Source organism: Vigna unguiculata, chromosome 5, assembly GCF_037176805.1.
Source record: "Vigna unguiculata cultivar grain cowpea cultivar isolate G323 ecotype 2 chromosome 5, ASM3717680v1, whole genome shotgun sequence".
NCBI lineage: Eukaryota > Viridiplantae > Streptophyta > Magnoliopsida > Fabales > Fabaceae > Vigna > Vigna unguiculata.
The window spans coordinates 11,277,454-11,421,632 of record NC_140796.1 but is presented as its reverse complement, the minus strand read 5'-3'; the positions used below and the strand labels follow the sequence as shown (position 1 = coordinate 11,421,632).

The 144,179-nt window shown below is 30.8% G+C and overlaps 10 protein-coding genes and 2 long non-coding RNA genes across 14 annotated transcripts in view; 6 read left to right on the top strand and 6 right to left on the bottom strand.

The window, feature by feature from the left end:
* Window positions 1–1,252, bottom strand: part of LOC114182939 (uncharacterized) — a 3,223-nt gene extending 1,971 nt beyond the window's left edge. The window contains exon 1 of the mRNA XM_028069752.2: window positions 528–1,252. Coding sequence (XP_027925553.1) covers window positions 528–979 — 452 coding nt within the window. The 5' untranslated portion in view covers window positions 980–1,252. The remainder of the gene's footprint in view (window positions 1–527) is intronic.
* A 5,961-nt stretch (window positions 1,253–7,213) lies between these two features.
* LOC146886073 (uncharacterized) lies at window positions 7,214–8,314 on the bottom strand. Its single transcript, XM_085673291.1, has one exon. The coding sequence runs from the start codon at window positions 8,312–8,314 to the stop codon at window positions 7,214–7,216; it is 1,101 nt and encodes a 366-aa protein (XP_085529417.1).
* A 20,304-nt stretch (window positions 8,315–28,618) lies between these two features.
* Window positions 28,619–29,970, top strand: LOC146886072 (laccase-7-like). The gene is made up of 5 exons (XM_085673290.1): window positions 28,619–28,714; window positions 29,065–29,216; window positions 29,381–29,622; window positions 29,759–29,887; window positions 29,948–29,970. The coding sequence occupies exons 1-5, from the start codon at window positions 28,619–28,621 to the stop codon at window positions 29,968–29,970; spliced, it is 642 nt and encodes a 213-aa protein (XP_085529416.1).
* Window positions 29,768–31,654, top strand: LOC114182993 (laccase-7-like). The gene is made up of 3 exons (XM_028069807.2): window positions 29,768–29,887; window positions 30,001–30,972; window positions 31,315–31,654. The coding sequence occupies exons 2-3, from the start codon at window positions 30,039–30,041 to the stop codon at window positions 31,443–31,445; spliced, it is 1,065 nt and encodes a 354-aa protein (XP_027925608.2). The 5' UTR covers window positions 29,768–29,887; window positions 30,001–30,038; the 3' UTR covers window positions 31,446–31,654.
* An 8,095-nt stretch (window positions 31,655–39,749) lies between these two features.
* LOC114183075 (laccase-7-like) lies at window positions 39,750–42,557 on the top strand. Its single transcript, XM_028069923.2, has 6 exons — window positions 39,750–40,044; window positions 40,153–40,304; window positions 40,414–40,655; window positions 40,876–41,004; window positions 41,129–42,097; window positions 42,275–42,557. Exons 1-6 carry the CDS (start codon window positions 39,952–39,954, stop codon window positions 42,403–42,405), a joined length of 1,716 nt encoding a protein of 571 aa, XP_027925724.1. The 5' UTR covers window positions 39,750–39,951; the 3' UTR covers window positions 42,406–42,557.
* On the bottom strand, window positions 41,039–56,186 carry LOC114183076 (uncharacterized). The gene is made up of 3 exons (XR_003604289.2): window positions 55,902–56,186; window positions 54,463–54,576; window positions 41,039–41,662 (listed from the first exon to the last, which is right to left on the bottom strand). It is a non-coding gene; the product is annotated as an uncharacterized LOC114183076 (long non-coding RNA).
* Window positions 56,187–63,487: 7,301 nt separating this feature from the next.
* On the bottom strand, window positions 63,488–64,185 carry LOC114184355 (uncharacterized). Its single transcript, XM_028071667.1, has 2 exons — window positions 63,956–64,185; window positions 63,488–63,896 (listed from the first exon to the last, which is right to left on the bottom strand). The coding sequence occupies exons 1-2, from the start codon at window positions 64,183–64,185 to the stop codon at window positions 63,488–63,490; spliced, it is 639 nt and encodes a 212-aa protein (XP_027927468.1).
* A 46-nt stretch (window positions 64,186–64,231) lies between these two features.
* LOC146886071 (uncharacterized) lies at window positions 64,232–64,801 on the bottom strand. Its single transcript, XM_085673289.1, has one exon. It carries the CDS (start codon window positions 64,799–64,801, stop codon window positions 64,232–64,234), a length of 570 nt encoding a protein of 189 aa, XP_085529415.1.
* Window positions 64,802–87,378: 22,577 nt separating this feature from the next.
* Window positions 87,379–102,653, top strand: LOC114184354 (laccase-7-like). The gene is made up of 9 exons (XM_085673288.1): window positions 87,379–87,468; window positions 87,577–87,728; window positions 87,838–88,079; window positions 88,302–88,430; window positions 88,581–89,549; window positions 89,730–89,965; window positions 101,970–102,053; window positions 102,374–102,525; window positions 102,635–102,653. Exons 1-9 carry the CDS (start codon window positions 87,379–87,381, stop codon window positions 102,651–102,653), a joined length of 2,073 nt encoding a protein of 690 aa, XP_085529414.1.
* A 594-nt stretch (window positions 102,654–103,247) lies between these two features.
* LOC114183302 (uncharacterized) lies at window positions 103,248–108,113 on the bottom strand. 3 transcript variants are annotated; one of them, XR_014994923.1, is made up of 6 exons: window positions 107,899–108,113; window positions 106,018–106,159; window positions 105,541–105,592; window positions 105,345–105,464; window positions 105,150–105,263; window positions 103,248–104,632 (listed from the first exon to the last, which is right to left on the bottom strand). It is a non-coding gene; the product is annotated as an uncharacterized LOC114183302 (long non-coding RNA). The 3 variants fall into 3 exon arrangements; XR_014994924.1 differs by having other exon boundaries at window positions 105,364–105,464; XR_014994925.1 differs by lacking the exons at window positions 105,345–105,464; window positions 105,541–105,592.
* On the top strand, window positions 103,375–104,716 carry LOC114183301 (laccase-8-like). Its single transcript, XM_028070272.2, has 2 exons — window positions 103,375–104,347; window positions 104,525–104,716. The coding sequence occupies exons 1-2, from the start codon at window positions 103,390–103,392 to the stop codon at window positions 104,698–104,700; spliced, it is 1,134 nt and encodes a 377-aa protein (XP_027926073.2). The 5' UTR covers window positions 103,375–103,389; the 3' UTR covers window positions 104,701–104,716.
* Window positions 108,114–120,482: 12,369 nt separating the features above from the next.
* LOC114183139 (laccase-7-like) lies at window positions 120,483–125,223 on the top strand. The gene is made up of 6 exons (XM_028070042.2): window positions 120,483–120,740; window positions 121,441–121,592; window positions 122,446–122,687; window positions 122,772–122,897; window positions 123,683–124,657; window positions 124,755–125,223. The coding sequence occupies exons 1-6, from the start codon at window positions 120,651–120,653 to the stop codon at window positions 124,883–124,885; spliced, it is 1,716 nt and encodes a 571-aa protein (XP_027925843.1). The 5' UTR covers window positions 120,483–120,650; the 3' UTR covers window positions 124,886–125,223.
* Window positions 125,224–144,179: the final 18,956 nt, after the last annotated feature.

The window sequence follows — 144,179 nt, the reverse complement described above, 5'->3', positions numbered from 1 at the left end:
AAGAGTAATATATAGATTCCTAAAATTCAGAAAAGGGACAAAGCAGCAAAGAATCCCACTGTGCTTGGGTAGGCAAGACAGCGAATCAATGGGACTAGTTGATGCTTTACGCCTTTCTTTTTCCATAATCTTCATTAAATAATTTAATCTTCTATAACTTTCCCCTTTCTCGGACAAATAATTGAGTCTTCCCCCACCCTGCAATTTAATTCTTTATATTCCCCAGCCTTACACTCATTACTGAATTAAATAATTTCACAACACAAATTCCACGTTATACACTTCAATTACTTTCCACTCTATTCATTAAAATCAAACCCTTCAAGCAAACAAAAACCTGTGATTGATACTGTGAAGCCTTCAAACACCAATATTTAACATATGTTGGCAAGTTTCAGTTATCAATGTCATCAATCAACAAAAGGGTATCTAAAATTTCTAAAATGTAAAACTAAAATTTAGCATAAAAATAAAATCCATGAAACAAAAATAGTAGGGAAAGTGAAGGGTTTCAGTTTCACATTCACCTATTTCCCTTAATCTTGAACCAGGCCTCAGCACAGTGCTTGTGAGCAGCAGCCAAATCATCCTTACAGGAACAACCCAATTCTATGGGTACACCAGATTCATGGCTATCACTCTCCAAACCCATGTGACAAATCCTACAATCCATCTCCACTTTAGCCAAATGCACCTTGATCTCAGGAACCCCAGTTCTAGTTTCCAACTCCACAGAGCACTCAGAAACAGAAGAAGCTCTCCCAGAATGAGCAACACCCCCAGCCTCAGGATCAGAAACGCAAGCAAAGCTGTAATCATCATATGAACCACCATTTGTTGAGTAGAAACGAGAGTAGCAAGAACCATCATCGGCATCAGAGAAGCACAAGCTCCCTTCAACGCTCACATCACTTCCAACAAGCGAACGGCGATGGTTTCCTTGCTCCAAATCAACATTGGACATCTGCAAGGTGGCCATTTTTCGACCGACAAGACACCAAAACAAAGAAACAGCCCAACAACAACAATAACGTTTTCTCAGAGCTTGAGACAGAAAACACGAAATGCCTCAAAATTTGGAAAGTTGGGAGTACACATATAGAAGAAGGATATAAGATAAAAAAAAAAAATGGAACTTGGGGTTAAAAAAATTGAGAAACCGGATTAGGTGAGCATTCCCTTTAACCCCATCAATGCAAAGTTCCAACAAAAGTTTCAAGTTTTGGAAGGGGGTGAGGAAATTTGCATTTTTTTTTTTACTGTGAATGGAGAGAGAAAGGGTGTGAATGATGGGACGAAGAGTACTGATGCGGTGGAAGAAGGCAGAGACAGTGACCCTGCCAACAACAACACAAACAAAGGTGCTGTGGGAGCACAGAAAAACTCCCACGAGATTGCATAGATAAAGGAGTGTGTGACATGGGAAATAAAAATAATAACTTTAATATTTATTCTCTTCTCTACAAAATTATTTCTCTTCTAAAATACTATTTTGGTGAACAAAATTCATACATAATTTAACATCTTCTACGGTATATTTTGATACAAAACAATCATTTCAAATTAAACCATACACAATAGAATTTACAACTTAAGCCAAATGGTATGGACTTATATACACAAAACATAGTGGTTTATGAAAATAACGCTACCTTTTGGAAAATATATTTTAAATAAGAAAAAATAATAGAAATTATTTCAAAAGAATTAAATATACTTTAGTAATCTCTGTGTTATTCCATGAGGAGAGATCTTTTCACTTGAGTCAAGCTTTTTATATTTATTCACTTCTTTCAAAAAACTGTTTAGAAGACATTCTCATATTGAAATTAACCATATGTTAAAATCATGTTAAAATGTAATAAATATAATAATGAATATTAACAAAATTTATTAGGTTAGTTTTAGTTTTGACCTATATAAAAAGTTTTTTTTAATAAAAAATGTTAGCTTTTATTTTTTTTTTCACATTCTTTTCTCCTTCCTCACGATTTCTTCTTTCTTGTTCTTCTTTCTTGACCTAGTGTATTCCTTCTTTTATCGAAGTTAATGAACAAGAGAACAGTTTGTCGAACACAGTTAAGCAGATGCAGTGAGGAACCAAGTTGTGAAGAGGCATTGGTGGTAGAGAGGAGCACGATATCGTCGAGCAAATGCATTGAGAAACCAACTTGTGAAGAGACATTGGTGGTTGGGAGGACCAGGATGTTATCCTCAAATACTCATCTACAAACACTACAAGAAAAAAAGTTATTTAACTCTTAAAATAACATGATCACAGGTTGTCACTGAAATAGACATTGATTTACATCAGTCTCAAAATTAACCACTAAAATAACGACTGGTTGCTTGTTAGTGATAGTAGTTCGTATAATGACGAAAAAAAATATTAGTAGCAAAAATTCAATTGCTAAATTGATAACTATGAGAAATAGAATAAATTATTCGTTTTAACCACCGAATTTGTCGCCGAATAAAGCAGTTTATTAGTGACCACATTTTGTTTCAGTGACTAAATGACAACTTAATGGGTTTCGGTGGCTAAACATGAGTCCAATTTCCACTCAATTAAAAGATTAGCAACTGAGTAGTGTTCAATGGCAAAGTAGTGACTAAATATATTTCGATGGCTAAATTATTTTGAGTGCTTGCCTCCATTCTTTTCAACTTGCCTCTAATTTAAATGATTTCTAGTTTGCCTCCAAATTAAATGATTTCTAGTTTGCCTCCAAATCCCATTTCGTATCACACTTGCTCCAATATTTGGTGTCAAACCCTACCTTCGTCATCACTTTCCAATTCCTTAACAACTATTGTTCCTTCACATACCCATTTTGTGGCCAGTGTTTGAACCGTAACTTGCTAGCTTCTTTTTGAATCACAACTCTATGTGGAGTTTTTTGATATTGCTTACACAATTTTTTCCCTATTGCGTTGGGATTTCATTTCTCTATTGTGATTTAATACCCATGAAATTGCTTCAACTAGTAGATTTTTTGCTAGAGGAGTTGTAGAAATGGAGTTGCAAAAATGTAGGTTTTTCCTCAAAATTTTCCATCTTAATGCTTTTAAATAGTTTTCATTCAAATGCTACATATATGCTTTTGGTATGTGTTGGTAAGTTTATGTGATTATGGAATATGGAGAGTGCTTCTGTGTGCTTCAATGAGAATGTGTAGTTTGTGATGCAATGTTTGCGTGTGCGTGAAGGGAGTGTTAACAACGAAGAACTTTTAATGGAATAGGGGATGCAATAAAACAATGGTAAATGAATAAGGGAAGAAAAGGAAGGATGTGATGAAAGATTGAAGGAGAGGGAAGTGAGGGATGTGGGGTTTTATAAAATGTGAGGGTGGTGGGGATAGTTAAAGGGGAAGTAGTAACATCTCAACATAGTACTTCCTCCTTGAAAATAACTATGTTCACAACATACCATATGTTATTATCACAATCATAACTTCATACACTCTCATTTATATGCATTTCATCTCAATTTAATTACTTACTTTCATTCATTTATCATATTTAATACCATTCAACCCAATATATGATCAATATATTAATATGATGAAAGATAAACAAATTTTAACATTTAGAAACATTTTAAAACATGTTATCCAAAGTTTGAAAAGCACTCTCTTGTTCAGCTAACACTTAACTTGTCTATGAATTAAGCATATGTTGCAATTCACCTAATCACTATTATGCTTGCCCAACCAAAGACGTTATAAAATAAATCAACAAATTTGTAGTTACCTAGTGACAATTTGCTCATCCAATGACCAAAACTCTTGAGTTTTCAATTAATTGAATTCAAAATACCACTTCGATTATTAGTCAACCAAATGACTTTGGATTATGAAGTCTCTAATGAATGTAACCACTTAACAATAACCTCATGGTGTATTACTTAAGGTGTTGTGCTTCACTTGGGAGCTCTTTGTATATAGGCTGCTAACAGAAGATGACTTAAAATAGAGTCTATGGGATGGGACATGTTCTTTTTACATGTAAACAAGTTTATAGTGTTTGATCTCTTTGCTACATATGGGTGGAAGTGAGTATTGCCATTCATTGTAATGCCATATAAAATTTTCAGCATCATAATGCGGGGAGTGAGAAAATTAAGACTTCGGAACGAGAAATAATGTGATTTGGAGGCATTTTGGAATTAGAGAAATATGTGTTTTAGGATAGTTTTTTTTACAGTGAAAAAGTGGTCCAAGAGATTGAATTTCATTGTTGGGTTTGAAATAATTCTTTAAATTCCAAAGAAACGTCCATTGTTCTTCTTTTGGGGCAGTAATCCTGGAAATTGTCTTTAGAAAAAAAAAAGAAACAGATTTTATATCTTGTTTTTGCTGATGAATAATTAGTTGTAGAAGTCTTTTATAGGATCTTTTCTCTATACGTATTGCACAAATTATATATATATATATATATATATATATATATATATATATATATATATATATATATATATATATATTATTAATAAACAAGTTAATCAAATAGTTTCAATGTAAACCGACCTAGTTTCTGAAGGAAAAATAAATTTATAATTATGATTATTGGTCTTTTAATTGTAACTATATTCTTTCGAATGTGTAAATTTGGATTTTTATTATTGTTCCACTATGTACTGATCAAAGAAAGTCTTTGACAAGTCCAGGTCTCTAGAAAGTGTAACCACTCTTGTCAATTTCAAATACTACCATCCATACACCAAATACACTACTTCGATTAGAATCTCATTTGAGGTGGTAAACCACTCATGCACCAAATTCAAGGACCCTTAAATAATTATTTAACTATAAAATGTTGTTGGAGATCATATATAAATGATAGATAATATATATCAAATTTCATAAATCAGTTTTATAATGTTAAATTATATTTTAAATTCATTTTTTAATATAATATCATCATAATCATTCATGTTAAATTATATGATGAAATTTTTTTATTTGTTAGATCTATTATTTTAAACAAATACAAACAAACTTTATTCTAAAAATCGATTTTGTTAATAAATATTAATTTTATAACTGGAATTTTTGTAGTATTAGTGGTAAAAGAAAGTATGATATTTGGATTTAATTCTTATATTTGTGTTAAGAAACAAAAACTTCTAAATAAGGACAATCCTAATGTTTCATGTATATATAAATATATATATTATACTTTTACTGATAAAAAGAAAGACTATCAACCATGGTTTTAGATTCTCAAAAGTTTTTTAAAACATGACGGAATTTAATTGAATTACACAATTACCTCTCCACATGTTCTATATTTACGATACTCTCTTTTATAAGGTTACATTCATTGTGTGATACTTTTTAATAAATTAAGCAAGGATGAGTATACGAAGAGTTTCAATTAATGTTATTTTTAACAGTTATAGAAAACGTGTTTCTTAAACTAAAAAAAGTTGAGGACACTTTTTGAGTATTTGTTTGGTGTAAGACACATTATTTTTTTTAATTTGGTAAGTGAAAATTAAAACTATTTTTGAAATTCCAAGTCATGTATATTAGTTTGCTTAATAATTTTGTGATTCTGGTCTTCCTGCCATTCTAAAGATAAAGATAAAAAAGAAAAGAAAAGAGAAAAAAAGGTAAAAAGGGAAAGAGATTGCTACAAACAACTTAGAATCTAAGTTGGGGTTGTGTTTCTCTTGCATAGGTTGTTGGTGTGATGTGAGTAGCTTCGGGAGGTGGATTTGGAATCCTCTTTGTCCTTTCTCTTTAACAAATCGTAAAATTCCACTAACATGAGGGGGGAAAAGTTCACCAACACCACAACATTTCCAACGTATAATGAAAAATGGTTTTGAATCGTTTTCGCATGTCGAAGGTGGAACCAACACAATTATATGGTCAACTTAAAGAACCATGTGTGATGATTAAGATTAATGACCCACATGAGGTAGTAGTGATTTTATCTATATAGTACAATTATGGTGGGGTACTTTCAATGATGGAGCTAGTAACAATGAAACTTCCAAATTAGGTCGTCGGCAATTATGGTTTTATCTACATAACAATAAGCCAATTTTCAGTGTATCCCACAAAACCAAGCCTTCCAATAAAAAGTTTAAAAACTCTATACAATTTAATGATCGAGTACATGCTATGAAAATATCCTCTAAAGAATCGTTTTCCAAAAATATCCCCACCATAACATAGGAAGTGTTTGAGAGGACAAAGTCGAAATTGGTGCTAATTAAAAAGCATGTAGCACCTTCATCCAAACATGTAATTGGTAGGTGTCAGGTCAATCTAACACTTATTATTTTTGTCCACTACAACCTGACAAACCAATCACATTTATGATTGCGTTGTTTCTTCGTTTTAGTCCAAGTGACCAAAAGTCAGATATTTTTAGTACTAGGATTCTGCACTTCCATTTTCTTATGCTACCCACTCAAACATTGTTTATGCACTAATTTCTTCTCATAACTCACACCCTTTTGTTATGCTTTGCCTTTTACTTAGATCATTAACAATATCACACAATAAAACTAAACTAACTCTATCGGGGTTGAATTTTGTTGCCCTTTTCCAGCTAGATATTATGCCTACATCAGATCTAAGGGTGTGTTCCTTTTGAAGGATGGATATGGGGGAGAGTGTGAAGATGGATTTGTGTAGATTTAAGAGGATGGATATTTGTGTTTTTTTGAGTGGATTTGGAGGGTAAAGTGAGTGGATTTGGAGATAATTTTTATGAAAGTTAGTGAAAGATTTGATTGATGTGATAGATAAAATTATATGTTAAAATTGATATATTTATTACTTTACCATAATACCCTTTTGTAAAAAAAGATTAATTTTTGAAATGATGTTGTTGAATAAATTTTGAAATGAGTTATCTTTTGTCATAATAAATAAATAAATTTTTTTAAAGCTTAGAAAAAAAGAATTTTGATTTATGTAAAAAATAGTACAACAAAATTGAAATTATTTGTTAGATTTATTTTTTTAAATAAATTAATTTGATATTGACAATACCAAATACCGTAAAGCATAGAAGTTACGAAATCAATTTCCAAATTCGGTAAAAAAGTAGAAAGTGTGATCACGGAAATTCAATTTAGTCCATGGCAAACGACATCGAAATAAAGTTACATGGAAAAAGTGTCACATGTAATGAAGTTCATACATAACAAGAAAATACATCACAGAATAAACATTATGTTCAAACCCCTTCACTCATCTGAGTCTTCATCCCCGTTAAGAAGGTCATAAATCTGGTTGACAGTGGAATTGACTTCATTGAAACGTCTGTCAACATCAATGGTCAATGTTTGTAACCTGGCTTCTATGGATTGTACTCCTCCCCATATTTGAGTTAATAGTTGTTCTATTGTTGGGGTTGGAGGTTCCAGCATATTTTCTTCACGGTCGTTATCTCCGTCATCACTGTCTTCATCCATGGGACTTTCTTCTCTTCGTTGTGGTGCATCATCAGAACGACCACGAAGTTGTTGCCATTCACCGTTTACATGAACAATATTCATCTTCCTCAAATTCTGCACTGAAAAGCGGTGTCTTAAAGATACTGTCGTCGTTGTATCAACCGAAAGATCCACTCCAGCATATTGCATGATTGCAGTTATCAAAATTCCATATGGAAGACCTGTCTCAGTACTCTTGCACTTAAGCATGTTTTGCATGATGACATGTGGCCAATTAATTAAGATGTCATTTTTTAAAGCCCATATCATGAAAATGTCGTCTTGTAAAACATGTGAGATATTAGTCATCCTCGGTGTCAAAAAGTACACTATAACATACTGTAACAGTCTATCATTTATCTGTAGGACACCAACCGTCTTCACTGCTTTAAAACGGGCACCTGGTCTTACCATGGAGGCTAAAGCCATGTCCCGGTTATAGTTCAGGTCAGGTGGCACCTCTGGTAATGATAACTTTCGACCTTGATATTTCAGACCACATATTTGAAACCAGTCAGATGGTTTCAGTTTAATTTTCTTCTTGCTGACCTCACTCATCAAATAACCATTTTCGGAGATCTGTAGATTTGCATAGAACACCTTAATTACTTCCGGAAAGTAGGAATACGATAATGTGACGTAATTTGAAAGGCCTTGGAACAAAAGATGTTGATGGAAGTAAAGCCCAGAATCCATAAATGACTCCAAGTTCATAATCTTTGGCTCTATTATTCGTCTATGGTAAAAGTGATTCCCATAATTTTCCATTTGTTTGACAGTGCTGAAGTATCGTTTTTGATCTAGTACGTCTTCCACGGTTGGCCTTTTTTGTAGGGGTGCTTCATCTTCCATCGCTGTTGATTTATCCTTACGAACTTTAGGTCTATACTTTGATGATGATGAAGCCATGAGAAAGCAGACTTCTATCAAAAAAATGAAAATCATTAGGCACAGAAATGGCATTCCCAAATTACTAATGGTCAACATAAATATGTGCGTCAGCCTAAGCACTTTTAGAAGTGAGAGGTTCAGTTCATACAACACTTTATAATACAGGGAACATAACATCTTAACATTACAAAAACATGATAATTAAAACCACTACAAAAACATGATAATTAAAACCATGCAAATCAACAAAGTAACAAGTCATATAAAACATACACACGTAAAGTACATTGTGTACAAACCCTATCCACTACGACCAACCATCATACTATATAACTTATTCAATCTAAGATGTTGTGGCATTCCCATTAGTCGCTTCGTATGAGTCGGATTTGAGCAGAGGTAATCATAGCACTGTTCCATAAGGTTTTCCTCTTGGATATTCATCCCTGCAAGCATTTCCCAAATATCACTTTCTGTATATTGGAAAGTCGAGCTCCGCTTCATCATCCCAACTTGCTCGTTTAGAATGTCGTTACGTTTCTCAATGGCAATGACTTGTCTCTCGGCAATGTTTGACATCTTCTCAAAGTGTGAGTTTCCGGCACCCATAACCTCCATGAATCCATCCAGCTTGGTTGTGAGCTTGTCGAATTGAGAATCAACAATGTCAATCATGGGTGCTTTTCTTTTAGATCCCCGAGATGATGAGGTTCCACCAGATGGTACAGAAGGAACACTTTGGGTAGGGCCTGGGCTATACTCATCCATGGATGGTGGTGAGGATGGGTAAGCATTCTCGCGTGGTTCATAGCCTGGAGGCTCAGGTGTGTACTCCATTTCATCATTCAAATCAACTTCTAAACGTCTTTGTTGGCGAATCCGACTAGCTTGTGAAGCAGTTCTCACCCCCTCACCAGTTGCACGATCTGATGACCATAATTCCTCCATCAGGTCGTAATGCCTTATAGGGGTACTTTGCCACTTCGCTGCGTGCGGCTTTGACTGAAAATGTAAACATATTCATACATTACACGGTTAACATGATATTCATACATTATATTTTTAGCGTTTCACATTACCTGCAACAACTCTGCCCACACTTCATCTTCAGCCTGAAAGACCTTTGATATGTTGTTCCACGCAAATCCACTTAGTGAACAAAATAAGTCATGCACCTCACGCCACTTTTCCTTCAACACTTTTTGTCTATTCTTAACATTGTTTTTGTTAAGGTTCACAAACCCTACTTCATGTAGATTGCTTAGCATGTTATTGTATGCTTGGGTTGTCCAACTACCATCCACCCTATTACCGAGTCGAGCTTCATCTAACATGGCATTCAGGAGTCGGTTGTCCATGTCCTCTGTCCATTTAGTGAATTCACGTCGGCCCACAGAGACAGCAAGTCCTTTACCCCTGTTCATTTAGTACCTATTGCAAGCAAAGGAAACTAAAACATAACATTTAATCCATAAAATTAAGTTCACAGATTACCTAACCATTACTATATAACAGATATTAGTCATTCATATTTGCATTGCAGTACCATACATTAGTACATCAACTTAATTGTTGTCATAATCATTCCACATTCGATGAGCTATTTCATCCCTTAAATTACATCCAAGTCGATAATCATCCTCACTTTGATGTGTGGTGCCACCATCTTGATGTTCTTCAGCCAACTCTCTATCTACCTTATCAAGCAAGCTTGCATCATGATCGACAGATCGCAGAAAGTTGTGTAGGATGCAGCATGCCAACACAATATGTGTCATTGTTTCAAGAGAGTAATGTGGTTCGGTTCCACTGGCTATAATTGGGAAACGTTTCTTTAACAACCCAAAGGTTCTTTCTATAACATTTCTGAGTGACGAGTGACGATGATTGAACAATTCTCGGGGATTTTGTGGTCCTCTCCGACTGTACTCTTTAAGATGATATCTGACACCTCTGTAGGGGGTCAAAATTGATCTTTTAACCATAAACCCAGCATCCCCAAGGTAATATTTTCCTACATTATTTTGCACACATAGGTTATGACTTGAATATGTTGCATGTCAAAATAAACAAATTATTGACTAACCTTCAGGTATGACTAAAGAATCATTTCTAGAGAGAGCATCTTTCAATATCCTTGAATTGGATGCTGTTCCTTCCCAGCCAGCCAATACATACGTGAACTTCATATCAAAGTCACATGCCGCGAAGACATTTTGTGTTGGCCAGTCTTTTCTTCCTCGAAACCTTGGAGCATCAGCTCTTGGGACTCGGACTCGAACATGAGTTCCGTCAATTGCGCCTAAACAATCCTAATATTTGACAAATTCAAAATATTAACACATTGTTTAAATATGGATTCATTGCTGGAATTGAATGCGTCTTTGAAGAGATTTACCTTAAAGTAAGGATAAAATCGACTACTGCCTTGAACATGGGGATGAACCTCAGCGCCACTTGGTTGAATTAACAATTCAGACTCCAAAGATAGTATTGCATCCAACACATTGTGAAAATGCCTGCTTACTGTCGAGCCAGAACGATGGAAAAAGAATCCCACACTTCGATTCTTCACATTATGTCCGATAATGTGGAGAAATTTGGCAACTTGTTCCTCCACAGTTGACCTAAACGCATCGTTCACTAACCCGGTTGATCTTAGACGATTACATAAGTTAATAAATGCCTCGGGTCCCATGCGGATAATGTCACGACAGCGATTAGTATGCACCAAGTATGACATTAGCTGCTCTCTACGACGATCTTTGTTTAACAAGCACTCATGAATACTACTTGTTTCTATGGCCATATTTAGTATATACAATGCATGTGCAACAATGCATAGCATTGTTAATGCAGCTAAGGCGGAACGCAGTTGTAATTGACGACGTAAATGTGTAACTACATTAAAGTCCACACCCATTACATCATCCACAATATCTTCACTGTCCAAGTAACTCATATCTAATTCTTCATCCATCTAAATTACCCAATTATAAAAATAAATTTAAATTACTACCATCGTAACTAAAAAAAATGACCTAAACAATTTTTCGTAAAACATCAATACTACTTCCTTATCAATGTTACTAACTAAAACATCAATACTATCAATACTATGCTGATAATATTTGACATTATTGTAAAAAAATTACCTCAACAAGTGGTAAACGAAGAGGACCACACCGCAATTCAGAGCAAGTAACTGAATAACAAGCCAATATCAAGCCTGTGAAACATTATACAAATCAAACATTATATATAAATCAACCATCACCAATAAAAAATAACTTATATTTTCACATCCCTATAATATGTAATTTTTTCGCTAAAAAATTACTTATATTTTCACATCTCTATAGATCCCTATCATATGTCATTTTTCCGGCCAACAATGATCACCTCACCTCCGGCCAATAGTGTCTGAAGTCCAGGCCAACAACACTGTATCACCAACAAACTGACTGCTGAACGCGAACTCCCCAAGGTGCCTCCTCAGCTCCGGTGAACACCTCTATCACACTGCAACTCGCAACTCCCGCGCCTCCACCTTCAAACAAACTCGACGGAAGTCCGGCCGCCCACCTTCACCTCCACACTGACAGCTCCTCCGCCACGCGCGGCCTCCGACGACTTCAAACACCACCACGTCCACCTGCACAAAACACACAACATGAAAAAAAAAATTATATATGCCCTCGACACCGGTGTCGTAACCGGTGTCGCCCTTTAACAAACAAGGCACCGGTTACGTAACCGGTGCCATCACCCCATGCACAAAGCACCACACCGGTGCCACCGGTGCCACCCCCACAAACACCTCACCACCAAACCGCACCGCCACAGAAAACCTCAATCACCACCCTCACCTGTGCCATCCACTCACCACCAGGCCGCCCAAACACTGCCAACACCGGTGCCCACACCGGTGCATTCAGAAACTCCAACCTGAGGGCACCAGTGCCTCCCTCACCACTGTCTTCCATTATCACCACTCACTCCAACACCACTCACTCCACCTCCAACACCACTCACTCCACCACCCCGCTGACCACCCTCCCGCGACCACCACACCCCAAATAACTCACCTGTCCGAGCTTCACAGAACCTGTTCTTCACAAAACCAAACAGCCAAACCAAACATCCATGACTTCGTTGTGTGCACCAGTTTAAATCCGTGGTGGGAGAAGAATATTTTAGGAACAGCAGCTTCAGGAATCTTTTCAGGTTGGTTCAGGAATCATTTCTGCAGAGAATATTGCCATGTGCGCATGCGAAAAGCAACTGAAAAATGAAGGGTAAAATGGGTATTGCACCATTTTATTCGCTAATCTTCTCTTCAAAGCATGGATGAAAAAATTCACAGATCCCTTAAATCCACGCTCTCAAATCAGCTTCAATTCTTTGAATGGAACACGAAAATTTTTACCATCCGCGCTCCCTAATTTATCTTAACAGTGATATCCCTAGAAACGAACAGGGCCTAAAAGAAAATGAGTAGTGTTCCTCGAAGTAATGAACCCGTGTACTACTAGTATTATCTTTCTTCTTGAAAATCCATTACAGCTCCTAACTTTTATTAGTTGCCTATGTACATTTTCCGATGAAACAGGTTCACCATGATCATTATGGTGTCACTAAATATAGATGCCTTTGGTACACTTGAGAATTTAAGTGTAAATTTAAATCTCGAGTAAAAAACAAAGTTAAGTAAATATAAATAAATGAAGACTTATAAATTTATCGTTTTAAGATTTTAAATTGAAAGTGATGTTTATATATTAAACTCATGTTTCATTGTTGTCTCTTCCTGGTGAATCCTCCTTTAAATGAACTATTAATAGTATTAGAGTCGAAAAAGTCTTTCAAATGATAACGAATCTATGATGAATGACATTATAATTAAGGGAAGAGACTCATTCAAGAAAGAGATTATTTGGTTCCTTGACTTCAATGTTAAATTGAACTTCTTTGATAGTATTTAGATTAAAGGTGGCAATGCATGCTGGTTTGACCCATTTAGGTTTGTCCCGCACTTGACCAGCAAAATGTGTCTCAGGCTAGTTTGCCTCACTTTCAGAAAGCGAGTTGAATGTTATGGCTTATCCCACAATACGTTTAGGTTCGCAAGCTTGTGGGCTGACTCACATTTGCTTCACTATCTTTCCTCTCTTTAAATCGTGACTCTGAGTTCAATGTGTTTGTGTTCTGTTCAGAGACGGTGGTACCGGCCGGTGCACACGCCTAAAAATAAGAGTCAAAACTTTCAACGTTCGCAATTTCGAGACTAAAAATATATCAATATTTGAATTCATGTACCTGAACGGTTTTATTCGTAATAGAAAAAATTATCATGATTGACTTTGAAAGGCATGGTAAGTATTTGTGGCATTTTGCTAGTCCTCTGTCAATTTTTGAATTTTGTACTTTTGTTGCATCATCGCAACCCTTTTTTATCAAAGATTAAGTTTTGTCGCTTCAAAAATATATAATTATCCATTATATTCCCTAAATTTAACGAAGATTTGCATACGTAGAACACAAAAATAGAAGAATTAAATGAATGTTAGAGAAAATGAGAATAACATTTGCATTATTAAAGGAGGAAAAGAGAAACCTAATTGAGTGAAGATCCGGTGAAAAAAGATAATGCCTCGATGCGGAAGGTGACCAAGGAATGGGGAGTGAGAAATTCAAAAACAGACTAACAAGCTAGTCCATCCTGTCTCGTTCTAGGTTGTGTGAGCGACAAGTTGTGTCACTATTAGTTTAGATAAGATATTTCATAAATATTTATTGAGATGAGATTTTTTTTTAATGAAAAAAAAGTAATATATGAATATGTTAAAAATAAATTTGATAATATATTTAAATTTTTTTCCAAAATAATTTGTGTACAAATTAGTTTTAATTTATAAAAAAAGGTTTTAATTTATATTTTTTTCTCTATATATTAGTGTTTATGATGAGAATTACATTTTAACACATTCCTTATTTTTCATTAGTTACATCCAAGTATCTGGTTTCTATTATGAGGATTTCAAGGAATTAGCACCTCTCCAAGACAGTTTATTCGGATTAAGCTTTTTGTTTTGTCCAAACTAACATGTACCTTGCATTTGTTTGCTTTCCAAGGCCTGCATGTGCAGTTACTATAATTTGTTCCTCATTCTCTGAAAACAATTGTCTTTTGTTCAAAGGATTTAACCACCATGCGCACCGAGATTAAAAGACAATTCCAATTATCCAAGCATAGTGAATATTAAAGAAAAAAAAATATTCAGAACATATAATTGTGGAAGCTAAAATAATCAATTCATATTTCTAAAATACAGGTTTCTTCTAATTTCTTTTCTGACTCTGTTCGAAGTGAAAGTTGCTTCGGGATTGTTATTTTGATTTTTATATACATAGTAGAAACTCCCTAATCTTATTTAATTTTCTATATGCGAATGACAAATCTAACCGGACACTGCTTACGAAATTAATAATATATTTTTAATATGCTTTTCGTAATTATTTCTTTTTATATTTTTGACCAATTATATAATCTTGAGCCTGTGAATTTGCATATTTAATGTTTTTGAGAACTTTCATATTTATTTCCATGCTTTCCTCACATGTACTTCCAGAAGGACATAAACATGGTGATGGACACACTACACGGATTCTTTATCCGCATGGGATAACCATGTCCTACACAACTAGAGTATTATGCTCATGTTACTTGGTCAACAAGCTTTTTGCAACCTTTTGTTCAATTCTCAAACTCTTAGGTGACTCATGTCTCAAATCATGTCGTAGATGATGCTATCTATAGATGACACACATTAGGTTGCTATGACTTTTTCTTTTCTTTTTTTTTAATCAAGTGATGATAATTAACTTAACCAATTTTTGAGAAAGTTGTTTTCGCTTCAGAAACAATTGTTACTTACAACGACAATGATTTTACATTAACTGAACATTAGTTTTATCATCGTTTAAAACCAACTTTTGAAACATTTTATTGACTTGTTCTTTTTTCAATGACTTTTTACAATACACTCTTTATAACGCTTGCTTGTATTGTTTAAAAAAGATCACTCATTTGCTTAACATATTTCGTTATTGATATAAATTTTAATAACTTTTTGTGACGTAAAGTTGATAAATAATATGTAATCGACACAAAAATTTATAAAATGAAGCTCATCAGAAATTTAATTTGCTGTCATAAAATTTGGGAAGTGTGTCGACAATGTTGATTTATTGATTCAATCAAAGTCACCTACTTTCTTATCAAAATTTCTATCGCCTGCTGCTACCTTGAAATTTGCTTCCACAGCTTCACGTGAATGTCAATCAAAGGCACCAAACGCGTCAGCTCAGTCTCCAAAAATCAATGCTACACAACTAAAAAAACTTATGTGTTGCGCTTCAACGAATTGAATCGAGCACCGATAATTGCTGAGGAAATTCAAATGGAGTTAGCAATTGGAATTGATTTGATTACACCATTATCACCGAATCAAATTCATGCAGGAGCTGCTTCGAATAAAAAAAACGGCACCAATCATTCAATTTCAGCACTGCTAATCTCCATTTTCTTCACCTGCTCGATAACTGCAACAAATCAACTCAACGAATCCAATTGAATCACGCACGACACTGAAAAGTTAATTGAATTAGCACTGAATGGAGCAAGATTGCGTCAACAAATTTTGATCAATTCAATAGTTTCCAATGCATACACCGCAATTCTGCTTCAATTCACGTGAATGAACTGCGGGTACGATTTCAACGTTGATTGACACCGAATGCACAGAACACCACTTGAATAAGAAAATATCCACGCGCTGCTTGTGAATTGATACAAACATTGATTTGAATTGAGATGCACACAAGAAAAATCTAGTGAAGGCACCGATCAGCACCGCTTCACCAAGTTATTCGTTGCTTCAATCGAAATTCAGAAATCCGCTTCACTTGTACCGTTTGAATAAAAGGAAAAAAAGGCACCACTGGATCTGCTTCAGTTCATCATCAACGTCCAAGCTCAGTTATAGTACCAAGAGAAATTGACCAAAAGTCACCTAGTGTGTGTGGTCATCCAGCTTAAAAGTAAAGGATATTTGTAGAGGTTAATGAGGGCTGCTACTTCCTGCACCTCCATTTATTTCTTCTCACCTCGCTAAATTTGAAAATTTCCCTTTTCCCCTCTGTTCATCGGTTAAAGTGAAAACCTTATATATAATTTAGGCTCATTTATGTAAAAGGTTCACCAAAATATTCATAAATAGTATTGTTCATGATATGTATTCGATATTATATTTATTTTTTCTCAATGCACATATTTGACTTCACTATTAAAACATTTTTATAAGTACTCTGACATTTTGAACTTAGAGATACTCGAAATCAAGGGAGAACATCTCAACCTCTAAAGTAGGAAAACTTGATACAAATAGGATTGAAGAGAAGGTCACAATGAAAGAGTACATGTGAACGTATCTTATGTATGTGTTTAGGTCTCGTAAGAATAAACTCTAAATGGAGAAGTGCCTCGAAAAATATGATAATTTTTCATCTTATTTTTGTTGTTTCATATCCCCAAACCTTCTCTTTTCTAGTTGTTTTACGCTTCACCAATACTCCATCAAATGTTAAAATCAATGTCCTTTTGCATAAATAGTTTAGAAAAAATAGTTTATTTTATATTTCTATCATATAAGACTTTTATACCATAAAATTTTATAGTAAATGGTACATATGATAATTAAACTCATGATATTATCTAAACCTATTCCCGTTTTAATGAAAAATTTCACATTAACCTGGTACATGTATGAGTATGGATAATACCCAACTTTTACAATTGTATGATACAAAGATAAATATGTATGTACATGTCCCGTATATGTTTCCATGACCATCCTAATACTCATCTTATCAGCTTTAAATTATTGAAGTACCCACAATTTATTAGGTAACCTAATATATATATATATATATATATATATATATATATATATATATATGTATATATGTATATATACATATATATATATATATATATGTATATATATATATATATATATATATATATATACATATATATATATATGTATATATACATATATACATATATATATATATATATATATATATATATATATATATATTCACACACATTATTATCTTAATCCTTAGTTTTATAACCTTTTTGTTTTCTTGGGTTAAATATATTTTTGGTCTCAGTAAAAATTGGAATTAGTCCCTCTTCAAAATTTTGCTCCAATTTAGTCCTTTCACTTTAGAAATGGGTAGATTTAGTTATTTTAACCAAATTTTATTAAGTTTATTTTAAGTTTGAAATACATTGCATGATAACATTTGAGTTGTTTACATTGTTTGACATATTTTTTCCTTCAATGTTAGTTGATAAATGCATTTGAAACATCAACTAAACTTAACAAAATCTAATAAAAAAGATTAAATTCACGCATTTCTAAATATGGGAGACAAAATTGGTTCAAAATTTCAAAAATGGACTAATTCCAATTTTCACTTAAAGTTAGGGGACAAAAAACATATTTAACCTTCTTTTCTCTTGCTACACATTTTTTCCTTTCTCTTCTAATTGTTTGACTTGTTTTATATCCATCTCCATATCTAAGGTAATTTTTCTTTTATCATAAACTTTGTGCGATTATATTCAAATGGTGTATTATCAATTATTATGAATCAAATAGTTCTGATGATTTTTCTATAATTATTTTCATTTTTTAACTTATTTATCATAACTTTAGTTTTATCATGTTTTTATTTTCTAGTTCTCTTTCGTTCCAATGTCCTTCTACCCCTTGGATTTCATCATATTGCTATATCATTTACCATTGATTTTTGCTTTTTGTATATTATTTTGTGCTCTATTTTGTTGGAATTTTCTATAGTGTTATAGAAAAGTTGTTGAAGATAAGAGTGGTTGTCTTGTGTGTTCTATGATTGTGTGTTCTATGATGATGGAGTAAAAACATAGACCAAATTTTAATGAATTTTCTATTGTATGAATGAGTGAGTGAAAACATGTTTCTCTTCTTTATTTAATTTTACTTACTTTTTGGAATGGTCAGTAGTGGACTAAGGAGGTCATGGCCTCCCAATTTTTTTTATATTTATATATATTAATATATAATTTTAAATATATTTTTCAAAAAATTAATATTTTAATATATTTTATATATTTGATATTTTAATAAATTTATATACATTTATATTTATATATAAGAAAAAGTTTTTTTTATTGTCCACTTTTATTTTTTAATTTTATATTTTAAATATTTTTTAAATAAAAATAATTATTTTATTAATATTATCTTTTAAATGATTATTTGTGTAATTTAACTATTTTTTTATTTGATTTTTTTTTAATTTAATCATTATAGATGAAAATTAATTATAATAAAATTATAAAAATGATTTATATTTAATTTTATAATTATAATAATAACAGTAATTATAATTTTTTATTTTTTTATTATCATGAAAAAAGTAAATACAATGTTTTTACTAGTTTATATAAAATCTTTGAGATTATATTTTTGGTTTCTATTTTCTTCAAAAATATCAAGTTGGTCATCTAGTTTTTTTTTTTATCAATTTAGTTCCGATTTTTGAAAACATGCAATTTTGTCATTTTTCGTTATTTACATTTATATATAAGAAAAAGTTTTTTTTGTTGTCCACTTTTATTTTTTAATTTTATATTTTAAATATTTTTTAAATAAAAATAATTATTTTATTAATATTATCTTTTAAATGATTATTTGTGTAATTTAACTATTTTTTTATTTGATTTTTTTTTAATTTAATCATTATAGATGAAAATTAATTATAATAAAATTATAAAAATGATTTATATTTAATTTTATAATTATAATAATAACAATAATTATAATTTTTTATTTTTTTATTATCATGAAAAAAGTAAATACAATGTTTTTACTAGTTTATATAAAATCTTTGAGATTATATTTTTGGTTTCTATTTTCTTCAAAAATATCAAGTTGGTCATCTAGTTTTTTTTTGTATCAATTTAGTTCCGATTTTTGAAAACATGCAATTTTGTCATTTTTCGTTAAATTTCTTGAATCAAATTTTTCATCAAAATTGAAGTTGTAAATAAGAATGATTATTTGATTTGTTGGTGTAATTGACATAATCCTAGTATCAATTTTTTATGAAAGATCTTTTTCCCGCTTTAGAAAATTCAACGACAAAAAATCAAAGTATATCAATTTTTAAAAAATCGCGAACAAATTAAACGAAAAGATAGACCAAAAGAGTAATTCAACCAAAAGTTTGACACCTCCAAAATTTTGGCCGAAGATCCGTCACAGAAAATGATGATGAGTTTGGTCATGTGAGGTGATGAATGATATATAAAGTATGGTAAGAGATATAAAAAGTCTAAAATAACAGAAATAAAAATCTTAAAATAACAAAAAGTTAAAATAACAGATATAAAAATCTTAAAATAACAAAAGTACATTTCTTTTATGTTGGTGAAATAAAATTAATTACAAATCCCATTTCCATTCAAAGCCGAATTCAAATTCAATTTCAACTCCAAATACAAATGCAAATCCAATTTCAATTGTAATTCCAAATCCAATATAATTGTAATAGTTGCTCATCAAGTCCAACCAATTCCATATCAAAACTCAAATTCAATTATAACACCTGCTGATCAACTAGATTCCAAATGAACATGTCATTTGAATACAAAGATTATGAAATTTGAATTTGAAATGTAACTCCAATTGTAATATGAGAACTGTTTTAGAGGTGTTTATATAGTTTATGCTTTCAATTTCGAACGAAGAAAACATTTAAAAATGATAATAATCAACAATTCAGAAAGTATGATGGTCCAAGAAAAGTAACTCGAAGTTGGAATAAAAAATGTATGGAAATTGAAGATAAATATTACGTGTAAGGAAAAAAAAAATATCCTGATAAATTAGAAAGTATGTGTAAAATCAGTATGCAACAAGTAATAAAATACACCGTATGCAACAAGAGAATCTAATAATATAATAGTGTAAAATCAATAACAATTACCAAAAATATTACATTTAAAAAAACCGTGCACGGGTACAAAGACTAGTAATAGTAAATAAGTCATTTATATTCTTATCTCACTGGTTAGAGCCACATAGACCATAACTCCATTAGTGTTACTGGGACCAATACTACCTTATTACTCCCATTTAGCCTCGACTTTAAACAATTTCAGAGTTAACTAAGTCAACTCATACTATTCTCAAATTTAATTTATATTTATTTACTTTTGTGCCAGTTAGACTAAAACTAAAATATTATTAATAGAGTTTACTTTAATCTCGCATAGGTGGATCTTGATTATTTTTTACTTTTTCTTTTCGTTTTAAAACTTTGATTTAGAGTTTGTTTAACCGACTCTTTTTACCGTTATCGTCAGTTTAATTCAAAAAATCTTACAAATTTTAAAATTATTTATATTAATTATAAGTTCAATGTACAATGACTTAGGTTGTATTTGTTTGGTAAGATGAATTTGGGAAATAGTGTAAAGATAAATTTATGTGTATTTGAGAAGATGAATATGTGTGTTTTTTTAGTATATTTAGACGGTAAAATAAGTAAATTTAGAGATAAATTTTATGAAAATTAATTAGTGAGTGATTTGATTGATGTGATAAACTATAAAAAAAAATTATAATAGATAAAATTTTGATACCAACTTTAATAGATAAACCTTGATTGATGTTTGGTATTTAACTTCAAGCATTCTTGTAACTAGAGATGGCAAATAAACCCGTGCCCATGGGTATCACCCGAACTCGTCCCCGTTTTGACGGGGAATCCCCGCTTTGACTGGGTATGGGTATGGGTATGGGTAATACCCGAAATTTTCAACTGGGGATGGGGATGAGGATGGGGATATATATATACCCGCCCAAATACCCGTCCCCGCTTAAATTACTAAACTATTTATAATTTATTAAATAATCTAAAAAATATATATAAATAAATAATATATTTACACATAAAATATAATATAATATAATATAATATAGTATATATACATATAAATAAAATATACTTTTAAATATATATATATATATATATATATATATATATATATATATATATATATATATATTTACACATATACATATAATATAATATAATATAATATAATATAATATAATATACATATAATATATATACATAATAATATAATATAATATATATAATATATACGTATAAAACAAATTAATCATTTAACTAGTGAGATCTTTTATAAACAAATTTATAACATTACAAATTTATAAAAATTTAAAAGATATATATATATATATATATATATATATATATATATATATATATATAAAAGCATAAAATATCTATGCATATACATATAATATATATACATAGTAATAATAATATAATATATAATATAATATAATATATATAAATAATTATATATATATATAAACATAAGATATCCACACATATAATATATATATATACATAGTAATATAATATATAATATAATATAATATAATATAATATAATATAATATATATATATATATATATATATATATATATATATATATATATATATATATATATATATATATATATATATATATATAACATATTTCTCATTCTCTTTGTTTTTTGTTATATAACATATTGGCAATTGCTTCAGTTTTAGATCCAAGGTACAAGATGGACATGTTAGAATATTATTTTTATAAATTGTATGGTAATGATTTTGATCTGAAACTTAGTAGGATTCGTCAAATGTGCTATGATTTGGTTTTGGAATATCAATCAAAAAAGAATGAAACTTCTTCTTATAGAGCTACATCATTGGAGTTGGGAAAGGATGTTGATAATGATGCGAATGAATTTTTAGAGTTTATGGCAAAAAAGAAAAAATCTAGAACTACAGTTATGAAAACAGAGTTGGATTATTACTTGGAAGAAGATAATTTGCCGGTTACACAAGAATTTGATATCCTATCATGGTGGAAAACAAATGGGTTAAAGTTTCCAACCCTTCAAGCAATTGCAAGGGATGTTTTAGCTATTCCAATAACAACTGTAGCTTCTGAATCTGCTTTTAGTACTGGTGGTCAGATATTAACTTCTCACCGTAGTCGACTTCATCATATTACTATAGAGGCTTTGATGTGTACAAGAAGTTGGATATGGAACTCAAACCATCTAGGTAAGTTACTCAAATTTATTAATATTTTTTGTTAGTATTTTTTGTGAATTCTCATCTAATATTCTACATTTGGTGTTTGTAGGTGTTAAAAAATTAAAAGGAAAAGATGTTCTCATGAGTGAAAATGAATCTGATGAAGAAGGTACATTATATTCTAGTAATTAAAATTTTCAATTTCAATTATTATATCATATCTAATTTTTCATTTTTTTTCTATGTGTAGGTGGATCGAATGCAAATGAAACCACTGATCATTTGTAAAATTAATAAATATTTTGGTTATTATAAAATTTTAGTAATGTGTAATTTTTTAGCTTTTATATAATTATTTGAATTTTATTTAGTTGTTATTTGATACTTTAATTTGAGATTTATACTATTATAATATTTTTCTTAATATTTGACATCATGAAAATCAAAAAGAGTATGTTATTTTAATATTGAATATTTTGATAGTATCATGATTCCGTTGGTGTGATTTTTAAATTTTTTTTATAAAAAATATTTAATTGATATATGGAACAATAAAAAAATGGGTATGGGTATGGGTATAAGAAAATACCCGTTACCCGGTGGGGATGGGGATGGGTCAAAAGTTGTATACCCAACTGTTTGGGGATGGGGATGGGGATGAATTTTTATTATGGGGATGGGGATGGGATCATGATACCCGTACCCGCCCCGCCCCGTTGCCATCCCTACTTGTAACGATTCTTTCTCTTTTAAAATATTGGTTAAAATATCTTTTTAGTCCCAATTTTCGTCAAATTTTTTTAAATAAGTCTAATTTTGGTTTTGTGTTCAAATAAGTCCCAATTTTCGTCAATTTTGTTCAATTGGGTCCCTTTTTATTAATATCATTTAAATCATTAACGGCCATGAACAGTGACTGTCACGTGTCACTTCGTGGTTTTTTTTAATTTTTTTGAATTTTTTTTGAATTTTTTTTTGAATTATTTTAAAATGTACACGTGTCAACCCAAGAGTGTGCCACGTGTCACTTCGTGGTTGTTTTGAATTTTTTATTTTATTTTTTTTTGAATTTTTTTTAAATGTCCACGTGTCAACCTAGTGTGTCACGTGTCAAAGTCAATGTTCTATATTCAATTTGGTCCTATATTTGTTATTTTTGTTAAATTAGGTCTCAATTTTTGTTAACATTAACCAATTTGGTCCCTATCGAAGATGTGACAAAATTTAATTTTTATATCAAAGTTATAATGATGTGAATTTTAATATATTATATAAAAATATTTAATAAAAAATGTGAATTTTAATATAAAAATTAAATTTGATTTTAATTTGGAGAGGGACCAAATTGGTTAATGTTAACAAAAGTTGGGACCTAATTGAACAAAAATAACAAATATAGGGACCAAATTGAATTTAGAACATTGACTTTGACACGTGGTACACTACTGGGCAGACACGTGAACATTTTAAAAAAATTTTAAAAAAAATTTAAAAAATTTTAAAAAAACCACAAAGTGACACGTGGCACGCTCTAGGGTTGACACATGTACATTTAAAAAAATTAAAAAAATTAAAAAAAATTAAAATAAAAAAAAAATCAAAAAAACCACGAAGTGACACGTGACAGTCACTGTTCATGGCCGTTAATGATTTAAACGATGTTAGCAAAAAAAGACCCAATTGAACAAAATTGACGAAAATTGGGACCTATTTGAACACAAAACCAAAATTAGGACTTATTTGAAAAATTTTGACGAAAATTGAGACCAAAAAGGTATTTTAACCTAAAATATTTAATTTTATTTTTTTAATTGAAATTAATTTCAATTTTTAATATTTTTTATTAATTCTATTTATATTAACTAGCAAAAACATACGAGTGTTTACATTTTTTTAATTTTTATAGAAATTTGAGTTAAGATCATTAAGAAATATATAGTTAATTTTTAACACAGGTCTTAAATTTAAAATTAAAAAAATAAAATATGCAGAGAAAAAAAAATTTTAAAATAACTTTTAAAGACGAAATATGATTTTAAAATAATAGTTAAAGAAACTATTTATAAAATAATTATTTTTTAAAATAGTAATTAAGAGTAAAACTGGAATAATAACATGTAAACATAAAAGAGGATATCCTACTTATATATACTGTTAAATATATAATTAATTTTTAAAATAATTATTAAATCTAAAATAAAAAAAATAAAATATGTAAAAAAAGAAGTTTTTAAAATAATTTTTAAAAACAAAAGAAAATTTTAGAATAACGGTTAAGAGTAAAATAATTATAAAATAATAAAAGATAAAACTAAAATAATACAAAAGAATATATTTTTTATATATTGTTATAAATATTAAATATATAATTAATTTTTAAAATATTTGTTAAATATAAAATTAAAAAAATAAAATATATATGTACATAAAATAAATTTTTAAAATAACTTTTAAAGACAAAAAAGAATTTTAGAGTAATGGTTAAAAGTACAAATATTACAGAAAAAGCCGGCAAAGAATCATCGTCAAGGACAAAGATTATAAATTCTACTGAAAGTAAAATTCAATTACACAATAGATAGATGTTATCCACTAAAATTATAGGCTATGACTTTCGTGTCCTTTAAAAAAAGGTTTGGTACTCTTTCAATGTGGATTCAATTAAAATATTTCTATGTAATAATTTCACATGAAGAGATATTCTTTAGTTGACTTAGTCCTGCAAAAATAATCTCGTGGGATGAATGAAGGAGCTTCTCATGCAAAGTAGCATTCTTCAATCTCACCACCATCATCAATGTCCTTATCTTCTGTAGTAATCTCCTCCTACGTCCACAACTTCAATGTCATGAAATACTGCATCCAAGCAGTCAACGCCAAGGTCTATAGCGAAACCACCATTCAGGAGAATCATCACCGCCATGAAGCAACGAGATACAAACACTTTAATTGTTGCGCCTAAGATCTTTGTCAACGCAGAACGAACACCGTGAGAGAGTGATGGATCTTGAAAAAAAAAAATTTAAATTTATATATTTAATTATTGTTATATATAATTTAATACTAAAATCTATTTTTATGTTTTCTTTAAAAGAACGACAGTTTTAAAGTTGTATTTATCTATTTTAAATTAGTTTTTTTAAATTCATCTTTTTCTTTGGATATTTTTATATTTGAGAATGTTTCTTGGAATAAATTTTAAAGAATTAATATGAATCTCCACACCTCTAATTCTTTGAATAGTAAGAAATGGTTTCTCTAATTCAACTATTGACTCTTAGTATCATGTTTGAAAATATGTGAAGAAGTATATCAGTGTTATTTATATCTTCAATATATCTTCCTTTCTATCTCTTAAAAAATTTATATTATTTTATTCCTCATTAATATATGTTATTTGAAAAAAAAAAGTTTCAGACTAAAAAATAATTTATTAAGATATAATAGAAAATTGAGAGATGTAATTACTAAAAAGAGCTATGATAATCAAGTTACAATTAGAAAATGGTTATGAAAAAACATACAATACATGACTTTTTCTTCTATATTCATACAAAAATATACAAAAAGTTCATGAGATGAAAAAAATATTAATTATTAAATTAATATTTCACTATGAAAAAAGAGTTGTGTTTTTTATCTTCAAAAAGCGGAAGAGGACATATGACAAATGAGAGCAAAAAGAATAATTTTGTATCTAATTTTTTTTTCTGAAACAACAAAAAAAACACATCAAGAGTGAAAGATGAATATAATATGTGATAAACTTAAAAGACGAGGTTAGATAACATAAAAGAAAATCTCAATCAATTTTGTTAATCATTATTATATTTAATTTTATATTTTATTATTTATAAACATTAAATATTATATTTTGTAAAAAATAAAAATTTATTTAGTTTAATTTCATTAGTGTAATATATTACATATACTTAAAAAAAATTAAAAATTTAGGGGGGCCATGGCGCCCCTCATGAACAACAAAGGTTCGTCCCTGGCTATGAGATTTTGTCTCTAACACCGACAACGAAACTCGTTCGCTAGATCTGAAGATTTCGACTCTAGTGACACAAAGACTTTAACTGTCGTTGTTGCGCTCATCACCTATGTCGAGCAAGCGTTACGAGATCTCGTTTGTGACCACACCGATAACAAAATCCATTCGCCAGATCTGGAGATTAATTCTGACTCTAGATCCAAACAACGCAAGCTTCTAGAATCATTTGGGGGTTTCTCACTACTAAAAAAACTAATATTTCATGCAAATTTTGTTTTAAAAATGTTTTCGTAGGAAATACTTACAAATTTTGTTGTGAATGTTTTTTGCAACAAATTACTACAAATTTTCTTGCAAAATATTTTGTATAAAATACTTTTTGCAACAAATTTTGTAGAAAATACTTGCAAATTTTATAATTTCGTAGGAAATGATTACCCACGAAAGATTACCTGCCAATTAAAATTCTTAGAAAAAATGGCAGAAAAAAGTATTTTTTTGCAAATTTTCTTAACAAATTTGCAAGAAAATTTTCATGTAATATGAAAATTTCCAATAGTGTCTCCCCTATCAAGAAAGTAGTGTATCTGATTTACTTCATCTATTGCATCCTTCGCTATAATATCTACCTTTGTGTTCATTGCAAGCAAAATCGAGTTCGATAAGCGAATTTCTGCCATCCTTGAACATGTGACTGTATGACTTCTATGGCCCACCAACAACAGAGAGAGACTCTTCGATATTTGAAAAGATGGATGAAATTATTATACATAACATGATTTAATTAATTTATGTAAAGGACAACAAAACCACTTATTTTAAGAAGGTATCGAAGGAACAATCAAGATTGTAATAATTATATCAGATGATATGACATAATACAAGTTTTTAAATATATATATATATATATATATATATATATATATATATATATAATTTAGTCTCCATTCTCAAATTAGAAAAAACTTTTTATATCAATTATACATATGAAATATTATCAATTTGATATTTCATTACAAAAGAATTTGGAATTATCGAAAAAATATTAGTGACAGAAATAAATTCATCGATAAATTTGAATTATTGACAAATTTAATCAAAAAATTTTAAAATTTTAATTATCGACGGATTTACTTCCATGAGTTTCATTCATGACGATATAGCAACGTATTAGATTCACTTCCTCTTATGCATCCTTTGATAGAGGTTCTACCTCTGTGCCTCCATTGACATCAAAATCGAGTTCGATAAGCAGATTTCTGCCATCCTTAAGCATGTGACTGTATGATTTCTTTGGTCCACCAACAATATATAAAATCTCTTCGATCTATGAAATATAGGTAAAATTAGTATACATGACATGATTTAATTGATTCACGGACAACAAAACCTTATATTTTAAAAAGGTAACGAAGGAACACCCAAAATTATAATATATTACATAATAGAATTTTATATATATAATTTAATAAAAATGTTTATGTTTAGAACATGACTTATTCTCAACAAGAAGAATGAGATAGGAAAAGAAAAATGAAAAAAAAAAATTATGAAAGATGTGTTGACTAAAAGATGAAATATAGGTATAAGAAAAACCATAGAAGAAATAGTGGACATTAAATGAACCTTATTATTCCTGCATTTTGCTAAAGATAGGCATAGGAATGGTCCTACTTATTCCTGTCCCATTCCTTTGCATCCTCAAAAATCCATACCAAATTTTATGCCGGGGAGCAGTATCATTTCATATCATACCAAAACTTCATATCACTCCCCATTAAGGTGACTTAAAGTCTCAAAATACCAACCTTGTTTCATCGCCAACTCAAATCTCATTTGCTTGTGTAATTAATAATTTCTAAATGAACAAGCAAACAGAAAATGTCAAATTTCACACACTATATCTATATATATAAAGTTCATGGTGTCGTTCCATGATAACTAAGTTGTGGTCCACACAAGCTTCCCTAATACACTTTTACTCAGTTTCTCTTGGTACTCTTCTCTCTGTTGTTTGCAGTTAAAACATGAAACTTTTCATGCTTTTTCTTCCATGGACTTTTGCTCTTTTATCCTCTTCCTTCGCTTCTACTTCTCCTTCTGTAGTGGAACGCATTTTCAGAGTAATTGGCTACCTCCCTTTATACGCTTTTCTTCCACCGTAAAGTAGTGCACCAATTATATAACTTACAATATTATTCTTAGGTACACTTTCATAATTATAACTTTTGCAGCATTTTTTTTTTCTTTTGTTCTCTTTCTATCTTTTTTCCTAGTTGTACACTTTCATAATTAAGCAACTAAGCTAGTTCCTAATTTTCCGTCGTCTTTTGGTGTTTTAAACCAGCCAATGCACATAACAACTATGTATTGAGACATGAAAATTTTCAATCTGATATACACTACTTTTACGAAACTACGTACGCCTTTAGTTTCTGCATAGATTCATATTATTGAATTTCATGTATTGCAGGTTCAAAACCTGAGAATCAAACGCTTGTGCAATGAGCGAGTAATTGTCGCAGTTAATGGACAATTCCCTGGGCCAAATATTAATGTCCGCGAAGGTGACACTGTGATTGTTCATCTATTGAACGAGGGACCTTATAATATCACTATTCATTGGTAAAACTTCCATATATGCATATCTTTGAAAATGCCATGAAATCGTTTTCCTACTGATCATTACTACAAATGAGCTTCACGTCATTATAGAAATTTTAAGGGATTAGATATAAAAAACTCATTTGGAGTGTTGTTCTTTTGTAATGTATAAACTACACGTGTAGGCATGGAGTGTTTCAGCTCTTTAGTGCTTGGGCAGATGGTCCTGAATATGTTACTCAATGCACAATCAGTCCAGGAAATAAGTATACTTACAAATTCAATGTAACGCAACAAGAAGGAACCCTATGGTGGCATGCTCATGCATCTGTTTTACGTGCCACAGTTCATGGTGCTTTCATCATTCAACCTCGTTCAGGCCTATTTCCGTTTTCTAAACCTTACAAACAAGTTCCTATTATATTAGGTACTGTCTTCTGTTAAGTTTGTGAACCTTTCTTGTGACATATAATAAGTCATCTATATCTATGAAGCAACCATTCTTAAATCATCTGTTACTGGAAATTTGTCTTCTGAAACAAGATATTATTACTTAAATGTAGGTGACTGGTATGATGCTAATGTTGTGGATGTTGAAACCCAAGCACTGGCCAGTGGTGGTGCTCCAAATGTATCTAATGCATTCACAATCAACGGCTTACCTGGTGATCTCTTCAATTGTTCTCGTTCTCGTATGTTTCCTCCTTGTTCATTAAATTGTTCATGTAAACTATAACCATTCATGAGTTTAGGTTTTGAGATATTCAACTCATGACATATTTATCTGACTCTTTGGACAATTTAGAGACATTCAAGGTGAAGGTGAAGCAGGGAAAGACCTACATGCTACGAATTATCAATGCTGCACTCAATAACCACCTTTTCTTCAAGATAGCAAATCACACTTTCACAGTTGTTGCTGTGGATGCTGCATACACTGACCACTATATCACCGACATCATCGTCATCGCTCCTGGCCAAACCGTTGATGCACTATTCACGACAAACCAACAACCTTTAGGTTCATACTACATGGCTGCATCTCCTTACTCTCTTGGTGTGCCAATCTTTGACAACACTACAACACGTGGTATTGTCGTTTACGACCATGCAACACCATCATCACACCCCCTGATGCCAATCCTACCACCTTTCAATGATACAGCAACGGCTTACAAATTCTTCAGCAACATTACTGGTAAGGTGGGGGCTCCACACTGGGTTCCTGTGCCGTCTAAGGTTGATGAACACATGTTTATTACTGTTGGAATGAATCTAGAACCGTGTGATCCTAAGAATGCCACTAATGCCACGTGTGAGAGTCCACTTGGTCAGAGGTTTTCCTCTAGTATGAACAATGAGTCCTTTGTGATCCCAAAGGGGAGAGGATTCTCTATGTTGGAAGCATTCTTTAAGAATGTGAGTGGAGTTTACACTGCTGATTTCCCTGACAACCCTCCGGTTATGTTTGACTTCACCAATCCTAATATCAGTTTTAATACGAAGCTTTTGTTTGCGCCAAAATCAACCAAGGCGAAGAAACTCAAGTTCAATTCAACCGTGGAGGTTGTGTTTCAGAACACAGCATTTATCGATGTGCAGAGCCATCCAATTCACATTCATGGTTTTAGTTTCCATGTTTTGGCTCAAGGGTTTGGGAATTTCAATTCCACCACTGATTCACCCAAGTTTAATTTGGTGAATCCTCAACTGCGCAACACAATTGCTGTGCCTGTGGGAGGATGGGCTGTGATTCGATTTCAAGCAAACAATCCAGGTAATTAATGATTCTCTTGATAACATTGCTGCATCATCAACTAAAGAACAATCTGCTCGACACTTTCATTCCACAAACTTTACATAATTTATCATCTTCATGACAAAAATGTTAAACAGTGTCAACGTATCATTGTCCAATTCTATATCCCCACAGAACACTTGACATGACACCAGCATATATTTTCTATTTTATCTTGTTTACACCTTATCTTTTTTCCTTTCCTTGCATGATTGATCACATATGCTGCTTTCTGTCTCTTTAGTTTTATCTCTTTCTTTCATGAACCCCAAAATGGGGGATATGCATTACCTATAATATATGAATTATCTTTTTGTGTAGGGGTATGGTTTGTGCATTGCCATGTGGAAGATCATGTGCCATGGGGACTAGACATGGCTTTTGAGGTTGAAAATGGACCAACTTCTTCAACTTCACTCCCTCAACCTCCTACTGATCTTCCTAAATGTTAAGGACGTTTTGAGAGTGCATCGCCATCAATTCTTCATGATTATCTACTTAGAGTTAATGTTTTGCAGAAAGCCAAAGTGGTTATGCTGAGTCTGGAAAAATAAATTAATTATCATTTGGGAAAGTCAAAGTGAGATAATGTAACCGAGTGTGTAAATTCATGGTGTATATTGTGTGTATTATTTTTATGAGAGTACTTTTTTTTCTCTAATTTTCTCATTTAGTATGATATAGTTCTTCTGCGGTCAGTTTTATTTTTTCGATTCTCATGAAGCATCTTTAATATCTTCTTCGAACTTCTTTTCTTTTTGTTGAAGTTTTCTTTAGTTTTATCGCAAGACAAAATTCAACCCCTTGTGTATTCATTATTCTCACAATCCCAGATTGGTCTTTGATTCTCATCCTTTTATGCTTATTCGAAAGAACAAGTTTGGTTTTATGGATAGTTCATTGAAAAACATTTTGTTGGATCCCCGGTCTATTTGGCTTCGCAATAATAACAGTTGTTTTTTTTTTTTATTTTGTGTTAATAAAAATAATTTTTTATTATATTTGAAAAAAAAGTTGTATTTTTTAATTTTTTATTTTAACTTGTATTAAAAATTAATGTAATTATTTTTATATTTATATAATAATTTATTTATATGATATAATTAATTGCTATAATTATATATAGCTATGAATATAAAATTTTAATAAAAAGTTTAATTATATGAGAAACATATAAATAATTAATTATGAGTATTTTTTATATAATGAATTAAATAAAATAAAATTATTTCAATATTGATTTCATTATTTTAAAATAATATATTATTAAAAGTATAACAAATAATACCAATAACAATAATACAAAATATAAAAAATTAATATTTGGGTACGGATTTTTTGGTTTTAAATTATAAACTTCACACGATAATTAGTCAATGATATGTAGGGATGGCAAAAATACCCGCACCTGCGGATATCCATGGATAAAATTCGCGACGGATAGTTACTATCCGCGGGTATTTATTACCCGCAGGTAGCGGGTAGCGGACATGTTAATATTCGCTCATAAATGGGTCGGGTACGGGTATTATACTATCCGTATCCGCGAGTACCCGTTACCCACAAAAAATTGAAATTAAAATTTAGTTTATATTTTATTAAGTTAAATTTAATTAAAATTAAAATTAACAGTATATTTTATCATGTCAAATTTAATTATAATTATAATTAAAATTTAATTTAATTTATATTTTATTTTTATAATTTTAAATCAAAAATTTTATAAAATATATATATTTTTTAAATATTTGTGAGTATCGGGTATCCACGGGTACCCGCGAGTTTTAAAAATATCCGCAGGAATTTTTTAAGCGGATACCCGACGGGTAAACGGACGAATTTTGTTTTTGCGGGTCGGGTTGCGGGTAAGCACTATCCATGCCCGACCCGACCCGACCCGTTGCCATCCTTAATGATGTGTAAGAAACAATGTTGTTATATGATTAAAATTTATAACTAAATTTATAATTTTATATTATATTAAAATAAAATGCATAATTTCAACCACAAAGAATACCTTTTTATTAAACAGGGTTAATTAAATTTTAAAATTATCTATCTGAATTCCTTTTAAAAAAATTAAATGTAGGATCAAGTTGTGTTTACACATCACGACTTCATAATGAAGTAGTCGCCATTTCTTGTGACAATTTCAGTTTTATTTATTTTTGAACTGAAGTCGTCACACACACACACACACAACTGAAGTCGTCATTCACACACACACACACAATTGAAGTCGTCATCACACACACACACAATTGAAGTCGTCATTCACACACACACACAACTGAAGTCATCATTCACACACACACACACACACACACACACACAACTGAAGTCGTCATTCACACACACACACACACACACACAACTGAAATCGTCATTCACACACGCACACACACACACACACACACACACACACAACTGAAGTCGTCATTCACACACACACACACACACAACTGAAGTCGTCATTCACACACACAAGCACACACAACTGAAGTCGTCATTCACACACACACACACACACATAACTGAAATCGTCATTCACACACACACACACACACACAACTGAAGTCGTCATTCACACACACACACAACTGAAGTTGTCATTCACACACACACACACACAACTAAAGTCGTCATTCACACACACACACACACACAACTGAAGTCGTCATTCACACACACACACACACACACACACACACACGAATAAAATGCAATGTGTCTAATTGGATTATCGGTCGATGCACCCTCTAATAAAATTGCAAAACCTTTTCTCTCTTTTGGTATGGAATGTGTGGATTGGAAAAACTTGATTTTAATAGAGTCTCTACATTTTTATTAAATAATAAAATTATTTAATTTTATTTAAATTGTATAAGTAAAAAATAGTTACAAAATAATATATTTTCTCTATATAATGATAAAGATAATAACAAATAAAGGATATAATAAAAATAGATATTATATAAGAAGTATTAAAATATAAATAATTATAAAATATAAATAAAATTGTTTTTATTAAATTTTATAATATTATAATTTCATTATACTTCAAGATAATTATTATTTAGTTTTTTAAGTATTATTTTGTAAGTAAATAATTCAATTAATAAAATTGATTATATCATTAAAAATAAAATTAATAAAAGATTATATACATAAAATTATAGTGAAAAAGAAAGAAGAATTTATTACTAGTAGTTATTAGCGAAAACACAAGTGAAGATACATACGTTTCATCGAATATGGCTTTTCACAAAATTCTATATGTATCTGTGATATTCAGTGATGTGACCCCAACAAGCCCAAACTCAAGTGCATCAACAAGCCCAAGCCCACAACAAGGTCCAATCACTAAAAGCATGATGAGAAAGATTCACATGGACCTCTCACAAGATGATCAAGTCAATCATGGACTTTTTACATTATTCACATGGGCTAAAGAAATCTCTAAACTATAAGATGGTGTATGAAGGAAGTAGTATATATTTAAATTGGGCCATTATTTAGGCCTTATTTTTCTAGAATAATAAGTCAAACAATGTGTAGTTGAATTGATAAAATTGGGCTTGACTAAGCCCAATAGGAGACTTGGCCATGAGCTACCAAAGATCCAAGGTGGACTAAGTGGAAGTCAACATTCCTTCCTACACCTCATGGATCCAATGCATCCAAAGGCTAGGAATGCTTCCTCTTTTCCAAGGCATCATCCAATGGCCATGAGCCTTGCTCCTTCTCCAGCCATCTTCCACGGCCAAGATTGAATGCCTTTCTCATCCAAGGGCTAAGAGTGCTTATGTGTATTTGCTTTCTAATAGAATGTTTGTGTTGAGATCACTCCACTCTTCTATTATTTTGAGAGCATACATGGCTAACCTTCTCCTTCATCTCCTCTAGCCACCTTCCATACCATAGCTCCACTTATACTCTTCATCTTTACCAAAAACTTGCATTGCCAAGAGCTCTTCTTGCTCTTATCTTCATTTCTGCTACATTTCATCTACTTCTTGGTGGCTTCCATGGATCTCCTTCCTCTCCTACACCAAGGACGTCCATCATTTAGTATAGAATTTTGTTTACTCACTTGAAATTGAGTATTCGTTCCTCAGATAGAAAATGTTGTATTTTACATATTCATACGATTGAGTCTTTGGGTTTCCAAAATAGTGTAAAGTGCTTCAAATCATTGCTATTTGACTCGGACTTATTCTAAAAAAGTCGAGGCATTTCAAATTATTTGTTGACACGGACAAAATCAAGGAAAACCTTTAAAATTCTTTCCATGTTAGACCTTGAATATATCATAGTTCCGAATCAAATTTCTTTAGAAATAAAATCTTTTGTCTCATGATACCCTGCTCTAGTCCCCTTACAAAATCGCATTTTTTAATTTTCACTGAAATTTGAGTTAAGATTAATAATATTTACTTTCATAATATATACTTAATTTTTAAATAAAATAACTATTAAAAACAAAAAAAAAATTAAAATAATATTAAAGATAAACTATTTATAAAATAATTAATTTTTAAAATAATATGTAAAATTAGAAAAATTAAATATATCTATAAAAGAAGTTTTTAAAATAACCGACAAAATTTTAAAATAACAGTTAAAAATAAATTATTTATAAAATAATTAAATTTTAAAATAATAATTAAAGATAAAATTTAAAAAATAAAATGTGGATATAAAATAAAAAATTTATTTTATAAATTGTTATAAATATATTATCTTCTATCCAAAGATTATTTCTTTTTAAATGAACGTCATAAAAATGTCAAGGCGACGTAGAACAAATGTCAACCATTCAAAAACTAAATAAAAAATATAAAGAAAACACGTGACATTGATGAATCACATGCGTCTGATTATTAGAATGCAACACATCAATATGCAACTCGAGGACAGCGAGGGCCTATATAAAACTCCAAGACACCTTATCTTTTCTTCTTCATAATTCAATAATTAGCATTATGTCATGCAACGTTCTTTATAATATTTAACTTAAACAAAATGCTATTGTGGATGTTATTAATTTTTTAAAATAAACATGATATTATATTAATAAAAAATGATATTATAATGTTATTAAAATAATTATATATAAAAACGACTGTTAAATTTTAAAAATTTAACAAATGATTATATTATAAAAGATAAAATTAAAATTATGAAATATAGACACAAAAGAGAAAGAGAAAAGAAAAATTATTTTTATATACTATCGAAAATACGAATGTTGTCATGTGTACGCATGTTTGCATTTTTTAATCTTCATAGAAATTTGAGTTATAAGATCAATAAAGAATATATAATTTTTAAAATAGTTGTTAAATATAAAATTAAAAAAAATATATAACAAAAGTTTTTAAGATAACGGTTAAAGATAAAATAGGTTTTTAGAACAATATAGTTAGAGATAAATTATTTAGGTTAAATTATTCTTTTGGTCCCTCTATTTGTCATAAAATTTCAGTTTGATCCTCAAGTCTTTCGTTGTCTCAATTTGGTCCTCATTTTCTTAAAAATGACTCAATTTGGTCTTCACCATTAGTTTGACCAGACGATGTTAAAGTCAACGCCACGTGTCAATTTCTAGTTTTTTTGAATTTTTTTAATTTTTTTGAATTTTTGTAATTTTTTACAAGTGTCACTTCATAGTTGTGCCATGTGTCAAAGTGTGACACGTGGCACAACTGTGAAGTGACACGTGTAAAAAATAAAAAAATTCAGAAAGGATGATGAATTGGTAGGGTACTTGTTCAGTCATAATGGTTGTGGAGAAAAGATGACCTTCCTCATTAACTATTTCGGTGATGCGTCGACCTCTCACGCGGTCGTCTCAGACTTGGAGGCGACGCAGTAGATCGCCATTGGAACACTATAAGGTGTCTTGTTCTCGCAGTGTGTCTTTTATCCTTCGCCTGACATCCTCGACTGCTTGGCGAGCTGTGGTATGTTCTTCTCGTACTTCGTTAGCTCTAGCATGAGCTTCCTCAGCTCGTAGACGTATCCTTTCATTTTCTTGTCGTAATTCATTTATCTACTGCAACAATTCTGCGGTTGTAGGGTCGGTGGTGTCTTCTAAATGAGAATGCTTCGAAGGACCTACGACGGTAGAGTTCGGACTTATAGCCATGAGTTATGGAAGTAGGGCCTAGGAATCAGTTTTACTAGGGCCCTACGGTGGGCGCCAAATGTTTCGTCCACAAAAACCTTTGCCTTTTCCGACTTAGCTGAAATTCGATTTTTGGTCTCTATGGAAGAAAACCTTTAGGGATATTTGTGTAGTACTTAATTGATGATCCTATTCCATGAGCCTCCCTGCCTATTTAACCTCTTTTTCTGCCTCAACCGCCTTTAGTCGTCGTCATAAATTCGGAGATCGTGGTCTGATTCTCCGAGTATGTAGGGTGATTGGGGTTTCAACTTCCGACCTCCTACAAAACCGATTCCCTCCCTTTTATTAACTGCTTTATCGTTTTTTCGGCGGTATGACACAAAACATAAATTGTCCAAATGGATTGGGCCGGCTATTGGGCTATACAATTGACGGGCCGAGGATTTTGAAATAGGTCGGCAGCCTCGGTCGGGACTGTCTCGATTTCGCCAGGGTGTACAACTATTATATCATGATACCAAACCATGAATACCATTTTAGATAAACCTTTCGTACCTCATCAATTTGATTTGGTGGGTATTGTGAAATTTGAGGATGTTTAGAGATTTGTTTTTCATTGTCTTGAATTCTTGGTTCTCTTGAAAATTTTCAAGTTTAGTTAACGTAGATGCATTTCCTTTCATCTTTATTACAAACCTTCCTCCTTCAAAAAAAAAAATCAATTCTTTTACTCTTTATCATAATTTTTCTAATATAAATTTATCACCTCTCACCTACTTAGAAAAAGATGAAATTTATATTCACAAATCACAATTATCAAATTACAAAACATAACAAAACTCATACCACTTTAATTAAATAAGCACCACTCTATAAATTCAAAACCTTACAAAATTTACCATAGGCAGGAAAACACAAAATCTTTAAATTTCATAATTAAGTGTTTACTAATTTGGGAAAATTTATAATTAAGTTCATACCAATTTTATAAAAAAAAATCTCTAAAATCATAATTAGGGTTTATACTAATTTGGTTTAAACATATTAAGAAGAATCATAAATCTAACCTACATAAATCATTATAAGATATACGAGAGATCATACAAAACTGTATATTTCAATCTCAATCTATTTGTTCTCCAACTTCTGTTTCTCAATCTATCTCTTTGTATTTTTTTCTCTTCATACACTTTCATAATAACTTAAAAAAATCTTATAACAAAAACAAAACCCTAATTTTTTTCTAAATCAATGTTTTCATTAAAATTTTTATTTTATTTTATTTATTATTATTATTTTCCATAATATAAAATTAATATATAATTATAATTTAAAAATATATAAATATATATATATATATATATATATATATATATATATATATATATATATATATATATATATATATATATATATATATATATATATATATATATATATATAAGTATTTTGGGGAGCCGTGGCTCCCCTCACAATACGATGTTCCGCCGCCGCTAATATTGACGTTTAATCTCAAAAATAATAAGAATTATCCAAATTGTTTCAAAGTTTCTAATATTAATATATACCGATACCTATTTTTTTTGTATTCTTTCGATTTTACATTAAAATTATGAAGAACTCTACTTTATATTTATTTTAAAAATTATTCATTTTAATGTTATTTTAGATTAAAAAAAGTAATTTTTTCAAATTTAAAAGATTAATTTTAATTTTAAAAGTCTAAAAAAAAATATACGGATTAAAAAATTAAGCAAGCATTTTTTTTTAATAATATACACCCTCACAGCTATTTTTCTTGTTAAAAAAACAAAAACAAAATAGATGTCTTTCTTTCATTTCATTTTTTTTATTGCAAGAGGAAAGTGTGTACATGACATGAGAAATTAATGGTTGGTGAAAAATATTATTTTAAAGACATAATGAAAGGGGGATGAATGATGTTTTCAAAACGTGATATTGTCAAGTTACTAAGAAAAATAATTAATGGGGATAGGTTTTAGCCATTTTTTATTTTTATTTTGAAGAGGTATCTGACACGAATGGAACCATTTCTATCCAGAAGCAGCTCTCTAAGTAAATAATATATTGTTTAACAATTGGAACACATTTTTCATATTTTGGTCGTGAAATAAAAATTTGTTAACCGTCTTCATTTAAAAAGTCTATTGGATAAGCACCAAGTTAATTAATAGTAATTTAAAGATGTACAATGATAAACAAACAAACGGGAATTCATTTTTATATGTGCCATCATTTATCTAATTTCCAACAAATATTTTGTTTCTCAGTTATTCATCATAATTTCGTTTCCTATAAAAATAAAGTATAATTGTTTCCAAGGATAAAGAATTTGTTTTCCTTATGTCCTATCTTAATTTGTTTCATTTACTCGTTCTTTATTCAGAAATTATTTGGATAATCTTGAATTACGACCTGTTATTTTCATAAAATAAAATAGTAAATAATTAATAAGCAAGTGACTGCTTATTATAAATTGAATGAATGAATATATGAAAACCAAACTAATCAACTTAAATAAACATTACATGAATACTTGAATGTTTGGATTAATTAATAACGTTATTTTACAAACATATAGAAGACGACAAATCCTAATGAGTTTCCATGTTTTTAATTTGAGAAAGTAATTTTAATTCTCTTAATTTGATTTTAAACATAGAAGACGACAAATTTCCCCGGCTATATATATAGCATGTGATGTGACGAACAAAGCATTGAAGTGCACTTTTCATACCAAGACTAGCAATAGCTTAATCATTTGATAAAAGCTTGTATTTGTCTTCTGGTTTCTCTTCTTAAACATGAAGCTGCTATTGGCGTTTTGGCTTGCATGTGCTTTTTCTCTTTTAGCTTCTTCCCTGGCTTCAGCAGTCATTGTTGAACACACTTTCAGAGTAAGCTTTTCTCGTATTTGATACATAAAACACGTCTTGAGCTTCATTATGGAACGTATAACTTTGTATGGATGAATGTTCATGTTATTGCAATTTCATGTATTTCAGATTCAGAACACGACCATCAAACGCTTTTGCAAAGAGCAAGTGATTGTCACGGTGAATGGACTTTTCCCTGGGCCAACCATAAATGTGAGAGAAGGAGACACTGTAATTGTCCATGTTCTCAACGAGGGACCGTACGATATCACTCTTCATTGGTAAACAATTCATACTTTAGCAAACAAACATCGAAAATTAAGAGAAAGTTTTTGATTTGATAAACAAATAATGCATCGCTGAGGTTGAAATTTGGAAGTAAATGTGCAGGCATGGAGTGTTTCAACGGTTTAGTATTTGGGCAGATGGTCCTGAATATGTAACTCAGTGTCCAATTCCTCCCAAAGGTAAATACACTCACAAATTCAACGTAACACAACAAGAAGGAACACTATGGTGGCATGCTCATGCAACATATTTACGCGCAACTGTCCATGGTGCTTTCATCATTCAACCTCGTTCAGGCCAATTTCCGTTTCCTAAACCGTACAAACAAGTTCCTATTATATTAGGTATCTAATACTTTCATTTCTTTTACATATATATCCTTAACAAGTAAGACTCCTATAAGAACTTTCGTTAGTTTGTTGTTCTGTTTTGAATTTTTTTTACCTTTATATAACACATTTTCTCTATCTACCATGGAAATCTAGCTCATACACCATCTTATATTCTGCAATACTTCAATATCGTAATTCTATTCATAATTATTTTTTTTTAATTTTAATGCAGGAGATTTATATAATTCTAATGTTGAGGATATTACGGCCGAAGCACAGGTTAGTGGTGGTGGGCCAAACGCATCTTATGCCTTTACAATCAATGGTTTGACCAGTGATCTTCTCAACTGTACTGAAGATGGTATGTAGGCTTCATTAATTACGGCTAAAAATGATTATTTCACACGTAATTACATTACAAGAAAATTTAATTTTTAAAAGAACAATATAAAAATTCAAACTGATCTTTTGAATACAATTCACAGAGACATTCAAGATGAAAGTCAAGCAAGGAAGGACGTACATGCTCCGAATGATCAACGCTGCACTCAATAATGACCTCTTCTTTAAGATTGCAAATCACAATTTCACAGTAGTTGCCGTCGATGCCTCATACACCGAACGCTACGACACCGACATCATCGTTATTGCCCCTGGCCAGAGTGCTGACGTGTTATTCACAGCGAACCAACCCAATGGTTCGTACTACATGGTAGCCTCTCCTTACGTTGTTAATCTCCCTGACTTCGACACCAACATAGCTCGTGGCACAGTTATTTACGACAATGCGCTACCATCATCAGAGCCCCTAATGCCAATTCTACCACCCTTCAACGACACAGACACGGCTTTTAAATTCTACACCAACGTGACGAGCAAGGTGGGGGCCCCACACTGGGTTCCGGTGCCACTTAAAGTTGATGAACACATGCTGATTACCATTGGATTTAGCCTAGAATTGTGTGATTCCAAGAATGCTTCCAATAAGACGTGTGCTGGAGAATTTGGTGACAGGTATTCTGCGAGCATGAACAACGAGTCATTTGCGATCCCCGCGGGTATAAAGATGTCTATGTTGGAAGCGTTCTACAATAATGTGAGTGGAGTGTACACTACAGATTTCCCTGATAAGCCTACACTTAATTTTGACTTCACCAACCTGGACAATGCTTATAATAAGAGCCTTCTGTATGCTCCAAAATCAACCAAGGCGAAGAAACTCAATTTCAATTCAACTGTGGAGATTGTGTTTCAGAATACAGCATTTCTTGAGGGGCAAAACCACCCCATGCACCTTCATGGTTATGACTTTCACGTTTTGGCTCAAGGGTTCGGGAATTTTAACAACGACACGGATAGAGCCAAGTTTAATTTGGTGAATCCGCAATTACGTAACACTGTTGGGGTGCCTTTGGGAGGATGGGCTGTTATTAGATTCCAAGCAGATAATCCGGGTATTGAGTCTCTTTATGATTGTTTCAGTTACTTTTTGTTTGAAATTCATAAACATTCAAATCAAGTTAAACTAAACTAAATATTCTGCAAGTATATATTAAAGTAACATTGTTCAGATGTAAGTGTATGAACTAGACTATATATGGTGACAGACTAATGAGTTGATTTACTTATAGGGGTTTGGCTTATGCATTGCCATATGGAAGATCATGTGCCGTGGGGACTAGCCATGACTTTTGAGGTTGGAAATGGACCAACGCCTTCAACGTCAGTCCCTCCACCACCGACTGATCTGCCTAAATGTTGACCAAGTTGTGGATTGCACTTACACATATTTGATAAAAAAAATTGACACCATCTCTCTCATTTTCTAGTGGTGACGTATGTATATCTTATGTTAATGTAATATTGTTGTGTGTGCAAAACCAAATGGCATCTTGCCAGCAAAAATAAATTGTATTAGCAATCTTTAAGAATTTTAAATGGAAATATGTTATAACCGACCATGGAAGTCATTAATCTAAATTATTGCTTTGGTGCATGATTGCCATTACATATTTATTATAAAAGAGTTCATTTATATAAATTTTGTAATGTAGAATATTTTGTATTCAAATTGGGACCGAACAGAGGACAACGGAGATATATTGAACATAATATCAGATAACAAAAAATATGGATGCCTCAAAATCTTTATAAAGTTATAATGAAAACCATAACATGTTTTGATGGAAATATAGCGATAAAACAATATAATACCATCACATATAATTTTAATACAAAAATAATGATATTATGTTTAAAAGTTTCATTAATAATAACATCATATTAAAACACAACAAATTTAAAGTTCAAAACATAAAATAACAACCTATCATAAAATAAATGTATTATTGTTCTTCACACACACAACACACACATAAAAAATAACAACATATCATAAAATAAATGTATTATCATTCTTCACACACACACAATTGCTCCCATTATCTTCAAGCATCAAATCTATACAATGGGCAGCACAAGGAGTCCAATAAAGATGAGATCTTTTCTTTTCTAACAACTTACCAACTAACACATAATTGCTCCTATTATCTGCTATAACTTGAACAAAATTTTCTTCCCCAATCTCCTCCACAAGGCAATCAAGCATCTCAAATAGTTTTTCTCCTGTCTTCACAAAGTTTGAACCATCAATGGACTTGACAAACATTATCCCTACAGGGGAGCTCACCAAAAAGTTAATTAAGCATCGTTGCTTTCGATCAGTCCATGCATCTGACATAATAGAACAACCATGTTTGCTCCTTTGCAATTTATGATCTTGCAACAACTTTTCAGTGTACTCAACTTCCTTGTTGAGAAGTGAAACTTTGGTTTCATGATAACTAGGAGCGGGTAAATTAGGTCCATAAGCACCTATGACATCAGTCATATCTTGAAAACTTTTCAACTTCATAAAGTTGAATGACAAGCCTGCTTGGTACCAAAATCGAGCAATATATTGATGAACCGAGGCCTTTAAATTTTTGTCACATGCCTCTTTAATGTTAGCTTGCCTTATTTTTTCCTTTTTTCTCTTCTCTATTGCAGTAGTTGGATTTCTACAAAACATATCCATTAGCCCTTTTCTTCCACCGCTATTTCTCCCTTTATCATTATTAGCTGTGAAAATTTCAACCTCATCTTCACTTTCATGGTTATCATTGGTTGTAGTATATCTAGGATTGACAGATGAGCTATATGCTTTTTCTTTGTATAATTTCCAAAGTTCTTGTCTCACATTTTTCAGAGTCTTAGTGCAAGCAACAACATTGCCCTTCTTTGCTATGAGATGTTCTTTTGCTCTAGTAACTCCTCCTTTTATAAATTTCCCACAATAATTGCAAATAATTGTATTTAAATTTGATTCATCCATCAGATGACAATGTTTCCATCTTAGGTCACTCCTATGGGATGTTCTTGAAGGATCATTATCATTGGCCGCTGAAAAATAGGTATATTTTTTACAAAATAATTATAGTGAAATTAGACAAATAGAAAAAATAAATAAAAATATTGAAAAAAAAAACAAACTTGGCGGTGGCGGTGGCGGCCAGCGATAGTGGCAGCTGACGACGGGTGACAGTGGCCGGTAGGGAAGCTTTAAAAACTTTTGGTTTTGAATAAAATAATAGTTTTGAATAGAATAAAATAATGGAGAATGAAGAAAGTTTTGCAGATAGGTTAGGTTAAATATGTGTTTAATGGACCAGACTTAGGTTTTAAAGAATAAAAATGGTAACTAAAATTAGGATAGAAAAGTAAAATAATAAGAGAAGATGAACTGAAATTAGGGTAGAAAAGTAAAATAATAAGAGAAGAGGTTTCTACATTAGGGTAGAAAAGTAAAATAGTAAGAGAAGAAGTTTTTGTAATGTTAAGTGGCTGAAATGAGGGTGAAATAGTAAAGTAAGGGGAATTTGCACATTGGGGAAGTGGGCCAAGCCAAATTTTAAATGTATCAGACCATAAACCATACAATTAGGTTTAGGATTTGTTCTCTTCTCCTTCTTCCTCCAACCAACAAACATCACGTCATCGCATCTTCTTCCTCCAACCAACACACGCCGCACTGCTTTCTTTCTTCTCTTCTGCTACTTTCTCTCTTCTCTTCTCCTGCTGCTTTCTCTCTTCTCTTCTCCATTTTTTTTATTTTGTCTGAGATTTTCACCACGAGCGCTCTGCCACCGACACTCGCCATGCACAAAGCGACTGCCATGGCCTTGTTATGGCAGTTGGCCAAAAATCTGCTACTAGTTTCCGCCATATTGGCACCATGACCAATATTCAACAATATTGTGTTTAATGTTGTCCCTTGCAACCAGAACAATTCCTTCCAAAAGAGACTTAGAAAAGTATGGTCCCTATCACTCACCACTGATGCAAGAATTCCATGTAATTTAACGACTTCTTTGATGAAAATTTCAACTATACTCCTGACTGAATAAGGATGTTTAATTGGTATAAAGTGCCCATATTTGCTCAACCTATCTATCACAACTAAGATGGCATCATAACCCTTGGATTTTGGCAGGATGACTATAAAATACACAAAGTCTGTCACCATCTTCTTCATTCCAATCCAATAAAGAGATTGGCCAATCCTCCTATATGTTCCAAAAATTCCCAAGTGCCCTCTTGTGGGAGTCATGTGGTATTCTACTAAGATTTTAGGGATCTAAAGGGACGTGGCTGATATCACTAGTTTGCCCTTATGATGCAGAAGCCCATGCTTCAAAGTGTATTGGCCATGTGAATCAGGATTTTCTTTTAATTCCTCAATAATCTTCTATAAAACAACATCCTTCTGTACCTCCTTTGTTATTGATTGGAAGTACTGCAAAAAAGGTGTGATTATCATTTGCAATTCCTTTTCCTTCTCCATCACATCTTCAAACATCCCGGACAAGGAATCAATTACCTTATTGGATGCCTCTATCTTATATATAATGTCAAATTCATACCCCAACAATTTTGCTAACCAATTTTGCTGATTCTAAGTTGTTATTTGCTACTTTAAGAGGTATCACAGGCTTTTCTGATGTGTGTACACTCTGAACTTTTGTCTCAGCAAGTATAGTCTCCAATGTTGAATGGCCAGCACCAGGGCCATTAACTCCTCATAAATTGACTTGGCCAACGAGGTATCCGATAAGGTCGTGCTAAAAAAAGCTATAGGTCTTTTTTCCTAGGACAAAACTGCTCCTATCCCGTTCCCGGATGCATAACACTCAATAGCGAAAGGTTGTTTAAAATTTGGTAGCTTCAACACAGGTGTTGTTGTCATGGCGTTTTTGAGTTTCGTGAGAGCCTCTATGTTTTCCAAGTCCACTCAAAACTCCCCTTCTTCTATTGCTTAGTAAAGGGCTTAGCTATCTTCCCATAACCTTGTATAAACCGCTGATAATAACCCGTAAGACTAAGGAAACCTTTTAAGGCTTTGATAGTCTTATGTGTTGACCACTACTGAATAGCTGCTAGCTTCTCGGAATCCATCTCCACCCCTTTTTGTGAAATCACATGCCCCAAATACCTCATTTCTTGCTTCCCTAAATTGCTCACATTCTCATACATATAGATGGCACATAAATATGGAAACAAACACACATGTTTGAGCTATTACACGTGAGCTTTCAACATATGTAAAACAAAACGGCAGGTGCTAAGTATAAGATCATTAGGTTAATTATTAGATGTGGGTAGAGGAAATAAACCATTAACATTAAGGCCAATGACAAAGACACTTAGAGAGTAATATTTCAATTTGACTATTCAATCCAAATGATTATAGGAACACAAATTTTCTAATTCCTAATTTCCCTTAAAATACTTATTAATTTTTTACTTGTCTTATGAATACAAAACTTCCTAACATAAACTTCTAATTGCTAAAGAACTTATGGTTTACAATCAATTATAACTATGAACATTAAAAGATGTAAAACAAATCTTATTATAGTTTCCTATATTTAAGTTTTCTATTTTCAACACCCTCCTTCAAACTTCAATATTTTATCATCATGTTAGCTGCTTAATTCCAAACATTGTTCTAAATTTCTCAAACAAATTAGTCTTAATTGGTTTAGTTATGATATCTGCAACTTATTCTTCAGACTTGCAGAATTGGAGTTCAATTTCCTCTTGCTTGATCAGCTCTGTAATGTAATGAATGTTTATGTGCTTGCTCCATCCATGGAACACAAGGCTCTTGGATAATGTCATAGAAAATTTATTTTAGTCACAACAAATAGTCATTGGATCAACCTGAAAATATTTTAAATCTTTTAGTACCCTACGTAGCCAAACTGCTTGACATGCTGCAACAATATATTTTTCTTTTGTTGTTAATAGAGCCACCACTTGTTGCTTCTTAGAAAACCATGACATAACTTTATTTCTTAAGCGACCCATATCCAACCATAATTACTCAAAGGCTTAATTATCATTTTGGTCCCCTAATTTATTGGGTTGGTTCACTTTGGTCCCCTTATTATTTTTAGGTTCAATTTGGTCCTCTAATTCTTTAAAAGGTTCAATTTGGTCCCTGCCGTTAAGTCAACTTTAACACCGTCTCCGTACATGCCACGTGTCATTTTGTGGAATTTTCAAATTTTTATTTTATTTTTTCTTTAATTTTTTAAATTTTCTTTAAAAAAAATTAAACTGCCACGTGTCACCTTATGGTTGTGACACGTGTCATCTTATGGTTGTGACACGTGGCAGGTCACGATTGTGGCAGGTCACGATTGTGCCACGTGTCAAACTAACATTGGTTGTTTTCAATTTAGTCCCTCTTTTTACAATTTTGATTCAATTTAGTCCCCCAATTTTTTTAAATGATTTAATTTTGTCCTCTCCAATTTGAGACCAAATTAATAATTAAGCTTAATTACAATTTATACATTCATGTTTAAATAATTTTTTACCATTTATACATCAAATCACTCCCTAAATACTCATGTTATTTCATTTGTTATATTTTTCACTTGTAATTTTTTACACTTGAAAGTTTCTATACATGTAAAAAAAAATAATAATTTGAATAGTTAGATGGAGTAATTTAATCTATAAATATAACAAAAATTATTTTAATATGTAGATATAAGTTGTAATTAAGCTTAATTACTAATTTGGTATCAAATTAGAGAGGACAAAATTGAATCATCTTAAAAAATTGGGGGACTAAATTGAATCAAAATTGTAATAGAGGGACTAAATTGAAAATAACAAATGTTAGTTTGACACGTGGCACAATCGTGATCTGCCACGTGGCAGTACATTTTTTAAATAAAAAATCTCAAAGTAACACGTGTCACAACCGTAAGATGACACGTGTCACAACCGTAAGGTGACACGTGTCACAACCATAAGGTGACACGTGGCAGTTTAATTTTTTTTAAAAAAAATTAAAAAATTAAAAAAAAAATTAAAAAAAATTTGAAAATTCCACAAAATGACACGTGGCATGTACGGAGACGGTGTTAAAGTTGACTTAACGGCAGGGACCAAATTGAACCTTTTAAAGAATTAGAGGACCAAATTGAACCTAAAAATAATAAGGGGACCAAAGTGAACCAACCCAATAAATTAGAGGACCAAAATGATAATTAAGCCTTACTCAAATGATTAAGCTGCCAAGAAGTACCTAGTCACTCAGATCCACATGACAACGTACCAAATACTGCATACTTAGAACACCCTTCATAGTATGCGGTACCTGACAATAGTAACCCACTGGCGCTTACCAGTAACTTTCGAGGGACCTCCTGGTAATTTCACCCATTGTCACTAGATCCAGAAACAACTAAAAAAGGTATTTGGGCCCAAAAGCTCATTCCAGGTAGGACCCATAAGTAAAAAGGTATAAATAGCACAATGTTCTATGCATTGATTACACATTAAAATATTCTCTAAATCCTTGACATCATCAGTGCTAACTTAAGCATCAGAGTATCTTTTGCAGACATCCATGCGCCGTCCTCAGAGAACCACCGGAGCAAGGAAAGACTAGCCAGCAACCTAATACTATGACAATTGGGTAAACTTGGGGAGTACGACTTGGTCTCATAAGAACAATTGGCGCCCACCGTGGGACCAAAGAGTACTTGATAGGTTCCCTACCCGGCATTGTTAAGACAAAATGGTATCCACAAGAAGCAGAGTAGCAGAAGTTCCCACTAGGGTCCCAACAGCTGAAGTTGGGGATACAGGCCCTTCATCAGACATTTCTCGCATTTTGGAAGCCTAGGCTAGGATGCAGCAAGAGTTCGCAGAATATAAGAAGAGGAATGCGAACGAAATGGAGGCCTTGAGGGAGAAAAATTCTAGCCTTAAAAGAAAGATCGAAGCAGACAAAGCGATAGGAGGACTTTGTCCCGCACCCTTTAGGGGAACCACATAAGAAGAAAGTGAATATATGCCAACAGGTCATACCACAGGTGGTAATTTCAGTTCGTTCGCGTCCCGAAGAAACTACAAACACCCATTCATAGACGAAATTACGAAGACCCCCTTCCCTCACAAGTGGAAAGCGCCAACTGTCACGAATGATGGTACCACTGACCCGAATGAATTTATTTCCATATACTCCACTGACTGCCCCATCCAGAAAATCCTGGAAAAACCCGATTTGACCAGACGACTCTCAGCATGGTCCATTAAATTGTCCAAATTTAGCATACGCTACGAACTGCACGATGTGATAAAAGCCCAATGTTTGGAAGACTTTGCCAACAACTTGCAAGACTACGTAACTCCGAAGGAAACATGGTGGACCATGCACGTAGATAGCTCGTCAAACCCACAAGGAGTAGGGGCAGGCATTGTACTCGAGGGACCGGGCAACATCTTAATCGAGCAGCCTATGCACTTAAAGTTTAAAACCTTGAACAATCAAGTAGAGTATGAAGCAATAATTGTCTGCCTTAACCTCTCTAAAGAAGTTGGCCTAGGCGGCTCTTGTGCAAATCTGATTCTCGACTAATATGGGACATCTCACAAGGGAGTATCAGGTAAAGGACCTCATGCTGGCGCAATACTACCATATAGTCACCAGTATGATTGGCCAATTCGATGATTTCAAAATCGAACACGTACCCAGAGCCCACAATACCAGGGCGGGCCAGCTATCAAAACTTGACAGCAAGAAGAAAAATGGCAAATACAAATCTCTGCTGCAACAAACCCTAATGTCACCCTCTATTGAACAAACACCCCAATGCATGCAAATCACAACAGACGACACCTGAATGGAACCATTTATTCGGTACTTGCAACAAGGAACTGTTCCTGAAAATGAAGAGAAAGGTTGGATGAGAAAGGCAATCCGCTATATTTTGGTGGGGGGGACTCTTCAGAAAAGGCTTTAGCACTCCCCTGCTAAGATGTAACACCAAAGAGAAAGCCGACTACGTTATGTAGGAGACACACGAGGAGTTTGTGGCTATCACTCAAGTCCCAAAACTATGGCAGCACATATATTGCGGGCAGGCTAATATTGGCCAACCATCGAGGAAGACTACACCAGATACGCCAAGAAGTGCATCCCATGCCAGAAACACAGCCCAATATCACACCTGCACCAAGAAGAACTCCATCAAGGAAAGACCAGCCAGCAACCGAATACTAGGACAATTAGGTAAACTTGGGAGTACGACTTTGTCTCATAAGAACAATACTCTTGAAGTAAGTTGGATCCACAAATTCTTCACTACTAACTTTCTTCATCACCATGTGTTCTATAATTGGAGTTCGAATTGGGGAAGTTGGATCCATCTTGAATTTTTTTAAGATATCAATGGTATATTTCTTTTTATGAAACAAAAATACCATCATTACTTTGTTGTACTTCAATGCCAAGAAAGTGTGACATGAGTCCCATGTTTGTCATCTCAAACTGTTGTGTCATGACCACATATATCTATGTGAATCATTTGTAAGAGTTGCTTTGCTCGCATAGACTTTCCAATGATGATGGTGCTTTCCAAGAATGCAACCTTCACATGGATTGTTGGGATCTTTAATGAGTGGAGGGCTAACCACCATTTACTTCTGTGCCAATAACTTCAAACATCTGAAGTGCAAATGACCAATGCAGAGATGCCACAACCAATATTCGTCTTTTACCATAGCTTGAAAATTCATCAAGGTTCTCGTTTTAAACAACAAAGGAAACATACGATTCTTAATATTTTTACCCTTATAACGTTTTTATTATCTTTGCTCATAGTTTGACATACTCTGTTGTCTTAATGAACTTTGTACCCTTTTTCAAAAAGTTGTCCCATGCTCAATAAATTCCATAATAATCCAGGCACATCATATACATCACGAGAATTTTGGATTTGTTTCCAAAATTCATTTATCCTTTCATTGATTTATCTAAGAAAGAGAAAAACTCCCTTTTTTTCCCGTCATATGGTTCCTACGTCCTGCATCAAGATGCCAAGTGTCATTGTTTTCAACATCTAGACCTTGTGTATAGGCAAGTCATATTTTCTTCAGTTTCAAGTACATTTGCATGTTCTCCATGTTCTTTTTGTAATTTGGTTTGGCATTCTGATGCATAATGGTTGAATTGCTAATATTTATAATAATCCACTTTGGACTTGTCACATTTGAATTTTGATCTTCCACCTAAATAACTACTCTCACCAATTTTGTCCCTATGTGATACAAAACTACCCTTCCTCGATTACGACCAAGTCCACGACCTTGACCACCTTGGTATCCACCACGATTGGTGAAATTCGTCTTGCTTTGCAAAGCTTGGTCAAAGTTAGGATCAATTTGTTGCTTCATTCTTTTTTTATAACATCTGCAAAGCCTTTTTCCACCAAATCCCACAAATCTTAAGAGTGGAAATATACCTTCAAATGGACTGCCCAATTATCATAATTTTCTCCATTTAATTTTGGAAGCGGAAGTGTTGATTGCCATGATTAATCACAAATATTTGATGAACATGTGCAACTAGCATAATTGCAAGATTATGTGTTGGGAAGAGACGACGACGAAAATGATTTGAATGAAGATTCTTTAAGCAAGATTTTGTATATTTGTAAATTGTGATCCAGTTTCATTTCAAGATGAAGTAGCAGATGAAAAGTAGATCCAAGCCATGAAAGAAGATATCACTCAATAGAAAAAAATGAGACTTAAGAGCTTACTACCCATCTAGTTGGAAAGAAGCTGATAGGAGCCAAATGGGTGTACAAGATAGAGTATAAACCCGATGGTAGGGTAGATCGTTATGAAACAAGATTAATAGTAAAGGGTTGCTAACAAAAGTCGAGACTTGATTATTTTGAGGTATTTGCACCAGTTTAAAGAATGGATACTATGCAAATGATTTCATCTCTTGTAGGTCAAAACAAATGGAACATCCATCAAATGGAACATCTATCAAATGAATGTAAAGTCAACAATTATGAATGGTGTACTTCAAGAAGAATTATATGTTGAGCAACCACTTGGCTTTAGAAAGAAAGGAGATGAGAAGAAAGTTTACCACTTTAAAAAAGCCTTGTATGGGTTAAAATAAGCACCACGTGCTTGGTACTCTCGCATTGACACATACTAATTGGAGGATGGTTTTCATAAATGTAATCATAAGCATACGTGATATATCACACATAAGACAAATGGTGAGCTTTTGACCTTATGTTTGTATGTAGATGACCTGATTTTCGCTGAGAATAGTGAGAAAATGTTTGTTGAATTCAAGGTCATGACACAATAATTTGAGATGACAAACATGAGACTTATGTCATACTTTCTTGGCATTGAAGTACAACAAAGTAATGATGGTATTTTTGTTTCACAAAGGAAATATACCATTGATATCTTAAAAATTTTCAAGATGGATGCATTTTCCCTAATTCAAACTCCAATTGTAGAACGCATGGTGATGAAGAGAGTTGGTAGTGGAGAATTTGTGGATCAAACTTACTTCAGAAGTATAATGGGTAGTCTTTGCTATTTGACATCCACTAGACCTGACATTATTTATGGGGTTAGACTAATAAGTTGTTTCATGGAGAAACCATATTAGTCACACAAGCAGCTAAAAGGATTCTTCCTTATCTTAATGGAACTCGAGATCATGGACTCTTTTATACTTACTCAAATGCCTACAATTTAGTAGGTTATACGGATAGTTATTGGGCCGATGATATTGAAACTCGTAGAAGCACTTCGGGATATGTATTCTATTTAGGAAATGAAGTTATATCATGGTCTTTTAAGAAGCAACAGGTGATGGCTCTATCAATACCAGAAGCAGAATATATTGTAGCAGCATCTACAACATGACAAGCAATTTGGCTACGTAGGATATTAGAATATTTAAAAAAATATTCAAGTTGATCTGATAACTATTCATTGTGATAACCAATTTGCTATGGCATTAGCCAAAAACCCTATGTTGCATGGGCCGAGCAAACAAATAGACATTCGTTATCATTACAATAGGGAACTGATCAAGCAAGAAGAAGTTAAGCTCCAATTCTACAAGTATGAAGAGCAAGTTGCAAATATCATGACTAAACCATTGAAGACCAATTTGTTTGAGAAAAACAATCTTTGGAATCAAACGACCAACATCAAGATAAAATAATCAAATTTGAAAGGGTGTGTTGAAAATAACAAACTTAAATATAGGAAGCTATAATAAAAAAAAAATTCTTTGTCCTTATATTTTTGTTATGTTTATAGTTATAATTGATTGTAAATCATTATTTATTTAGCATTTAAAATTTTATATAAAAAGGTTTTGTATTCAAAAGACGTAATAGAATAATAAGTAAAAACATATTTCTATTCAATATGTATAATTTCTTTCCTTTTCTACTTTAAGTATGTTAAGAAAACTTGGAAATTAGCATATGTAGGAAGAGGACCTTGCTAATTCCTGAATTTGCTTAAAATACTCAAAAGTAGAAGGGAAAAAATTACGTATACCAAATAAAAATACATTTCTACCTATTTGCTGAATACAAAACCTCCTTATATGAATTTCTAAATGCTAAAAAAAAAAATGTGCAATCAATTATAACTATCAACAATAAAAACGTAGAAAACCTTCTTATGCCATGATAACATAAAGGTGCCAAATGTTAACCTATTTTGAAAGAGAAATCTATAAAGAAGATGTATAGAAAGTGTATGAAGGAAGCGCGATAGGTATTCAGAAGTGGTGGCCCCCCTTAAGTCTTGTGCAGCAATGAATGTTTGGTTTTTTATCTCACTACACATCTTAGACAACAATTTACAAAGTTTTCTAAAGTGAAAAAATTGTGGTCCTGAAGTTTAGGTAATAGTTTGACTAAGATTTTTCATCCGTGAAATATGCCATTATTCGATGATGGTTTTTTCCTAGCAAAGACTATATTCAGAAAGAAAAAACAATTGCCAACTTTTTTAAATCAGTATAAGCCCAAATTCAAGAACAAACCATCAACCAATTTGCTAACCCCTCTTATAATCACTCATTTCACAGTAAGGGCTGCTGGCAAGAAGTTTTTCAAATAATAATATTTTTATACCTCATAAAATAGTACTATTAAATAATTGATAATAACATAGTGCTTTGAATAAGTATAAATTTCTGCACTAAAAAGCCGAAAGACACTTCACCTGATTAAGCAATCCACCTATCACATGTATTAAACAATGCAGGGCAAGCAAAAAAAAAATAGATTTTTAATTTAGATGAATAAGCTCTAGACAAAATATGAAAAATTGCACGACTTCATTCATTTTCAAATATAGAAAATAATAGTGGCTGATGAAAAGTACCATTTTCACTGAAGATAAAAATTACCTTTCTCTGATGCATAAGTATCATTAGTATCACTACTAAATATCTTATTTGGATCAGCTCAATCAACAGCTATGACTCGTTTTGCTAAATTGATCCATTCAGCTATTGAAGGGCCTGAAAAGAAACATGAAGCTTACATGCAGGTTATTTTAGAACACAAATAGTAGGCAAATAAAATAAAGACTTGGTAACAGTTCATACATTTGGCTAATAAATTTACCCTGTGTCTGACTTTTGTGGAATAAATACGTCCCACAGTAATCCAACCGATGAAAACTTATCTCTTATTTCTGTATGTTTTACATGCATCCCTATGGTTTATTTCAAAAATAAATTTGAAATATTTATTTAATTCAACTAATCAGAAGTCAAGGTATCCAAAAATATTTATTTCAAGTTTTTTAATTTTGTGTCTCAAACCTTGAAAGGAACATTTCTAACAATAAGCTTCCATTTTTTAAATCTTGAAACCCTGTCCCACGTACAACAAAAGTTTGTTAAAAAACAAATATCTCATTCAAGATCATACACAGTAAACAGGGAAGTAAACTTCACCTAAACAATAAAAAATCAAATCATAATTAACTTGCACGTGTGTTTGTTTTTACCAACGTGGTCTTGGCATGCAATGCATTTGACTGTATAATTCTTTGTTTTAAAGAGAAAGACTATATCTATATATAACACTTGCAAGTTACATACTGCTGCATGTTCAGAATCATCACCATGAACAGATTAGATTGCAAGTTTTGCCCTGTATATATCGTTAAATATATGGCATTGAAAAGCTCTCGCCACTATAAAGTTTTTTGAGTACTTGCATCATGGGATCTCTATTGACTTTCTAATATACTGCATTTTCTACCAAAATGTGACATTGAAAACAATTTTTTCCAGTTCTTTTCCCTCGTTTGAGCAGGAGAATCTGTATAAATCCATTTATTGGACAGAAACACTCTTCTGAGACCAATCCAAAACAAGATTAATAAATCCAGTGGAACGTGTATGGGAGACATTACATCCAAAAACAGAACAATTATAATTCCACTCACATATGCATTGGCGCAGAGTACAAGGCAAATAAATCGTTCAAATTACATCAAGCAATCTGAGAGAGTCTTCCCTGTCGCAGAGATTTTGGAATCGCGAGTGAACAGACTCTCCACTCGACCCGGCTGCGTTATACTGATCTTTTATTCTTGTCTTCAGATTACAAATTCTCATGATCATTATTATTACGTCACAATAAAATCGTTTTTTTTTTTTTCATTTTTTGCACCTTTAAATGATTTGTCCAACACAGAATCGGAACAGCGCATCCAACAAAATACCTAAACACGCATGCAAATAACAGTTTTAATTGTCACCCCCTAAACCCTAAAATTGTTTTCAATCCCATTTTCATCACGAAAATTCTTAACATTAGTGTTGTAAAATACCTGAATCTGATATTCCTTGCTCCCTTCATCTCCAATTTCTCTAAAACCTTGTTTCTTGTTTCACAACATTCTGTTTTGGAGACTGAAACGATGACGAAAAAATTGAAGGGTGCAAATGGTGTGCCGGAAGAAGGCGCTTACAAACCACAGCGGAGTGTGAGCGAAGTTGGAATTTGAGTAACTTGACTTTCACGTTTTTGAAATCAGGGTTATTGGGCGAGTCTTGAGTCTTGAGTCTTGAGTCTCGTAAATACGTTGGAGTGCGCAGATTTAGTATTATTGGGCCACATGTATGCGCAAAGCATTTACATATATTAAAGAAAAGGTAAAGTAAATGTGGTTTAGAATATATGATGGATTGGAGTTGTTTTAAATATTTTTTTAATAATGTATTTTTTGCCAATGAAAAGAATTTGACACATGCATATTTATAATTGATTAGGCAAGTAAAATGATTTTTTGTAATATATTATAGTATATTTTCTAGTTCTATTACTTTATTTATTATAATAACAGTAATAAATAATTAAAAAAATAATATTAATAATAATAATAAATAAAAACATTGATACTAAATAAAATATTTTTTCTTTATACTCATTTTTTTAGTTTAAATATTGTTTTTCTTTCACTAATTCTTTTCTTATCTTTTTTTTCTCTATCATCTCTACCAAATATAATAGATTTTCTTTCACCTATTAGTAATTCAGATTTTATTTCATTTTTGTCTCATCTCGTTAAACTTATTTTTCATATATTAGGAGCAAAACCATTATTTGCATGGAAAATCAACGTTATGTCAACAAAATTTAAAATTAGTAATGATTCATGGATTACTAAAAAGGTGTATTAATACTTAAAATACATTTAGAAAAATAATAAAAAAGGTAAATTTATAGGTCATGTAATATGATAAGAAGAGAAAGATGAAAAAAAAAGTATATAATAAATATAGACAAAATTAAAATGTTCATAAATCATTTTTTCATTTAAAATTTGGTAGCATTAAATTTAGAAAGGGGTGAAAACGAACTCTAAATTAACTTTAAGAAAAGTAAAGCAAGTTATATATGTTATAAATTAGTCATTTAGTTTATAAATATTTGATATGAGGTTATGGAAAATATAATTTATATAAGATAAATTTAATACAAATCAATTAATGTATGGTCTTATGATTAGTTTCCAAGAATATCTCTCATTTGATTAACCACATAAGACACTGACATCACTCTCAACCCAAAACCTTAAGGCAATGGGTTTATAGGTCTTTATCCTTATATAGTGCTCTACTTTCTCATTTCTAGTCAATGTGGGACTTAGACTCACACTTGGATTCCTAACAATCTCCCCCTCAAGGGTGAGTCCCTTCAACCACATTGGTATACTCCCCCTCTAGCGGAAGCATTCCCAACCACAGTACTCCTTTTCTGCCCTTTTCTGTACCGCCATTTTTTCTTAACGGAACATGCTTACCTGACCCACACTATCAGGAAGACTTTCGATACTAGGACCACACTGCACTCATCTAAGCCGGTTTTAACCATCGGCTCTGATACCACTCGTTAGGATTACAGAGGGGGTTTCACTGGGGAGAACAACACCAATGAGATATGAGCCTAACCACATAAGACACTTACACCACTCTCAACCCAAAACCTTAAGGAAATGGGTTTATGGGTCTTTATTCTTATATAGTGCTCCACTTTCTCATCATGGTCATTCTCTCTTTGCTTTCCCTTCTTGTCTTTGTTCTTCTTTTTCCACTTAAAACAGTATTTCTGAATGTGCCCAGTTTTATGACAAAAATGGCACTCTAAATTCTTGTATCTTGACTTGGACTTGCTCCTACTCTTCTCTACCACCTTTATGTTCCTTTTTATGACTTCTCCCCCTAGCTTCTGTAACAAGCATCTCAAACTGAGATGAAGAACCATGTGCCTTCCTTCTCATCTCTTCATTAAGAGCACCGCTTTTTGCCATCTGAAAAGAAACAACACCATTCGAGGTAGAGTTCGTAATTGAAACCCGAAATACCTCCCAAGACTCTAGTAGAGTATTAAGCAACCATAATCTCATAACTTCGTCATCAAACTTTATGCCCATTCCTGACAATTGATCTAGGAGCCCTTGAAACTCATTTAAGTGATCAGAAATAGAAGAATTCTCCCTGTACCTCAAATTCATCAAGCAATTTAACAAATACAATTTATTATTGCCCGACTTAGAAGCATACAAAGACTTAATCTTCTCCCACAAAGCTCTGGCATGTGTCTCATTAGCAATATGATTATAAACATTATCTTCAACATATTGCCGAATAAAACCACATATTTGTTGGTGCTTAAAGTCCCATTCTTCTTCAAACATAGAATCTGGCTTCTGTGTAGTAAAGACCGAAAGATGCAATTTCTTGACAAATAATAAATCTTTCATCTTGCCCTTCCACAAATGATAATTTGTACCATTCAAAGCAACCATCTTTGCATTTGCCTCCATCATTCAAGCAAGTAAATATAGCCCAACCAAGAGCTCTGATACCACTCTGATGGGGAAAACAACAACACAAACAATATACCAGAGAATGCAGCGGATATAATTTCCCCTAACTTACAAGAATATATGAGGAGCAATAATCAAAGAGCAGTAATAATAAATCACCAAAGCACAAATAAAGGCACCAAGATTTTCAACGTGGAAAACCTCTCAAATCAAGGGTAAAAACCACGAGTCGTCCAGAATAAAGAAATAGCTTCACTATGATCAACAAGAGTACAAAATGTTAGCAGAGAGAGATGGAGAGAAGAGTATAATGCATACACTAATAGAGAGTTAGAGAAATTAGAATGTATTTCTCATGTATCTGAAAGTGGAGGATACAAAGTATTTATACAAAACAGAAACGTAACAGGAACTAATAACTGCCAAACTTAATGCAGTTATTATAGTTATGATATTTTGAATTACAACATCAACACACCCCTCTTAATCCAAAATATTAATCAATTTCAAACCTAGCAGCTCTCTCAACTTTTCAAATTTGCTTTGTCTTAGAGCTTTTGTAAACACATCAGCTACTTGATCCTCTGTAGAACAGTACACCCAATCTGCCTTGGCTTACTTGATCTCTTAGAAAGTGGAACTTTATTTCTATATGTTTACTTCTTCCATGGCATACAGGATTTTTTGACAAACTGATGGCAGATTTGTTGTCCACCAAAAGCTGAATTGGTTCTCTGCACTCAAGTTTCAGCTCTTTAATAAGTGCTGAAAGCCATAGACATTGACAAGCTATTTTAGCAGAGGCAATATATTCTGTTTCACAAGAGGACAAGGCTACAACATTCTGTTTCTTGGAGCACCACGAAATAGGTGCATGCATGTACTTGAAGAAATACCCAAATGTACTCCTTCGATCCATTCTATCCCCACACCAGTCTGAATCAGTCCAGACCTCCATATTTCCTTCATCCTGACTTGTTCTTCTTGGAAAGAAAAGTCCAAGTTCTGTTGTTCCCTTTAAGTATCTGAGTATATGTTTTGCTGCAGCTAAATGTGATGTCCTTGGGCTGTTCATGAAACGACTAACCAAACCAACCCCATAGCTAATATCTGGTCTACTATTACAAACATATCTTAGAGACCCTACAACCTGTTTATAAAGAGTAGCATCAACCAGCCTTTCATCTGTTGCTTCACCTAGTTTCAGATTGGTAATAACTGGTATAGGAACTAAATTGCAATCTGCCATGTGGAATTTACTCAGAACTCCACTGATATACCTTCTCTGATGCAACAAAATTCCCTTGGAAGTGTGTTTGAATTCCAGACCCAAAAAATAATTGAATCTCCCAAGATCAGTCATTTCAAATTCTAAATTCATTTTCTGTTTGAATAGCTCAATCTCAGCTTGTGAATCTCCTGTTACTAGCAAATCATCAACATACAGGCAGATCAGCAGCAAATTATTGTTGGGTGAGAAAACTTTCACATATACTCCATATTCAACTGTACATTTATTGAATCCAATCTGCAGCAGAAATGCATCAATGCATTTGTTCTAGGCACGTGGGGCTTGTTTTAAGCCATATAAAGCTTTATGCAGTCTGAACACCTTATGTTCTTCTCCCTTTCTTTCGAATCCTGGTGGCTGCCTCACATAAACCTCCTCCTCTAGAGGTCTATTTAAGAAAGCTAATCTGACATCAAGCTGACTTATTTCCCAACCTTTCCAACTTGCAACAACTATGACAAGCCTTACTGTTTCAAGCCTTGCAACTGGTGCAAAGACATTCGTGAAATCAATTCCTGGTTTCTGTAGAAAACCTTTTGCCACCAACCGGGCCTTATGTTTTGCTATGCTTCCATCTGGTTTAAACTTGGTTTTGAACACCCATTTAACATCAATTGGATGTTTATGGTGAGGCAAGTCTACTAATTCCCAAGTCTTGTTCTTCTCTATGGACTTTAATTCTTCAAGCATGGCCTCCTTCCATTCTCTTATGTCAACAGCTTGCTCCCACATTAGTGGTTCTGAATCAGCCAGGAATGCCAGATGCACGAGTTCTCCATCATCTCTAATTTCACAATCAACCATAACTTCATGATCTGTTAGTCTAGTGGAAGGAAATTTCACCCTATGTGACCTTCTGTTGGTGTTATTTCCACTCTGGAGCTGGTTGTGGCAGCAGCTTTGTCTTCAAGCAGACAAGGGATGTGGCTTTTCTCAACAGTTACTGCCACGGGCTCCCAATTCCACTTTGCAGCCTCATCAACAACTACATCTCTACTTATCACAATTTGCTTCTTCTTTGGATTATACAGTTTGTAGGCACCAGTTGAGTGGTATCCAACCAGTATAAGGGCCTCACTTCTATCTTCAAGCTTCTTACGTTTCTCAGCTGGTATGTGCATATGGCAAACTGATCCATAAATTCTGAGGTGGTGAACAACAGGTTTTTCTCCTGTCCAAGCTTCTTCAGGGGTACAATCTGTCAAGGCTCTTGTAGGACACCTATTTAGTACATAGGCAGCTGTAGAGACTGCTTGCTGAATGCGTATTTTTTCCCTCATTCGGTGTTTAATTCTGGGTATTTAATTGAATTTGTGTGTTTAAAGATTGATTTAATTGGGATTTCCTATAATTGGATTTATTGAGCATGAGATACAAAATCGTGTTAAAAATAGCTTTTTAGTTGCATAAATGTTCTTTGGATATTTTGAGGTGTGTTAGTGCAGCTGCAGCTAAGTTGAGCTCATGGAGGTGTGGAAATAAATTGATTAAAGCTTCATGACACCTTAAAGATAAATCCAAGAATAAGAAATTATCAAAAGCACAAAAACTCAAGCCAAGCATTGCATGAAGACGGCAAGAAAAGCTTGAAAAAGTGAAGAAGTTTGGCTAAACCAAGAAGAGAGGAAAGAAAAATTGGACCTTGTGGTTTTCTTTATCTTTATGATAGAAGATAATTTGGGAAAATATATCTTTAGATATTTTATTTGATATTTTTAAATAATTATCTTATTTAATTATATCATAAAATATTAAAAGATAATAACTACCAAATCTTTTTAAATATGACAAGATCTTCTTGAATCTTTTTAGTTCCACAACAAACAAATATATCTTGAAGATATTGGATTATTTAGAAGATAATTTAAGGAGATTGCAAAGGGTTAATTTGGAAAATTAATACAAATACTAATTGGTGATAATTTATCATATATCTTTGAGTAATTAATTAATTTAATTATATTAGATATTGATATTATCAACCAACTATATTTGTCAAATAGTATATATCTCTCTAAATATTTTTAAATATTTATATTTATCTTTATTTTAAAAGATATTTGAGAGATTTTAGCAACAGAAAAGCCCAGTCCAATTCCTATATAAAGAGACCAAGGGAGAAGTAGAAACAACAAGCTCGGCACTTCGGAATTTAGGAACCCTTAGGGGGCCTAATTTCTTTCTCTCTCTTTTCTTCTCTTTATTCTTCTTTTATTCTTATTTTGTATTCCATGGATTGCTAAACTTCTTGGGTTGATTCCATTGTAATTTCATTATGGATTCTGAGGTTAGAATGAAATAATTTCTTTGTTCTTTTTATTATTGTTGAGGTTTTAATTCATCTATGTCTTTTATCTTTGAATCACGTAACAAGTAATGATTTTAAATCTATATGCATGTTGATCATATGAGTTCAAGGGTTTTTAAATTTAATCGAGACTTTACTTTGATTTTATTTAGAAACTTTCATATGATTAAATGAGTTTTTACCAATAGTTGAGACTTTACTTTGGTTAAAGGTATTTACTCTAACTACAATTAATTGAGACTTTACTTTGATTAATTAAGCTTTTTATTTGGTAAGGAGATAAAAGAATAGACATGATTAGACATAGTAAAATTTGATTGAGACTGTATTTTGATTGAATTTACTATGGATAATCTAAAAGTTCTCACTTTTAATTGAGACTGTACTTTGGTTAAAAGTGAGAACGTCAACAAATTAATTGAGACTTTACATTGATTAATTTGAAAATCTACAACAATAATTAATTGAGCAATAATCTTTAGATAACCGATGATGAATCTATTTTGAAAAAGCAATGGAATCAATCTATTTTCTTTACTATTGTTTTTATTTCTTTTTATCTTTTAAATTTTATTTCTATCTTTGTTTATCTTAATCTCCTATATTTTTTATTTTATTTGACTAACCGCTTTGTATAGTTTTATAAGAACTAATTTGTTAAAAATCAATTCCGTGTTCGTTGGGAGACGACTTTGGGTTACTTTACCTTTTCTATTTTGTTATCTATTTTCTTAACAATACTGAAGTTGTTATAGATAAGTAGTATTAATTTGATCGCGTCAACGACAGCGTTATCACTGCCTCTCCCCAGAAATAATGTGGTAGCCCCTTTCCTTTTATCATACATCTACACATGTCAAGTAGCATCCTGTTTCTCCTCTCAGCAACCCCATTGTGTTGGGGGGTGTAAGGTGCTATCACTTCATGATGTATCCCTTTTGATTCACAAAATTCCATTACTTCTTTTGAATTAAACTCACCTTCTCCATCAGTTCTGAACATTTTTAATTTCAGACCAGATTATCTTTCTATTGATGCACAGAACTTCATAAAATTTGCAAACACCTCTTTCTTTTCTTTCAACAAATAGAGCCATATTTTCCTGGTCCATTCATCCACAAAGATAAGAAAATACCTATTGCCTCCAAGTGAGATTGTATCAAAAGGACCACACACATCCGAGTACACAATGTCAAGTGGCTATTTTGATCTCTTTGGTGCACACTTCTTAAAATCCTTTCGCGTTTGTTTGCCAACGATGCAACCTTCACAAGTTTTATCAGGAACATGAATCAGTGGCAGTCCACTTACTAACTTCTTGCTGCTTAATTAACCCAAACTCTTGAAGTTTAGGTGCCCGAATCTGTAGTGCCAAAGCCATCCTTCTTCTTCAACATTCATTGATACTAGGCACTAGATAACTGTTGCATTGAGGTTGATCTTAAAAGTTCTGTTTCGTGACAGTGGAGCTCTAAGAATCAACCTTTATTGTCCATCATACACCTCTATGTGATTTTGCTGCATTGACATAGTATAACCCTTCTCCAGTAATTGTCCCAAACATAACAAATTATTTTTCATGTTGGGAACATACAACACATCACTCATGTAAGCAGTTTTACCATCTTTTCGAGTGATCATAACTTTGCGAACTCCTTCTGCTGTTATTGTGCTGTTGTCCGTGAATTTGACATTGCTTCTCACGCTTGGATCAAGATCTATCAGCCACTCTCTCCTCCTTGTCATGTGGTTGGAACATCCCGTGTACAAATACCAGCAAGACTCGTCTTCTTCACTGTTTGTTGTGACCATTAACAACACATGATCAGATTCACTATCACTCTCGTCTTGGGCAAGATGTGCTTCATCACCTTTCTTGTTCTTCTTACTTGAACTGTTGTGCCAACATTCATAGGAATAATGGCCAAACTTATCACACGTATAGCATTGTACCTTCCTTTTATCATATGGTTTCTTGCCTCTACCTCTGCCATGTCTTCCTCCTCCTCTGGTACCATCATTTTGGCTAGTACCAGATTCATCCACTGACTGTTCAGAATACTCTTCAAATCTGCCTCTACTCCTGCCACCCCGTGATCTCCCTCTTCCTCTTCTGCCACCACGTCCTCGAAAACGTTGATTATCAACCCTAGTACTGAAGGCTTGATCAGTACTTTTCTCATTGTTCTTTCTTTCAATCAGCCGTTGCTCATGAGCTTCCAAAGAATTTTACAATTCTTCAAGACTCATCGTCGTAAGATCCTTGCATTCTTCAATGGCGACAACGATGTGATCATACTGGGGTGTAAGTGTTCGAAGGATTTTAGCCACAACCTTACTGTTCTTCACAGGTTCATCACAGGCTCTCATGGAATTGACCAAAACTTGCAACCTTCCAAGATAGTCTGCAACTGATTCTTGATCTTTCATGCACAGTAATTCATATTGTCGCTGCAGGGACTGTAGTTTAACTGCCTTAATTTTTCCAGCATTACCATATGTTTCTTGCAAGATGTCGCATATCTCCTTGGATGTTGTGGCTTTCGAGATTTTCTGGAAAACAGTGGCAGATACACATTGGTGCGGTAACATCCGAGCTTTGCAATCCAGCCTTCGACTCTCCTTGTATGCATTCTTTGTTTCATATGTAGCATTCTTGGCTGGTTCTTGCAGTCCTTTCTTTACGATATCATCCACCTCCTGGAAACCAAGAATGGCTTCCATCTTGACACACCAATCACCATAGCTTGTGCCATCGAACACAAGCAAGTTGCCAGAAATCACGCCTCTAGCAGCCATGAAGCTAATACACACAGCAAGCTTCTATCACACTAATCCACACCCTTAGATCCTCCTGGGTCGGAACCAGGCTCTGATACCACTGTTAGCAGAGAGAGATGGAGAGAAGAGTATAATGCATACACTGATAGAGAGTTATAGAAATTAGAATGTATTTCTCATGTATCTGAAAGTGAAGGATACAAAGTATTTATACAAAACAGAAACGTAACAAGAACTAATAATTGCCAAACTTAATGCAATTATTACAGTTATGATATTTTGAATTACAACAACAACACAAAAAAGTCTCAATCAATAGCACAAATTAGTGCCAACACTCAACCAAATAACAAAACAACAAAGCTTTCAAATAGAGAAGAACAAGAGAGAAAAACCTCTAAAAATCACTGTTGCAGTGTGAAATTATTATCTCCCAACTCAGATCTCGTATCAACGATCCAACCGGTCAGAATGAAGAGAAATGAGTCATGAACCTGCTGTAAAAATTTCAGCGCAATCCAACGGTAAACGAACCCGCAATGCTGAATTTACGGCGACAGCTCTATGAAAAACGTGAACAGAATTTTTCCTCTACCTCTCCCTCTATGTGTTAGGGCTTTCCGTGTGTTCTGACTCTATTGTTCTGCCTCTCTATTTATTTTATAGCCCCCTCTCCACTAGGTTAAGTGAGACATGTGCTTCTCAAATTTTAGACATTTTCTCCACATAGGAAGAGAGCCCAATACACAACAATATATATATATATATATATATATATATATATATATATATATATATATATATATATATATATAAAAAATTCAACAAATGATAAGTATTTACAATTAATATTTCACAAATTATTGCTTTATGTTAAAAAGGTAAATCAAGGATAATTAAGAGTGACTGGTAGGGCTGATAAAAAAAATGAGTGACTGGTAGGATAAAGCAAAAATGACCTTATATTTTGTCATATTTTACATACCGAAGACGGTATTCATCCAATCAACCGTTCACGGTACATGATCATTGTGTGTGAATGAAATGAGCAAAAAAATTAGAGAAAGATGGTTATTCTTTCATAAAGTGATTAGTGACAGAAAAAAAAAAGAGTTTCACAATTTTTATATTTGCAAATAGTTTGTACCTTCATTCTACTCTTCATTCTACTCCCTAGGAGTGTTTTCCAAAATAGAAGAAAGCAATAACTAGTAAAAAGTGAAATTAGTACATGAGAAGAGACAACAAAGATAAAAGAAGGAAATAATGTCAAAATTAAAGTCACATAGAAATAAAGGAAAAAGAAAAATCAAAATTGAAGTCACAAAAAGATGAAATAAGAAAATAAAATTAGAATTGAAGTCATATAAAGATAAAAAAAAAAGAATTTAATCAAAATTACAGTAACATAGAAATAAAAGAAGAAAATATAATCAAGAATGAAGTCACATACAAATGAAACAAGAAAATAGAATCAAAATTGATTATAAAAGAATAAAGATAACTAATCATTATTTATTTCCTAAACAAATTTATAATTTATTGGAAAAAAGTTTTAACTCATTAAATATCATTTTTAATACCAATAAATCTTACCAAATAATAATAATAATTTAATTAAAATTTATTTTCAAACATAAACTTATAATTAATTTAATAGAAATATATTAGTACTAAATTTTTTTCAAACCCTATTTCTTAAGCATAATATTATAGTTAATTTAATAGATAAATATTAGTACTAAAAAATTAGGCCTTAATTAGTACTAAATTACCTTTGATTTAGACTATTAGGTGTTATTTGTGTGCACCTTAAGCTAACTTCTATTCTAATGATAACTCAGTACAAGAAAATGTCTTATTAGCAACCAATTTAGATACCAATTTAAAAAAAAAACTTGTTAGTTATTAAAATAGTCACAATTTATGAATAAAAAAAATATAATTGGCCTCTAAATTATTTTTTATAATTTAGTTACCAAAGAAAATTGATCACTAAATATTAACTAGTAAGCTTTTTGCTATCAAAGAAATTTGTTTCTAAATTAGTTTTTAATTAATTAGTGACCAGTTTAACTATCAATTATAATTTTTTATTCATAATAGTGAATATTTTTGTAACCAATAATTTTTATTTTGTACATTAGTATCTAAATTGGTCACTATAGTAACTAACAACTTTTTATCACTAAAATTGGTTGTTAATGAAGTATTTTCTTGTAGTGACTATTGTTTGAAAAAAAAACATTATTTTTTTATTCAATGGGGGTAGTGAGAGATAATTTTTACTTTTTTGGATAAAGAAAGATGTTCACACATTATTTTGAATCCTACCGGCTTTATTTTTAAAAGATTAACTCTATGACAAAATTTGATGGTCTTAACATGATTCATCTTTTCCTTTTCTTTTCTTTCTTTTATTTTGTCCTATTTTACTTAAATTGTCCTTTCAGGTTTTTAGTTTAGCATACATTTTTTTTTTAATTGTGACCCTCTTTACGGAATTGGTGATTATATCCACTTGAGCTAGTATTTTCTTATTCATCCTTTTTGCCTTGGTTTCTTTTGGTATTCAGACGAAATTAGCATTTCTATCTACATTGTAAAAGAAAAAAAAAACTTGATTTATTGACGACCTATATTTGTTGGTAATTGTAAAAATCCATCAGTAATAGCATTTTTTTGATAGATTACCGACAGACAAAAATCAGTTGGTAAAAGTGTAGTAGGTAACATTTATCAATATATTCATCCTTTAGTAATAGCTTTTATACATTGACAGAAAAATTGTAAATAATATTTACTTCGGTGCTGATTATTTGTTATGCTTCAAATTCAAACATTGGTTTTTGATGTCCCATTGATAAGTTAATTATTATTAAACTTTTATTCTTGTAAGTGCTTTAAATCTTCTCCTTCTGTCAATTCCTATTTTCATCCTAGAACAAAAATCGTGAGAAAAATAAACAAAACATAAACATAAAATTCATTCAATCATTAATGAATTTTATCACAAAAAGCAATAGTTTCAAATAACTAGGGTTGGGCAAAGTTACTGTAACTGTATTAAACTACAGTTAACTGTACTGTAAAAAATTGAAAATAACTAAACTACTTATATAGTTAACTGAACTGAATCATAAATCAATTCAGTTTTAAAAAATTGCACTGTTATTAGTTAATTAAACACTGAACTAAACTGAATTCCATCTATAATTTTTTCAAGTTTTCTTCGTTCGTGTTTGTGTTCTGTTTCTAGCTAGGTAACGAAACACTCCATTCCTGCGCTTCTTTCACCACCACTGTTGAGACAGAGCTTTTCATTGCCTTCCTTGTTGTTGTCATTGAGACATACTTCTATTAGGTTTTCTTCCTAACCTTGCCATCTTTAATTTCACTATTGTTGAGCATCAATTGGTATTTTTCAAACCCTAACCTTAACATTCGATAATTCTCTTATCCATTTCATATATGTGTATTTATTTTGTCATGGGAATTGTTTAAGAGGGAATGGGTAGTATTTAGTTTTGTAATATATGTGTATTTATTTTGTCATGAATTTGCTAGATTCGGATAAATGTAACTGCAACTCCAAAAAACTATTTGGTTCTGTTACTGTATGATGGCTATTTTTTTGTGTTTGGGTTTGGGCTTTTGTTCATGGTTGAGTAATTTTCATTTCAGGCTTTTATGTTTGGTACGGGGTTTGTTGAGAGCAAAGGAGGAGTAGGATCAATCAAAAAATGAAGGTTTTGCAAAATCTAATTCCAAATTCCAACAAGGTTCTCTAGTTTCTTCGCTTGATTAGCTAACCCAACTCCGAAAAAGGTGTCTCGAAAGGTATATTGTTGACATATTTCTTGTTTATTGTTTGATCAAGATTTTCTAGAATGCTCTTGCATGGATATTGGTTGTAGTGTTTGTCATGTTCTGTTGCTCCCATTCCCTCTACATTCAGCATTTCATTTGTTGTTAATTGTATCATAGATTTTGTGCTATGTTGAAAGTTTCTGTAATATTGAAAACTAAGACACAAGTAGTAGTTACATGTAGTTAACTTAAATTCTTAGTAGGACGGATATGTGAAGAAGCATTAGAAATTCAAATCTTTAGCTTAGGATTATATGCAAGGCAAAAATTGTATAATTCAATGTTTAATAGTTGTTTAGGTTGTTGTAACTTTCAGTACTGTTTATTAGTGTGCAGTAGGATTAACAGTAAGGACTTAATTTGTCAAAGACTAACTACTCTGTAAGCTTAACTATTAGTGTACGTGTGGCATATAGAATACATATACATATGAGAAATTCTTTCATTCAATTTATAATAGGTTTATGATTTTTCTAGTTATATATTACTCCTTCATTCGGATGTGAGAAATTCTAACAGTAAACAAGTTCATATAAAATCATAAGATCACTTTTTAGTCAAACCTTAAAAGTTAAAACCATCATTATCCAAAACCTTTAAACAATTCTTTTCACTTACACATTAATCATATTCATTTTTGTTCAATATAAAACTTTTAACTCATTAAATTTCTAACACCACATCTAAAAATCATCCAAAACCGTAAAACCTTTTACTTTTGCTCTTGTATGTAGAATCTAACTATTTGTAAAGCTTTCATGGATATCATATTTATAAGCTATTGTGTTGAATTGATTGAGATGATTTTTTTAAAATTTTGTCTGCGTATTGTTGTCAGAAGCTTACAATTAAATATTCTATGCATATTGTAGGCATTGATTGAGAATATAAGAACTCAGCATGATGATGGAACTGCTACTGTCTTAAGTGTAGTATTGGAGGCAACAAAAATTGTAGAGATAAAAGCGAAATTGGAGAATTCAGGTGAACCAAATTCCTTGCTTTATGATTGGGTTTTTTTCCCTTGAAGATATGTTGGATCATGTAGCTTGTTCCATTGATTCTCTCTCCCTTATTCTCTGTCTTATTCTTTTGTTAAGAAGGATTCCATACTTTTGCTCTTGCTTAATGTAAACCAATAATTTTTTTTCATTCAACCATAAATCAAAAAGGTCCTGATATGAGAAAGAATGTTGCAGGCGGTACATCCGTCTTCCCCAAGCTTTTAAACCCCAGAATTTACAACATACAACTTCTACTAGAATCAAAGTCTTTAAATTAATTCTTTTAATCATAGTAGCATTGTTTTTTATTTGTAGCAGGGTAAGACTATCATCTTCTAGCTTTAGAGGTTCCCAAACCCTCATTAATTATCACACGGATCAGATGGATTTTACATTGCCAGAAACTGTCGAAACTCTCACACCAGCTACTTCTGGGATTGATCCTTTACCTCCTTGTATGGCTACATCGTCAACTGAGCATAGTAAAGGTCGGTTAGATGTGTGGGGGCATTTTACCAAACAAAAACCTTATTCTGAGAAGAAGGCTAAGTGCAATTACTGTGGTGATTTGATTAAATATTTGGCTGGAACAAGTGGGATGAGGAATCATTTGATAAGATGCAAGGAAAATCCTAATAGAGAAGCATCCAAAAGGCAAAAACTGTCATCATCAACTACAGAAGGGGCTAGTGTTGGCCCTTCACCAACTATTTCTAAGTTTGACCAGAATGCATCTCGAATGAAGTTGGTGAAGATGTTTGTGAAATCTGAGCTTCCTTTTCGATTTGTGGAAGATGAAGACTTCCGTGACTTTGTACGATCCTTGCAACCACGATTTGAGGTCCCATCCCGCACTACATTAAGGCGTGAAATGTGGCAATTATATGAAGAGGAAAAAACAAAGTTGAAAATTTTTCTATCAAAGCAGTGTGGGAGGGTTTGCTTAACTACAGACACATGGACTTCAATCCAAAACCTAAACTACATGAGTTTAACAGCTCACTTTATTGATGATTGGAAGCTTCATAAGAAAATTTTGAATTTTTCTCAAACAACAGGTCATTCAGGGGAGCTCATTGCTAAACATGTTGAGGCTTGTTTGAATAATTGGGAGTTGAAGCGAGTCCTTAGTGTCACTGTGGATAATGCTACAACAAATGATGTTGGGGTCCAATACCTCAAAAGAAGGATGTTATCATGGAATTGTCTTGTCTTAAAGGGAGAATATGTTCATATGCGTTGTTGTGCACATATATTAAGTTTGATTGTGAATGATGGGTTAAAAGAGATAAAGGATTCAATTTCAAAAATTCGAAGTGCAGTTAAATATGTGAAATCTTCTCCAGCTAGATTTGCTAGATTCAAGGCTTGTGTTGAACAAGAGAGAATTTCTTATAAAGGTCTTGTTTGCCTTGATGTTGAAACCAGATGGAATTCAACTTATCTAATGTTAAAGGCAAGCTTGAAGTACAAAGATGCATTTGTCTTGCTAGATATGCAAGATAAGAAATTTGGTGCTGAAATGGCCAAAAGTAGTGGTGTGCCATTAGAAGAGGATTGGGAATATGCGAGGTCTGTTCTACCATTCTTAAATATGTTTTATGACTCTACCATGCGCATTTCTGGTTCTTCTTATGTCACTAGTCATATGTATATGAAGGAGGTGTTTGGAATTGGTAAAAAGATTCGACAATATTCTGAGAGTAGTGATGTGAGCATAAGATCGATGGCAATGAGGATGAAGGGTAAGTATGACAAATATTGGGGAAATTCCAATGGAATTAATATACTATTATTGATTGTTGTTGTGCTTGACCCTAGGAGTAAGTTGGATTTTGTTAATTACTTCATTGACTATATATTTGAATCTAGCATGGCTAGTGGATTGAAATCAAAATTATTGTCATCTTTAAAAGCACTTTATGATCAATATCAAGGGATTGAGGAGGGTTCTCAAAGTAGCCAACAAGAATCCCAACTAGATGATGAAGATGATGATCCTCATGGCATGAGTTTCTACCTAAGAGTTACAGGACGTAGATTTGATTATATATCAGAGCTTGATAAATATTTGAGAGAGGATCCTGAACCTTATACAAAATCAGTTGAGCTTGATGTTTTACATTGGTGGAAGGTCAACTCAACTAGATTTCCTATCCTTGCAAACATGGCTCGAGAGGTGTTAGCCATTCCTATCTCTACCGTAGCATCAGAGTGTGCATTCAGTACAGGAGGAAGGGTGGTTAGTCCTTATCGGTGTTGCCTAACGCCTAAAATAGTGGAAGTACTTGTTTGCACACAAGATTGGTTAAGAGGAACACCTTTCTCTATACTTTTTGACGAGGATCCTAAAGAGCTTGATGAATTTGAGCAAGCTGAGTTTATATGAAAACTTTATATACTTTTTAGTTGATATTTTTAAATGGGTTAAATATGTTTTTGGTCCCTTAACTTTCAGTGAATTTTGGAATTAGTCCATTTTGAAACTTTGGACTAATTTAGTTCTTCATCTTTCGGAATACGTGGATTTAGTCCTTTTAATCAAATTTTGTTAGGTTTATTTGATGTTTCGTAGGCATTTTAAGATTGTATTTGAGTTGTTTATACTGTTTGACACATTTTTGCTCTAATTTTAAGTCAAATACTATTGTGAAATACGCTTGAAATGTCAAATAAACTTAACAAAATTTGATTAAAAGGACTAAATTCACGTATTTCAGAAGATGAAGGACTAAATTGGTTCAAAGTTTCAAAATGGACTAATTCCAAAATTCACTAAAAGTTAAGGGACTAAAAACATATTTAACCCTTTTTAAATTTATTTTAAGTTTTCAAAAACGATGAAATATATATATATATATATATATATATATATATATATATATATATATATATATATATATATATATATATATATATATATATATATATATATATATATTGTAGATATAACTTCTCAAGATGAAGTGGGACCTTCAAGTGCAATTAATTTAGATGATTGAAGATGTATTAAGATGTATTAACATTTTGATGTTGTTTGTGGGAGAACCTACGGGAGAATCTATGTATTAAGATGTATTAATATTTTGATTTTGGGGTATTGAAGTATGATGCATATTTCAAGTATTATTTCCTAAGCACTTTCAAATTACAAACATTAGATTATTATTGCGTAGTACAATCATATGTAATTAGTGCAATTCAGTTCAAAAAGTGTAATTCAGTTAAAAAATAGTACAATTCGGTTCAAAAATAGTGAAGTTTATTCAAAATCAGTGCAATTCGGTTCAAAAATAGTACAATTCGGTTCAAAAATAGTGAATTTTATTCAAAATTAGTGCAATTCGATTCAAAAATAGTACAATTCGGTTCAAAAATAGTAAATTTTATTCAAAATCAGTGCAATTCGGTTCAAAAACGGTTCAAAAATAGTGTAGTTAAGTTAAAAATTAGTGCAGTTCAATCCAAAAATAGTGCAGTTCAGTTAAATAAATAGTGCAGTTCAGTTCTAACGTAGTGCAATTCATAAAACAGTTCAGTTTATAACAGTTCAGTTTATATTATAGTGTAGTGCAGTTCAGTGTAGTTCAGTCCAGTTTATTTTTAAGAAAAACAGTTCAGTTCGTCTGAACTGTTTTTCAGTTCAGTGCAGTTCATGCGAACTGTTTTTTAGTTCAGTGCAGTTTTTGGCAGTGCAGTTTGATTTATTTTGTCCAACCCTACAAATAACCATCATATTAAAAACATGGTTATATACATAATTTTTTATAGTGACTCAGAATTACACAGCAAATTTCAACAACGAGTTTCCATCCGCATTCTTTAATTCCAATACCCACATGTATCAGGAAAAAAAAACATTCACCCAAATCATGTCTAGATAGAAACCTATTAATGAGAAGGAAAAAATACAAAGAGTCATCCCCAACACCATTCACATGCACAAACCATTACAAATCCACCCCCTCAACCAAAAATCACCAACCACACATTAAATTATCTCTAGTCATCGATCTTTAGTACTATACAGAAACAAAACACACACACACAAAATAAACCACTAAGAGATTCATCAAACAGAGAACAAAGAACACATCAACGACATGGTTGATGTTCGTCGGAGAGAGAAACAACTGGGGAACAAACATTTGCACCAAGGTGAGGGCGACGACAGCGTGGCCAGCTGACAGTACTTTCGATCACATCATAGAGGCACTAGTGGAGAAGGCAAGATACAACTTTGGAGGAGGCGTGATCCACAAAGAAGAAGAAGCCCCCCTCGCGTTGTGGAAGAAGAGGTAAACTAGACATTCACGGTACAACTGGGGGGCTTCCCGTTGTGTCTAATGTTACCGATGGCTATGAACGACAAAGGCGTGACGGTCGGTGTGGCTGTAAGATTTGGTGACAACACTCACGAAGAAAAGAGTTCACGAAAGGAGAAACAAACACCTGAATCTAAGTTTGGAAGAGAAGTAAAAATGCTAATGAATCTTTGTATTAGGTCGGCATTTAGCTCTGTTTCTCTTTTCTCACACCATTAAATTTATTATTATTATTATTTGTATGTTTTATTTTTGCATATGTTATATTTTTCTATAATCTTAAATAAATGATTAATGCTAATTGAATGAATTAATTAAAATTCAAATAAATGGAATAAATATCAATAATTAATGATGAAAAAAATCTTACACTATAAAAAAAAAGGAAATTTAGAATAAATATTTTTTATAGTTAAAATTGTTTTTATCACTAAAATTTAAATAAATATATTAATTAATTAACACAGAAATTAAAAAAATTAATAAAATATCAACTGATAAGGAAAATCTTTACTATAAAAGAAAAAAATGGGATAAATACTTTTCTATAATTAAAATTACTTTTATTAATAAAATTTAAATTAATTAATTAATTAACACTAAAATTAATAGAGTAATAAAATATCAATAATTAAAATTAACAAAAATCTTATATTATAAAAGAAAGAAAATATGTGATAAACGTTTTTCTATAGTTAAAATTATTATTATCTGTAAAATTTAAATGAATGAATGAATTAACAAAATATTAAGAGAATAATATATGAATAATAAATGGTGATAAAAATTCTACGCTATAAAGGATAAAATATTTAAGATAAATAAGTTAAAATTGTTTTATCAATAAAATTGAAATGGTTGAATTAATTAATTAATACAAAAATTCAAAAAATAATAAAATATCAATAATTAATGGTGAGAAAAATCATATAAAAATAAATTTTGGAACAAATGTTTTTTTTCTATAATTAAAATTATTTTTATCAATAAAACTTAAATGAATTAATTTATTGATTAACATAAAAATTAAAGGAGTAATTTATCTATAAATTTTTTTGTCGATAGTTTAAATTTTTATTACCAACAGATATACCAACAACTTTTACTAAAAAGCAAATTTGATGAGAAAATTTGGTAGTAGTTAATTTTTTAAAATTTGTTGGTAAAATTTTTCATTAAATTAAATTTACCAAAGAATATAAATTTGTTGATAAAGTTTCGTCAATAATTTTAAAAATTTGTGTAGTACTAATAAAACATAAATAAAAATGGACAATGGTGAACATCCAATTTTTTTTTAATAATAATACAAAATTAAATGAAATATAACAAAATTAACTTTAAAAGTGATAAAATTTAAAGAAATAAAAATATAGTTTAAAAAATACATCAAGTTGATAAAAAACTATTAAAATATATATCTTTTATTAATTTTTTTTTATTTTGATAAAATTTCAAAAGAAAATTTTTTAAATGAAACTTGAGTTGTCTTGGTTTAAAAAATATTAAAATAATGAAGATTTTAAATCAAATGTAAAATAATGAAAGTATAAAATATGAAAAAGAAGTTTTTATTTATATATATATATATATATATATATATTTCAGATTTCATTTTAAAACAAAAATATAATATCTAAAATTAAAAAAAAATCAATAAATATAACTTATTAATTAAAATTAATTTTTTTTCTGTCTCACACATTCTCACTTTTTCTCCCTTCCTCTTTCACTCACATTTTGAGACACGTGAGTTAAGCTATGGTTAAATCTTTTGGTGGCTGTTTGTTTTCTCATCCATATAGCTTCACTAGTTTGGCTAAGTAGTCTCATCTATTCTTCAAACTCTCAATGCAGAGAATTTATTACATACATTTTTTAATTTATATTCAATTAATGCATTTTTTTATATGAATAATGATATTTTGACCTATTTTTTTTATTTGTTTCATTTTAATCACTTTTTAATTATTTATTTTAATTTTTTATTGTAGTGTGATATAATGATTTAAAAGTGTTTGGAGTGATGAGTTAAAAGTAGGGATGACAATTTGGGATGGACCAGGCAGACAGACTGGTCCGTAGACCCGCACAAATATAATGATTTAAAAATGTTTAGAATGATGAGTTAAAAGTATGGATGACAATTTGGGATGGACCAGGCAAAAGATTGGTCCGTAGGCCCGCACAAAAAAACGCAGAATAGACTGAAATGTTGAATCTGATCTGCAATGGTTTGTCTCGCATAAGCTCGCAGGACACACAAACTAAAAGCGGGACGGGACGGACTAGCCTTTAGTCTGCTTACAAAATTATATGTTAAAAAAGAAAAAAAAAAAAAATATATATATATATATATATATATATATATATATATTATACATTTGTGTGTCTTTATTCATAATTTGATTAAATTGGTGATTTAATATTTTAGGATCATAGGTTTAAAAGTCAACTTACAACGTTCATGTATACACACATTTCAAACATGCATAATATACCACATTTCTTGTACCTTACGCGCATCATTGAAATCCATGTGTGGTATTTATTGTTTTGAGACATTTTTATAGATACTCTTATTTTCATAAAAGCTTCTATTTGTCTTCTAATTTCTGTTCCTAAACATGAAGCTATTGGAGTTTTGGCTTGTACGTGCTTTTGCTCTTCTAGCTTCTTCCCTGACTTCAGCAGCTACTGTTAAACACACTTTCAGAGTAAACTTTTATCATATTAGATACATAAAATATTCAAAAGATAGTTATTATTTTGTTTTTCAAGTATTATTTTGTAAATAAATAATTCAGCTAATAAAATTGATTATATTGATAAAAATAAAATTAATAAAAAAGTATATACATAAAATTATAGTCAGAAAGAAAGAAGAATTTCTTACTAGTAGTTATATATTATTGGTTACACATAAAAGAATCTATCCAAAGATTATTTCTTTTTAGATGAAAGTTATAAAAATGTTAAGGTCACGTGCAACAAATGTCAACCATTCAGAAACTAAATAGAAAATATAAAGAAAACACGTGACATTATTGAACCACATGCGTCTGATTATTAGAATGCAACACATCAACGCAACACGAGGACAGTGAGGACTTATAATATAAAACTCGAAGATACCTTATCTTTTCTTCTCCATAATTCAATAATTAGCATTATGTCAGACAGCAATCTTTATAATAATAATAAACGTTACTCTACTCATGTACTGTACTTGAGATGTATTTTTATTTTTTTTTCTAACTCAAGAAAAATATTTAAGATTTTTTAATTTAATTTTTAAATGACTTATTTGTTATACAGTTTGTTTATTTATTGTTAAATTTTCTTTCTATTTCACCATAACTTATTTTTATTTTTATATTAATTAAATTCAGGATATAAATAGGAAAAATCTAATATCATCTTAAAATTAAAAAAAAAATGACAACATTTTTTAAAAGTCAAACAATTAAAAATAAATAAAATATGTAATACATTTTACACACTTTTTTCTTTTACAAATTTAAATTAATATATTTTGTCTCCACCTCCCTAATTCACTATTACTTTCGAGTTTTCTAATTAAGAATTTATTCTTTAGATTTTCGTGATTGAGCAAACTCTTATTTTAACCTGTCTTTTCAAACACCATAAAAGCTTTCCTTCCGATTTTAATTATGGGAGTTATTTACGTATGACAATTTACATTAAAAAAGTGTGAGATACACATAAGTTGTTATTTAACTAGTTAAATAAAGTTTTGTCTTTTAAAGAGTTTTCGCTAAAAATTAGAATTAATTATTTTTAAAAAATTTATTTAATTTAATTTATCAATTTTAAAATGTGTGAATTTAATTTTTTAATTAAATTTTTTCAAATTTATTTCACGTTTTAAATGCATTTTATGATAACATCTTGAATTGTTTACACCATTTAACATATTTTTGTTTTATTGTTATATGAGAAACGAGTTTAAAACATCAAATAAACTTAATAAAAATTTGATTAGAAAGACTATATCTACACATTTTTAAATTTGAATGACTAAATTAGTCTAAAATTTTAAAAATAAACTAATTTTAATTTTTATTACAAGTTAAGAAAAAAAAATATATTTAATCTTTATTTAAATGTTTTGATAGTTGTTTAAATGAGCGACTGAACCATCAATCAAATAAAATTTATTGTTAAAAATTGGGTTCTTCTGTTAATAGTTTGATTGAGTCATTGATATTTAATTATTGTAATTTTTACTCACTATCCTTAAATCATCGGTTTATTGGTTGCATGTTAGATGTGATTAATGTTTCTATCCTAAACAAGTAATAACATTTGTTGCAAGTATTATAAATTCAATATAAAATTTGATTGGTCATCAATGTAGTTACTTTCAATAATTATTTTATTTTAAAAGGATTATATTTATACTTATTAATATTTGTAATATTAGATAATAACTATTACACAAATTGATAAAAAAAATAATTAGTCCTTAGTTATATTTCATTAATATATACAAATTTATAATATATATTAAAATTGAAATAAAATTGTTGCGCCACTTCGACGTGAATTCAGAAAACTTCATTGATAAAGTGATTAAAAATAAGAATTTAAATAAATTTAGAAAATTAAAACTAGAAGAAGAAAAAAAAAGGCAATACAAATTAATGTAATAAGACTTGGATAATCGAAAGTTGTTTATTATCACATCAATATAATTTTCATAACCATAACATGTTAGTTGATGTGAAACCCCATTTTCTTATTTCCTAGTCAAAGTGCATCAGCCCACCTCACACTGAAACAAAAACACTCCCCCAACCCACCACACAATTTTCTCTCAATTTTCCTCCAAGCATAACTCCTTTGTTACCTCCATAATTCTGATCCTTCTTCCTTTGCAATTAGATTGTAGAAAGAAACTCCGACAGAGCTCCCAGTTGATTCCCCTTCCAGTTTCCTTCTTCAAAATAAGTTAATTAGTGGCGAAACTTGGACCAAAATTTTAGGGGGGCCAAATTATATTTTTTATACATAAATTTCTTTATATTTAAAAAAATTGTTTCCTCACATTATTTTCTTTATTAAAAACAAGCACATATGATAATAGAATCCAAAAAAATATGATAATATAAATATATATATATATATATATATATATATATATATATATATGAAAGTGTAACATAAAGTTTATTTATCAACAATCATATATTAAAAACAACAAAAGTTACTATAGGTAACTTTTAAAAACTTGAATAATTGAATAAAAAGTGAAGTTTGTTGTAATATCTCTTGCAATATAGATTATCATAGTCCTTGCTATAAAAACTTTTAAAACCTATAAAAAAACACTCGAAAAAAATAAAAATAAAACATGTTGATGACAATCAACTCAATGTCAATTAGACTTCAATGTAACAATGAAAACATTTGAGTTAGGTTGTCGTCTTGATTTTTTACTAAAAAGATAGTATGATAAACAATATGCAACATCTTTTAATAGCAAATACCGAATACTCTAACCATGAAGGAAATAAGCTAAACCATGTGTGTTGATATCTTCTTGGATAACCATCTTTACTAGACAACGGATAGTTTTCTAGATGCATTTGATATGGACCCCATTTTAGATAAGTCCTTCGTACCTCATTAATTTGATTTGATAGGTATTGCCAAGTTTGAGGACGTTTACCCGGATCACGTTCTAAAGCATTTTCAAATTCATTATATGTAACTCTAGGAACTTTAGAGAGTTGTTTTTTATTTTCTTCAATTTTTGAATTATCGTGAGTTTTTCAAGTTTAGATGATGTAAATGCATTTTTTTCATTTTCATCACAAATATTCCTCTTGTAAAAAGAAACAATTCTTCTACTTTTTATCATAATTTTTTTAATAGAAATTTGTCACCTCTCACCTATTTAGGAAAAGATAAATTATGAGTATCCCAAATTAAATCTCAAAACTAAGACTCAATATATTAAGAAAATTAACACCTTGTAAATAATTAGCTTCCCTTCTCTTAAAGTAGATTCCTAATATTGTTCTTTCCCTATAACTTCAAAAGCTAAAATAGTTCTATCTACACAAAGAGAGTTTGATCAACAATTAGAGTATGATTTTATGATCATAAAGATATGCCTAGAGCGTAGAAAAGCCACATACAAGAGGAAAACATATTGTTTCAGAAAAAAAAAGGGTAAAAAATGAACTTACTCAAAAGAAATAATTGTTCGGTCCAAAATGTTTCTTAACTCCTCAATTTTGTTATGTTGTCGTTTGATTTTGAAAATGATAAGAGAATGATGATGAAAATTGGAATAAAAAAAATTAGAAAAAGAGATGGAGGTACCGAAAATAAAGAAATTAAATGAAGAAGTAAAATAAATTACAAAAAGAAAAACCTGATTTTTAAATTTAAATAAAATTTTTAAAAATTAAATTATATAAATAGTATATATATATATATATATATATATATATATATATATATATATATATATATATATATATATATATATATATATAAAAGAAAAAAAAACCTTGGGGGAGTCGTGGCTCCCCTCTGTCAAGCTTAAGTTCCGCCCCTGAAGTCAATCCTCTCATGTATGGTCATGTTCAACTTTAAATTCGAAAATATGTCTCTATTATGGGGTTTAATCATAGGTTCTTCCTCTCCCTGTGTTCTGATGACAAAATTCTTTAAGTTGAATTGAGGTTTCTGCCCTTGCTAGTTGAGATTGATCTTTCCCAGCCCAAAAACAGTAGAAAGGTAAGGGAAGCTAACTAATTCGCTCAAATTTCGTTTAGGAATTATTTTTGATGACTTTGATTGCATGAATATGTGCTTGTTTGATGATTGAATCAATTGTTGTGCTGAATTTGGATGTTGGAGTGAAAATTATGGGTTCTGCATGTAAGAACAGATTGAAAATTTGGTATTTTGCCTAGGTGAACAGCTCTCGCCTAAGCGAAAATGCTAGAAAACCCACCTTTGTTCCTGCGTGAATTGTCGCCTAGGCAAGCTGGTCTCGCTTAAGAGAGAGACACTCTCGTCTAAGCAAAACAACTTAGCCTGAGCGAGAATTCGCCCAAAATTTTAATTGCCCACTGTTTGGAGTCTCGCTCAGGCAAGAATTACCCGCCTCAGCGAGATAGCCTCTCACTTGGGCTAGATCTTCTAGCTTGAGCGAGAACCACTACATCTTAGTGTTTAATTTTCATTTTTAAATGGAGGAATTTATATGTTTGAATGAGAAAATGTGCAATTAGTCTATTATATGTTTGGATTGTAGTTACTAATAACATGAGTGGTGAAATTGTATGAAGTTGGAACATGAGATGATGTGGTTGAACTAGGATTTCAAGGGAAATTCTAAGGGAAATGTTTTAGTATATGTAAGGACATAAGGACTCAGTTTTGGTTGGTATGTTGACGCTCCAATAACCATTAAGGCTCATGTAAAGTATAATGGATTATGTCGTAAGGAGTAGCAGGAGGTCCTAGTCTTTGGACCCGATCAATCTTAGACGCGAAGGGGACTTACCCTAGGAGTGGTTGGGTGATAACCCCTTGAGCCCAAACTCTGCAGAGTTTGGAAACCTTCACAGGTGCAAGCCACCAAGAGATCCAATGTCGCTTACATAATCCGGATATTGAGTCTATAGTCAATGTATCTGTGTTGTGTTATGGTAGTTTAAATTAATTATGATGAATGTGAAAAACTATGCTTGGTATTCGTAACTGAAGTGCAAGATTTCTCCTAATTAAGTTAGCTTACCCTTCTTGCCTATGTTTGTTTTCTTTGTATGTTTTTCCTTTTGCAATGATCACCTACGTTTAGTGTGAGCAGATGAAAATATAGGTGAAGACACTCCCCTCTTGGATAAGAGTTGATCCATAATATGAGACCCCTAACAGTAGTCCCCATTCCATGTTTTTTTGTAAAACGTTGGATGTTCGTTTAAACTCTTTTTAGCATAGAGTGTGATTATAGATGATATATATATATATATATATATATATATATATATATATATATAAAAAAGCTTATTTTTACTATCTATTTTGTTTAATCGCGATATAATGTTTTGTTTATTAGCATAAAAGCTATTAAATGGGATGTTACAATGAAATTATTTACAATTAATAACAGGGGTTGAAATTAAAGGTGTGTGTTATACATTTCACTTATAATTCATATTATTGTATATATTTTTAAATATTTGTTTGTCTTTGACTTTTCTTTATAATAAGTTCACCATTTAATTTGACTATCTTATATGATATATCTTTATTACTCTTAAATAATGACTCTAATATAATATATTCAAGTAAACACAAACTATAATTTAAAACAAAACAATAAAATCTAACAAAAGAAAATAGTAGAATCATGTATTGAATGTCGAAAATATCAACTTCAAATATGTAATAAAATTTGAAAAGATATCTTCTTATCTAGTCTGCATATTATTTTTTTCAATCAATTTAAAGGTTTTACTTAACAAATTTTAGAGTAAAAAAATTAAAAAGTGGAAAATAATTTCTACCATATTTTTAAACTCTTGTTTCAACTTGTGACATTAAAATAATTTTTAGTCAAATTTATAAAAAAAAAATTGATATAACCAAAGTTGACTATTGAATTGTACTATTAAAATTTATAATTACTAATATTGACGTTTAATCTCAAAAACTATAAGAATTATCCAAAATTTTCAAAGTTTCTAATATTAATATATATCGATACCTATTTTTTGTATTATATTTTACATTAAAATTATGAAGCACCCTATTTTATATTTATTTTTAAAATTATTCATTTTAATGTTATTTTAGATTAAAAAAAGTAACTTTTTCAAATTTGAAAGATTGATTTTAATTTTAAACATATGTTTTGTATTATATATCCTCACATTTATCTTTTATTGTTTAAAGAAAAAAGAAAAAAAATAGATGTCTTTCTCTCTCTCTCTTTTTTTTTTTATTGCAAGAGGAAGGTGTGTACATGACATGCGAAAATTAATGATTGGTGAAAAATACTATTTTAGAAACATAATGAAAGGGGGATGAATTATCTTTTGAAGATATCTATTATATATTAAGAAATTAATATTATATACAAAGAAAAAAAAATATTAACAAAATTATTATATTATCCATTTTTTTATTCACACTTATAAATAATTATAATTATTTGGTCATTTCCCTATTATTTACTTTTTTAAAAAAAAAACTAAATTCTGTAAGTTTTTTATTTTATTTACTTCATTTTGTTTCTTTTTTTCTCTCTAATAACTACTTCTTTTATGTAACACAAACACTCCCTTATTTTCTAAATTATATAAAAAGGTTTAATTTTAATGATTAATAACTATTTTATTATATAAAAATTACATATCCAAAAAACTATTTAAAATATTCATAAAAAATATCTTTATGAGATTTTCTTTCAAAAAAAATATAATTATATAATCTTTAATCAATAATTATTTGATAGATTAAATATGTTTTTTATCTTTATATAATTTTTAAATATATATTGTAAAATATATTTTATAAAAAAATTTAAAATCCTTTAATATTTTAATTATAAGCTTTTTATCACAGTTTTGTATTTTCATATATAGTTATGAACATTTTCTTCATAAAAATTATAGTTGTAATTATAATTTTTATTTTTAGATTATTTTTAAATATATGTTGTAAAATATATTTTATAAACTGCTTTATTTCTGTTTAATATTTTAATTATAAGTGTTATTTTATTTTTATTTTAATATACTTTAATTATTGTATTTTTATTGAATTATGATTAATTTTTATATAGTTTAAATTATAAAAAGTTTAATTTCAATAATTAAAAAATATTCACAATATATTTAAACTTTTATTAAAAACATTTTAGGTTTCACAATATATTTTATGATTAGTTGTAGTTTTATTTTATTTATTATTATTTATTTCAATATTAAAAACACATTATTACTGTAATATTTTTTAATATAAAAATAGGTTATGTTTGTTTTTATATAGTTTAATTTATACAAAATTTAATTTCAATAATTAATAAATATCTTAAAACTATATATCCAAAAAGTTACTACAAAAAAAACTTAATAAAATAGTAGTTTAATTTAAGAAATTATTTAAAAAATTCATTTTTGTTTTTAATTATTATTATTTATTTCAACATCAAAAACACGTTTAATTACTATAATACTTTTAATATTTATTGGATTGTGTTTATTTTTTATATAGTTTAATTTATTAAAAAAAAATTAAGAGTTAATAATTATTTTATTATGTGACATAGTAGTTTAAATTTTAAAAAAATTCATTGAAAAATACATAAATTTTATTGATGCTTATTGGATTAAATTATTTATTTAAAAATATATCACAATTTTTAAAAAATAAATAAAAATTCTGGAAAAACTAATTAAAATTTAAGTTTATTTTATTTTATTTTTGGTACTAATATTGTATATGAATGATACTAATGGAACAACTTTGAAATATTTTGAAGGAAAAAGTGTTCTACAATGTTTGAATTATGTGATTTTTATATAAGTTTTTTTATTATTTAATAAATTTGATCCATTTGTTTGATGTAAAAGAAAATATATGACAAATCATTCATATATTAATTAGATGAGTCTAGAAAAAAATATTAGATAACTTTGTTCTTAGATTGATTAGATGAGTCTACTAATACACATTAGATGACTTTATATATATACTAATTAAACGAATATATAACTATGCATATTAGATAACTTTATTCATACACTAATTAGATGAATATGGCAAAACATATTAGATAAGTTTTTTTTGTTAAACTGATTAGACAAGTATTCCAAAATACATTAGATGAGTCACTCCATTTATTGATTAGACGAGTCAAACCATACATTGATTATATGAGTCAAACTATACATTGACTATACGAGTCTAGAAGTACATACTAGACAACTTTGTCCACAGATTAAGTACATGTGTATAACAATACAAGTTACACAGGTATGTTCATACACTAAATATACAAGTCTAAAAACGCACATTAGATAAGAAAATTCATAAATGATTAGACGAGTCTAATAGTAGATACTAGATGAGTCTATTCATACATAATTTAGACGAGTCTATTAATACAAATAGATGACTTAGTTTATTAATTGATTATACGAGTTTTGCGATACATATTAAAGAAGTTTGTCCTTACTTTAAATATATGAGTTTATCAATACGCATTGAAGAGTTTGTTCATACAATGATTAGAGATATAATAAAACAAATTAAATGAGTTAGTTCATAGAGTCCATATTTTCTACCAAGTTTTATGGTGTTGTCCCCTTTCTGAGCATTAAAAATACATTGTATTGATACTTAAAAATCGTTGTAATATATTTTAAAGTTTTAAAATCAGTGGCCATTAACGTATTTTGAAGGAACAACAGAGAAACTACATAGAAAAATCCAAGAAAGAATCCAAATTCGTTCATACATTAGTTAGACGAGTCTAGAGATACACAAAAGACAATTTTATTAATATACTAATTAGATGAGTCTAACAACACCCATTAAATGAGTTTTTTCATACACTGATTAGGTAAGTATACCAAAAAATATTAAATGAGTCATTCCATATCATTGATTAGATGAGTCTACTCATATACATTAGACAACTATGTCTATACACTTATTAGACGAGTTTGTCTATATATTGATTAAATGAGCCTAATGATGGTTGTTTCTCAAAAACCATTTCCAAGCAAGTGCACTGGTACGTAGTAGTATGAACAAGTCTCATATCCACAAGGACTTAGCAAGTATATTGGTAGTTTGCTTTTTTGGGTTTTTAGATTTTGATAAAGAGTGCAATATAAATAGTAGTAATTATATAGATTGAGTGGAGTGAAGGTTAAATTTAGTTTATATGTCTAAAAGCAACTATGATAAATTCAATGAATACAACAACCTTCAAATACTTCCAATTCAAATATGCAGAATTAATTGATCCAAGATAAAGTTCTAAGTAACCTTACATTGATTCCTCTTGTAGCAAGATTACTTAATAACCTCATGGAAGTTCAATCTTAGAGACTTACTCCAAAGTTGTAGATCTCTATTCAACTTAACCAGATATATCCTCACCTTTAAAGATATATACCGACTAGACAAGCCTAATAACACATATTAAACAAGTTTGTTGATATACAAATAAGATGAATTTTATCAATATATTAAACCAGTATTTTATGCACTAAATTGTAGTTTTAGTCAAACTATTCTATATATCTATGCATATTCTATATTTCTTGCACATGCTTTGTCATTTATATTTTTATAAAGTCTATTACTTAATTTATACATACATTAATTTTCTAGATATATAAATATTTTTTGTGATGATTTTATTTAATATTTAATTATAAATTTAAAAACAGTTTATTATTTATTTTTTCAAATTTTAAATTCTTTTTAATATAATATATATTTACTATCATTAAAATACACAAAAATAAATATCAAGTCGTGCTACGCGTTTAAAACTAGTTATAAAAAAAATAATTAATCAGGGTTTTGGCCATTTTTTATTTTATTTTGAAGATGCATCTGACACGAATGGAACCATTTTTGAATCCAGAAGCAGATCTGTAAGTGAATAATATATTGCTTAACAATTGGAACACATTTTTCATATTTTCGTCGTGAAATAAAAATTTGTGAGCCGTCTTCATTTTAAAAGGACTATTCCAATAAATAAATATCAAGTCTATTAGATAAGCATAAGTTAATTAATAGTAATTTAAAGATGTAAAATGATAAACAGAACAAACGGGAATTCTTTTTTATATGTACCATCATTTATCTAATTTCATTCAAAATTACTTCAACAAATATTTTGGTTCTCAGTTATTCATCATAATTTCATTTCCTATCAAAATAAAGTATAATTGTTTCCAAGGATAAATAATTTGTTTTCCCTATGTCCTATCTTAATTTGTTTCATTTACTCGTTCTTTATTCAGAAATTATTTGGATAATCTTGAATTACTACCTGTTATTTTCATTAAATAAAATAATTAATAATTAATAAGCAAGTGACTGCTTATTATAAATCGAATCAATGAATGAATATATCGAAACCAAACTCGTCAACTTAAATAAGCATATAGAAGACGACAAATCCTAATGAGTTTCCATGTTTTTAATTTGAGAAAGTAATTTTGATTCTCTTAATTTGATTTTAAACATAGAAGACGACAAATTTCCCCGGCTATATAGCATGTGATGTGATGCAAGTGCACTTTTCATACCAAGACTACCAATAGTTTTATCATTTGATAAAAAGCTTGTATTTGTCTTCTAGTTTCTCTTCTTAAACATGAAGCTATTGGAGTTTTGGCTTGCATGTGCTTTTGCTCTTCTAGCTTCTTCCCTGGCTTCAGCAGCCATTGTTGAACACACTTTCAGAGTAAGCTCTTCTCATATTAGATACATAATACACGTCTTGAGCTTCACTTTGGAACGTATAACTTTGTGTAGAGGAATGTTCATATTATTGCAATTTCATGTATTTCAGATTCAGAATACGACCATCAAACGCTTTTGTCAAGAGCAAGTGATTGTCACGGCGAACGGACTTTTCCCTGGACCAACCATAAATGTGACAGAAGGAGACACTGTAATTGTCCATGTTCTCAACGAGGGACCATACGATATCACTCTTCATTGGTAAACAATTCATACTTTAGCAAACAAACATCGAAAATTAAGAGAAAGTTTTTGATTTGATAAACAAATAATGCATCGCTGAGGTTGGAATTTGGAAGTAAATGTGCAGGCATGGAGTGTTTCAGCGGTTTAGTATTTGGGCAGATGGTCCTGAATATGTAACTCAGTGTCCAATTCCTCCAAATAGTAAATACACATACAAATTCAACGTAACACAACAAGAAGGAACACTATGGTGGCATGCTCATGCAACATATTTACGCGCAACTGTTCATGGTGCTTTCATCATTCACCCTCGTTCGGGCAAATTTCTGTTTCCTAAACCGTACAAACAAGTTCCTATTATATTAGGTACCTACTAATTTCATTTCTTTTAGATATATATCCTAACAAGATTGCTATAAGAACTTTGTTAGTTTGCTATTTTGTTTTGAAATTTTTCTTTTACCTTTATATAACACATTTTTCTCTGTCTACCATGGAAATCTAGCTCATACACCATCTTATATTCTGCAATACTTCAAAATATCGTAATTTTGTTCATATTTAATTTTTTTTAAAATTTAAATGCAGGAGATTTGTATAATTCTAATGTTGAGGATATTACGGCCGAAGCACAGGTTACTGGTGGTGGGCCAAACACATCTTATGCCTTTACAATCAATGGTTTGACCAGTGGTCTTCTCAACTGTACTGAAGATGGTATGTTGGCTTCATTAACTACAGCTAAAAATGATTATTTCACACATAAATACACAATAAGTAAATTTAATTTTTGAAACAACAAAATTATTATTTGAGTCTCTAAATGTGCAACAAAAATTCAAATTTGATCTTTTGTATATAATTCAGAGACATTCAAGATGAAAGTCAAGCATGGAAAGACGTACATGCTCCGAATGATCAACGCTGCACTCAATTACGACCTTTTCTTTAAGATTGCAAACCACAACTTCACAGTTGTTGCCGTCGATGCCTCATACACCGAAGACTACTACACCGACATCATCGTTATTGCCCCTGGTCAGAGTGCTGACGTGTTATTCACAGCGAACCAACCCAACGGTTCGTACTACATGGTAGCCTCTCCTTACGTTGTTAATTTCGATGACCACGACAAGAACATAGCTCGTGGCACAGTTATTTACGACAATGCGCCACCATCATCAGAGCCCATAATGCCAACTATGACACCCGCCGACGACACAGACACGACTTTTAAATTCTACGGCAACGTGACGGGCAAGGTGGGGGCCCCACACTGGGTTCCGGTGCCGGTTGATGTTGATGAACACATGTTGGTTACCATTGGATTTAACCTAGAACTGTGTGATTCCAAGAATGCTTCCAATAAGTCGTGTGCTGGCGAATTGGGTCACAGGACTTCTGCGAGCATGAACAACGAGTCGTTTGCGATCCCCGCGGGTATAAAGATGTCTATGTTGGAAGCTTTCTACAATAATGTGAGTGGAGTGTACACTACAGATTTCCCTGACAAACCTCCACTTATGTTTGACTTCACCAATCTGGACAATGCTTATAATACGAGCCTTCTGTTTGCTCCAAAATCAACCAAGGCGAAGAAACTCACTTTCAATTCAACTGTGGAAATTGTGTTTCAGAATACCGCACTTCTTCTGGGGCAAAACCACCCCATGCACCTTCATGGTTATGACTTTCACGTTTTGGCTCAAGGATTCGGGAATTTTGACAACGACACAGATAGAGCCAATTTTAATGTGAATAACCCGCAATTACGTAACACTGTTGGCGTGCCTCTGGGAGGATGGGCTGCTATCAGATTCCGCGCAGACAATCCAGGTATTGAGTCTCTTTATGTTGATTGTTTCAGTTACTTTTTGTTTGAAATTCATAAACATTCAAATTAAGTTAAACTAAAATAAATATTCTGCAAGTAAATATTAAAGTAACATTGTTGAGATGTAGGTGTATGAACTAGACTATATATGGTGACAAACTAATGAGTTGATTTACTTATAGGGGTTTGGCTGATGCATTGCCATATGGAAGATCATGTGCCGTGGGGACTAGCCATGACTTTTGAGGTTGGGAACGGACCAATGCCTTCAACTTCAGTCCCTCCACCACCTGCTGATATGCCTAAATGTTATCCAAGTTCTGGATTGAACTTACAAATATTTGATAAAAAAAGTTTGACACCATCTCTCTCTCTCTTGGGTTATTCGGTTATGTTTCTCTCTCTGTTGGGATATTGGGTTATGTTTCATATGTTATGGTTATCTTCATGGTTATTCAAAGATTGTAGTTCTAGATATATATGACATTAGTATTATACATATGAGGTATTTGATACTAGTTTTATACTAAAATTTGAAAACAATGGTGTTATGTATCTTTATTCTTATATAGTGTTTAACGTTGTCTATTCTATCCAATATAAAACTTTGACTCACACTTGAACTATTCTCGACACTCTCACCTTCTCTAGTTGTGAGATGTGAGTGTATCTTACGTTAATGTAATATTGTTGAGTGTGCAAAACCAAATGGAATCTTGCCAGCAAAAATAAATTGTATCAGCAATCTTTAAGAATTTCAAATGGAAATAATGTTATAACCGACCACGGAAGTCAATAATCTAAATAATTGCTTTTGAGCATGGTTGCCATTACAGATTTATTATAAAAGAGTTCGTTTATATAAATTTTGTAACTATTGCATTTATAATTAAATATAAGATGATCTGAAATTCAGGGAAGTAAAATAAATCAAACCACTCAAATAACTAGTGTATATACCCAAAAAGTTGCATTATAACTAACTAGATAATAAAATACCTCAATACCTATTAAAGGAAACTTAAACATTGTGGGTGAATTAAGTATTATTGGCACCAAAAGGCAGAGTAATATTGACAGATATATATATCATAGAGCAACTGTTCACATTGTCATACATATAGATGGAAACAAACACCCGGAGTTATTGACATGATATTTGAACAGATGTAAAACAAAATGGGAAGTGTTATGTATAAGATTAGTAGGTTAATTATTGGATCACAGTAGAGGAAATAAACGCTGACATAAAGGCTAATGACATTTAGAGAGCAATATTTTAATTTGGCAGTTTAATCCAAATGATTGTAGGAACAGGTATTTGCTAACTCTTAAATTCATTTAAAATACTTAAAGTAAGAAAAAGAAAGAAATTGTATTAAATAGAAATTCGTTTTAGAAAGAACAGTGATAGTTTGACACTACAAATTTTCTATTACTACCATTTAACACTTCACAATACTATTATTTTATTATAATATTTTACATATATTTATTTTTATAACATTAATAAAATATTTTATTATTAAATTTGATGTAAAATGGAAGTCAAAATTGAAAAAGGTGTTAAAATAACTTTTTTCTTTTAGAAATTTGAGTAACTTGACTTTCACGTTTTTGAAATCAGGGTGGGTTACTTGGCGAGTCTTGAGTCTCGTAAATACGTTGGAGTGCGCAGATTTAGTATTAATCGGGCCAGATGTGTGTGCATAGCATTTATCATATATTAAAGAAAAGGTTAAGTAATTATGGTTTAAAATATATGGATTGGAGTGTTTTAAATATTTTTTAATAATGTATTTTTGTCAATGAAAAGAATTTGACACACGCATATTTATAGTTGATTAGGCAAGTAAATTGATTTTTTGTAATATATTATAGTATATTTTCTAGCTCTATTACTTTGTTTATTATAATAACAGTAATAAATAATTAATAAAATAATATTAATAATAATTAATAAAAACATTAATACTAAATAAAATATTTTTTCTTTATACTCATTTTTTTAGTTGAAATATTGTTTTTCTTTCACTAATTCTTTTCTTATCTTTTTTTCTTTCTCTATCATCTCTACCAAATATAATAGATTTTCTTTCACCTATTAGTAATTCAGATTTTATTTCATTTTTGTCTCATCTCGTTAAACTTATTTTTCATAGATTAGGAGCAAAACCATTATTTGCATGGAAAACGTTATTGTCAACAAAATTTAACACTAATAATGATTCATGGGTACTAAAAAGGTGTATTAATACTTAAAATACATTTAGAAAGATAATAAAAAAGATAAATTTATAGGTTATGTGATATGATGAGAAAGATAGAAAAAAAACTATATAATAAATATAGACAAAATTAAAATGTTCATAAATTATTTTTCATTTAAAATTTGGTAGCATTAAATTTAGACTGGGTGAAAACGAAATCTAAATTAACTTTAAGAAAGTAAAGCAAGTTATATATGTTATAAATATTTGATATGAGGTTATGAAAAATATAATTTATATAAGATAAATTTAATACAAATCAACTAATGTATTGTCTTATGATTAGTGTTGCAAGAATATCTTTCATTTGATGTTTTGTTCTTTTCTGCTTAGCTCAGTCCTTATCAAAAAGCCATAAGCTTCTCCCATTAGGATATTTTTTTCCTTTTTTCCAATAATCAGGGTAAAGACTAAAGATGAGTCTTTTAGACAAAAAAGGAATATTTAAATGATTGTAAGAACCCATTTTTATTTCTGCCCTAAGGTTAGTGGGCTGCCCTTGTAAATGGGCCTAAGGCCGGCCCAACATATAAGTTCTTAGGTCTGCCCTAAACCTAAAGTCCCTTACTATTCTCAAAAAAAGCTTTGTCCTTGCCTTGAGCCACAGTCGTCTTTACCTCTGCTAGGGTTCCGACGTTCTTCAGATTCACGTTTGGCTTGGCCATTGTTCTGCTCACTTGCGAATCGGGCTCTAGGAGCTGCTGTGGTTCTTGTTCGTGCCCAAAAACCCAACTGTTAGCCTTTTCCAGGTACGGGAAGTTAGGGTTCTGGTTTCGAGTCCTCCTTTGGAACTGTTTATGGTTGATTGTTGATTGCATGGTTGAATCTGTCGTTTTGATGTGTGGAAGTACTTTGCATGTGTTATTTGATCGGAAAACATGGCGGTTACAGGTGAAACAACGGCGAGATCTGTAAATCTCGCCCAGGCGACCCAATCTCGCCTAGGCGAGACAAGCAAGGGCTCACCTTGGCCAGTTCGCAGGAAAAGTCGCCCAGGCGACTCGCTCAACTTTTGAGCGAGCAGGCAACTCGCCCAGGCGAGAGGGATCTCGCCTAAGCGAGATCCCGTGTTGCTCATGCTCCTACTCTTGTGCCCTCGCCTAGGCGGAGGGGGAGCTCGCCTGAGCGAGACTCCTCTGCCTGAGCGAGGTGCTGGGCGAGACTGTGCTATGATTTGGATGTTTGATGGTTCCCGAGTGATCTATTTTGGTTAAGTATGATTGTGTGATGATGGACATGTGTATAATAGAGTATTTTGTATGTTTGGTATGAATTATGAATGACGTATGACGGGTTAGGTATGGTCTTGGCATGAGAAATTAATGAGTGGTTTGAAACTAAAGGGACACATTATTGTTATGAGATGAGGCCCTATACTCATGAAGGGGTGGTGACCAATGGTAAGAATTAAACATGCGATACAAATGAGGTGTCATCGTGTTGAGATGGACGTGGGAATGTGGACATGATTAATATTCTCCTATTGTGGTTTTATGCTTGCTGGATTTGTGTCAGTGCGTAAGTCCTTGAGGATCTCTAGGTGAGGTTCCCAGGGCTGTGCTTCAATGGTCGGGACGTAATCCCATGGCCTTGTTAGTGGGTGTCCATGGTGGTGCCCCATCTGTATAACTAAGTAAGGATTCAAGGTAAGGACTGTATCCTGACACTCTAAGGGGCCAGTTAGTCTCATTTAGAGCGGACTGACTCCTGTGGTGAGAGTAGCAGGAGGCCTGAAATTCATTAAGGGCTAACCTTGTGGTGAGGGAGTTTTGATTCATCGTAACACTTGTAACACATAGCTCGGGGATGAGCAGCTCAGGTTCGAGCAGAGGTATCCACCACAAGTGCATGCATCCGCTGAATCCGACTAAGTTATACGTCTCCGGATGAGTCGAGTCGAGTCGTAGTGTATTGATTGAGGGTCATAACATGTTTGGTTGATTATTTGGATGTGAGATGATGAAAATGCTTTTGACTTTATGATGCATATGTTGTTGGCTCTAGCTTACCCGTTTCGTTGCATGGTTGTGTTGTATGTGGCTATTCTTTCTTGCGATGATCATCGACTTGGTTGATGGGAGCAGATGGGCGAAGTTCTCGTGGTCAACAGAGGAATGGTGATTCCACCGCTTAGTCGTCGGGACTGGATCTTACACTTCTCTTCTTGATGTCTTCTTTAGGGCTATGGCCCCTGTATTCGTTGCCATTAGACTGTAAACTCTTAGTTAAAACTGTTATCCTGCTTTTGTTGGCATCGTGGTGTGCTTGGTTTTGTAGGAGTGATGTCGGGAACTCCAAGACTGCGTGATTTTACTATCTTATGTGGGACGTTTCCTTTAATTGTGTTTATAAATTAAATGGGATATTACAATGATCATGATATAAAGTTTTATATTATCAGTAATAACAAATAAAAAATAAATTGAAAGAGGACAAAAATATAAAAAGAAATAAAAAGAAAAGAAAGAGAATAAAAAATAAAAATAAGAAAACAAATATATTTACCTCATGAGTAATCAACTTAAAACGGAAGACAAAAACCTCCCAAAAAAACAAACTCAAAAAAAAAAATCCTAATAACTACAATACTAACCAAAAAAAACACATATAGTTCAACAAATGACAAATTTTTACAAGTGATTTTTCACAAAATTATTGTTTTATGTTAAAAAGATAAATCAAGGATAATTAAGAGGGACAGGTAGGATAAAGCGAAAATGGCCTTATCAGATTAGTGTTTGCTTTGATTTTGTAACCATTACAACACAACGTATTTATTTGTCATATCAGATTTGTTACAACAAGAGCTTTCCTAATTCATGCCACGATATACAAATTATGTTCATTCTCAATTTTATCACACTTATAATAAGTTGAAATTAGAGTTAGCAACAATAATATAGACTACAAAAACAACCAAATTAACTTATAAATATTAACATTAATTAAATGATAATGTTATATTAGAATTAACTTAACCGACAATAATACATATAAAAGATTAGTTTTTCTTAGCAATGTTAAAAAACATAAAATTATTTTTAAATGATTTAGTTACTAATAAAGTTGACTTAACTAACTTTAAGTTGACACTAATTATTTTTAATTTATTTAATAAATAAATATTTGTATTAGTATTAAATTGGCATCTACTAAACCAATACTAAATGTTAAATATTAATATAGTCAACTTAGACAGAAGGCAACACTATTTATTTCTACCTTTTTTTCAATAAGTAAAAATATTTATATTAACATTAGCATAATTGACATTAATTTTATTTTATGTTAATATTTATATTTTTTTAAGTTAATAAATCGACATTCATTTATATGTTATAAATTTGTAGCTTTTACGATGGTGAATAGAGACCGTAATTTACTTTTAATTTAAAGTCTTGGATTTAAAGACAAAAAGTCTCTTTATTCACAGTTTTCTTTCTCGCTCTCTATATACATTTTCTTGCATTAATAAAGCGAGAAAGTAAATTACGGTTTCTTTCTCGTTTTCATTCACAATCATTTTCTTCATTCACACTTATCTTCACTCATCTTCTTTGTGAATACTTTTCTCTTTCATCTATACTCTTTTTTTTCATCTCCTTAATCTACTACATTTTTTTTTTATAAATCATTATTAGCAGCATCAGCTAAACTAACACAAATTAAATTAATATTTAAAATAAATTTTATTTAGTAATACCTTAGTTGACGCTAAACTGTCTTAATTAAAAATTAATAAAAAGTTAGCATCGACAATTTTATAGTCGATTATTGCATGTGCGAAACAAATCTGATGTTATTGACTGGATAGTATAAACTTTTACTTTGTTAACTAACATTAAATGTCTATTTTCCTGTAGAGGTAAGAATGGAAACCTAGTTGTTAGGGATATATATATATATATATATATATATATATATATATATATATATATATATATATATATATATATTGCAGTCTGTTACGTCTGTATATTTCTGTTATTCATGTATTACTATATATAAACCTTTGTATTAATACCTTATGTAATAAATTCATTCTCAAAGTTTCTCTTTCATGCTTTCTTCTTCTACCACTTTGCCTAAACCTCACACCAGTTCACAAATATACCCATGAAGCCTTTTACATTTCTTGAAAGGATTTAGTTACAATTGGTTGCAAAATGAAAAAGTAGCAGCGTGAGGAAAAGGAAAAGAGAGATTATAAAAATAGGATGCAAATGAATGAGGGGAAAACAAAGTTCAATAAATGAAAATACTAAAGTTTCAAGAAATAATAAGAAATAATTATATTCATTTAATATGCGTACAAGAAATGGAATTTAATAAAATTACCAGTAAGATGTGTTGTAAAATATGGGGGACAGAGACATATATTGAATACATAATCCAACAATAGATGGAGAAGGTGGAATTTTGAATATATGAAAGAAGAGCCAATTTGAATGTGAAAGACTTTTAAGCAAACGAAGGTATCTGACAAAAATTTGTTCAAGTTTTTCGAGTTTTTTTTAGATAAAATTATTTATTAAATTATCAAAATTAATTTCATTTAACATTTTTTTAATATATAACAAGACTAATATGTGTAATTTTTTTATATATTTTTAATCGTTATCATGAGTTTGAGAATCAAACTTATATTCATCATTAACTATTTTTCTTCCTCTATTGTTGATTTCACATATATCTATATTATTATTATTATTATTATTATTATTATTATTATTATTATCTTGTTCATTCAAAGAACACCTAATTGTATTTTCTAATTCATATTTCTTATCTATGTTTATAAATGTATTCAATGTCTTTTTGTGATGCAATTAAAGCTTCAACTTTTTCCTTCTTTTGGATTTTCTAATAGTCTTATTCAAATTTTCTAGTTGACATATCTATATAATTTTATATGAAATAAAAAAAATTATAATATATAAAATACTACTAAAAATAAGTATATAAAAAGAATGAGTTAAGACAATAAAACATGGTTCCAGTTGTCAAGAGAGTAAACTCGATCGTGAACTTGTAGTATCTTGAAGTCTCGAGTCACTTCATATTTCTCAAGTCTCAAATGTTTCATAAACATGCAAAGTTTATTTTGAGATTAATCATTAATAAAAAATAATTTAAAAAAAATTATTGTTTCTCAACTAGAACACTAAACCCTAATCTCTAAACAAAACCATACAAAAGAAACACATTTCTTATTTATAATACTAATAAAAATTTAATAAATAGAATAAAAACAACATCAACACAGATAAAAAGAAAAACATATTAACCATGAGAATAAAAATATTGGTACGCACAGTTGTATAAGATTTAAGGAATGAAATCTTTCAAAACCTTCAAAAGAATAATTCTAAAATAGAAGAAAGCAATGAGGGGAAAAAAGTGAAATTAGTAGATGAGAAGTCACAAAGAGATAAAAGAAGAAAATAAAATCAAAATTAAAGTCACATAGAGATAAAAGAAGAAAGGAGAATCAAAATTGAAGTCACGTAGAGATGAAATAAAAAATTAATATTAAAATTGAAGTCACATGTAGATAAAAAAGAAAATATAATCAAAATTACATTCACATAAAAATAAAAGAATAAAATATAATCAAAATTGAAGTCATAGAAAAATCAAACAAGAAAATAGAATAAAAATTGATTATAAGAAAATAAAGATAACTAATCTTTTATTTTCCTAAAAAAATTTATAATTTATTGGAAAAAAGTTTTGACTCATTAAATATCATTTTTAATACTAATAAAATGTAGTAGACACTAATAAAAAATTAATTAAAAATTATTTTCAAACATAAACTTATAATTAATTTAATAGAGGTATATTAGTACTAATATTTTTGGCCTTTTTTTAAACATAATTTTATAATTAATTTAATAGTTAAATATTAGTACTAAAAATAATTAGGCCTTAATTTGCACTAAAAAAATTACCTTTGATTTAGACTACTAGGTGCTTTTTGGTGTCCACTTTAAGTTAACTTTTGCAATAATAATTCACTACAAGAAAATGTTTCATTAACAACTCATTTTAGTAACCAATTATAATTTTTTATTTATAACAATGACTATTTCTATAACTAATAATTTTTTATTTTGTAAATTTGTATATAAATTAGTCACTACAGTGACTACCAACAAAATTAATTACAATTATGGATAAAAAATTATAATTGGTCTCTAAATTGATTTCTATAATTTAACTACCAAAGAAAGTTAGTCACTAAATATTAGCTACCAAAGTTTTTGATATCAAAGGAATTTATTTCTAAATTAGTTTTGAATTAATTAGTGGCCAATTTAACCACCAATTATAAATTTTTATTCATAATAGTGACTAATTTTATAACCAATAATTTTTTATTTTGTAAATTGGTATCTAAATTGGTCATTAACTAACAACTTTTGGTCACTAAAATTGGTTGTTAATGAGGAATTTTCTTGTAGTGAACATTGTTTGAAAAAAAAAATATTATTTTTTGGCTCAATGGGGTAGCGAGAGATATTTTTTACTTTTATGGATAAAAAAAGATAGTCACACATTATTTCAAATCCCGACTGCTTTATTTTTAAAAGATTAACTCTATGACAAAATTTGATGGTCTCAACATGATTCCCCATTTCTTTTCTTTCTTTATTTTGTCCTTTTTGCTTAAATTATCCTTTCAAGTTTTCATTTTAGCATACCTTTTTCTTTTTAAATTGTGACCCTCTTTATGTAATTAGTCATCATATGCAATTGAGATAGTATATTCTTATCATCCCTTTGCCTTGGCTTCTTTTGATATTCAGATGAAATTAATATTTTTATCTTTACTTTTTTTACCAACAATATATAAATGTTAAATTTACATATTATTTATATTAAAAAAAAAAACAAACTCGATTTACTAATGACCTATATTCATCGATAATTGTAAAAATCAATTAGTAATAGCATTTTTCAATGGATTACCGACAAACAAAAGTTGTTGGTAAAAGTCCATTAGGTACATTTAGCGATGTATTCATCCTTCTAGCATTTATAGATTGACAGAAAATTTATGAATAATATTTACTTCGGTGGTGATTATTTATTTGCTTCAAATTCAAATATATTTTTATTCTTGTAAGTGCTTTAAATCTGTCAATCCTATTTTCATACTAGAACTCGTGAGAAAATTAAACAAAAATAAACATAAAGTTCATTCAATATCATTAATAAATTTTATCACAAAAAACTACGGTTTCAAATAATTTCCATATTAAAGACGTCGTTATATATATAATTTTTTGTAGTGATTCAAAATTACAAAATGAACTTCAACAAAGAGTTTCCATTACCACTATTTAGTTCCAACACCCGCATGTATTAGAAAAAAAAAAAAACAAAAACATCCACACAAATCATGTCCAAATAACAACCTATTAATCAGAAAAAATATATATATACAAAGAGTCATCCCCAACACCATTCACCTGCCCAAACCATCACAAATCCATCCCCTCAACCAAAAATCACCAACCACACATTAAATTATCTCCATTCATTAATCTTCATTACTATACAGAAACAAAACACATACAAAAAATAAAGCACTAAGAGATTCATCAAACGGAGAATAGAGAAGACATCAACGACGTGGCTGATGTTTGCCGGAGAGAGAAACAAATTGGGGAACAAACATTTGCACAAGGGTGAGGAAGACAACAGCGTGGCCACCTGACGATGCTTCCGATCACATCATAGAGGCATTGGTGGAGGAGGCGAGATCCACAAGAAGAAGAAGCTCTCGCGTTGTGGAAGAAGAGGTAAACTGGGCATTCGCAAGGTGACTGAGGGGCTTCCCTAATGTTTGATGTTGTCGATAACGAACGACGAAGGCGTGACGATAAGCATGGTCACAAGATTCGGTAACGACACTCATGAAGGAAAGAGCTCACGAAAAGGTGAAATAAACATCTGAATCAAGGTTTGGAGAGAAGTAAAAATAATTAGGATTTTTTATGTAATGAATCTTTGTATTGGGTTAGCATGCGGCTTAGTTTCTCTTTTCCCACATCATTAAAATTTTATTATTATTATTATTTAGTTTTGCAAATGTTATGTTTTTCTATAATCTTAAATCAATAATTAATTCTGATTGAATGAATTAATTAAAATTTAAATAAATGGAATACAATTTTTGCTATAAATGAATTAAGTAATTAATTAACTCAAATTAAAAAAAGTAATCAAATATCAATAATTAATGATGGAAAAAATCTTACACCATAAAAGAAAGGAAATTTAGAATAAATATTTTTTTTATAATTAAAATTATTTTTATCACTAAAATTTAAATAAATATATTAATTAATTAACACAAAAATTACAAGAGTAATAAAATATCAATAATTATTGGTGAGAAAAATCTTATAATATAAAAGAAAAAAAATTGAAATACATATTTTCCTATAATTAAAATTACTTTTATTAATAAATTTAAATTAAATAATTAATTAATTATCACTAAAATTAAAGGAGTAATTAAATATCAATAATTAATATTAACAAAAATTTTATACTATAAAAAAACAAAATATGGGATAAATGTTTTTTTATAATTAAAATTATTATTATCAGTAAAATTTAAATGAATTAATTAATTAATTAAAAAGTTATTAAAAGAATAATAAACTATGAATAATTAATGGTGATAAAAGTTCTACACTATAAAAGAAAAAAGATTTAAAATAAATATTTTTCTATAATTAAAATTATTTTATCAATAAAATTGAAATGGATGAATTAATTAATTAAAACAAAAATTAAAAGAATAATAAAATATCAATAAGTAATGGTGAAACAAATTATATACCAGAAGAAAGAAAATTTGGAATAAATGTTTTTGTATAATTAAAATTATTTTTATCAATGAAATTTAAATGAATTAATTAATTTATTAATACAAAAATTAAAAGAGTAATTTATAGATATATCAGCTTTCATTTTAAAATAAAAATATAATATATAAAATTTTTAAAAAAAATCAATAAATATAACTTATTAATTAAAAGTAAAAGTCTTTTTCTCTCTCACACACTCTCACTTTTTCTCCCTTCCTCTTTTCACTCACGTTTCGAGGCAAGTGAGTTAAGTTATGGTTAAATCTGTTGGTGGTTGTTTGTTTTCTCATCCTTATTGCTTCAATAGTTTGGCTAACTACTCTCATCAACTCTTCAAACTCTCGGTGAGAATTTATTACATACATTTTTCACTTATATTCAATTAATGCATGTTTTATATATCATAATATGTGGCCTTTACTTTGCTATTTAATGCACTTGGAGATATGTGTACGTCAATAAAGCACACTGGGTTGGCTTTGATTCGATTTTATGATATAATAAACTTGCATGGCCTGAGAACTAGTTTCAATTGAAGAAGTAATTGCGTGGTAATGTAGAGCATATCACCGTGTGTGTATATAATTAATATATATATATATATATATATATATATATATATATATATATATATATATATATATATATATATATATATCGACTTTTAATAGAAGAATTAGCAATAGCAACGAGTATGAAGAAATTTGAACAAGTAATCAAACAAAATCAATGACATCAATGACTGATTATGAAGAAGAAAATAGTCAATTCAACCCCTATATAATATGTTTGATCGAAAGACGATATGACAAGATTTCCATTATTCTAAATTTAAAGAAAAAAAGAAGAAGACATATTAAAAATTAAAAAAAATTAAGATTCTCATAATGAAAAGTTCAAAAAGAAAAAGAAAAAAGAACAAGATGACAAATTTGATAAAAGATGGATAATTTTAAAAAAGAATCTTAAATAATAAAAAAAATAAAAATGTAAATATATATATATATATATATATATATATATATATATATATATATATTGTCTTCATTCATAATTTGATTAAATTGATGATTTAATACTATAGGATCGTATGCTTAAAAGTCAACGCACAGCATTCATGTATACACACATTTCAAACATGCATAATATACCACATTTCTTATACCTTACGCGCATCATCAAAATCCATGTGTGGTATTTATTGTTTTGACACATTTTTATAGATACTCTCATTGTCTTCTGATTTCTCTTCTTAAACATGAAGTTATTGGCGTTTTGGCTTGCATGTGCTCTTGCTCTTCTAGCTTCTTCCCTGGCTTCAGCAGCCATTGTTGAACAAACTTTCAGAGTAAACTTTTCTCATATTTGATAGAGGCATAAAATATTCAAAAGATCTATACATGCCTTTAGTTTCATTGTGGAACTTATAACTTTGTATCAAAATGATTTTTTAACATTTAAATTTCAACATTTTTCTCTTACAATTTAAGACGTTATTTTTTAAATATTTTATTTTTATTTTTTCATTATTTTGTATTTCAAAATCAAATAAAAAATGTCACCTTAAATTATAAAAAAAATTGTTAAAATTTAATAATTTAATTGTCAAAATATCACATTATGAATCTAAGACGAATGTTTATGTTATGGCAATTTCATGTATTTCAGATTCAGAACACGATCATCAAACGCTTTTGCAAAGAGCAAGTGATTGTCACGACGAATGGACTTTTCCCTGGACCAACCATAAATGTGACTGAAGGAGACACTGTAATTGTCCATGTTCTCAACGAGGGACCATACGATATCACTCTTCGTTGGTAAACAATTCATACTTTAGCAAACACACATCGAAAATTAAGAGAAATTTTTTTATTTGATAAACAAATAATGCATCTTTGAGGTTGAAATTTGGAAGTAAATGTGCAGGCATGGAGTGTTTCAGTGATTTAGTAATTGGGCAGATGGTCCTGAATATGTAACTCAGTGTCCAATTCCTACAAAAAGTAAATACACTTACAAATTCAACATAACACAACAAGAAGGAACACTATGGTGGCATGCTCATGCAACATATCTACGCGCAACTGTTCATGGTGCTTTCATCATTCACCCTCGTTCAGGCCAATCTCCGTTTCCTAAACCGTACAAACATGTTCCTATTATATTAAGTACGTTCTAATTTCATTTCTTTTATATACATATCCTTAACAAGACTGCTATAAGAACTTTCGTTAGTTTGTTATTGTGTTTTGAAAATTTTCTTTTACCTTTATATATAACACATTTTCTTTATCTACCATGGAAATCTAGCTCATACACCATCTTATATTCTGCAATACATCAAATATCGTAATTCTGTTCATAATTATTATTTTTTAATTTAAATGCAGGAGATTTGTATAATTCTAATGTTGAGGATATTCCAGCCAAAGCACTGGCTACTGGTGGTGACCCAAACACATCTTATGCCTTTACAATCAATGGTTTGACCAGCGATCTTCTCAACTGTACTGAAGATGGTACGTTGGCTTCATTAACTACAGCTAAAAAAGTGATTATTACGCACATAAATACATGATAAGTAAATTTAATTTTTGAAACAACAAAATTATTATTATAGTCTCTAAATGTGCAACAAAAATTCAAATTGATCTTTTGAATATAATGCAGAGACATTCAAGATGAAAGTCAAGCAAGGAAAGACGTACATGCTTCAAATGATCAACGCTGCACTCAATTACGACCTTTTCTTTAAGATTGCAAATCACAACTTCACAGTTGTTGCCGTCGATGCCTCATACACCGAACACTACGATACCGACATCATCGTTATTGTCCCTGGTCAGAGTGCTGACGTGTTATTCACAGCGAACCAACCCATCGGTTCGTACTACATGGTAGCCTCTCCTTACGTTACTAATATCCCTCGCTTCGACAGGAACATAGTTCGTGGTACAGTCATTTACGACAATGCGCCAACATCATCAAAGCCCACAATGACAATTCTACCACCATTCAACGACACAGAAACGGCTTTTAAATTCTACGGCAACGTGAGGAGCAAGGTGGGGGCCCCACACTGGGTTCCGATGCCACTTAAAGTTGATGAACACATGTTGGTTACCATTGCGCTTAACCTAGAACTGTGTGATTCCAAGAATGCTTCCAATAACACGTGTGCTGGCATATTTGGTCAAAGGATTTCTGCTAGTATGAACAACGAGTCGTTTGAGATCCCCGCGGGTTTAAGGATGTCTATGTCGGAAGCGTTCTACAACAATGTGAGTGGAGTGTACACTACAGATTTCCCTGACAAGCCTCCACTTATGTTTGACTTCACCAAACTGGACAATGCTTATAATAAGAGCTTTCTATTTGCTCCAAAATCAACCAAGGCGAAGAAACTCAATTTCAATTCAACTATAGAGATTGTGTTTCAGAATACAGTGTTTCTTGAGGGGCAAAACCACCCTATGCACCTTCATGGTTATAACTTTCACGTTTTGGCTCAAGGGTTCGGAAATTTTAACAACGACACGGATAGAGCCAAGTTTAATTTGGTGAATCCGCAATTACGTAACACTGTTGGTGTGCCTCAGGAAGGATGGGCTGTTATTAGATTCCGAGCAGATAATCCAGGTATTGACTCTCGGTTGTTTCAGTTACTTGTTATTTGACATTCATAAACTTTCAAATCAAATAAACTAAACTAAATATCATGCAAGTAAAAATTAAAGTAACATTGTTCAGATATGGCTGTATATACGAATTAGACTATATACGGTGACATACTCTAATGAGTTGGTTTACTTACAGAGGTTTGGCTGATGCATTACCATATGGAAGATCATGTTCCGTGGGGACTAGCAATGACTTTTGAGGTTGAGAATGGACCAACGCCTTCAACTTCAGTCCCTCCACCACCTGCTGATCTGCCTAAATGTTATCCAAGTTCTGGATTGAACTTACAAATATTTGATAAAAAGAATTGACACCATCTCTCTCTCATTTTCTAGTTGTGACGTGAGTGTATCTTACGTTAATGTAATATCGTTGAATGTGCAAAACCAAATCGAATCTTGCTAACAAAAATAAATTGTATTAGCAATCTTTAAGAATTTCAAATGGAAATAATGTTATAACCGACATTTAATAATATTTAATAGTACTGCTGATCTGACAAGAAGTTTTTCAAATAATAATATTTATACTTCATAAATTAGTAGTATTAAATAATTGATAATAAAAGAGATTTTCAAATAACTTAATATAAGAGTACTATTAAGCAATACAGGGCAAGAAACAAAATAATATTTTCAAATATAGATGAATAATATCTAGACAAAATATAAAAAAAAAATTGCATGATTTAATTCAATGTCAAATATAGATAATAAGAGTGGCAGATGAAAGCTCCATTTTCCCTGAAGATAAAAATTACCTTTCTCTGATGCACAAGTATCCTTAATATCGCTACTAAATATCTTATTCGGATCACCCCAATCAACAGCTATGACTCGTTTTGCTAATTTGATCCGTTCAACTTTTGAATGCCCTGAAAAAGAAACATGAAGCTTAGTTATTTCAGAACAAAAATACTAGGCAAATAAAATAAATACTTGGTAACTGTTCATACATTTGGCTAATAAATTTACCCTGTGTCTGACTTTTGTGGAATAAATACGTTCCACACAAATCCAACAAATCTAACAGATGAAAACATATCTCTTATTTCAAGTATGCTTTACATGCATCCCTGTTTAGTCAACTAATCAGAGGTCAAGATATCCAAAAATATTTATTTCAAGTTTTTTTAATTTTGTGCCTCAAACCTTGAAAGGAAGATTTCTCACGATAAGCTTCCATTTTTTATGTCTTGGAACCCTGACCCACATACAACAAAAAGTTGTTAAAAAACAAATATCTCATTCAAGATCATACACAGTAAACAGGGAAGTAAACTTCACCTAAAAACAATTAAAATTTATAGGATAAAAACAAATTAACTTGCACGTGTTTTTGTTTTCAGAAACGTGGTCATGGCAAGCAGTGGATTTTACTGCATAGCAATGGATTTTACTGCATAATTATGTTTTAAAGAGAAAGACTATATCTATATATAACACTTGCAAGTTGCATAGTACTATATGTTCGGAATCTTTTCACTTAACAACATTTATTTTTATTTTCTTCTATGAACTAAATAAAAATAAGGAGCACATTCTTTTAGAAAAAAAAATCTAAAAAATATTACATTACATAAATATAAATATGTTTTTAACTATTTAACTACATAAATATAGGTATACCTTTCACCTGCTATGGGTTTCCAAAGCCATATGCAAAAACTGGCAATCCAAGCATGATTTCCATCGGAGTACTCCTAGGATAAAACAGTCTATGAACATTGGAATAGTGTCTATGTCTGCACTTCAGGCTCCCTGCAGGCATCTGTGGATTGGAATTATGAGAAAACATTAGCAGAGTGGAATGGAGATATCTTATCTTAAAGAAATTTGAGATTTAAAAGAATATATAAATGAAACTTAACAGGATATATGATATTTCTTTCTGTAACCAAAATATTATGGTTGAATTCCATAGGGTTAGGCATTCATCCTTGAGGAGTATGTGCTTTCTGAACTTGACTATCTTTTTCGCTTTAATTCCATATCCATAACATGTTTACTTAAATGTCATGCCCAAACATAACTATACTCATTATTTGGTGAAAAAATGCAGCAGTCAAGCAGGTTTGAATGCAAGTGCAAAGAAAGTGTATCCTTATGCGAGACTAGAACATATGAGAGAACGAATTTCCATAAAAAAGCTTACTTCCCCTGATTAAAAGCCTCATGCATGTGAACAACAGTTCTCCACGACTTCATTTCTTACTATTGTAATTTCATCTTCTACAATTTGAAATCATTTCTAACCCGAAGATGCTGGTGAAAATCATTTCAATGCACATAGTAATCTTAAAAACATGACTTGCTTGATGGCATTGGAATTTGAGAAAAAATTTGTATGCATCAGGATAAGGAATGGCTGAGATTTTCCCAGGACATTCATGTGCTAAGGGATGGTAATATATTTATCGTCTGCTTAACAATTAAGACTTTCTTTTTGCTTCGTCTGTCTGTCTCTCTCCTCTCATATATGTCACAAATGTTGTTTGCTCAGGTTTTCATAGGACATTCATTTACAATGTGTTATGTAAGGTAGGTTAATCTACTAAACAACAATAAAGGTTTATAACACATAAGAACAAGCAGAGCAACCAATGAGTTTCTTAATGTATGATAGAAAGAAAAAAACATCACATTTTCAACACAATTGACAGTTAAGACGTACGCATCCAAGCCAAGTAAAGAGGGTGACAGAACAGAGAGTTCCAATGACAATCTATCACCTTCCAGAAGGGTTGATATTTACGTGCATCATCACCATGAACAAATTTGGTTGCAAGTTTTGCCTTGTACATATCGTTATATACATGGCACTGACAAGCTCACACCACTATAAACTTTTTTTAAGTACTAGCATTATGGGATCTATTGACTTCCTAACATACTACGTTTTCTTCCAAAATGTGACATTGAAAACAAATTTTTTTTTCACCTCTTTCTCCTGTTTGAGCTCGAGAATCTGGATAAAATCCATTTATTGGAAAGAAACATTCTTCTGAGACAAATCCATGACAAATCCAAATAAGATCAATAAATCCAGTGGAACATATAGGAGCTATTACATCCAAGACAGAACAATTATAATTCCACTGACATAAGCATTGGCGCAGAATACAAGGCAAATAAAATTTTCAAATTACAACTCAAGCAATCTGAGAATCTTCCCTGTCGCAGCAACAATGAGATTTCGGAATCGCGAGATGCGACTGAATAGACTCTCAACTTGACCCGGCTGTTTTATGATGATCTTTTATTTTTGTCTTCAGAGTATAAATTTTCATGATTATCATTATTGTGTTGCAATAAATCCTTTTTTTTTAATTTTCTTTTATCTTTATATGATTTGTCCAGCACATAGCACATAGAATAGGAACAACGCATCCAAAAAAATACCTAGACACACATGAAATAACATTTTCGATTGTCACCCTACTAAACCCTAAAATTGTTTTCTATCCCATTTTCATCCAAAACATCCCAAAAATTAGGGTTGAAAAATACCTGAATCTGATGTTGCACGGTCCTTTCACCTCCAATTTCGTTAAAACCTTGTTTCTTCACAGCATTATGTTTCTGTGAATGAAACATGTGAGCGAATGTGGAATTTGAGTTGGAAGGAGTTTCTGACTTTTACGTTTTTTAATTCAGGTTGTTTCGCGGGTCTTGAGTCTCGTAGTTACGTTGGAATGCGCAGATTTAGTATTAATTGGGTCACATGTGTGCGCATAGCATTTATGATCTATCAAAAATATATGGCTTAAATAGTTTTTAAGTTTATTTAGTCTTTATTTTTTTAAAATATTTAAAATGGTTTTAATTTTTGTAATTTGTTTTTTTAGATACCGTTTAAATTATTAATGAAAGGTGAATAGTAATTATCACGTGCTATTTTGTGATTTTTTTAATTGTTGAATTTTTAAAATTTTAAAAATGTTGTTCACGTGTCAAGTCAGTCTTGTTACACGTAATAGTATCTCGTGGTTTATATTCAATTTGGTCCTAATTTCATTAATTTTGTTCAATTTAGTCTCAATTTTTGTGATTTTTATTCAATTCAGTCCAATTTTGTCTTTATCCAAAATAACCAAATTTATTTTTTATATAAATTGTATATCGAAAATTTTATTTTTATTAAAATTCACATTTATTTTAAATATTTCTTTTATTATTTTATACCAAACCTAACTATATTTTTGGAGGGAAATTATCATATATGTTTGATTTTTTGTACATGTAAAATATAGGGTTAAAGTTAGTTTAAAGAAAAAATTCTTCATTAATTTTAAAATTAGAAGGGAAATTCTTCATTATTTTTTAAATGATTCAATACAACATTTATATAGAAATTAAATTTGGTCAATTTGGAGAGGGGCAAAATTAGGACTGATTTGAACAAAATTTACGAAAATTGGGACTAAATTAAACAAAATTAACGAAAATTAGGACCAAATTGAATATAAGCCACGTGTTACAATGCTGACTTAACACGTGGACAAAACTTCTAAAATTAAAAAAAATATATAAAAAAAACACGGAGTGACACCTGACAAATACTTTTCACCTTCCGTTAACGATTTAAACAGCGCATGCAAAAATGACTACATTGACCACAAATTACAAAAATTAGGACCATTTTGAACATTTTAAAAAAAATGAGGATCAAACGAAACAAAATTCGTGAAAATTGGGACCAAAAAGGTATTTAAGCCTAAATATATTAAAAAAAAGTATTTGAAACACTCTGATCCATACACTTTAAACCGCATTTAGATTTAATCTATAACAATACATAAAGATGATTCCTTCTTTTCTGTCCACATTTCAAAATATCAGTTTTACCTTTTAAAATATAATTATTAAATTTTTGAAAATTGATCGTTACTTTTACAAGCTTTTTTATAAAATTGTGTATCTCTATTTTTTCTCTTTCTCTCTATTTATCAAAAGTTATTCTTTCAAACTTTTCTGATATATTTCACTTTATGTTTAAATTTTAATAATCTAATTTTATTTTATACATTAACTTAATAACATTATATTATCATCGACTACTAATATAATATCACGTAGATTTAAAACAATAATAATAATAATAATAATAATAAATAATTAAATAATTAAAAAACGTAATGCTGAAACATTAGATTTAATATCGCTAGTTACAATAATAATAAATAATTAAAAAATAATATTAATAATAAATAAAAATATTAATACTAATTTATTACTCATTTTATTTAGTTTAAATAATCTTTTTATTTCATTAATTTTTTTCTTATATTTTTTTCTCTATCGAATTAGTGACGACTAAATTGATGATTAATGTTAAATACTAATATAGTCAACTTAGTTAACTTTAGGCAACATTATTTATTTTCAATCTTTTTTAATAATTAAAAATATTTGTATTAGTGCTAGTCTAATCGAAGTTAATTTTATTTCTTTTTAATATTTATATTTATTTAAGTTAGTCTAGACTAAGTTAACACTAATTTATATGTTATAAATTTGTGTATCTTCAAGATAATGAATAGAATTGTAAATTACTTTTATTTCAAAGATTTAAAGAAGGAAAATATCTTCATTCACATTTTTTTTTCTCGTTATCTATATAAATTTTATCACACTCATCTCTTTCATCAAACTTATCACCTTCATCCACACTCTTCTCTTCATCTCCTTAATCCACACTCTTCTCCTTATCTCCTTTATCTACTACAATTTTCTTTTCCTTTTTTTTTATGGTCGAAGATGAAGACGTCGTACAATTTTTATATAACTTAGGTTTACTTAGTAAGTTGGTCTCTACAAGCCTTTTATTCGTTTTAATCCTTTTATTTGTTTTTTACTGAATTGAGTTCCTAGTTTTGTAAAAAAACTCAATGTGACCCTTTTCTTAAATTGATGTTAACATCAGTTGGAAGTGTTAAGTGTCAAAATTTAGGTCACCTTCTACCTTAGAATTCATTCTACTTTTGACATATGTCACTTCCAAGTAGAAGATGATCCATACTTTGACACATGGCATAAACAAATGGCACATCCAAATGACATTAACATTAATTTAACAAAAGTGACAACATTGAATCTTTTTTACAAAAATAAGGACTCAATTAAGTCTTCTTTTTAAAAAAAATAGACACTAGTGCAAAAACACTTTTTATAGCAACTTTTTATGACAATTATAATCCACCAGGTATACAAAATGGTGCAGCGACACAATTGTAAACAATGTAATAGTTTTTATACCGGTTGGAGCTAGAACATGTATAGAAAGTTGGAACGATGACACCTCGATAAAAAATACATACATTTTCTATACTGGTTAGACCTAGAACCGATATAGAAAGTGATGCAGTGACACTTTTGTAATGTTGGAGAAGACTTTCTATACTACTTCTGGTTATAATCGGTATAGGAAGTTATTTTTTTGTTATTTGTAAACACAAAAACAGAGGGTGTTTAGGGGTTCTTCTTCCATGCTTCTTCTCGGTCCAACACCCACTAACACATAAAACCCTTATAACGTCTCCCATTTGACGTCAGAATTTTAAAAAACCAACGTAATAAATGATCGGTGACAATTTTGTAACTAAAATCACAAAAATGACGTCAGCCCTCATTGTAACAAACCTCTAAATCGAATTTGACGTTGGCCCCCTCTTTAACAAATGTCAATTGACGTCGACCCCCTCTTTAACAAACTTCAAATGACATCGGTCCTTCTGTGACAAACGTCAATTGACGCGACCCTCTTGAAACATACGTCAATTGACATCAAGCCCCTCTACAACAAATGTCAATTGACATTAGTCCCATCTGTACAAATGTCAACTCGTTTTAAAAACATAAAAGAAACTGTGTGAGACCATTTGGACGAAATCTCTTTATTATTCTTGCTCTTTCTTGTTTGCACGAAAGGTCTCCTAGCAGTGAAGCTTCGTCTTCAACCCATGGAGCTTCATCTTCATCCCATTTCACTCCATCTTAATATTGTGGTGGTTGTTTGAGCTCAGGTTTTCATTCTCTCTTATTGGATTTCGCAAAGGTTGTTTTTTCTTCTTCTTCTTCCCCACTTTTAGGGTTTTGTAAAATAGCCTGTGTTTACAAATTACATATTAATCTCAGATTTAGAGTTGTGGTGGTGAAAAACTTCAAAAGATCATAACTTTTACTACAAACCTCGGATATAGACGCTCAAAAAATGAAAGTTGTTAGAAATTTTTAAAAATTCACTGTTTAAGGTATGTTTTTTTATTTTCGTAGTATTTCTCACTGATTTTTTTATACTTTACAACTATATTTGAGATACTCATTCTGGAAAACAATTTTGATGTATCTTGTATTGCATATTAATTTTCCATAGTTTCAGTGAAGGAAACTATTGACAAAATTATTTTAAAAAATAAACTCATAAATTGACGTTTGTTATCCTTACAACAAACATCAATTAACGTCTATTATAAATTGAATAGACGTTAATTGACATTTGTTTAGATGATAAACGTCAATTTAACATCACCAATTATGATTTTAAAACTTCAAAAAATGTCAAAAACTTAAAATATCATAGGTTAAAAGTCCATTTTGTGTTAGTGACCCTCAACTCACCTTCACTTCCCTCTCTTCTTCACCCGATCTTATCGAATCACACATCTTCATCTAATCCTGCCAGCCTCATTCTGGTAGTTGCAATTTTTGGCTATTAATATTTATTATTATATCTTTAAAATAAAATTGTTAAGTGAATGTTTTTTTTTCATGTGTGAAAGTATAATTTTGTTTTGGAAATAAGATAAAACTATTAAACAGATAAAAAAAAAACTATTTAAGGCTCAAGACTTTAAGTATTTAAGTTTTCATATAGGACTAATAATACTAATAATTGTAAGTGAGATACAGTTGTCATTGGTAAATTTAATACAAATCGACCGTCCACATGAATCTTGATTTAATGATATGCTTAGAATTTTTTTTTTAATTCATATCAAATGAAACAGATCTTAATATAATCTTCTTCTACAAAGATAATTACAATGCTTTGAAGAGTTTTATTAAATACCTATTTTATTTTCATACAACTCAGTCTAACTTGTATGTTTCTTCCTGTTTCTTCCTATCTCTTTCTGTATAAACATCTCTCACCATATCACATCTATTGCTTAATTTTCTTTCCTTATTATATCTCCCTTGTATTATTTTAAAACTAGGCTTGTGTAAAATAGTTAAAAATATTTTAATTGAAAATATAATATCACTTTTTATATATATAAAAAAACTCTTAAACTTGATAACTCCGTCTGATAGTGACTGATACGTACGTAGATGTTTACAATTTATCTTCGTGTTGGTGGGTACGTTTACAATTATGCAGTTGCAGCATGGCATTGATTTCCAGTTATTAAAATATTTCCACACTATTTGGTTTTTTATGCATAATAATTTGTGTATGACACTTGTCAAAGTAATACATAATACATTGAAATAATTCTGGTCTTGAAGCTTCCTTTGGCTCTTTACAACATAACTATGTCGTTTAAATGACGCATTCATTATAAAATATTGATACCTCGACCATTTTTTATCTATTTTCGTCAGGTTCTAGAATATTTCCGAAAATTAGATAAATTCCTTACACACACGGTGACTGTTATGAATCAATTATCAAAAGCTTTTTGATGGAAAAATAAGAAAAATAAAATAAAATGTTTTTTAATAAAACTAAAATTAATTTTATAATAACTAAATTTAATCATTTTTTTAAATTACAATTTACACACCATTCACTAAATAAGTAAGATAATAAGATATAAAAACCTCAATATTTAAGCATACTCTACAATAATAATCACAACCATATAGTAATCAATCATTAAAAATATACAAGCAAGTTCTTGAAACAAATTTAATCAAGGGGAACCGTAATACGTATATTGGAGATTGAAATTAGAGATATTTAATCCTCACATGGATATCTGTTTTCTTATGAAAACAAAAATAATAATTCAATAAGAAGTTTAATATTATTTTTTGGTTGCGTCGACGGGAATAATTTAATAAATTTTATGACAGGTTGGTAGTAGTCTAGTGTAGTTTGTACCAATAAAGTAAACGGTTTACCGGGTTTAATATAAACCAGCAAAGATTAGGATTGTTCTTGAAAGGATCAACAACTCATGTTTTTTTTTTTTTAAATAAAGATAAAAAAACGCATTTCTAAACATTTTTTATATTATTTGTTAAAATTTATTAAAAACTATAAATGTTTAGTTTCATGACTTATTTTAAATCTATATATAATTTTTATAAATTTGTATGTTGACAAATAATTATGTATTTTAAAATGATGCAGATTACTAGTGAGTTACGTTTTGGTAGATGCCGAGGCCAGGCACGTGAAGGTGTGGTGGTAGAGTGAATACAAATAATTGAGAAGATGGTTAGAGATTTTTGGTATAATGCGTGGTTAGAGTTGAACTTGCAACTTGTTTTTGGTAGGTGAACTCAGTGATTTTTTTAAACATTCTTTGAATTTTATAACAGGTGAATGGTATGATGGAGTCAAAAGTCTTCTGCTCATGGATGAACAATGGACTTATGTAACTGTTGTTTTATTCATTGCAAATAATTCAGTCGCGTATGATGTCAACGCATAAAATATTAAACATAATTTTAAAATATTATCATTGTAAATACACCATAATCATTTTTATTACAACATTTTCTGTTATGTGTCCATAATCATATGATAAGAAATTTATAAATATTAATAGTTTTTAAAAATAGGATATTTTTACACAATAAATGCTAAAATTCATATATATATATATATATATATATATATATATATATATTATATTCACTTTTTTATCTATATTTATTTTCAATTTTATCCTTTAAATAAATATTTTTTTTAAATTAAAATAATTATTTTATCAATTTACTTTTTAAATGATTGTTTTTTTAAAATTCAACTGTTTTTTTATTTGAGTGTTTTTTTTAAACTAAACTATTTTTTAATTATAAAATTATCTTCAAAATAAATAAAATTTATTTATAATAAAGTAAAAAAATGTTTTAATTTTATAATAAGAATAATGATTTTATTTTATTTTTTAAATTGTACCCTCTAAATATCATTTCTTTAAATTAAAATAACTATTTTATCAATTCTACTTTTCAAGTGATTATTTGATTAAATTTAATCATTTGATCATTTTTTAAAAACTTAACTATTTTTTAATTATAAAACTACCTACTAAATAAATGAAAACTACATATATAAAATTACAAACTAAGAAAGGCAGAGTAGTTTCATTTATAAAAGTAATATGTCAAGTTTTATCTGCCAATTGGTTTGAGGAGAATACAAATGGTGTAACTGGGGTTGTCCTGGTTTAGCATCATGTGCTGATATTTTTAAAGAAAACCGAGGTGAATATGTAGATAATTTCATTTATAAAAGTAATATGACAAGTTCTATCTGTCAATTGGTTTGAAGTGAATATAGATGGTGCAACTGGGGTTGTCCTAGTTTAGCATCATGTGCTGATACTTTTAGAGAAAATCGAGGTGAATATGTGGATAATTTTTCAGCTTTTTAAGGGGTACAAACTTTTATTTATGCGAAATTTATGGAGATCATTTATGCACTGGAACATGCTTGGAGGGAAAATTTTCAAAGACTTTGGTTTGATTGGAGAGTGGTTCTTCTTTAATATGTCATGTTTTTTTGGATCAACGAGAAATTCTTTGGAGTCTTAGAAGGTAATGACTTTGTTGCTTGTATTTTGTAAATATATGCACTTCAAAGTTTCTCATATTTTTCGTGAAGAAAATCATTATGCTGATAAATTAATTAATTTAGCTTTAATTCACAGATAACAATATAAGTGGTTTAATACTTTATATCCATGTATTTATTTAGATTTTTTTCATAATAGGTATAGTTTATTTATGTTTCGTGAGGTGTTTTTTTTATCATGAGTTTGGTATGGTAGCCCCATGCTTTGTATTTGTTTGTTTTTTCCTTTTAATAAATTTTCATGTAATGACAAATGATTGATGAGCTTTGACAAAGTTGAGATGTCAAAGTTTATAGTGATGCCTAACATGACTTTGTTTTAAAAAAATTACAATAAGTTTATTTTTAATTTTGTAATTACAATAATAACAATAACAATAATAATTTTATTACTTTTTATTATCTTAAAACTCTATGTGTCAATTAATGACAAATATTTAAAGAAATATATATAGATTATGAATGACTTGTATTAATATATATATATATATATATATATATATATATATATATATATATATATATATATATATATATATATATATATATATATATATATATATATATTATCGTAAATATATATTTCTATTATTTGGGTTTGAAAGATAAATACCTACCGAACATTGTTGTATGAGACCGGCATAACATTCTAGCTTATACGTCAATTTTAGAAAAAATAAAATAGAAATGTTTATTTAGAAATGTGAATCTTAAACAACCAACAAAAAAAAATTCACATCAAACGATCATGAAAAAGAGTGCAAATATGTTTTTTGTTCATCACATAACAACACAAATTGAGTCTCTATATGGTCAAGAATGGAGGGAATAATATTATTACTTCTTAGGGTTGTAGGTAATATCTTATATCATATCTTATATTTTGACATTCCTTTTAAATGAGCTCAAAACATTACAAGTCTATAAAAATATCATATATTTTTTATTTTTATGATAATATTAGTTCTCACTATGTTGATAATAATATCAAATATTATGATTGTATTTAACAATATATCAATTTTACCCCATTAATCACTATTATCAATTATTAATATTGTAGGAAAGATACATTAATTTTATTGTTAGTGGAGGAAGTACAGCGTTAGAAAAAATGGACTCAAATTTGAAATTTCCAATCATTGTGTCATGTCCATGTCTACCAAACAGTTGAGTCTGCGTTAGTAAGTACCACCCAAAAGCAACTAAGAAAGTTCTTAAGGCGGAAAATTAATTTTAAATAACATTTTTAATTACGTTTTTATTAAAAATGTAGTTGTGTTAAATGTTTTAAAGAATTATTTTAATTTTTTCTCAATGTGTAAGATATTTTTATTTTTAACTTATTTATTATTTTTTTCCCTTCTCAATCACTTTCAATTTATTAGTTAAAATGTTGTTATTAAAGAAGGTAAAAGCGAATTGTTCAATAAATAAAAAATGATTTCAGAAAAAAATAATAATAAATAAGTTAGAAAGCAATTAAATCAAACCATATATATAATACTTAGAAAAAAAATATTTGTTTAATATTTAATAAATTTAATTACAAATATTTAAGTTTAAAAAGTATTGAAAACTAATATAATATATAATTAAAGAAAAGTATTCAAGCATGTCCAAAATAACGATTTATTTTTCATTCAGATATTTACCTATGGATAGGAAAAGTATTTGAAGTATTTAAAATATATGTGAAAAAAAAACAATAATAAATACATTTCAGAAAAAAAGGCTATATACCTATAATAATAGTTCATGGTAAAAATAAAGAATAAGAAAAACAAATATATATCTTTTTGTTACTGTAAGCTGTGTGTGAAATTGGTTGATCCCAAAATGATACTGTTTCCACGGAAAGAAATTTAGAATACTTTCTTTATTTTCATCAACTGAATGACATATTTGAGAGACAATGATGTTTTAGCATAGTCAAAAAAATGTGAAATAAAAGAGTGAAAAGTATGAAAACATCATAATCGATATTATATATACTATTAAAAATACACACACACACACACACATATATATATATATATATATATATATATATATAAATTTATGGTAATAAAAATAAATAAAATTATTATTATTGTTATCATTATTATTACAATTATAAAATTAAATATAAATCATTTTAACAATTTTATTGTAAATTAGTTTTGTTTATTTTATAGATAGTATTATATTTAAAAGAATAGTTAAATTTAAAAAATAATCAAATTAAAAAATGGTTAAATTTAGGAAAACACTAAAATTAATAAAATAATTATTTTAATTTTAAAAACTATTCAAAGAATAAATTTAAAAAATAAATGTAGACATAAAAAAAGGGAAATTTCCATATATATATATATATATATATATATATATATATATATAAGCATATGATTAATTAATAATTATATCATGTGACGTAAGAGGTCCAACGTCTGAAAGATTTTCCTCTTTGGTTATGTAGTCAATTGCACTTAAATTGTTTTGATGTTCAGTTAGGTAATTTTCTAAGTAGTGTTGTGATGTATTAAATGTAGGATGATAGAGCGAATTTGATTCCCTTGACCGGTTGGCTATTACTTTAATAAGGTAGGTTCATACTTTTAAACCCTCAATGTCATCATGCCTTAAATAGACTCTTTTTTAATTAAAATAAAAAAAAACTAATTTTAAGGATTAATATTTTTATGATGTCATTTGAAAAATACAAATATATAATAATATTAAAATTTAATTCATGAATGATGATAAATCAAGTTTCAATAATATATATGATAATTAAATAATTTAATATAAAGATAATGTTTATCAATTAATTAATTAAGAAATTTAATTATTCAATCAAATATGTGTTTTTACTATATATATATATATTAAAAAAAATAAAGAAGCAACAAGTTTCTTAAAATAATGGCAAATTAGGATTTTTCAAGAGTCACAGTGAATTGGACTAAGTCATCTTACTACTATTTATGAATGTCAATATCTATAATAATTGAATCCTCTTTGTTATTTTCCATTGTTTTAGAATTTCTATCTCTTTTATTTACTTTTTTGGAATTGATCACTTTGAACATGTTTTAGTTATCAATTAACTTATAATCAATTGAACTACTCTCTCATTTTGTTTTATCTTTTTTTAAGGTTATTTTGAGAAAAACCGATAAATACAACGATTTTTTTAATTATAATAAAATAGTTACATATTGTTTCTCCTTTCTCTTTCTCTAACGCAATAAATATATGTATATAAATTATTTTAAATTATAAAACACGTATAGGTACAATAAATAAATAATAATAATAATAATAATAATAATAAATATGTTATTAAAATCGTAAAACTAAAGATTAAAGTTCCCACTCTTATAGTTGAAAAACAAAAACATGGAATAAAAAATATAGTATAATCATTACATAAATGTTTAAGACTAGTTTCCAAAATAAAGTTGAAAAAGAAACACGTGAAATTAAAAATATAGTATAATCACTACATGAATGTTTGAGATTAGTTTCCAAAATATATTGTTAGTAAAAAATAAACATTATTAAGATTAAATTGAAGCTAATAAAATTGCTGATGAAGAACGAGAGATTTCAATCATTTAAAAAAAATAAAATACTTAATATTTAAATTATTTTTAATTAAATTTTCTTTATTTTTAAAATAACTAGTTTGGATGAAGTAATTGAAATATCTTAAATTTTCATTCTTTTGTTTGGATAAAAATATTTAATTTCTAATTTACGGCGAACTCAACTCTATTTTTGAGTTAAACTTAACTTAACTTAACCTTTAATTCAGTACAACTCATCTTGACTTTTAGTTCAAGTCGACTCAAGCCGATTTAACCTCGCTAGTTCAACTTAGGTCGATTTTAATCGATTCAACCTTAACACAATTTGAATCGATTCAACTGTAACATAATTATAATCGATTCAACCTCAGTTGATTCGGTCCGAGTTGACTCGACTCAACCTTCAATTAAGATAGATTAATTCCTTAATTATGTGTAGGCCAACTCGATTAGACCTTCAACTTGGACTAGTCTAGCATGACTTTTGACCCGGACTGGCCCGACTCGACATTCATCCGGCTCATCCTTCGTCTCGGGCTGGTCCAACTCGACCTTCAGACCAGGTTGACCTGGCTCCACCTTTGGCTTGTCATGGATCGACTCCACCTTCGGCCTGGGACGCCCGACTTGACCTTCTTGACCTTTGACCCGACCCAACCCGACTTGACTTTTGCCCTGACCTCGATAAACCTTTGGACCAGTTCGGCCCAGTTTGACCTTCGACCCGAATCGACTCATCTCGACCTTTTGTCTGCTTTGATTCGACTTTTTGGACCTGTAGAATTTTTTTTATCCTAATCAATGAATAATTCTACAACTTGGAAATTTTCAATTTCTTTTTGTTTGAGTGAATTTCAAATTCTATTATTTTAGTTATATGAAATACCTTTTTAAAATTCCTAAATTTCAATTTCCTTTTAATTTTCTCATCCAAATTCTCCAAATAATGAATTACTCTCTTAAATTGCCTCTTTCAAACATAATATTAAGAAATTTTGGAAATCTAAAGTTCTTGCAAGGTGCATTGAGTTGAGAACGAAAATTTTCTGTTGATGATGCAAACGTTTGTTATCTGACTTCTTATATTGAAAGTTTAGCGCATTCTTTTTGTTTTTGAACTTTTTGAGTATTATATTCAAATTCAATTGGATTTGTATTTTTTATTGCGTAACAATCAGATTCATAAGCAGGTGTTAAAATGGATGCCAATGGATGGGAGTATTAAAACATTAAATGACTCTTAAAAATTTATATACGGAATAGTAGAATAAGGCAGTGAAATATAAATTATTGACTCATATAACCACTATAAGAGTATAAATAAACATCAGTCAAATAAAGAATGTGGGAGAACGATCATGCAATGCATGAGAGTTAAAATCAGTATTTAATTCTGTTGCTTTTTTTAATACTATTTTTTTTTACATGACAGACATGTTATAATTGACGGTTTCCTAACTCCATTCAAATTTTTAATATCTAGTTTTTGACTTCTTATGCTCTTTCTAAGAACATATGTCTAGCAGATCAAAGTTTCATATTTTTTTATACAATTTGACTACGTGCAGAGTGATGCAACACCAATTAAACAAATGAATTTTCTATGAATATCAACCTAAAATCGTTGAAGCAGTGAACACCACTGGCTCTCTGACTCCTTATATATATATAAAGCATCCATAGGTTTGCATTGAGAAGCACACAGAAACAAGTATCTACATTGTGTGGAGTCCTTGTTGTTGAGCCAGGAAAACAAATAGAACAGTTCATCGACATAACCACACTTTCTCACTTTCTCAGAGAAGTTTTTTTCTGTCATAGTTCAGAGAAAAGCTTCTATCTTACTGTTTCTTTCGGTTTGCCACTTCAACAACATGAAGCTTTTGGCGTTTTGGTTTGCATTGGCTTCTGCTATTCTAGTTTTTTCCTTGGCCTCTGCTGATACAGTAGAGCACACTTTCACTGTAATTGGCTAAGTTTACTTCTCTTTACTACTTCTTTGTTGTTTTTTGCTGTTTTACTTTTCTTTCTTTTCTTTACCATTAGATACCTTCAACATATGGTATGAGATTATTTAAGTATGTGATTAAAAGTTCCTATATATATAAATACAAATACAAAACATATACTTAAGTTACCTTTAGTTAACCTAAAGAAGAGATCACCAAGTAGAGATAAAAGAGAAAAAATGTTAAGTCTCTGATAGATGAAGTGATGAACTGATATGATAAGAAGAGTTGAAAAAATTGACTGAGGGTAATTAGGTTTTGAAAATTTGAAATTCTAATAGTGTCTTCTTCTTTTCTTCTGTACAACTTGTTTTGATCGGTCCTTACACTGTCATGAGTTTACTAATGTTTTAATCAGTATAATTTTCTTCGACTCTTACGATTATTCAGAATATATGAATAATTTAGTGCAATTTGTTAATCACTCAACCACTCCCTTACCAACTCAGCCACTGGTTATAAAATAATATTTTGGACCATTCTCAATCATTCTGTCTATAATGTGACACATTCTATTATAAAAAACGAAAATAAAATCTTACATGTTTCAAGTTTCGGCACAAAATAATTAATTTTAATATTTCATTTTAGTGAACATACACACTTTAATATGATTAAATGACAATATTGTTCAAACTAATTCCTTGATTTACAGGTTCAAAACAAAGCGATCACACGTTTGTGCAATGAGCGAGTGATTGTCACAGTTAATGGACTTTACCCTGGACCAACGTTGGAAGTTCGAGAAGGGGACTCTGTGATTATTCATGTAGTTAACAAGTCACCTTACAATATCACTATTCACTGGTAAACATTTATAATCAAATTTATTATTAGAATACCTTTTTGTGTATTAATTTCTGGTTTACAATTATACGAAGAATATAAATATTGTCCATTAATTTTTCAATTCTTTTAAGTCGCAAAGCATTGAATTTCCTTTTTTATGAGAATAATAATATTGATTTTTTGAAAAATCTGCTTTTTCAAATATCTAATGATTATTATTATTTTTTTCTATCTAATCATACTACTTTCCATGCACATATTCTATATAGGCTTTTGCATGTTCAGTTTTTTTTCTATTTGCTTGGAAAATGTGCATGGAGATGTTGAAAAGTCAAAAGTGGTCCCTGAAAGATTCAAGAAAGGCTGAAAGGAAAGTTTGTTTTAAGCTACAGAGAAATATTCCTTGTAGTTCGGATAAACGTCGAATCCTAAATATAAATAATTTTCGTGAATAGAGGCAAGAAACGACGAACAAAGAACAAATTTGGTAAACAGAAAAACAGTGTGACAGAAGAGAAGAGGAAGGCATGGATATTTAAAATGGAATGGCATAAAAATATACATATAGGTGACTTTAATTTTTTCTATTTCTTGGCTGCCACCAACTTTTCCATTTTATAATTCACAAAAAAAAGTAGTTCTCCATTTAATTTTAATATCTATTTATCGGTCAATACAACATGTTTTTTGTCTTTTTAATCATTGAAGATAAATAGCATAATTTATCAGTAGTTAGTTTTGAAGGGTAACTACAAAATTACTCCAACTTGTATAATATTATATTGGTTGGTCGTGGTAGGTTATTGAAGTTTCTTTTGAAGTTTTTGTTTTCTCACTTACCACATCACTGATCAACGTAAATATTTTGCAGGCATGGAATATTTCAGCTGTTTAGTGCTTGGGCAGATGGTCCTGAATACGTAACACAATGCGGAATTCGTCCTCAACATAGTTATACTTACAAATTCAATGTGATAAATCAAGAAGGAACAGTGTGGTGGCATGCTCATGCTTCAGTTTTACGTGCCACCGTTCATGGTGCTTTCATCATTCACCCTCGTTCGGGCAAGCTTCCATTTCCTAAACCCTACAAGCATGTTCCAATAATATTAGGTAAAATTTCAGATCTTTCAATACCGTAATAAAAATTTTTATTACATGAAAACAATTTTTTTTATATTCTTTTTTTAAATGCAGGTGATTGGTACGACGGTAATGTGGTGGATATTTATGAACACGTACTCGCCGTTGGTGATGTAAGAGTATCTGATGCCTTCACCATCAATGGTTTACCCGGTGATCTCTTCAAATGCTCAAAGCAACGTAAGTCTTCACCTTCTAATATATATTAATTTATAACGTCTACTCTTCTTATAAAATATACCCACTCTCATCTGTGTGAAAAAAGAATCATATTATATGAGTCACTTTCCTGTGTGAATATATACCATTTCAGAGTATCTAAATTGGACAACTTTAAATTCAAAGGCAAACATGTGTTGAACTCGTAGGTAATAGTTTTAAATTGAGGTGTGTTGTGCTTACCACATTATTAAAAATATAGTTGGTCATATGTTTCAGATTATGGCATGTTATTATAATTACAGCCGGCTATAACATATATAATTAATTACAGCTATAATTATTCGCAAAGGCAACTAAGTACATGTGAGTTTAATTATTGAGAACACTTTCTACAACTTTGACCTGTACACTTCATTGAAATTTATTAAAAAAATGGTAGACTTTATTGATAAGCTTACAAAAATTTAGAATATCAAATAAATGTTATATTAAAACCGTTAAAAAGGAATAATGATAGAAAACATATTAGTAATTTTTCTTGTAATTGTGGTAGTAATACAATTTGAGTTTTGCAGCTTATGGTTTCGATTTTTTAATATTCTTTGTAGAAAAGTACAGGTAAATTGATGTCACCCTAAGAATATTCTGAATACAGTAAACCTGTAAACTTTGACCTTTCGGTGAAAATTATGTTTATGAACCATTTTTCCAAAGTGAGCATCAGCATAGTTTGAAACTTTGAGTGATACTGGTGTATGTATCTATCAATCTATATCTAATTATTATTCATGAACAACATTCAGAGACATACAAGCTAAAGTTGAGACAAGGGAAAACCTACTTGCTACGAATGATCAACGCTGCATTCAATAACAACCTTTTCTTCAAGATAACCAACCACAAATTCACAGTGGTTGCATTGGACGCTTCCTACATCGAACACTACGACACTGACGTCATCACCATCGCCCCTGGCCAAACCGCTGACGTGCTTCTGAAAGCCGACCAGCCCCTAGGCACCTATTACATGGCAGCCACTCCTTACGTTGTGGGACAGCCGTCACCGCTGTTCGACAACACGACAACGCGAGGCCTTGTCGTCTACGAAGGATACACGTCATCATTAAGAGATTCAAAACCCATCATGCCATTGCTTCCGCCCTTCAACGCCACGGAAGTCGCCAACAAATTCTTCACCAACATCACAAGCCTGGTGGGGGCCCCGCACTGGATCCCGGTCCCACTTGAGGTGGACGAGCACATGCTGATCACCATTAGCATAAACCTAGAAAGGTGTCCGAAGAATGGCACGTGCCTGGGTTTGTTTGAACAGAAATTCTCTGCCAGCATGAACAACGAGTCCTTCACCCTCCCTGTCGGGAAAGGGTACTCTATGTTGGAGGCATCGTTTTACAATGTGAGTGGTGTGTACACCACTGATTTCCCAGACTACCCTACTCAATCGTTTGACTTCACAAGCCCCAAAAATGCTTTGGATCTTAGCCGCGTGTTTATATCATCGAAAACGACCAAGGTGAAGAAGCTCAAGTTCAATTCAACGGTTGAGGTTGTGTTTCAGAACACTGCAATTTTGAACGCGCAAAGCCACCCCATGCACCTTCATGGTTATAGTTTCCATATTTTGGCTCAAGGGTTTGGGAACTATGATGCCGCCAGAGACAGAGTGAAGTTTAATTTGGTGAATCCACAACTACGTAACACAATCGCTGTTCCAGCTGGAGGATGGGCTGTCATTAGATTCCAAGCAAATAATCCAGGTGCACTATTTAACTATATCCTCATTATTAACATTAATTAAAATTTGATTGAGATTTTGTGACGAACTGATAATAATTATATGTTTTTTTTTTGCAGGGATGTGGTTTGTGCATTGCCACGTGGATGATCATCAGTTGTGGGGACTAAACATGGCTTTTGAGGTTGAGAGTGGACCAACTGCTTCAACTTCTCTGCCACCACCACCAGCTGATCTACCCAAGTGTTAACAAACTGTGCCTTCTGCAAGCACTCACAATTGAATTCCAATTCCTTCCTCCTGTGTGTTTTTTTTTTTCTTAGTGTATTTATTCAGCCATTTTTCAAAATTTCAAGTAGCGAATAATAGCTTTACTTGAACACAGGATCAAGCAAAATAAGTAAACCAGAATTGTTTCTAAAATTCTTCCTAACTTATCTTAGGCGCACCTCCCATCAACTCTCCTCCTTTTCATGTGTTTGATTTTATTTTATAATTAGTTCATCTGGTAAAAGTGTATGATTCATATTTTGGAGAAATAAAAAAGGTGGGAATCTCCCTCGGCTTAAATTATTTTGCTACAGCAAATACATGTCTATTATATATGTTCAGTTTCGTAGGAATCATATTCTTAGAAATTATTATGTTTTATTATAATCAACATAAACTCTTAATTGAATAAAAAAATCATTGTATTAGCGACGTTAATTTTATTTTATTTTACTATAATCTCAACTCAAATTTTAGTTGAGTTTACGTTACAAAAAAATTGAATTTATCAAAGGATTTTGGTCATCAGAAATCACAAAATTTTATCAGTAAAGTCAAATTATTAACGGAGATGGTAAAATATTTATCGGTAAAATATTTATTAATAAAATTTATTGTATTTGTCAATAATTATTAACACTAAAATATTTATCTGTAACTATTCTTTGGTATTTTTTTTACCATCAGTAAATATCACTTTTGTCTTTTTCCACTTTCTTTTCTTTTTTATTCTCCTCCTCCTTCTCTTTATCTCTTAAAAATTTACATCTATCTTACTGACATGAAAATGTCGACGAATTTTAAAAATTACAACAACCAACAAATTTTAAAAAATTCAATTACAATAAAATTTTAAAAAAAATTATTACTTATAAATTTTATCAATAAAATTTATTGACAAAAGTATTTATTATTAATAAACACTTTTGTCGATAATGAAAATTTTAAAAATTATATTTTATCAATGAATTTTTTTTGTCAATAAATTTTTCTGTAAATTTTTATTTTAGAGACAATTTTCTTTCGATCAAATTTTATCGATAATATAATATTTTTTTGTAATACTATTTCAAAAAATCCTCCATTAATAAATTTTTGTAATGTCGTAATAGACAATATTTTTTGCACAAACTAACAAAAAATGAATAATTTAATTGATTATAACACAAGACATGCAAAATCAATCCTATAGGATATATATATATATATATATATATATATATATATATATATATATATAATTTTTAATTTGTAAACAATATCTATCTTAATCTGCAAAACAATCAATTATTTTGATCTTTGAATTTAATTATTATTTTTCTGTAGTGATAATAAAAATTTTAAGTACTAAAAATAAATTATAATATCTAATAGATCAAACTGGAAAAGAGATATTTTAAGAAACTGCACTTGTTAATGAAATTAGAATCAAATCATTAAATTCTCATATATTGTGAAATGTTTTCTATAAATTTATATAAAAATTTGTAGAAAAATGAATTTCCTATAAATTTTCGTATAAATTGTGAAAGTTTCATATAGAAAAATCCTAATTAAGAAAAATATCAATATTTTAGTTATGCATGTTGTATTAAGCTAAAAGAAAAGTTTGTCAAAGTCGTTTACCTATTTCACTTTTGAACATATTTTCAAGAATTCCCGTTTTATTTATTAACATTCAAATAACTTATTTAAAAATACCTCCCACCAAATACACTGGTTTTGTTTTGAAATAGCCTTGAAATTGTCAAAGATTGATAATGATTAAGTAAAATAATAATTAGTACTAATGTGAATTCAAAGACTTTGAAAGGTAAAAATAAAGATGCTGTGACTATCTGATATAATAATTGTTTAGTTTATTTTTCTTTAAAGAAGTGATAAAGAGAAACGGATTCATGAGAACAAATAGTGTCTGCAGTGCCGGTCAAATTTAGAGGCGGCTAGAAAGTTATTCAAAATTAATAATTATATATGCTTATTAATAACTACTCTAGTATACTGATAACTGTAACATGTTTTTCTTTCCTGATAGCGAAGTTTCAACCTTGTTAGAAAAAAAAAGTAAACAAAAATAATAATTTAAGACTATAATTTTTTTTATTCTATTTCGTTGTATTTTAAATAATAATTAGGAATTCACTTTATTTAAATACTATAAATATTTCAATTCTGACCAAATTTCACCCATATATTCTAGAAACTCAATTAAATGAAATCAATTTCAGTAATCTTATAACAGTTTACAAAATTTTAACAAAGATATAAACATTTTATTATTATTATTATTTTCGAAAAATGTATTATTATCTATTACAATATTATTTTGTTCCAAAAATTAATGCCTTAATTATTTGATATTTTTAATTTCATTTTTTTATATTTAAATATGTCTAAAAGTTATTTTATTTTTTATTTATTTATTTTATTTTTACTTTTAATTTTTTAATATTTTACATTTATCGTGCATAAAATTTGTTTTACTTTCTATTCTTTTACTTTACTTTTAAACTAATTTATCATATCATTCTTAATTTTATCTTTTTATTTTTTCTAATTAATTAATCACTTAATAAATTATGAAAGAATAATTTATACATAAGTTATAAATTTTTATACTATTTCTTTTTAGTTTTAGTTTTATTTGTTATGTGTTATACTGTCATATAAAATATTCTTTTTCTAAAAAGTTATTTTACTTTTTAATCTACTTAATTTATTTTTAATATAATTTACCATAGATTTAATGATATATTTCAAATTTAATATTTAACATCTAATAAATTATTATTTTCTCAAATTTAAAACTTTTATTTCAATCTCCAAAATGTTAATTATGTAAAAGTTGGAATTATTTTGTTAATTAATTTAATCATTTATATGTATTTTTAAAAATTATTTTTATTTTATTTTTTAAGATAATATTATTAAAAATAATATATATTTATTAACAATACAAATTGTTCATATTTGTCTATCAAAAATTCTCTCCTAAATGTTTTTTTTAATCAACTTAAACCATAATAGGTACGGTTGAAACCTATTTTAAAAATTAGTTAACTTTTAAAATAAAAAGTAATAATTCCTTTTTTTAATATATGTCTAATGTATTATTAATTAATATACTTATTATTAAAAATAACTTATATTTAAAGTATTAGATTTTCTTTTGTGTTATTTCTTTCATTCTTAATTTTAGCTTTTTTTATAATTTTAAATTAATTGGTGACTTAATAAGTTATTAATGATTAGTTTATATTTAAAGTATTAATTATTTTTTTATACTATTTTTTATTTTTGTGTTTATGTTTTTATGATTTCTAATTATTTTGTCATATAATAAAATTAAATTTACAAAAATATATTTTAGTTTTATGTCTCAAAATAATACTATTTAAAAAAATATAAATTTATTAATAATTCAAATTATTTATACGGTCATCTAAAAAAATTGTCATATAATAATTTTATCTTACAAAAAACTGTCAATAAAAATTATATTTATCATTTTTATATTAAACTATTATATAAAAATACTTGTGGATGATTTGGAGATGATAAATCATAGTAGATTTCAGGGTTTAATTGTGTTTTTTCTGCTATTTTTTAAAATAAGGAGTTAGTGCATATAACTGGAAATAAATCTAAGAAGCATATGAGTAATACTATCTCTTATTTTTTGCTTTAAGCGTTGGTATTTTTAGAGGAAGTCGGGGTGAATATGTGGATAATTTTCCGCTTTTTTCAAAGGTTCAAACTTTTATTTTTTTCGAGTTTACAGGGTCATTTATGCTTTGGAGCATGGTTGGAGGGAAGACTTTCAAAAGCTTTGGTTGGAGAGTAATTTTTCTTTAGTCTGTCATGATTTTTTAGATCAACAAGTAATTCCTTGGAGTCTTAGAGGAAAATGACGTCGCATAATAGTGCGCATATACGTCTTCATAGACGTTGTTTTTCAACCAAAAAACCGAGAACTAATTATCGAGACTTTGGATTATCTGGACACATACTTCGAAGAATGGTTAATGCATGTTTCTTATTGGGTGCAACCAGTAGCGGACCTTCACAGTGACTAAGGGGGGCCATGGCCTCCTAATTTTTTTTATATTTATATATGTTAATATATAATTTTAAATATATTTTTTTTAAAAATAATATTTGTAATATATTCAATATATTTGATATTCTAATAAATTTGTATACATCTATATTTATATATAAAGAAAAGTTTTTTTTCGGTTGTCCACATTTATTTTTAATTTTATATTTTATATTTTTTGAATAAAAATAATTATTTTATTAATATTATATTTTAAATGATTATTTGTGTAATTTAATTTTTTTTTATTTGATTACTTTTTAAATTTAATCATTATAAATGAAAATTAATTATAGTAAAATTATAAAAATAATTTATATTTAATTTTATAATTATAATAATAACAATAATTATAATTTTACAACTTTTTTATTATCGTGAAAAAAGTGAATACTATGTTTTTACTAGTTTATATAAAATTTTTGAAATTACTCGTTTGGTTCCTATTTTCGTTCAAAAATATCAAGTTGGTCCTCCAATGTTTTTTTTGTCTCAATTGGGTTCTGATTTTTGAAAAAATGATGCAATTTTTTCATTTTCGCTAAATTTCTTGAATCAGATTTTTCATCAAAATTAAAGTTATGAATAAGGATGATTGTTTGATTTGTTGGCATAATTGACATAATCCTAATGTCAATTTTTTATGAAAGATCTTTCTTCTGCTTTAAAAAATTTAACAAAAAAGACCAAAGTACATCAATTTTTAAAAAATTGCGAACAAATTGAGACTTAAAAAAAACTAGAGGAGCAATTTGATATTTTTGAACGAAAAGATTGACCAAAAGAGTAATTCAACCAAAATTTTGCACTCCCAAAATTTTGGCCGAAGATCCGCCACTGGTGCAACAAGATCCAATTAGTAAGGATTTCCAATTATCTTTATTTTTTTTCATTTTATTATCAGCGATCATAGGAGGGTCCCTTTCCTGGTATGTGTAAATGGTTTATTCTATTTATATAGATATGGTAAATGTAAGGCCCATCAAAGTTTGGCTGGCCATTTCTGCCCTAAAGTTAAGGGTTGCCCTCTTGTGTTTAGGCCTAGGGCTGACCCAATTGATAAAACTCTTTCAGGTTACCCTAACTCTCACTTTGCACTCTTGCAAAAGACTTAGTAGCCGTCACTCTCCCTTTCCCCTCACAGAACGCTCTGCTAGGGTTTGCCCTAAGGTCCACTTCGAGCTAACTCAAACCCAGTTCCTACTCCGTGTAAGTACCACTTCTAGCTTGTATGTTTTCCCTTGGCATTATTCCAGTTAGGGCTTCGTATTAATCCCCCTTGGTTCTGTTTCTCCGATGTTTCCAGCTCTTTAGCCGCTCCCAGAACAGTAGTGCTAGCTATCGTGCCGCCAAGGCTTCCGTTAACCCTTCCTCCAGGTACGGGAAGTTAGGGTTTCGAGTTTGAGTTGTCCCTAATCTATTTTTGGATTGTCTTTGATCTGTTTGAGCCTACTGGATGTTTGTATGGATAAATCGTTATTTATGGTGCGTAGGATACCTTGTATGATTGAAGGGTTTGGAAAAATTGTATCTGCTACAGGTGCATCCAGGGGGAGACCTGGTAATCTCACCTAGGTGAGTCGGACTCGCCTAAGCGAGTCTGGCGGAGGCTCGCCCAAGCCTTTTTCGCCAAAGGTCGCCCAGGCGGCCAGCTCTTTAATTTTGAGCGAGCAGACAACTCGCCCAGGCGAGAGGGGTCTCGCCTAAGCAAGATCTCGCGTTGTTTCCTGATCCTGTTTTGAGCCCTCGCCTAGGCGAAGGGGGAACTCGCCTGAGTGAGGTGTTGGCGAGACAACACTGTGTTTGGATTTTGTTTATTTCTGGATGATCTGTTTTGGTTGGGTATGAATGTTATGATAATGGACATGTATATAATGGAGTGTGATGTATACGTAGCATGATTCATGAATTATAAATGATAGGTTTGGTATGGGTATTGGCATGTGAACTAAATGAGAATGGTGTTGTTAAAGTGGCATGATAATGAGATGAGTTGGATTCTATGTACATGGATGGATTATGATGAGTTGGAATGGGTTGGATATGGAAATGTGAAAGGTGACGACTTTAAAGGTTGATATAATGAGGATATCTTTGCATGGTGAATATTATTGATTTTATGATCGTATTTTGTCTGTGTCAGTGCATAATTTCTTGGGGTCTCTAGGTGAGACTTTCAGGGTCGCGCTTCAGTGGTCGGGACGTAATTCCATGGCCCCTGTTAGTGGGTGTTCATGGTGGTGCCCCATCTGTATAACTAGGTAAGGATTCAAGGTAAGGTTGCATCCTGATACTCTGAGGAGTCAGTTAGTCTCACCTAGAGCGGACTGACTCCTGTGGTTAGAGTAGCAGGAGGCGCGAAATTCATTTAGGACTAACCTTGTGGTGAGAGAAATTTGATTCATTGTAACACTTGTAACACATAGCTCGGGGGTGAGCAGCTCGGGGGTGAGCAAAGGTATCCACCACAAGTGCAAGCATCTGCTGAATCCGACCAGGTTATACGTATCCGGATGAGTCGAGTCGAGTCGTAGTGTATTGAATGAAAAGTCATAACATGCTTGGTTGTTGTATGGTATGGGATGGTGAAAATGTATTTGATTGTATGATGAATATGTTGTCAGCTCTAGCTTACCCGTTTTGTTGTATGGTTGTATTGTATGTGGTTGTTCTTTCTTGCGATGATCATCAATTTGATTGATGGGAGCAGATGGGCGAGGTTCTCGTGGTCAACAAGGGAATGGTGATTCCGCTGCTTAGTCATCTGGACCGGAGTTATTTTCTTCATGATTTCTTTAGGGCTATGGCCCATGTATCGCTTTATGCATTTCTACTCTACACTCTTTGTGAGACTTGTTTCTGGTTTCTCGTTGGCATCGTAGTGTGCCCAGGTTGTAGGGGTTGTGTTAAGGACCCCAAGACTACGCTACTGTACTATCGTTGCGTGACGTTTCCTTTAATTTCGTTTAATAATTAAATGGGACGTTACATTTATGGTATCAGAGCGGTCATTCCTTAGGTTTGTGGACTTGGATGTCTGCTTAGCTTTCTTTGTGTCTTATGAATGTTCTTAGTTGAATTCTTGCCTTATTCGAGCCTAACCAAGTGATTTTCTATGTGCCAGTGAGCTATGGCACCTCCTCGTCGGACTTCCCAATCATCCCAAGGAGACGCACCTGATATCGCCAGAGCTATAAAGGCAATGGTAGCAGCTATGGCACAACAGAGTGTTGCGATGATGCAGCAGCATGAGGCATCCATGCAACGACAGACAGCGTCGCTTGAGCAGCAGCAGGCAGTGATGCAGCAGATGGAGGCTGCGAGGGTAGCTGTTGAGGATGCTCATCGGCAACACATGGAGGCCCAGTGGCGGACTTATGTATTGACAAAGGGGAGCCACGACTCCCCCATTTTTTTTAGAATTTATTTTATATATATATATATATATATATATATATATTTTAAATTATATTTATATATTATTTATATTAAATTTATATTATGGAAATTATAATAAAAGATAAAATAAAAAATTTAATGGAGACATTAATTTATAAAAGATATTAGAATTTTTTTTGGCTATAACATTTTTTCACCGTGTAAATTATCATGAAAATGTGTGAGGAGAAATAAATATAAAGAGATAGATTGGAAAAAAGAGATTAGGGAACATATAGATTGAGATGAAGTAATTCTCGTATGATCTCTCACACATCAAGTTTAGTATCTTATTATGATTTATGTACCTTGAATTTATGAATCTTTTTAGGATGTTTCTCCAAATTAAGTTTATCTCAAATTAGTATAAACTTAATTATGATTTTAGGGATTCTTTTATGAAATTGGTATGAATCCTAATTATACTTTTTCCTAAATTATTATAACCCTTAATTATGAAATTTATGGATTTTGTGTTTTCGGCTGCCTATGGTAATTTTTTTTAAGTTTTAAATTTATACCTTGTTGCTTATTTAATTAAAGTGGTATAAGTTTTGTTATGTCTTGCATTGTGATAACTGTGACTTTTGAATATAAATTTTATTTTTTTCTAAATAGGTGAAATGTGATAAATTTATATTAGAAAAATTATGATAAAGAGTAAAAAAAATAATTCTTTTTTAAAAAAGGAGGTTTGTGATAAAGATGAAAAAACTGCATATATGTTAACTAAACTTTTCATGAGAACCAAGAATTCAAGATAATGAAAATCAAATCTCTAAAGTTCCTAGAGTTATATATAATGAATTTAAAAATTCATTAAAACGCGATCCGGAAAAAGCGTCTTCAAATTTGACAATACCCATCAAATCAAATTGATAAGATACAAAGGGTTGATCTAAAATGATATTCATGGTTAGTATCATGATATAATAACATGATATAATAACAAATAATAGTCATATTTTTTTGAATTATACTATTATGCGTGTTTGTTTTAAGCAGAAGAAATGAAAAAAAAAATCTAACTAAAAAAATTTATATATAACAAATTTAATTTGGCACCCCTAAATTTTTTCTCCTAGTTTCGCCACTGTGGAGGCCCTCCGCCAGTTGGAGGAGAACAGGGCGGCTGCCCCTGTGTTTGGTCATGAACCACGACCTGCAGTCAGGGAGTGGAGCTTGGAGGACTTTCTGAAGCACCACCCAACGAAGTTTGATGGGAAGACCAGTCCTGACATCGCAGACCAATGGCTGAAAGACCTGAAGCGCATCTATGACGCCAAGATGTGCCCTGCGGAGAACAGGTTGGCATTCTCGGTGTATATGCTCACGGAAGAGGCGGAACATTGGTGGATCAGCACAAAATCCATCCTTGAGGAGAGAGAGGAGCCAGTGACGTGGGAGGCATTCAGGGAGAGGTTCCTCTCCGAGTATTTTCCAGACAGCATCCGGTATACCAAGGAGGTGGAGTTCCTCCGTTGACCCATGGGGGAAGACAGTAACAGAGTATGCTGAGAGGTTCAAACACCTCAGCCGTTTCTACACCCTACCACTTGACGAGGAATGGAGATGCCGTAAGTTCGAGAATGACCTTCGCGGTGACATTCGCTTAATGGTGGCTCCCTTGTCCATCAAGGACTTTACCGCTCTGGTGGAGAAGGCCAGAGTGATGGAGAAGATGAAGCGTGAGGTGGAAGGTCAGCGCCCACAGCCGCCTCAGAGGATCGGTGGACCGTCTGGGTCCAAGCCCAGGCATGAGGAGCAGAGGAGACTGTATGATAGACCCCACCATCAGCCTTAGGAGTCTAGGAGCTTTTCTCCATAGCAAGGCCGAGTTTAGTGCTACATCTGTGGAGGCCCTCACCTGAGCAGTGCTTGTCCACGCATAGAAGGTTACCGCAGGTGCAACAATTGTGGCAATGAATGACACTTTGGGAAGGATTGTCCCAACCTTGCTAGGGCAGCAACACGCCCTCCAGTTCAGACCCCTCACCAGCACTAGCAGAGAGACAGAGGCAACAGGCCTCAGGCGACGGGCAGAGTCTATGCCATGACTGGAGCAGAGGCTGCAGGTTCAAGTAACCTTGTTATGGGTTATTGTGTGATTTCTGGGATGAGATGTTGTGTGTTATATGATTTTGGAGTGACACACTCCTTTGTGTCATTTGCTTGTGTGGAGCGGTTGGGTCTGCCGGTGCGCGAGCTGTAGTGTGAGTTTGCTGTGTCTACTCCGGCGTCGAGTTTGGTCAAGACATCGTCCTTATGTGCTAGGTGTTCAGTAGAGGTAGAGGGACGCATGTACAAAGTAAATCTAATATGCCTGCCTCTACAGGAGTTGGAGGTGATCTTAAGGATGGATTGGCTCTCTACCAATCGCATTCTGATAGATTGTCGGGAGAAGAGATTGTTGCTTCCCAGCTCAGAGGAGTTTGAGTTGGTGTCTCCTCAGGGGGTGGCACGAGAGATTCAGAGTGGCACGCAGTGCTTCATAATCTTCGCCCGTATGGAGGTGGGAGAGAGAGAACATCAGTTATACCGGTAGTGCACGAGTTTGAAGACGTATTCCCGGACGAGGTACCAGGGTTGCCTCCCAATAGAGAGGTTGAATTCTCTATTGACCTAGTTCCAGGAACAGGTCCAGTCTCGATGGCCCTGTATCGTATGACTCTGACAGAGTTGGTAGAACTCAAAAAACAAATAGAAGAGCTGATGGAGAAATAGTTCATCCAACCCAACATTTCACCTTGGGGAGCACCAGTGTTGTTGGTGAAGAAGAAGGATGAGAGTTCGCGTCTGTGTGTGGACTACAGACAACTGAACAAGATGACGATCAAGAATAAGTATCCGCTCCCGAGAATCAACGTCTTGATGTATCAGTTGCATGGATCATCGATTTTCTCGAAGATAGATCTACGGTCGGGATACCATCAGATTCTGGTAAAGGCGGATGATTTACAGAAGACGGCCTTCAGGTCCAGGTATGGCCATTACGAGTATGTGGTTATGCCTTTTGGTGTGACTAACGCTCTGGCGATGTTCATGGATTACATGAATAAGATCTTCTGGCCTTTTCTAGATAAGTTTGTCATAGTCTTCATAGACGACATCCTTATATATTTCAGGACTCAGGAGGAGCATGCGGAACACCTGAGGTTGGTGCTCGATGTTTTGAGAGAGAAACAATTGTACGCCAAGTTATCTAAGTGCGAGTTTTGAATGGGGGAAGTTCAGTTTTTGGGACATGTGATATCCGCCCAGGGGATTACAGTAGACCCAGCAAAGGTTGAGGCAGTGGTAAAGTGGAAGAGTCCGAAGTCGGCCACAGAGATCAGGAGCTTTATGGGGTTAGCGGGCTACTATAGGAGATTCATAGAGGGATTCTCCAAGATAGTGGCGCCTCTGACTTTGCTTACCCGGAAGGACCAACCTTTCACTTGGATGGACAAGTGTGAGGAGAGCTTTCAGGAACTAAAGAGAAGGTTGACGAGTGCTCCTATATTGGTAATTCCAGACGTGGGGAAACTATTTGAAGTCTACTGCGACGTGTCTCATCTCGGGCTTGGTTGTATCTTGATGCAAGAAAAGAAGGCAGTAGCGTATGTTTCACGACAGCTTAAGGTGCATGAGCGTAACTACCCCACCCATGATCTAGAGTTGGCAGCGATAGTATTTGCCTTGAAGATCTGGAGACACTATCTCTATGGTGCTCAGTTCCGTGTGTTCAGCGATCATAAGAGCCTCAAGTACTTGTTTGATCAGAAGGAGCTGAACATGAGGCAGAGGAGATGGATGGAGTTCCTGAAAGATTATGACTTCGAGCTCCTATATCACCCGGGGAAGGCAAATGTGGTGGCAGATGCTCTGAGTAGGAAGACGGTACATACGTCACATCTCATGAAAAAAGAAGTAGAACTACTAGAGAAGTTCAGAGACATGAGGATACAGGTGGAGTTGGGGTCCGAGTCCATTAGGTGTAGTACCCTTACTATATCCAATGACTTCTTGGACTTGATCAAAGAGAGGCAGTTGTTGGATGCCAGTCTGAACAGAGTTAGAGAACAACTTGGATCAGATAAAGCCAGAGACTTTGCTTTGGGTGATGATGGCATACTGAGGTTTCAGGGCAGAGTATGTATACCTAATGATGCGGAGGTAAAACAGTTAATTCTTGAGGAAGGACATAAGAGTCGTCTTAGTTTGCACCCTGGCATGACTAAGATGTACCAGGACCTTAAGGAGACTTTCTGGTGGCAGGAAATGAAGAAGGACGTGGCACAGTTTGTATAAGCATGTTTGACGTGCCAGAAGGCGAAGGTAGAACATTAGAGACCCGGTGGGATTCTACAGCCTTTGGAGATATCAGTGTGGAAATGGGACAGTATCTCGATGGATTTTGTGACCCATTTTCCACGGACTTTTAGGGGGCATGACACCATCTGGGTGATAGTGGATCGATTGATCAAGAGTGCCCATTTCTTGGCGATGAACTTGAGAATGTCCATGGCCAAGTTGGCCCAACTATACGTTAAGGAAATTGTGAGGTTGCATGGAGTACCTTCGAGCATAGTTTTCGATAGATACCCACGGTTTACATCCCGATTCTGGCAAACCTTACAGGAGGCGTTGGGGACCAAGTTGACTATGAGCTCAGCCTACCATCCCCAGACTGATGGTCAATCAGAGAGAACCATTCAGTCACTTGAGGATTTACTGCAGACGTGCATATTGGACCATCTGGAGGCTTGGGATGAGGTGTTGCCTTTGATAGAATTCACCTACAACAACAGTTTTCATGCGAGCATTGGCATGGCGCCATACGAGGCTCTTTATGGCAGAAGGTGTAGGACTCCTCTTTGCTGGTATTAGGATGGAGAAACGGTATTGGTTGGACCAGAGTTGGTAGAGCAGACCACTGAGAAGGTGAGGATGGTGAGAGATAAGATGCAGGCTTCTCAGAGCAGACAGAAGGCCTATGCAAACTGGCAATCATGTGTTCTTGAGGGTGACCCGAACCACTAGTGTGGGAAGGGCTCTCCGCTCAAGGAAACTCTCTCCTAAATTCCTTGGCCCATATCAGATCACGAGAAGGATTGGACCGGTGGCTTATGAGATAGCTTTACCTCCGCAGTTGGTGAACCTTCATCCGGTGTTTCATGTGTCACAGTTGAGGAAGTACGTATTCGACCCGACCCACGTTTTGGAAGCAGAGGATATACAGATCAGGGAAGACCTCACGGTTGAAGTACCACCCATCGCTATCGAGGATAGCAAGGTTGAGGAACGTCGAGGAAAGACGGTCAGTCTGGTTAAAGTCATCTGGGATCAGAGGACGGGTGACTCGACTTGGGAGTTAGAAGAGGACATGAGAAAATCACATCCACATCTGTTTACCTGGTGAGTCTTTATTTTCGAGATCAAAAATTTTTGTTCTTGGGAAGAATGTAAGGCCCATCAAAGTTTGGCTGGCCATTTCTGCCCTAAAGTTAAGGGCTGCCCTCTTGTGTTTGGGCCTAGGGCTGGCCCAATTGATAAAACCCTTTCAGGTTACCCTAACCCTCACTTTGCACTCTTGCAGAAGACTCAGCAGTCGTCACTCTCCCTTTCCCCTCACAGAATGCTCTGCTAGGGTTTGCCCTAAGGTCCACTTCGAGCTAACTCAAACCCAATTCCTACTCCGTGTAAGTACCCCTTCTAGCTTGTATGTTTTCCCTTGGCATTATTCCAGTTAGGGCTTCGTATTAATCCCCCTTGGTTCTGTTTCTCCGTTGTTTCCAGCTCTTTAGCCGCTCCCAGGACAGCAGTGCTAGCTATCGTGCCGCCAAGGCTTCCGTTAACCCTTCCTCCAGGTACGGGAAGTTAGGGTTTCGAGTTTGAGTTGTCCCTAATCTGTTTTTGGATTGTCTTTGATCTGTTTGAGCCTGCTAGATGTTTGTATGGATAAATTGCTATTTGTGGTGTGTAGGATACCTTGTATGATTGAAGGGTTTGGAAAAATTGTATCTGCTGCAGGTGAATCCAGGGCGAGACCTGGTAATCTCGCCTAGGCGAGTCAGACTCGCCTAAACGAGTCTGGCGGAGGCTCGCCCAAGCCTTTTTCGCCAAAGGTCGCCCAGGCGGCCAACTCTTTAATTTTGAGCGAGCAGATAAGTCGCCCAGGCGAGAGGGGTCTCGCCTAAGCGAGATCCCGCGTCGTTTCCTGATCCTGTTTTGAGCCCCCGCCTAGGCGGAGGGAGAACTCGCCTAAGCGAGACTGTGTCGCCTGAGCGAGACCCCTCAGCTTGAGCGAGGTGCTGGGCGAGACAACACTGTGTTTGGATGTTTGTTTATTTCTGGATGATCTGTTTTGGTTGGGTATGAATGTTATGATAAGGGACATGTATATAATGGAGTGTGATGTATACGTAGCATGATTCATGAATTATAAATGATGGGTTTGGTATAGGTATTGGCATGTGAACTAAATGAGATTGGTGTTGTTAAAGTGGCATGATAATGAGATGAGTTGGATTCTATGTACATGGATGGATTATGATGAGTTGGAATGGGTTGGATCTGGAAATGTGAAAGGTGATGGATTTAAAGGTTGATATAATGAGGATATCTTTGCATGGTGAATATTATTGATTTTATGATCGTATTTTGTCTGTGTCAGTGCATAATTTCTTGGGGTCTCTAGGTGAGACTTTCAGGGTTGCGCTTCAGTGGTCGGGACGTAATTCCATGGCCCCTGTTAGTGGGTGTTCATGGTGGTGCCCCATCTGTATAACTAGGTAAGGATTCAAGATAAGGTTGCATCCTGACACTCTGAGGAGTCAGTTAGTCTAACCTAGAGCAGACTAACTCTTGTGGTGAGAGTAGCAGGAGGCCCGAAATTCATTTAGAGCTAACCTTGTGGTGAGAGAAATTTGATTCATTGTAACACTTATAACACATAGCTCGGGGGTGAGCAGAGGTATCCACCACAAGTGCAAGCATCCGCTGAATCCGACCAGGTTATACGTATCCGGATGAGTCGAGTCGAGTCGTAGTGTATTGAATGAAAAGTCATAACATACTTGGTTGTTGTATGGTATGAGATGGTGAAAATGTATTTGACTGTATGATGAATATGTTGTCAGATCTAGCTTACCCGTTTTGTTGTATGGTTGTATTGTATGTGGCTGTCCTTTCTTGCGATGATCATCAATTTGATTGATGGGAGCAGATGGGCGAGGTTCTCGTGGTCAACAAGGGAATGGTGATTCCGCTACTTAGTCATCTGGACCGGAGTTATTTTCTTCATGATTTCTTTAGGGTTATGGCCCATGTATCGCTTTATGCATTTCTAGTCTACACTCTTTGTGAGACTTGTTTCTAGTTTCCCATTGGCATCATGGTGTGCCTAGGTTGTAGGGGTTGTGTTAAGGACCCCAAGAATACGCTACTGTACTATCGTTGCGTTACAGTAAAGGGACACACTCAATCTTTGTTTTTGTTCATTAGTTATCAATTCTTTTATCATACAGCTCATATAACTTGTTTTTGTAAGCATATACAACTCAAAGTTTCTCATATTTTTTGTTAAAGAAATCATTGTATTGATAAATTAGCTAATTTAACTTTGATCTATAGAGAACAATATAAGTGGTTTAATATTTTATCTCCATACATTTATTTAATTTTTTTTATAGTAGGTATAGTTTGTCTATGTTTCGTAAAGTATAATTTTTATCATGGTTTAGTGTGATCCCCAAACTTTTGTATTTATTTATTTTATTTTTTCTTTTTAATAAATTTTCATGTGATGAAATGATTGATGGACTTTAGAAAGTCAGCATAGCTGACATATCAAAATTCATAATAATACCTAAAATGATATTATTTGGAATATTCTTCATATTTTTATTATGTAAAAATTAATATCTATTATCTATTATCTATTATCTATTATCTATTATTTATTATTTATTATTTATTATAATATAAAACAATAGAGAAGTTACTTTCTTACCCATGTTTATTTATTCAAAAGTGTCCTTGTTAATTTTTTATTTATTTATTTTTTCTTTTGCTGCTACATGTCTCTAAAGAGATAATTTACGTTTTTACTCATTTTATATTTAGAGTATTAATTATTTTTTCTATAATTACTTTATCATTTCGTATAATCTCTAATTATTTTATTATTTAATATATTTTATTTTTATTTCATAAAATATTAATATTTAGATAAAATAAATTTTTTAACTACTTTTTCTTTTATGACATTTCAATACTTAGCATTTAATAAAATAAAATTTATAAAATATATTTGAATTTTATTTTGTAAAATACTATCATTGAAAAAAATAATAGTGATTTTATCTTAAAAAAACTATCAACAATAAAACATCTTTATATTAGGTTATAATATAGATATTTTTATTATTGAATATTCTTCGTATTTTAGTATGTAAAATTTAAACTGATATTGCCTAATAAATAATTACATCATCACATCTACATAGAATTTTGTATAAATATTATGTTTAATAGTTCATTTTAAAGGTTTAATATATATATATATATATATATATATATATATATATAATAAAAACATACTTCGAAATATTATAAATTACATGAATATAACAAAAAATATTAAACGGATTTTACAACACACATTAGATCAATCTGTCCACACAAATTAGATTAGTATAATAAAAAAACATTAGATAAGTTTAGTAATATACATCAGATGAGTATGTTCATATACTATAATTAGATGAGTATAACAACAAAAATTAGATGAGCCATTTCATTAATTAATTATACAAATATATCAAAAAATATTAAATGAGTCTATCAATGTGCTGATTAAACAAATATAACAATATACATTAAACGAGGTTTTTAGAATTTATATATCAAATCAATCTACCTAAATGTAAAAAATTTGAGTATTTAGGTGGGATGTAAAAAATTAAATACTTTAAGTATTTAGGTGAAGTGATTTGATGTATAAATTATAAAAAAATATATTTTAATGTGTATATATAAGTTGTAATTAAGCTTAATTATTAATTTGGTCTCAAATCGGAAAAACAAAATTAGATCATTTAAAAAAAATGACTAAATTGAATAAATAATAATAAGAGGATCAAATGAACATTTTTAAAAAATTAGATGACTAAATTGAAACAAAAAATAAGAAGATCAAAATGAACCAAAAATAACAAATTAAGAACTAAATCACCGATTAAACCTAAAACATTATATTGAATTTACTAAGTCTCGTAAATAAATGTCAAAACTTTAAATCACATTTTATAATAAAAATTTGGTCATTTCGAAAATGAACAATTGGTCTAATTGGATAAAAATATCCACATTCATGTAAGGCATAAAAATTCATTATTGTGGTTATAGATTATTTTATCAAGTCAATAAAAAATTCCTTTCAAAGACATTGATAAAACTTCAAAGGTTAATTTATTTCTTGTATTGTAATATCATGATGGAGGACGAACCAAAGGTACACCGGAACACTGATTTTCCTTTTTAAAAAAAAAATACATAATTTTAGTTAACTTTATTCAATTTTTAACTGATTTTTTTTTTATTTCTATTTTTTAAAATTGAAGTTTATCAAAATTAGCTAAAATTTCGTAATTTTTCAGAAAAGAATTACTAAATTCGTCCTCACACGGACACATAGCACTATAATAACCTGACAATAGCTTATTTTTGAGATAAATAAAAAAAATCAATGCAAATTTTCGTACTTAACATATTAAATTTAAAATTAAAATACATAAGGCTAAGATATTAAATGAAGCAAGAATTGGTTGAAAACACAAGGTCAACTAACTTGTCAATTATCATGATAGTAGGAGACAATTATTATAATTACTAATTATCGTCAACTCTTTGATTTTTGTGAGAAGAAATTGTGAATATTAGATAATAACTTTCTAAATTATTATATGATCTTTTCGAGTGATGATTTGACTATAAATTGAACTTCATAAACAATTCACTCTCAATCTACCACAACATATTATAGGACATCATGTTGGAGTGCCAATTGATATTTGACTCACTAGTCTCTATCGACGAATGTTGATAAACTCATAACATTTATTTTTTTCATAAAGCTCCAATTTAAAGATCCATGCTTAGACTTTAACTTATCTCTTCATATTTATTTATGGTCTCAACTTGTTTGAAAACAAGGAATTAAAGTCGTCACTTTATTCAACTTGATTATTGTAATTATTTTTTGAAATTTGAAATAATAAAATTTTAGTCTTCTAAATTAAAAAATATTTTAGTTTCTCAAAATTTTATATATATATCCTTCAAACATACATAAAAATAATAAAAGAAACATAATTTCTTGTGTAGAAAAGTATTTTTCTTTTTAAATTTGAGGAATTAAAATATTTTTTAAAAAAGGATAATAAATAAAAATGGTTACCTCAAATTTCATTAGATTAAAAACAAAATTAAGTCATCTATTTAAAGCAAAGTAACATATTAGTTATTTCACTATTTTTTTAACCATTAAAATACAAAAACAAATATATATATATATATATATATATATATATAGTGATATTTTTTTTAGTGAAAACTATATATCAGTAATAGTGAATTATTTTTGGGAAAAAACATATGTCTAGGTTAACAACTACTTTAGCAAACCTAATGTAGTTAACTAACAAGTTATTTGATAGAAAATGAAGGACAATTTTGGTATTTCGAGGTACCAAGCTCCAGAGAAGAAATCATGTAACAAGTCTGAATTTTTCCTCCCCTCCAAAATGTTTCTTACAGAGATATAAGCAAATCTAATAGATTTCCACAAAAATACGGAAAACAAACACAATAACAAAAAATATTCTCATACTGCATAATTGTAAAAGAAACTATTTTCTTAGTGAATAAATTCATTCCATTGTGCTGACCTTGAAGTTTGTCTAGAGGTTTTTCTTATGATTTTTGGTTCTTTATTTGGCCCACTCACACCAATTGGGTTGATGGTGTTGCTCGGCCCACTAGTATCATCGTTTCAACCTTGTAACCAGACACAGACACAACTAAAAAAATATGCATACGTAATTTTATTTGTGATGAAGGTGATGTGTTTGTGATTTAATAAAATAGATGGTACATTTTAAGTCACCTTAAATTAGAAATTAAATTGTTTTACTCAAACAAAAGAATTGAAATTTAAAATATCTCAATTACTTGACATAAATTAATTATTTAAAAAATTTAAAATATCTAAATTATTTCATGTAAATTAATTATTTAAAAAATAAAGAGAATTCAATTTTAAATCATTCAATTAAATTACTAAGTATTTAATATTTTTTTTGGAATTGTCCAAAATCCAAGTAACAAAAGTTAGAATGACCCATTCTACTTGATGATGATCAAGGAAAACTTGTAATGACAATTCCACATGTTCTTGAATTTGAAACCAATCATTATCAACAATATATTCTTATCTTCTGCTTGGCATAAGCTCTACAAATCATTAAAGATTATTCAAAGACAATGAAACGTACAGACGCCACCTTACTGAAAATTATTAATCATTTAACCGAGATTGATGGAAATATATGTACACGTATAAACCGATTTTCTTCTGCTTTATTTGCATCCATTCTGCCTTGCTTCAAAATAAAAGTTTCCCGCGAGACTCACATATCTAAAATCGAATAAATGAAATGAAATGAAGGCTTACCATTGAACAGTTTCCATAGCT

What these genes read in the sequence shown, in the direction of transcription:
- LOC114183139 (XM_028070042.2), top strand. Translation starts at nt 120,651, where the DNA reads ATGAAGCTTTTGGCGTTTTGGTTTGCATTGGCTTCTGCTATTCTAGTT. An exon ending in GCATGTTCCAATAATATTAG is followed by an intron (nt 122,688 to 122,771) that starts GTAAAATTTCAG and finishes TTTTAAATGCAG; the next exon opens with GTGATTGGTACGACGGTAAT. An exon ending in CTTCAAATGCTCAAAGCAAC is followed by an intron (nt 122,898 to 123,682) that starts GTAAGTCTTCAC and finishes AACAACATTCAG; the next exon opens with AGACATACAAGCTAAAGTTG.
- LOC146886072 (XM_085673290.1), top strand. Translation starts at nt 28,619, where the DNA reads ATGAAACTTTTCATGCTTTTTCTTCCATGGACTTTTGCTCTTTTATCC. An exon ending in TAGTGGAACGCATTTTCAGA is followed by an intron (nt 28,715 to 29,064) that starts GTAATTGGCTAC and finishes CATGTATTGCAG; the next exon opens with GTTCAAAACCTGAGAATCAA. An exon ending in ACAAGTTCCTATTATATTAG is followed by an intron (nt 29,623 to 29,758) that starts GTACTGTCTTCT and finishes ACTTAAATGTAG; the next exon opens with GTGACTGGTATGATGCTAAT.
- LOC114184355 (XM_028071667.1), bottom strand. Translation starts at nt 64,185, where the DNA reads ATGAGAAAAGTACTGATCAAGCCTTCAGTACTAGGGTTGATAATCAAC. An exon ending in AACCATATGATAAAAGGAAG is followed by an intron (nt 63,897 to 63,955) that starts GTACAATGCTAT and finishes TTGGCACAACAG; the next exon opens with TTCAAGTAAGAAGAACAAGA.
- LOC114183301 (XM_028070272.2), top strand. Translation starts at nt 103,390, where the DNA reads ATGAAAGTCAAGCAAGGAAAGACGTACATGCTTCAAATGATCAACGCT. An exon ending in ATTCCGAGCAGATAATCCAG is followed by an intron (nt 104,348 to 104,524) that starts GTATTGACTCTC and finishes GTTTACTTACAG; the next exon opens with AGGTTTGGCTGATGCATTAC.
- LOC114183075 (XM_028069923.2), top strand. Translation starts at nt 39,952, where the DNA reads ATGAAGCTGCTATTGGCGTTTTGGCTTGCATGTGCTTTTTCTCTTTTA. An exon ending in TCTCAACTGTACTGAAGATG is followed by an intron (nt 41,005 to 41,128) that starts GTATGTAGGCTT and finishes TACAATTCACAG; the next exon opens with AGACATTCAAGATGAAAGTC. An exon ending in ATTCCAAGCAGATAATCCGG is followed by an intron (nt 42,098 to 42,274) that starts GTATTGAGTCTC and finishes ATTTACTTATAG; the next exon opens with GGGTTTGGCTTATGCATTGC.
- LOC114184354 (XM_085673288.1), top strand. Translation starts at nt 87,379, where the DNA reads ATGAAGCTATTGGAGTTTTGGCTTGCATGTGCTTTTGCTCTTCTAGCT. An exon ending in TACGATATCACTCTTCATTG is followed by an intron (nt 87,729 to 87,837) that starts GTAAACAATTCA and finishes GTAAATGTGCAG; the next exon opens with GCATGGAGTGTTTCAGCGGT. An exon ending in TTGTTGAACAAACTTTCAGA is followed by an intron (nt 102,054 to 102,373) that starts GTAAACTTTTCT and finishes CATGTATTTCAG; the next exon opens with ATTCAGAACACGATCATCAA.
- LOC146886071 (XM_085673289.1), bottom strand. Translation starts at nt 64,801, where the DNA reads ATGGCTGCTAGAGGCGTGATTTCTGGCAACTTGCTTGTGTTCGATGGC.
- LOC146886073 (XM_085673291.1), bottom strand. Translation starts at nt 8,314, where the DNA reads ATGGAAGATGAAGCACCCCTACAAAAAAGGCCAACCGTGGAAGACGTA.
- LOC114182993 (XM_028069807.2), top strand. Translation starts at nt 30,039, where the DNA reads ATGCTACGAATTATCAATGCTGCACTCAATAACCACCTTTTCTTCAAG. An exon ending in ATTTCAAGCAAACAATCCAG is followed by an intron (nt 30,973 to 31,314) that starts GTAATTAATGAT and finishes CTTTTTGTGTAG; the next exon opens with GGGTATGGTTTGTGCATTGC.